The sequence below is a fragment of the Apteryx mantelli genome, chromosome Z (assembly GCF_036417845.1).
Source record: "Apteryx mantelli isolate bAptMan1 chromosome Z, bAptMan1.hap1, whole genome shotgun sequence".
Taxonomy (NCBI): Eukaryota; Metazoa; Chordata; class Aves; order Apterygiformes; family Apterygidae; genus Apteryx; species Apteryx mantelli.
The window spans coordinates 25,935,040-26,040,286 of NC_090020.1; the positions used below are offsets into that span (position 1 = coordinate 25,935,040).

Consider the following 105,247-nt stretch of genomic DNA (forward strand, 5'->3'; position numbering starts at 1 on the left):
TTGCATCTGTTGTTTACCCTTGGCGGGGATGATCAAGCCACATAGACCAGTATCCCACAGACTGCTGTCAAGATTTCATGTTCTTGTTTATTAGAAGGTCTTGAATGTCATGATCATGAATATAGAAAACTTTACAAAACCCATGAGTGGTGCTGTCGTTACCTAAATAGATAGCCATGAGTCCATGAGCATGGACTCATCCATCTGTAAAAGTCAGCAAGAAAATTGCTTGTTAGGTTTCTTCAGCTGCAAGGAACCACAAATCTTGGTTTATTAGGAATGAATTTTCAGAAAGCATTTTTGGGAAACTGTGTAGTCTTCTTTCTTATAATGTCTCATTTTTTTTTATAGTGCACATCAAGGAACCAAAATCATAACCAAAGCCAGATAAGGTTGATTTCTTTCTTTTCCCATCAGTCTCATCTCAGAACCAAACAGAAATGTTTAAATGTTGAGTCAAAGATAATAAACAATACAATCTTTTCTCTTTCCTTCTCCCCGCCTCACCTTCCCCCCCCCCCCCCCAAATGGAATCTTGTCAGGACTCCAGAAAGGTTTTTCTCAGTGTTTTTAGTATTTTTAAAATCCAGATGGATTAAGCTCAGTTTTACAAAATTAAAAGAACTATATCCTTCATCCCAAACACAACCATTCTGAGTTACAAATTGTATGGTTTGGGGGCCATTTTCATATAAACATTGCATTGTGTTGTTCATTACTTGGTTTCTTTCCCTGCAATTGAAACCTGAAAGAAGAGAAATAATTCTTCCATTAACAAATGGAATAAGGTAGCACTTGAACTTTGTACATATTTGGGGATTTAAAAGCAGTTTGAATGTTCTTATGTCCTTTGTTCATTGCAATATTTTGTGTATGAGGCCAAGGTGCAGCAATGCACCTTTGTGAAACCTAGAGAGCTCTAAATGTGATTATCTCAAATTACTGGAGCTCTTCTAGATATGGAACCTTTAAAACTCAAATGAGATTTAGAGGCTTTCCATTTTATGTCACCACTGATGCTACTATTCCTGAATGGAAAGAATATCATGCTGAGCTTGAATTAAGACCATGCCTCCCAGGCTGTTCCTGAAAGATAAAAAGACTAAAGACTTTCAGTTTTTACAAAAACAGCAAAACATGTTAAGTGGAGGATTTTTTTATTCATTCCTGCTGCTGTATGTCATCTGTCCAGTTAACATCAAATATGCCACATATATGAAATATTTTCTACAGTTGCTTATGAACATAGCAAAAACAGAGTAACGTTTCATTTTAAGCATCTCATCTGTATTAATTAGTTTGGAATTTCTTAGAGTTGAACTAGTCACAGTGAACTCATTTGGTAAATCTATGCATGGCATATATCTGTCCCAGGGTATTTTACTGTGTTTTAGAGCTAGCTGAGTTATCATTAAAGCAATTTCTTACTGAAAGAAAAAAAAAAAGTAAGACTAGATGGAACACTTTTTGTTTCACTTGTATTTATTTTCATGCTTCTTTCACAGGTTCTGTGTTTATAGAAAACTGATTGTGTTTGAATTATCCATTACTTTTTTAATAGATCAATTAGAGGTCATGATAAGATGTGTAAACAGCTTCTGTTGACTAACTCATTAAGACTAAACAAAGTGCTTACAAAGAGCTTGCAACGATTGCTCTACAATAACTAGATGTAGCAGAAAAGTATTGGTAAGCTAGCATGGGGAGATAGGGGGATTGTTGTTTACCACCAGGTGCTTCTCAAAAAGAAATTGCCATCTCAGGAAAACCAAGGATTGTTAACTGCAATGTATTTGTTATGAGCACACCAGAAAAATAAACTCTTACATACCAAATACTGTTATATGGGTGTTTTTTAGAGTGGTGGTGGTGGTGGAGAAACCCAAGAAGGGGAGAAAAAAATTCTATGGGACCCAGTAGCAAAGCTATGTCTGGATCCAGAATTTAGACTTTCAGAAGTTGTTTTGGGACCTTTAAATAACAAGACTTTCTTATTTTCATAAACGGCTGTTCTTGGGTTATACTTGCATTTGATTCATATTGTGCCAAAGACTATATTTTCAGTGCTTTATCCTGTTTTTCAGATCATTTTGTAAGGTTTTAAGCTAATTACACTCTACTTTGTGAACATTATAGAAAAGGAGAAAGTGTGAGGTGAGTTTGCATTGTGCCTATAGTATATATCAAAAAAAGGAGGGAGGAAATCAGGTGCATGTGTCCTTTTCCTACCCTTCCCTTCCTTCCCTCACAAACACAGATGCAATGGCCTAATTCTGTTGGAGCATCCTAGTAACAGAACTGCCATTCATAAGTCATAGGACTGAATCAAACACACCGGGAGGGATGGCTGATGTTTCTGTTCTTGTAAAGTATTTTCTTTTAAGAATATGATGGCCAGCCAAGAGCCAAATCTTGCATACTCGTTGCTCAGCAATGACTGAGAGTGAGATCACATAGGGCAGTAGGGAGAAAATTTATAGCTACTTGGGTACAACCACTGAAAGTTACTACCTAGCTTACTGAGGCATTTAATTTCAGTAGGAGTTAGGTACCGAAGGCCCAGATCTATAAAGATTTTTAGTATTGGCCTTATTTTTCTTCCTTTAAAATCAATGGATCTACAATGAGGGCTTCAGTATAATCAGTTGTAGATCATCACTGAATGCCTTTGACAATCCTACTTTTTATTTCAGAAATTCACAGCTGAAGAAGAAGAAACCTAGCCATTAATTTTTTAAATGACATAGCTGCAGAAAATAGTATATTTAAGAGAAAGATTGCTCTTTGAATGCTAATGTTTTAGCTGTGGTTATCTAAGTACAGAGGGGAGACACTGGTTGTATATAGACATCATATCTGTAATTAGACCAGGTAATTTAGCTGGAAAAAATACACAGACTTCTGAGCATGTGAGCCCTTCCTAGGGATCTTTTTAATAACAGAGCAAGATTTAGAGGAGTAGATGTTAACTTTTACAGGATCACATAATATAGTTAGGGGGCAAAAACAAGTTTTCAGACACATGAGGGCTAATAAAGTGGTAGCAAATGTTGTTCTAAAATAATCTAGAACAATAGCATTTAGGATGATCTGTTTAAGCCCAGTGAGGAACATGCTACTTCTGAAAAGGGCATGTATTCCTTGTTCATGTGACTGCAGTTTTGGATAGTTTCATGATGAAGATCATGAAGCTAAGTTACTAATTACATTAATCGACAAGACAGATTTCAGTGGAAAAAGTAAAATGAAAAGGAAATCTCTGGAACATGGAGTGCCATGAGGGAAAGAGATGAAGCCTGTTAGTCTTCTTGGTGTGGTAAGAAATATGTAACTAGAATCTGTGAAACAGAAGTTGTCAGAGGATGGATAAGGTATGGGAAATATTGTAAAATATCGTAAAATAAATCTGTGTCTTGGCTGAATTGCTGTGTTTTGTTTCAGGAGATTTGTGCATTTTGTTTAACTGGTTCATTCTGTGGAGGGGTTTTATATGTCTTCCTTGAAAATCAGTCTGAGAGATAAAAAATAGAGTGCTTGTTTTGAGAGAATATAGCATAGGTTTAGGATATAATCATTTAAGCCTTCCTTTCAGTTGCCAATGAAGAGTCAGCTGCTAAAGGTACTGTAGTTGCAGATTTATTACCATTGTTACTTCATAGGTTTAGTTTTTCTTCTACTGGTGAGGGGAAAGGGCTTGAGGAGGACTGGATGGATCCTGTGGGTCAACAATTGGTTGCGCAGCTGGTGTTGGCAACAGCCTTTCAGTTTCGATGATCATGGAGTGCTCTTTGAGGACTGACCACTGCTTGGAAGAGATGGGAGCCACCAGAAAAAGTGGGGCAAAGCATCTTTGCCAACAGGCCAGCCAGCCTAGTAAGGAGGGCTTTACACTAGGAATGATAGGGGAGGGCGAGAATGACTAATGATCAAGTACAGAAGTGGAGGATGGGATTGGCAGCAAAGGGTCTGGGGTGATGTAAATACCAGTGTCTGGGAAGATTTAAACAAACTGGACATATACATATCCTTGTATGTATATGCCCTGACAGGATGCACCCATGAATGCTGAGGGCGCTGGCCAATATCATTGTAAGACCACTCTTGATGATCTTTGAATGATCTTGGCGAACAGAGAAGGTTCTTGGAAAATGAATTGGGCCAATGTCACTCCTGTCTTCAAGAAGGGTGGAGGATCTGGGAAGCCTGCTCAGCTTCACCCCAATCCCTGGGAAGGTGATGGAGCAACTAATCCTGGATACCATTTCCAGACATGTGAAGGACAAGAAAGTGATCAGGAGTAGTCAGCATGGACCTACAAAGTGGAAACTGTACTTGACCAGCCTGAAAGCCTTCTACAGTGAGATGTCTGGCTTGGTGGATGAGGGGAGAACAGTGGATGTTGTTAATCCTAATTCTACTGTTCATTACTTTTCACCAGGGAGAGTTGTGCTTTAAAAGCCAAAGCTTCTTGTTAAAGGGATATGCCAGAGAGATTGAGCTACAGCATGTCACAGTGGAACAGACACAGCAAAATACTTCAGTGGTGAAAGGTCTACCCTCTTCTGTGTTCCCCTATTAATTTCCCGCCCTAATTCAATAGCCTGAGGAGAGGTTAAAGGGAAGTGGTTGTTATTTCAGTAACCTATTTTTAAACAACTTTTAAACGACTCACTAATAGTTTTTAATTTGCTAGGAAAACGATAACAAAGGAACAAGCCATAAAAAGGTTTCTTCAGATCAGTGTAGTGTGTGTAAAGCCTTTTTATTGTTCTGATGTTCTACTGAGTCATGCCCGAGTTTTTCAAATCCTGGCAGATCCTTTAGCTAGAGCTAGAAGTACAATTAGAAGCCAATAAACAGTTACTACATGTAAGAGTTATCTGCTAATAAGGCTCATCTGAAGTCACAGACCACAAGAATGTGAACTGAGACTTTTAATGGGTGTCACTGTAACCTCACTGCAGGCATCTCTGACACATCTATTATCTAAGATATTATTTATTTTGACATTTGAAAACAGTGGTGAATAAAGCTTTTGAAACACTGTTATATGATATTTTAACAGCTGCATGATAGGGCTGGAATAGCTCTGCTGGTGATTAGCATGACTGCTGGCTGAGGAGAAAGCACCTCTGGCTGCTCCTCCACGCACAAAGAGCTTCGTAGACTCTAGCACAGGAGCAGGCGTTTCTTCAGCTGGAGCACAACAGCCTCAGCAGCAGGCGTGCGTAGTGTAGTTATACTGACGTTGTACCCTTCCTGGCACATAAAATAGCACAGCACTAGTGAGATCTGCATCTGAATAGGAAAAAATGTTGTCGCCTAGCTGCCTTTGTTTTGCTGAGGTAATTGTTTATGTGTGTGATGTGTCCTCGCAGTCAGTGACCCTTCAGGACGGACAGGTCCTCTTGGTGCACACTGATAATTCAGACTTTGCTGGGAAAAGTCAGCTATAGGAATTGCTCTGCCCGGTGGGCCGTGGGCCTGCAGCACGTCCCCCTGCCCGGCTGAGGCTAAAACTTGGGCAGCCCTGCACCTCCCAGGCACGCAGCGGTCACACGGTGCTGCTTTGCGCAGAAGGCTCTGTGGCTCCAGTAAAGTGGGATTTTATGAAGCTGCAGCTTCTGGGAAACTTCACTGGTAGTAAGAGCATGAATCTCCATTCACTGCGTAGCCAGTTTCATGTATGAAAAAGCAGGGGTTTGCTCCATCTTTGTTGCTTATCTGTAGGTTGGTTTGCCTGATGTTTAAACGTTATCTTCCGATGTTTTGAAAGACCTTCATATAGATTGCCCTAAGAATTTCTCTTGGCCTAATAATAACCTTCTAAAGACACATTTTGCCTACGTTGTGGCCTACTATATGTAGTAAGAATTATTTCCAAGAAATCCTGTCTGCCTAAATCTTCTCCTGTTTCTTTTGCAAGAATTTCATTTCTGTCTGAGACACAGGAGTCTGAACTGTCTTGAGCACTGGCCCAAGAGACTGAATAAACCATGGGAAGTAACTGTTCTGCATAGGAAAGAAATCCATAATTGATCCTGATTATAGCATGCGACTATAGAAGCCACCCAAGAAGAATGATATATGGCTCCCAACCCTGGAGATTATACCCTCCCAGCCATGAATTCTGGGTTTTGTGTGGAGACTTGAGCATCAGGAAAAAAGAAAACTTTTTGGGAGCTGGTTACAGAGCAGACTAGTATGGGACAAACAAAAGCGCATAGATGAATTTCTTCTTCATGGAAATATTCATAGATGAACATGGCTTATTCTACCATTTGAGAGTGTACAGGTGCATCTGTGCTGCCAGTTTGTCCTACTGCCTGTTTCGCTGCAAGACCTCATCCCATGATCATTCAGGATGTACATGTGCTAGTTTGCTCTGGGATAGAACAAACCATCAGGTTTCTTCCAGAGGAAACCTGGTCAGAGCTGGCAGGATATTTCACTCCAAGATCTTTACAAACAGGCAGCGCAAGTACATGTTGCACCAAATGTGGCTTCTCTTACCACATGCAATCTCAGGAGGTCAGTGTATGACTTTATGCCCTACACCAGGACATGAAAAGCACATTCCTAGTGTGATGTTTCAGTAATACTGCAGTGGTTAGTTGTGCTTTGTGTCTCTCAGTTTTGTGAGTACTTAGAAATAATAATAATAATAATAATAATAATAATTAATAATAATAACTATTATTTACTATAACAATAACAAATAATAATATATATCTCCAGGACCACAGGGATGGTGCAGAGCAGGTTCAGCCTAGCTGCTGCAGACTGTGGACACAGCCCTGCCCTTCCTTAGGATGCTGCCCCCGAGCAGGGTGGATAAAAGCCAGTCCTCACCAAATTGACCTGGAGGTGTGGTTCTCTCCATGACGCAAGCCCCAGGGGTGCAGACACAATCACTGCTGTGGCAGAGTTCTTATTAAGTTAAGAAGCAAGTCTGTTGTAGCTCTGCCTTGGTCTCTGACCCTGAGTAGGTGGATGTGGTAACATCCTTAATCAGTCTCTGGCTTGTGGGAGAGAACCACGTTCCTACTCTTATCTCATAATTGCTGGATGCCGTCAGGCCCAGGTCCAGAGTCAAATCCTTTTTTATTTCCTTTGTTCACTTCACTTTTGGAGTCAGAGAAGAAAAAATAAACCTTTTGCTATTATCTCCCAAGATATATTTTCTTGCAAGAACGTTCAGCAATTTCTCTTAATACCAAAATAGTTGTTTTGGTTACTGCTCAGACCACTTCACCCCTTTTCTTGTACAGCTGAATTTCAATTGTGGATAAACAGACCATCTATATCCTCTGACATGAGGTTAATGCCTAAAAATACTATGCATTTCCAAAATGATCAAAGACAGAGAACAATGGTTACCTGTTATCTTAATGGACAAAAAAGATTTCTTAGTGTGTGAAAAGGAGAAGTCTCTGGAATAACGTGAGGTATCTGCTTAGCCTCATTTGTATTGTTGATATGACAGGCAAAGCTGATGCTACTCAGAAATCACCTATGGAATACAAAAGGAGATTAAATGTTTGACTAGTTAACGAAGGAATATTATGAGCTTTTTACTTGAAAATTAAACTTGTTTGTTGATACTGCTGTTAAGGAAAATGAAAATCACAAATCTGGATGTCCTTTCAGTTAATATTAACCATCTGCCTGATTTAGCCTATTTATTTTTTGGCAGAGATTTTACTTCTGTGGTTCCTTTTCTTTTCTTTGTGATTATGAAGCAATCTTCAGTGGCATGTTAAAAATCGGAGCTGTAAAAGTGGACAATTGTTCTGGGGTTAGCTTCAAAGGCTTGTAAAGCCCACAAAGTTAAATGTACGTCCGAAGCTGACATATAGTAGTCACTCTTTACAAATGACTAGTTTGTGTGCAAGTTGCCCTCAGCTGGGAACACCCTGCAAATTCTTTTAACACAGGAATGCTTGTCGAATGCAAATCAGAAGTCAGCCTTTGGTAGACCACTTCTAACAGGGCTGTTTACCAAAGACACGTTTGAATATAGTGGGGTCGGCTGGATTTCCACAATAGCAGATGGTTAAGGTAGTGGAAGACGGAGGTTCTTTGTATCAATAAACAGTTCGCCTGAAGATAGCCAGTGGAAGAAATGGTAAATGGCCATCACAGCTGTACAAGAAACTGATTGGGATGCAAAGGAAAAAATGTGCAAAGCTATTCTGTGGATGCAGTAGGGCTCCTGCCAGAAAGATCTGGCTTCGTGTGCATGTTATTCTGCTGACCTTAATTTCATGAGAGTTTGCTGTAGTTTACCTCTGATTGATGAGACTAGAATTTGACCCATTGCCTCTTGTGAATACCTCTGAGTCACAAAGAATGCTTATACAGTATGTTTAGGAACAGGAACAGGATTTAAGTTTGCATTCCTGTGAACCAGCAGCTGCTTTGCCTGCAGCTGAAGTGATTCTCTGAATGCAAATGTGAATCCATATACTACTGAAAGAGAAAGGAAGAAAAATTTTTATTCTCGTGTTATGGTTTTTTTAAGGTATATTAAAAAAAAAAGGTGCACTGAACCTATTCACATAATAATGCATTTAAAAAATACCGATTTGATTCAGTTCTGAAACTAGAAATCTTTATCCATTGCTGTAATGGGAAGGATGAGCTAAGATGCCTTTCATGACTGTTATGCATTTATTCCTTATGCATCCTTTGGTGTATTTTGGGAAACAATACACAATATGCTGTTCAGAGCAGATTTTTTTAAACACAGGTTGTCTGTGTTAGGAACATCTGTTGTTTTTTGGTTGCATTTTCAGTAGCTTCCTATCAGTTGTATAGGTTTCTATTCTGCCCTCAGGTGAAAGAGTGGCATTTAGATTGTGATCAACAACTTGAAGTCACTGGATCTACTTCTGATCTCATGCAACTTTTCCATGATGTGGCTCTAATGATGTTAATGTTGCTGCTTCTGATCTATAATGGAAGGTGCCCCAAAAGTTTGGCAAAATTCTTTGAGAAGGAAAGATGGCCTTAAACTGTGTTTTCAAAACAAATAGCCCCTGGCTTATTCACTGATTTTGTTAATTCAGACCCAGACAGATTTTGTGACACTGAACAAGCAACATATTGAGCCAGGTTCTTTGGCATAGTTTTGCTGAGCTGCAAAAGAAGAGAAAATTTGGTCTTTTGGGTGTATGGGCAAATTAAGTTGATCTGAAAAGAAAGCGTGGTTTCTTAAAAGGCATCCACGCTTTGTAATTTTTTCCCCACAAATGTTCCTTCCTAAATCTTGATCAGCTTTTCTATCAGAGATGTGGCAAATAATTCAGTGAGCTGTTCAGTGGTCCCAGCTGCTGTTGCTTAAGACATGTTTCTTCTAGATGCCAGAGAAAAAATTGCTAAGTGTTTTTATTATTGTGTTCAGGTGCTCTAGTGGCTGACTGAAAGTTTCTTGTGCTATTGGGACTACCTTTCTATTTCTAGAGCCAAATAGTGGCAAACAAAGATATAATAGAGTACAATAAAATGTATTTATCTTTTTGTTTCCCCAGTACTCTTCAAGAATATGTACCTCTTCAGTCAGCAACATTTCCAGGCAACTAAAGTCCTTCTACTGTTTCCTTTAATATCAACAAAACACCTGTTCCTCCCCTCAGTGGGAGCATAGCTGAGTCATTAAGTGCAGTTTTCTGAAACCAGTCTGATCCTGTTTCGATTTTCTTTTACCTTTTCCTTCTTATGGCTATTCTTATGGAAATTAATGAGGAATTAGTATTCTGCTATTCTCTGGCCTTTTACTATCTTCATTTTCAGTTTACAACATTTAATGTGCTGTTTTGTCACACTGGAACTTTCAGTGGAAAGACTTGGTTAATGTTCAGAGAAGACTTATGAACAAAACCAGGGAAATATATCACTGTGAGACAGACTAAAGTAGGCTGGGTACCTAATTCTGCCTGTGTCACCATTTTCAGAAGTTGCAAAAGTTGTCTTTTGCAAAAGTGGAGCAATTGGTGTCTACAGAATTCTCTGCTGCCTTGCCCCAGGTTTCATAAAGGTGCCTAAAAGCAGCATAGTTATTAGCTGTTGCTTTCTTGACCATCCGTCTGACCTGAAGGCTGGTTGATGCAGCTGCTGGGATTTGGGATGTAGAATGGGAGGCTCCGTAGCTTCTAACTTATTTAGAGCATACCAGAAAGCAGGAGTCTGCTCTAGTGTGCATCTCTTATATTTCATTATATGCCCTTTAATGAGTTTCAGAGTCATTATTTTTAAAGTGCTATAATAGGGTGCTAAGTCACAGTTTTAGTTCATTCATAATATAACAGTGAATTCCTTATGGTTTTGCAGCTCTGTGTATAGCAGTTTTGGTCTGGTTCGGTTCTCCATTAAAGCATAATTTAAGTTCTAGGTGCAGATTTTATCAGTATCATGTCCTGTAACTTGTATAAAAGTTCCAGTTATACTTATTGTAGAACAGTTGTATATTCCTACTTTTCATAAAAATATGAGGAATGCTTCTGTACTAGGAATGTGGGACTGTTCACTTATTTTAATATATTTTTTAATAGAATATGTAAATAGATAGTATTGGACACAATATATGACCATAGCAAAGTTAAATGTGACTCTGTGTAGTGCCTGACATAATATAATAGGGTTTTTGTTATTTAAGAAGGTCAAAGTTTCATTTCCAATTTTAACAAAATCATGTAGTTTAGGTTCTGCTTTGGATTAGCAAAAATCAGAGCTTTCAGTCCTAGTCTCATTTGGTAATAGCACTGCCAGTTAAGATATAAGACACCAGGCACAAACAAAGAAGCAGCTCCTGCCTTAATGAGTCTGTGGTCTAAATTCAACAGACCTCATGTTCACCAGCTGTTTTACACCACTGTCACTTTGTAGATCATGATCTTCTTGAATCTCTTGAATCTCTTCATGAACAGTAGTTCCACTGGCTTGGGGAGACTTCCTCCTAATTTTCATGAGTATACTGGAGATCAGAGTTAGGATCCTTATGTTGTGTTGTATTTGTAAACATTCATGAAGACTCAGTTACTATAAGGCTTCTGTATATCCTGTTCGTCTTTAAAACCAGATGCTTTCAGTTTTTCTGCCCATGGAAGTCTTTGCTTTTGGTCATTCTTTGGGAACTCCTCAATTTTAAGAAAACTAGCACAGGTAGTTCTTGAGTACAAATAATTTAAATGAAGAATTTTGTTATGTTTTTGCATAACATAAAAAAACTTTTGAAATCTTTTGAGAAAAATCTTTTTGAAAGTCTTTCATAAAAAATTATATTATGTTCTGCTGGGTACCATGACTCCCCAAGCGCCTGTAGAAAGGAGCAGCTGCTGTTTTTACACTCATGTTTTGTGTGAAGCTGTCTACAGCAGTAATGAATAACTCCCGGCAGAACTGAATCTTAGGACTCCAACAGGAAGACTTTGTTGATCATGGCATATACCTTTTGGCGTAGGCTTGCATGTGTCTTTTCCACTGAATTTCTGGCTTCTTCAAAATGAGACAGTTTGTCTCCATAGAAATACTCACTGTGTCATAGCTTTTCAGAACCATTTTACTCTACTGCTGCCACATCCACCCCTGGTACTAAGTTGCCCATGATCTTTTTGAACTCTGTACCACAGCTCAGTCTTGTCAGCTTCTTTACATGGCATTATACCTTTAAACACAGTTTACTTTTGTTTAGCTCGCTGCTTATTTTGGAATACTGGACATTTTATCTCTGATTCTATGGAGCACTTACATGATCAAAGCATGCAAGGGATTAGCAGTGCTTATTATTATGGTGAAAAATAACCTGTGTGTCTCCTTTAATATATTTATTCATAACCTAATAGGAAATCACAAAGCATAGTCATTCCATGACTCTAAAGAAAGGAAAGGGAAGGGAAGGAAAGTTTAGTGTCTTCAGAGCTTGATGCAAACACAGACCACACGTACCACACTTTCTATCCCTGCATTAATACTAGGAATGCACTCTGGTACTCTTTTCAGGTTGAGCGCATGGTCTTCAGCCCATTTAGCAGGGAGATTATGGTACATGAAGGTACTCTGACACATAGGAATATAAGGAGTTAATCCAAGCCTTTTTGCTTTTAAAGGGAATTTGTTCCCTGGGGTTTTTGGTTACGCTGAAACTGTTCTGATTTTTGTGTTCTCCCTTGCACTCCTGCCCTGTGCTCCCTTCCTCGCCTGTTGGTCCACCTGGCTTGCCAGGGCTGCTTTGCTGAGACTTCCCACTGAACAGGAAGGAACCTGTGAGGACCGCTCCTCAAGAGTAGCACCTAGTGCCTTCAAGCCCCCTGTCACGCCATGCTGTCAATGCCAGAAAAAAACTGGTGTGGGGAAATAAGGTGATGATTGCTAATTTCTTAGAGTCAACTTCTGCAGTCCTTGCTCAGGTCCTTATTCGCTTCCTCTTTCTGCTTGAATGCTGTTCATCTGGCTAGTATAAGCAAAAAGAAATGAAGTTCCAATATACTCGTTAAAGCCCAATGGCCAGTGGCACAAATGGGCCCTGAGTCTTCCTTCACTGCTTTGCCCACAGAGGCAGAGTGGTATAACGTGCTGCTCTAGGGTCTGGCAGTATGCGATGCTCCCTCTACAAGAGGTTGAGCAGTGAGATGCAGTATGAAGCAGCGGAGACACAGAGGCAAACAGTCACTGTCCCCGAAACACCAGGGCCCAGGGAACAAAGGCATGTAAAGGGCCTGAATGGGAAGTAGTCACCTAAAGTACCTTTTTGGGTTTTGTCTTCAGGCCCTCAGTGTTTGCGCTTAGATGCACAAACATTAAATGTGTTTTAAACCCACAAATCCTGTTGCACTGTGATTTCCCCCAATCCCTAATGTTATTTGCCTGTAAGTCAGTTTCCATGAAAAATTAAACCTTCTTAAATTTGTAATGATCTTTGTTTTCATCAGTGCAAATGAAAATAGTGTTGTCCATAAAGATAAACATAATAAAAAATATTTATTTGAACCTCATGAAGGATTAATTTCATTTTTGGAAAAAAATAGTGTGAAATACAAAGCAATTAGTGATGTAATCCTTTAACTGGATATACCTAGCATAAAGAGAAAATAAGGATATCTCAAGCATCATATCATTTTCTCTAGCAGTGGATAACTTATTATCGTAAAGACAATAATGCAGACATAACCAGATGCAGAGAGGCCTAACACCCCAAGCAGTTTAAAAATAAATCACGTTTAGCCGTATACCAAAGTAAAAGAGTATTAAGTGTTTTCAATTTCACAGATATATCCCTAATAATAATAAGATAATGCTAGGCCTGCCTCTGAAACTACTTTGGAGAAGTAGTATCTTTTCCAGATCACAAGAATTTAGTAACTGGATTAAAGAACCTTTATGTGCAAGGAACCTCTTATTGAATGGCAGCAGGTTGCTCCTCTGATAGTGAATTCAGTCCACTGCTGAACAGATGAAAATATCATTTGCTCTAGGAGTTTTTATTAGAATTTTGCAGTGTTGACAAGGCTCAGGAGAAATACATATTTTTCTCTTTTAACCATCACACTTGTGATCTGGAGGCTGTTCCAATCTTAAATCACAAATAAAACTTGGGGTTCTTGATCCATGATAATCGAAGCCAAAGACATTATCAATAGGAATCCCTGAAATGTGAAAGTGCTAAGTTTATCCCTTGTTCTAACAGTGCTGTGTCCAAAAGCTGATCCTGAGGAAATGGACTGGCAGCGGTCTAAAGACACAAGCAGGACAGTCAGAATTTTTTCAGCTATACTGGCTGACCTAATGAGAGATGAAATCTCTACCTGCACATCTTGTTCCCACAGAAATTCATGCTATATATTCTTAAAAATTTATCAGATGTATACACCGGATGATTCTCCCTCTGATTTTAACTTCAGTCACAGAAACATTAGCTGCACTTAAAAATGGATAGCTTTAGCTTAGAATTTGCTAGATTTTGTCATTACTAAATATATGGAAAGCTGCAGATAATAATACACTTGCTACAGATGCTAAACATGTTTTTCTAAGCTGGGAGTTGTCCTCAGCTGTAAATGTAAAAAGTAAAGCAGACAAATTCCTTCTATAGAAGCTAGCTTCCTTCCTAGCTTCTATATCTGGAACTTTGCTGAGCAGGAGTTAACAGGATATACTTTGTTTTGTGTCTTATACCTCCTTTCCTGGATCTTCAGTGAAACAGAGCTCCTGTCACTGGCATTTTGTTTATAGAATCAGCTTATAGAACTGTCTGTGACTGTCATTTGCAAGTTTGAAGGGATACCATAATATGTTATTAAATATATAAGACAATTTTCAAGTGAAAAGAATAGAGATATGAAATCAGAGATTAACAGATTAGCAGAAAGGGGAATAATGCAGCATAACAGCAAATATACTGAACTGACAGGTGAGGTTGGCTGCAAAAACTTTGATGGATTAAGTCACTGTAAACACGAAGTTAGTACATTATAGAAATAACCAATGTGTTTTGATTTTTAAAACTTGGCATGGTCAAATGGCCCTTGTAGTTGTCCAAGATATTTTAACTTCTGTTGGATGCTTGTAGGAAACATGCCTATCAGGATTATTCTCCATCTGCTTTTGCTCACAGTTGCTACTGTTGTGCTGCAAGTTTATCTTGCACGCTACGGCTTTTCCATCAAGGCAGAAATATCTCAATTTTCATATTTGTTCAAAAGCCAACACGTTTCTTTGCAAGCACTATAATGTGCCAATTAATACAAAAAGAAAAAAGGAGGTTGCTACATGTGATTCTATGCTGGATTCTTTGGATTTCTTCCTCCTTCAAGAAGTGGATTCTTGGATTTCTTTGCTGCTGCAGCCAGCCTCATCTTCCCCTTCTGTTGTCCATACTGTCTTGTACAGGTAGACCTCCCTGCCCATCCTAGTACTTCATATTCATCCCTTTTTGTAACACTTTTCTTTCAATCTGGCTACTCCCTTTTAAACACCATTCTACTAATGGCCTACTAATAAACGTTCTGCTGCTCAGACTTCCACTGAAGAATATACAGCTATCTGGAATGTCACCTGCATATTTTGGGAGGGTTTACTACACATCAGTTTTCCATGGGAAGGGCTTGAGGAGGAGTGAACAGATCCTGCAGGTCAATGCATGGTTGTGCAGTTGACACAGATGGCAGGGATTTGGCCTTTACATCTTTGAGGAACAAGGACTTCTGGGGAGAGCTGGCATCCACCTGACCAAGTGGGACAAATCATCTTTGCCTATATGCTGGCCAACCTGATGAGGAGAGCTTTAAATTAGGGATGACAAGGAAGGGAGATGACAACACAGAGTCAAGAGAGGAAGTGGCAGACTAGGTTGGCAAGCAGAAGGTGCAGGGCAATGCAGACAAGAGAGACCGTATAATCAACAAAACAGGGCTGAAGGGGGCCCAACTCAAACATAGACACATAAATAAGGAAGTGCCTATGGGACAGCATTAAGGAGGAATCACTCACACTTTTTCTGGGAAACCAGCATGGCTGGGTGCCTCCCTGAAGCGCCTGTACACAAAGGCACACAGCATGGGGAACAAACAGAGGGAAGTGGAGGTCTGCGTGCAGTTGCAGGGCTACGATCTCATTGGGATCATGGAGACACTGGTGGGACAGCTCACACAACTGCGGTGTTTCCATGGGTATCCATCCAGGCAACAGGCTCTTTAGGAAGGACAGGCTGGGACAGCGAGGAGGGGGAGTCATCTTTATATTAGAGAGCAGGGAATGCCTGGAGCCTGGGGATGGTGAGGGGCCAGCTGAGAGCTTGTGGGTCAGCATAAGTGGGCAGCTGCATGAGTGACACTGTGGTGGGTGTCTGCTACAGACTGCCTGATCAGGAAGAAGAAATGGATGAGGCCTTCTTCAGACATCTGTAAGAAGCTTCACATTCATAGGTCCTGGTCCTCATGGGGGACTTTAACCACTCTGATATCTGCTGGAAGGGCAACACTGCGGTGCATACAGGAAGTTACTGGAGTGCCTTGATGATAACTTCCTGACATCTGCAGGTGAGGAGCCGATGAGAGAAGGTGCTTTCCTGGACCTCATGTATAAATACAAGGAAGGGCTGATCAGGGATGTGAAGAGCAGGGGCAGCCCTGGCTGCAGTGACCATGAGCTGGTGGAGTTCAGGATCCTGTAAGGCGGGAGCAGGGCAAAATCAGGATCGCAACTTCAGGAGAGCAGACTTTGGCCTCTTCAGGGACCTGCCTGGAAGAAGCCCACAGGAGATTGTCCTGGACAGAAGAGAAATCTAGGAGAGGTGATGGATTTTCAAGGATAACCTCCTCCAAGCTTAAGAATGGTCTATCCCCACCTGCAGAAAATGAAGCAAAGGTGTCAGGAAGCCTGCATGGATGAACAAGGAGCTCCTGACTAAACTCAGACATAAAAAGGAAGCATAGAAAAAGTCGAAGCAGGATCAGGTGACCCAGGAGTTATACAGAGATACTGTCCGAGCACGCAGGGGTTAGGGTTAGGGTTAGGAAGGTCAAAGCCCTGGAACTGAATGTGGCAAGGGATGTGAAGGGCAACACAAAGGATTTCTACAAGTACACCAGCAACAAAGGGAAGGCTAGGGAAAACATGGGCCTGCTGCTGAATGTGGAGCAGTGGCCCTGGTGACAAAGTACTCAGAAAAAAATGAGGTACTGAATACCTTAACCACCTTGGTCTTTGCTTGTATTACTTGCCCTCAGGAAACCCAGATCCCTGAGACCAGAGGGGAAGTCTGGAACAATGAGGACTTATCATTGGTAGAGAAAGATCAGGTTAGGGAACACTTAAACAAACTGGACATAAACAAGTCCATAAGCCCTGACAGGATGCACCCATGAGTGCTGAAAACGCTGACCGATGTCATTGCAAGACCAATCTTGATGACCTTTGAATGGTCTTGGTGGTTGGGGAAGGTTCTTGAGGAGAGAGCAAATGTCACTCCTATCTTCAAGAAGGCCAAAGGATCCAGAGGACTGCAGGCCAGTCAGCCTCACTTGATCCCTGGGAAGGCGATAGAGCAGCTAATCCTGGGTACCATTTCCAGACACATGAAAGACAAGAAGGTGATCAGAAGCAGTCAGCATGGATTTACAAAGGGGAAATCACACTTGACCAGCCTGATAGCCTTCTACAATGAGATGACTGGCTCTGTGTGTGAGGGGAGAGCAGTGGATGTTATTCATCTAGACTTTACTAAAGCTTTTGACCCTGTCTCTCATAACATCCTCATAGACAAGCTTATGAAGTACACACTAGAAAAGTTGACAGAGAGGTGGATTGAAAACTGATTGCACTGTTTGACTCAGAGGATTGTTAACAATGGCACAAAGTCCAGCTAGAGACCGGTCACTAGTGGAGTACCCCAGTGGTCATTAGTGTGTCCCTTACTGCTTAATATCTTCATTATTGATCTGGACGACGGTGAGAGCGCACCCTCAGCAAGTCTGCAGATGATACAAAACTGGGAGGACTGCTTGATAAACCAGGTGGTTGTGCTGCCAGTCAGAGGGACATTGACAGGCTGGAGAGATGGGCCAAAAGGAACCTCATGAAGTTCAACAAAGGGAAGCACCAAGTCCTGCACATGGAGAGGAATAACCCCATGCACCAGTACAGGCTGGGGTCTGAGCAGCTGGAGAGCAGCTTTGCAGAAAAGGCCCTGGGGGTCCTGGTGGATACAGAGCTGAACATGAGCCAGCAACATGCTCTTGTGGAAAAGAAGGCCAACAGCATCATGGGCTACATTAGGAAAAGCATTGCCAGCAGGTCGAGTGAGGTGATCCTTCCCCTCAGCACTGCTCAGCACTGCTCAGCACTTGTGAGACCACACCTGGAGTGCTGGGTCCAGTTCTGGGCCCCCAGTACAAGGTAAACATGGACATACTGGAGCGAGTCCAGCAAAGGGCCATGAAGATGTTGACAGGACTGGAGCATCTGTTATACAAGGAGAGGCTGAAAGAACTGGACTGTTCAGTGTGGAGAAGAGAAGGCTCAGGGAGGATCTTGTCAATGTGTATAAATATCTTACAGAAGGGAGTAAAGAAGGCAGAGCCAGACTCTTCTCAGTGGTGCCCAGTGACAGGACTAGAGGCAATGGCACACACAGGAAAACACCTCTTGACTGTGAGAGTGGTTGAACACTGAAACAGGTTGCCCAGAGAGGTTGTGATGTCACCGTCCTTGGAGATATTCAAACCCTGACTGGACACAGCCCTGAGCAATCTGCTGTAGGTGACCCTTCTTGAGCATGGAGTTGGACTGGATCATTTGAAGAGGTGCCTTCCAGTCTCTGTGATTTTGTGGTTTTGTCAATCTGTGACCAAAATCATAATAATATTTCAAAACAGAATTCACAGTAAACTTTAGAAAAGCAAACAAGCCACCTCCCCCAGAGAGATTACATGGAGAAATTCTAATTAAGGAACTAATTCTAAAGGGTGGTATGTCTAAGGTTATAGCAACAGCAGCTGCAGGACACACTTTAATGTGGCTGTTTGAAGAACGGTGATTTGTAACAAGCTGATTAAAAGAGATTCCAGGAACCTCAGGAGCTGCTGCATGGTACTTCCTGACTACTTTGGCAGAAACTTTAGCACAACATAATCCAATTAGTCCATTGTTTACTAAGGGATGTAAGTTATACAGCCTAAGTGTTCATTTTGAGTGTTAAGCAGATGAATAGTAGGATATGTGAGGAGAGTGGGAGCTGCTCTTCAAGTGGAAGGCGAGGTGTACTCCAGGCTCTCTCACAGGTTGCTGCCACAGATGGAGAGGATGGGAGGAGAAAGAGGGCTTAAAAGATGATGGCAATTAGTTCCACTGTGGTTTTCTGGGAATTAGAAATACTTTTTTGGGGGACTTTTGGAGCTGTTACCACCAGTGCTTTTTGAAGTGCTGCATGCCAAGCCCAAAGTACTTAGCAAGGTCTCCAGTCACCATATTCTTTCCTGCAGAACTGGCAAGTTCAGATCCCATGGGATGTTTCTTTTATTGATTCTATACCAAAAAAAAAAAAAAGAGCAAAAGAGAATTTATTTTTCATTTGATCTGGAACCATTTTTAAAGAAAAAATGAATGAAACCACAAATTTGATGGAAATTTAATATCTTTACTTGGGGGTATTTTTAATATAAGCACAGGAAAAGCAGAAATAGAAAGCTGGATTAGCAAAACAGAAGAGGAGGAAGTGCCCACAATCTTTTTGTGTGCAGTAACCCAGTGGTGACAGGTTGAAGTTCAAATCCTCTCTTTTTGACCCCAGCCCAAGATGTTGAACAGACATCTCCCTTCCGATCACTCTTACTAGTTGCTGGAAGCGAGGAAAGACCCCACCTCCCAGGGTATAGTGTCCTTTTTACTCAGCATCGTTAGACCACATGCAGAATACTGCAGCCCAGTTTTGGTCCGCCAGTACAGGAAAGATCGACAAACTGGTACAAGTTCATCAGAGACCAACCAAGACAGTGGGGCGGGAGCCAGCTCACTGGGAGCAGAGGTGGCCACGGAGAACCTCGCAGCAGCCCCCAGCACCTGTGAGGGAGTGACCAAATCAGAGACAATGGCCATAAATAGGAAAAAAAGAAGCATTCAACTGGACATAAGGAATGCATTTTCATCCATGAGGATAGCCAAACAGTGGAGCCAGAACCCAGATTGTGCCATCCCTGTCCTTGGTGGTTTTCACGCTCAGTTTGGATAAAGCCCTGAGCAACCTGGTCTGAGCTCAGCGCTGACTCTGCTTTGGGCAGGAGGTTGGACCAGAGACCTCCTGAGGTCCCTGCCAGCCTGAGTAATTCTTGACTCTGTGATTTTCATTTCTCTCTCCTATTAAAAAAATAATGTTTTTTTCTATACAAAGTGAAAGACCTCCAGAAGGACAGACTGAAAGATGCTCAGACTCCAAGCATCATGTGTCTCAGTGGCTGAAACACTCTTCCAGGAGGTGGAAGATCCTAGTTTGGCAGTCACCAAACTAGGAAGAAGAGTATTGTTGTGCACACTGTCTAATTGTTTTTGCAATTACACCAAATGTTTGACCTGCAAATTTGTATTTATTGAAAGAATGATTTTGCCAAGAAAGACTCACCTTGTCCTCATAGCAAATATTTCGTATGTGCGATGATTGATATACCAAATTATGCTGATTTTCTTTAGTGAGCTTTCCCAGCATGTTCTCCCATTTTTCCTGGTAAAACTTCTTAATTTCTGCTGGGAAAGCTTGAGAATCCTGATTTAAAGTACTATACGGTGCATTGTTTCCACCTGTGACTGATCAAGTCTACCTGCAGTCATGGCAACAATATATAGAGAGAAGACATGCAGGAGAAAAGAGGAGGGATTCTGTGTGGCGAGGGAGCATCTGGTGTGTGAGGGATAAACTTAATGCTGATGATCAGCAAAGTGGCTTTCCTTTCTTTTGCCTGTTGTGCACAGCACAATACAAATAGCAACAGTACTGACTCCTGTCCCTCCCAGCGTGACTCAAACCCAATCCACAGGGAACGTTTCTATGGCCCTCACAGTCCATGGCTTCACTGCTCTGTAGAAGGTGATTTGAGTGATGGAGTGAGCTGTCATGTAAGTGGGACTGATTGGCACCATCACTGGTATCACTGCCAGCACTTTCTGTAAGGGTTTGCCTGCCAGTTTGAGGCACAAAGGAGTCAGAAAGTATAGTGAGACTGAGTAAGTCTTATAAGAAGGTCAGGTAACCAATGTCTAGAAACTAATGGAAACAGAGAATTTGGCAGTTTGCTGGTTGCAGGATCCATCTTGTCATGATGCTAGAACTAAACAATGAAGTACTGCTAATCAGAGCAAAACACCATTTGAAGAGAAATACCTGTGTTTTGTAAGCTAATCATAAGATTCAGTCCACATTAGCACACTGCTGTGGCACTCTCATGCCCAGGTTCTTTAATTATTAGTCATTTTCCCCTTTGGACCTTGCCATCTATGTCGTCATTAGTCATTGCTTTTGTCTCTACGTGGTTGCAAGGAAGCCACAGAGCTGCCATTTTGTTGACAACTTAAATTTGTTTTGTTTACCACAGAAGGGAAAAAGAATTGCTGTGTTTGGTGCAAAGACCACTACTTGCGCATCTGACCATTTTGGCCTGGTGTCAGATGCCTGATATGCGTACACACGATTGTTTGCAGGCACTGAACAAACCAGCTGACAGTGCAAACCACAGGCACAGGCAGGGATGTAATTTTGCCTTTTCTTTTCTTGTCTAAGTGAAAATGTTTAGAAGAAACAGCCTCATCTGCTTGCTAGCTTTAAAAAAAGGAAGAAGTGCCTCTGAAGTTTCTAGATTTTACCCTCTGGGTCGGGGGGGGGGGAGAGCTGCCTTTTTCTGCCTGGAGATGACTGGTGTGACTCAGTCGTTCCTTCTGCCACACAGGGAGAACGCAATGCCTGGCAGCTGCCCCTAGGCAGTTCCTCTGGAGTGACTATTTTAACCTGAAGTATACATTTCTGCCCTTGCTAATTTCTGAATGGACAGGGATTTTTGATTGGAAAGCAGATGGGGAATGACCAGAGTGGTGCTGTGGAACTTGGCTTTTAAAGATCAGAACATGCAGGAATTTTTCTTTGTCTCTGAGGTTTAAGGCACTTACGTCCATTATTTGGACCCAAAGCTCTGACAAAGGCAGGAGGAGATACCCAGGTAAAAGACTGACTACCACATGACTTTAAGACACACAAAATCTTAGGTTTGCAGGCAAGTGAGTGCAGAAACTTCCAACTCTAGGATGCCAAAGCTCAAGGGCAGAACTGAAGTAGTATCTGACAGTTCTTTGCTACTTCAGGAGACAGAAAAGTTCCTGATACAGCTGAAGCAGCCCCAGAGGCCTCTCTTAAATCTCTCCTCTGTAGAATTTCTGCCACGTTTTGGGCAGTAACTTTGCCTCTCCCAGGAAGCTTCATTATCCCAGTGCCAATGCTTGTGAAGAAGTGAAAGTGTGGAAAGTGCAGAAAGTGCGGAAAGTGCTGAAAGTGCTGATCTATGCCACGCAGCCCTAAAAAAAAGGGACTCACGGTTTTATGCAGTACTGAACAAATCTTCCTTTTCTTCTGTCTTATTTTCTTTGTCACTGTCCCTACCACCTTCCTTTAATTTTGTTTTTAATTCTTCCATTCAGTTTCATTAACCTTCCTTTATCTCTGCACATCCCCTTTTGTTTGGCCTTCTCCTCTGTTTCCTTCCAAGGACTGCAAAGCACTGACATCTGAGGGAGAAACTGACCGCAGGGCATTTATTTGTACACAAATAATTTTTACCATGGCAACCCTTATTTTTTTCATTATACAGTCCCCTGGACTATGAAGTTGCTCTTGCACAGATGGGCATTCCCCTGCTTCTTCTGCAGCTGGTATCTCAAAGAAAGTTTAAAATGTGAATTGTTATAGAGACAGAATCAATAAAGGAGACTTTATCCCTAGAAAAGGATTTCTGCAATTGTCAATGGCTTAATGGTTTGCTCATTTGTACAAGTAAGAGTTACTTACTTATAAATGATGATTTTATTTTGCTGCTAATAGGGGAAATTATGTTTTCATTTATACCTGCAGTGTAGCATCTGATACAAATTAGCAGGGAATTCTGTCCATAGTATTTTGTTTTTTCTGGAACATTACAAAATACCCGATCCCTCTCATCTGATTCATTCTATAACATCCCAAGATGATAAAGGCCATTGAATATTGTTTAAAGAAAACAAAACAAACAATTTTATATTTTTCAGAACTAAAATTTATAGCCGGATTCAAGATTTCCCTATAATGGAAGGAATAGTTTATTTTCATCAATTACAAATTGCTCCAGGGATCATCGGGTGGCACACAGCTACCTAACCTAATTCCTGCCCTTGCAACTCAGCTTGCCTTGCAGGAGATAAGACCATTCCCTGACTCCAGATGTGCATTGAGCTGTAGCTCTGTCACGAGCCCAGCTGTCACACCAGCTCTCTGGGCTGAGCAGGATGTTGCTGAAACTTCAGCTCTGAGGGCTTTCATTCCCTAGCCCTAACCCTACGCTTCAGCAGAATAGATGGTAAACCTTCCCAGGTCAGAATGTGTGATGACTTTCAGCTTCAGAGCCTGCCTTCATCTAGCTCTCTGGGCTGAGCAGGACTTTGGTGCTGTCCCAGCTCTGAAGACTCATATCCCTAACTCTAACCTTAATGCTCTGCTTCAGTAGAGCAAATATCAAACGCTCCCAGTCTGAAATGGGTGATGATCATCATCATCCCCGTCTCCCATCCTAAGCCCTCGTCCTAGCTCTTTCAATTGAGTATTACTTTGTGGGAATTCTGTCTTCACGGGAAAATTTTACCATTTACTTGTCATTGTTACACTGTCACCCCCTATATGGATGCCTACTCAAGCATGTTTTGTTTCAGTGTATTTTAAATCCCTTTTTAATTGAAAAAAAGTGCATACATGCTGAAATTAATATTTATATTCTATTTTTGCAGGTAATCCCTACATCTGAATTTATATCCATTTAAATGCATATCTTAATTTACAGCAGCAATTTTTTTTTTTTAAATCTAGATGTGGCCTTGAGTAATTTCGCATTTATATTACAAGTTTAATTGAAGCACTTATTAGTGTTCTTAAGTCAATAGCTGAAATATCATTCAGTAACATATCCGAACCTTAAATTATCACTCATCATAGTGGTAGACAGGTACCTGGAGAATACAAATTAGAAGACTCACTTAAAAGCTTATTGAATGATTAAAAAAAAAAAAAGTGTTTTTTGATTTTTACTGTTATCTCTGACCCCAGACAGGGTCTGATGCAGAAAGAGATGAAAACTTGGAAGACTTGCTGAAATCCTGAATCATAAATAAGGAGGGACTGCAAATCTCCTGAGGGTATCTCTGCTTCTCTGCAATTTAAAACTGTTCTTCAAACCAAGTTGCATTTAAGAAAATGTATTACTTTTGATCATTTATCTGAAAGCAAAGCCATTTTTAAAATGTGTACTTTTAGTTACCAACTGCATAGTACATATCAGATCCTATCTAAGAGAAATTTTCCCTGAAGTGAATGGATATTGTATCTGAAGGAGGGTTTTAGGAACCTGGTTTATGCTGAATCTCCTGCTGTTTACTGTAGCCCTATATTCTCCTTGGAAATCCCACAGTACTTCCCATTCTTCCTGTTCCTGTCCAGGCTTATAACAAAATCATAGTACCTGTCTCGGAGGGGCTCTGTTCCCCAGCCCCTAGAAGAGAGGGCTTCTGGTCTTTGGCTAGCAGTGGCCAAGTGCTGCCCCTGTACAAATAAATAAATAAAAACAATAGTAGATAACAAGACTGTTAATGGATGTTGTGGTGTGGAAGTTTCCACTGGTTTTTATTTCAAGGGAGTCAGGCTATTTTGTAGGTTCATTATAGTAGGTTTCCCATTGTGTACACCAATAACTTTTGAAATAATCAACTTTTCTGACCACAAGGGTGTGGCTCAGCCTGGCATTTCTAAATTCCGTAGTGCTTAGGGAGAAGCCAGGCGTAGAGCAGGATTTCTTGCTTCGCCTAAAGGGAATGGTGTAGTCTGGAACACATGTTCTTTTCAGTCAAGACTCATCAAGTCCAGGTCTGAATCTTCAAAACCAAACATCTGGTGAACTGATTATTTTTCAAGTTATTCTGTGGTTATGTCCAAGAATCAAAACATCTTTGAATACTGAGCCCCCCAAAACCAAATTGTGATCTCAGAGAAGAATATTAATATTTCTTTCTTTGCTCCAGGCGTGGCTGGCACTCTCAGGGCTCCTCTGTGTTGACTGGGGAAAGGATGCAGTTGGCATCTGAAAGCAATATTCAGTAGTCTTACCCTTCACAGGCCAACACCTGGATAGCAGGCCATCAGCAAGGCTTGTAGCCAACGTCTAGGTACATTATAGTCCAGTCATTTTCTAACCATCTAGTTAAAAAAAAACAAAACAAAACACACACACACATTAACGTCAGACATTATAGCTCTTATAAACCATTAATTACTTGTAAAACTGAGCTTTTTTATGCTAGTTATTTCCCCAGTGTCTGAGTGCTTTTTCCAGAGAGGAAGCTGCAGTTTGCTGGTGCCAGCAGAGTTTTTACAAGCAAAGAAATAGATCATTGGGATGTAAGTCATTTAATAACTTCACACGTAGGTTTCATTTTTGACTGTTTCCTTTCCTCCTCTTCATGAAAATGACATGGTGATATGCAGCAAGACCCTGTTTCTTTCAGGCAGCTGGCTTTCCTTTACAGTGAATTAAACAAGGTCTGGGAAACTTATTAGAGAGAGGAAGAAAAAAAAAGAAGAAAAAAAACCCCAAGAAGAGTAGACTGATACTTTTAATTTAAGAGGGAGATCCTGGAGTCTTTTCTCCGTCACTCACAGAAAAAGAGCCAGCTTTAGTGAGCTGTGATTTCATGCCCAAGTTTACCGTTTCCTGGCCTCCTGGTCTTTTCTACACTATTAACAGCCAGCACATTGCACAACTTTCTAGAAGTTTTTTTTTTAAATGTTGCTTGGTTAGGTCATAAAGTTTTTAATCTGGAAAAACAGTGGTGTGGATTAATTCTGTCTCCCCATATAAAACAGATTAATCTCCTCTCATCCTGGTTCTGTATGACTAACTTCAATACCAGCTAATCGTGCCGAGATCAGGAGCTGTCTACTTCCCTGCACTGACCCCCAGCAGCGCTTGCCAGTGAATCACAAACTGACTGATTGCAAACTCCATTAATGAACACAGGTGCCTCTCTACACAGTAAGATCAATCACCAACACTCAGAAAATGAGAAGTAGCAGAGATCCATGCTCTCTACGTGAAATCTTCGGGGCTATCAATCACCAGAGGCAGGTTCAGTGCATGGCAGGGTAAACATACTGAAGTGAGGAACAACATGATGGGACGATGTGCCAGACACATGTACTCGGTTAGCACTAAACCACAGCAGGCTGCTCAGAGCAAAGCCTTCCAAAACGTTATACAGAACCAGTCCAACAGAATGGAGAAAAGTTTCCTCTCTGAGGCACTCCAAAAAGCATACAGATGCATCTGCTGGGCTGATGGGCACCTGTGGCGGATGCTTTAGATAGCAGTGACAGGAGCTTTCCCCACCACTTCACTCGGCTGTTGCAGTTTACTGCTAATAGTGCAACAGGACAGCATTCAGAAGGGGGGGGGGGGGAAGGCATCAGGAGCTTTTTTCCTAGTAGTAGCACAGGTGCCTCTGTTGTCCTGGCACACAGGCCACATGGCAGTAGAATCATTAGTTACCTACCACCCAGTCACTCTTTAGTTTCCTCTAATGAATTAAATCCTTCAGAAAAATCAGGGTGTGGGGGAGAGATAAATACATACACTGCAGTCTAGTTGCTTTCCCCATTACACGTCATCTCTTTGGTCAGCAACAGAAATAGAGTGTCCTTGTTTGCTTTACAACACCTTTGCAGAGTAGCATCTTTGCAGAGAAGCACGGTTTTAAGCATTGCTGCTTGATTTCCACCACAGTTCAGCCCATCAGCTCCAATGAGGACTAAGTCCCTGGGAGCGATGGGTGTTTCTTATGCAACGGCTGCAACATGCCAGCGATCAAGACTGAACTGAATATGACTACATGGCTCTGAGATGTAATGCAGCCATGTCCTATGAAAGGCAGAACTAGAATCAGGCTGATTTGTACCTTACTCTGTGAGAAGCCCTATGGAAACCAGTGGAAATACTCATAGAGCATGAAATACTTTTAAAGAAGGGAGAAGACAGCAGTTGCAAAAACTGCTACAAACAAGATGAGAATCAACTAGTATTGTGAAGCACTGGAGAGAATGGGCAAAAGACATAGGAACTGTGGGTGTAACACAAAGTTACACAGTTTAGTTGTGGTCACATAACTTGACTAGATGACCTCAGCTCAAACTGCTCCTATTTCTCATACTAAAAATAAATACAAAATAAAATAGATGTCAGGCTTTCTGCCTAAGTTCACTTGTAAAGTACCACACACAATTATAGTATTATTAAAAGATAAAATACATTATAATAATACTAACAGATGAATATGAGGAGACCGAAATATAAACACTGAACTGTGCTACAGGACTTCATTTCCTTGTCCAGCCCTGGTGTCCTTTTCCAACTCAGAGCAGTACCAGTGTCCAATGTTTGAGAATAAGTGGAAAGTCTGGATGTGCCTGGGCATGCAATGAGGTTTTTTTTTTTTTTTTAAAAAAAAACAAAGTATATTTTCCAGGATTTCAAAACAAACACTGGAGAGGAGAATATCCGTAGCCAGGAGTCCAGAGAATAGGGAAAAGCTCAGGATTTAGTCATCGCCCTTCCGTTTTTCTGGTGTTAACAGTTAATCTGAAAATATGAAAGGAGTCAAAGTAATGCAAGGGAAATCAGGGCCTGTGGATCAAGTTTGCTCTTAAAGCAAGCTCAATTAATAAGAACATTTAACAAGAGGTATAATTGGCCTTCTGCCTTATCCTGGCTTTCTGCATTCCTGGTCTTAAAAGGCAAGAAGCACAAAAGTGTGACATACCCATTTCCTGGCTGGTTAGAAGTGAGAAAGGAAAGTGGCTATGGAATTAAACTCTGCCATTTGTAGAATGCTTTTGTACTCCTCAAAAACGCATATATAGTGATTAATGACACTTCTGACATTTCCCCCAACTTTTAAACAGCTTAGTTAACATACATATGATCATGTTACTCCCTGACATGAAGAAGACAACTGAATTAATTTAGCAGCAGGAAGAGGATGGGATGAGACTTCAGGAAGTCTGGGCTAATAAGGTGAAAAATACTTTTTAAGAATTCATTATTAAGGAAAATGTTCTGTCCTCTTCTGCATATTTCTTGGAAGAAAGAGTCCAATGGGCAACTCTGAGGGTTTACAACAGCTTCAGGAATTTTTATGCCATTTTAGTATCACCTCCATCAAAACCCTTTCCTAGATTTTAACACATTTTGTTTTGTCTATCACAATTTGGCTTACCTAGGCCTTCAGGAATTCTGTATCCTCCTCCTCCTCAAATTCCTCTAAATTAATCTACAGATCTAAATTAAACTTCAAAAATCATCTACACCCTAATCCTTGCTCTCTTTATAGTAAATATTTTCTCAAATCTCTTCACTAATTCTGCATCTACTGTGTTTCCCTCTGCCTTCCAAGTATTAATCCCCATTTATATTTCTGCTCACCTTTTCCATTTGCCCTGACAAAACATCTTATCTGCACACAGCTGTGCTGTTACACACATCTCCTGTTTCTTCCTGGCTTCTGATATATTACAGCAGCCTGGAATTCCCAGTTTAATAATGTTTTGAATTCATTCAGCTGTAAACTTTGGTGGCTCAGGAGCTGCTTCGCATGGGGTTCAGCCTTTCCTGCTAAGAGCTGCACCATCTGGGAGGCAGGTGGGGAAACAACCGAGGGCAGGAGCCACTTACATTGGTGAGTCACCAACATTAGTTGCCTATTCAGACCATGAGCTCTTCAAAATTAATGTGTACTGTTTAATGCACAATACTCAATTCTATAAGTATGTATAATACAAATAGATATTTTTCAATGCTGCCGAAGAGTTTTGGCTATCCAGATCCCTCAGTATTGCCATTAATTAATGGCAGGTGGGCACATCTGACTCCAGAAGTTTTGGCGTGCCTGGAGAACCATTTGTCTTGCTTGAGTTTGTCGTTCTTTGAAACAAGATTAAATCCATTTATATTAAAAGATTAGTTAGAGATATTAGTCAGCCAGCTGTCAGAAATGCTTCACGGCAGATATGACCTGAAATGAGATCATTCTGGTCTCTGAAGGTTTCAGTTATGAGAGTCTGGACCAGGAGAGAATCCTAAATCAAAAGTGTGTATGGCTTTGATGAGATAAATTTTTCTGTTTAGTGTTAAAATCTTTTTACAGAAGATGCTACAGAATACTACTAATGTGGAAGTCTGTATTTTAAACATTTTTGTATGCCACAAGTCAGATCTGGCAAGTATGCTGTGTCTACAGAGTGAACTGACAAATAATACAGAATTTCAGTATTTGCAATGTAACAAATGGAGTGATCCTGATTTCTTTGTTTTTTTCTTACTGTTTGTCTTACCATAGCAACTAGAACCTTACTCAAAGACCAGTATCGCTATTAAACTCAGAACTGTACAAAAACAGAACAAAAAGTAAACCTTGCCTCTCCCAAAAGTTTTTTTGCCTAAGAAAAGAAACAGTAGGTAAAAACAGCCAGCCAGACAGGGAATATAATGAAGCAGTCCTGCCTGACTTATATTGGTCTCAGCACACCAGTTTCCATGTTTTTGTCCATTTTTTATAGGCCTCACAAAAGAAAAAAACCTTTTAAGGAGGAACCCGAAGAAAGACAAACAAGTAACCTTGTGGATGATTATGGGGAGCTTCTTGTATGTGAGAGGCTCAAAGGGGCAGAAGCTAATGCCAATGTTGAGGTAAAGCCAGTTAGGGGAGAAAAAGACTGTGAAAAACATTGAAAGTGAAGACAAACAGCTTATGTTTAATATGACGTGGAGAGGAGAGCTAATGGAGGGATGGAAAAAGAGATGTGTCATGGTCAAAGGTAGGGAACTGATCTTTACGGTAGCTTCAGAGCTGCTATGACAGAGAAGAAGACACATCTGGTCTCAACTAACTAATTAATATTAAGGGAAACTTGCAGCAAGGCTACTGGAACAAAGGAAAAAGACAGTCAATCAAAATAAATTTAGGAAAAATCAGGGTATTTCCTTTTGATTCTCTTGCTTTATTCAACTCTGGAGTTTCCATGTACATTACTCAGAACAGTTCTTCAGAATTTGTCATTGCACTGTAATGAAACATGATGGCACATGGTGTGTTGAGTTTTGTTTTTCAGCAACAGAAGACTCTGCTTTGGTCACCTCAAGTGCAACACAGCCTTTATAAAACTGGCAGACATAACACAGAGTTAAAATCTAAAAAACCCCTAAAAAACATGGTGCTACTGTCAAAAAGAGAAAAAATCTTTACTTGACAAAGTTTATTTTTGGATTTGCATATTTCTGAGCAAGCAACCATTTTACTGTAGTCCTCTAGACTTAATTCTGAAGAAGATTCTGATGAATTTTGCTAGCCAGTTGGAAAAACAGGAATATACTTTGTTTTGTTTGTTCATTTGTTCATCTATAACCTCCTTGCCTTTGTGTATTTGTGTGGGCTTTGCTCACATTGCAGCGGAGATGGGGGAGGCAGGGCGGGGACAGCTGCAAAATTTGGAAGAAGGTACTACACAGGCACCATTTCAAATTTTGTGGAGGTAACTTACTGCAAAAGCTGGTGGCTTCAGGCCTATCTCTGTTTGGACTCCTTTCTCAGACAAAGGATCTAATTCACAGAAGACTGAAGGCAGGAAACCATAAGGATTTTTTGCATTCAGCTAGGATCTTTTGACTATTAGGAACAAATTTAACTAAGGACTAGAGACAGAAGCAAGTAGAAGCTATAAGAAAGAGAGGATTCCCTGAAAACATAAATAAGAGTGCTTAACTATTTATAAGGAACAGAGCCCTGAAAAAAAGAGAAAGCTAACCTTATTTCTGAAGGAAAGCTGGTGGAAAGCTGGTTCTGAAGCACTAGATGTCTCTAATAAGTTGTGATGTTCTGCACACCATATAAAAATGAGTTATGGGAATGATGAATTTCTAAATCAACAATGCAAAAGAAGTCAAAATACCATAAAGTTTATGACCGACCTATGGCTGAATGACCAATTTTGCATTTTGGGATTAGTCAGATCCCTGAGATGAGACCAGACCATGACTGGAATCTGATGCAAACTACCCTGCAAGAAACTACCCAGTGAGTCTGAAAATATAAAACTTGCAGTAAAAGCAGGGCATAAATTGGGTTAAAACTAAGCCAAGTCCTGCACCTTATCAAGACAGCGGATTCCTTGAGGGAGATGGAATGGGGAACCCTGACAGCAAAGGAAGGGTTTGAGAACTTTTTCAAGGAGACAAGGCAGCTTTTGACAGAGTACAGAGCAGAGCTGAGGGAGCCCACTCTTCTGGGATGCCTTGTGCTTTCCCTGAAGCAGAAATCTAACAGAAGGATGGGCAGTCTCCTTGTTCTGGAAATCACAGGTCAAGCTGAAAAAAACCCCCAAATTAGGGCACATGTGCTGGTCAAGAACACTTTTTTTTTTTTTTTTTAAGACCTGAATGAAGCAAATTTTTAAAAGTGGAATGTTTTTCCACTACCTAGAGAAGAAACATTTTGGAAAGAGCCCATGCCAGATATTTTTGCCAACTATTTTCTTTGCTTGATGTGTCCACAGAGGTCTGGCCGTTGTCCTTAGGAAAAGCAGAGAATATGCCTCTGGACATTTAGAAACTGTTTCTGGACACACCACTTCCTTGGGCTACATGTGGCTTGTGGCTGATGTGGAAGTTTCTCTGGAAAATATTATAATAACTTCCTGATTTTTATTGTGGATGCTAAGGTCTGCACACATGGTGTTTTGATCTGGGATGCTGGTAGAGGAGTATGACCAGAGGGTCTGAGGAAGTTTAGGTTGATCTTTGGCCTCTAGGCAAAAGCCAAACAAACAAAATTGTAAATTCTGTATTATAGAACTACTGTTAACACCGCAAAGAGTGCAGGTGAATCACAGTGGGATTCAAGGCACTGCCAGTGTACTAGCCCCTGAAGGAAAGGGGACAAAGGTTTTCTGGAATGGTGAATTATGCAGGAAATCTTGTGTAATCTATCTAGTTTAGCAAGAAGCCTGGGAATGCCATTGTGCAAAATCTACTAATGAACAAGGGATGCAAATCTTATAGTGGTTTTGAGAAACTAAAGAAATGGCACTAATACTCAGCAAACTCAAAACTAAATTGCCTGTGGATAATCTCCAAGGTAGGTGCTACTGCAGTCCTCCTACAATGGAAAGGCTGAAATTAAGGACCTGTATGAGGAAAACCAAAAAATCTTGAACATCATTATGCTTGTTATGAAAGTGGCCATAAACCATTCACTGTCATTGCCTCCAAAGCAGGCAAACATGTTCTCCCCATGCAGAGTTTATTCTTCTAGGTACAAAAGTATGCCTTTCAAATTGTTCAAGAGTGATTATTCAAGGGGCAGATTATGAACATGCTAAGCTGACATTGAAAAAAAACAAACAAACACCACAATAAAGTCTATCATCCCAAAACCTCCTCAGACAAAATGTGGGTTGTGTGAGGGCTACAGTGACAATGCAAGATACCACTAGGGCTATCAGCACAGTGGAGTAGACTCAGTCTCTGTGTCAAGTTAAGGGGAAAAGTTCTAGGTGCTTCATGAGATTCAGGAATGGTAATATGTTAAGTATGTTAAGAGGTTACATGACAGTTATTTAGGAATTTAAAAACTGACTGAATGCAAGGGATCTTTTTACTGGCTTCAAACAACATTGCTAGAAACCTACTAAGGCTTGCGATGAATGCCCAAATTTGCCAAAATTATGAAAAATAAAGGCAAATAACTGAAACAGCATCTGTGGACCATATCATAAACAATACATTTGTTTATAGTGGCTTAAGAAAAAAACTATATAGCTGCTCTGGACTATTCTTAGTAACTTCCCTGAGATCACCTTACAAAAAGATCTGATACTAAAGCAAGTAACTGTGCTTATAAAATGCATCCCTGAGATGTAGATCTTAATACAGACTGTGAGAAAATGAAGAACGTTGTAACTGAGAAAAGCTTAGTGGGCATGAGTTAAAGCAGTTTTTGTTGAAATGCAGATCTCTATAGACTGATGCTAATGCCTATTTCCCTAGAGCTCTCAGCTTGGTAGAAAGTGGCGTTAGAGTGATCTACAAAAAAGGCTTCTGCCAGCCTACATCCCCTTGGTTGCTTTTGTAATCTTGAGGGATGTTTTCAGGAAGTCAGCAGTTCCAGTTTCTCATTGTACCTGATTAATTTGGATGACGACGCAAATGCATGGCCGAAGGGAACTAGCCTTGGGATAGACCAAGGAATCCTATGGAGGGCTGATCTTTCCCGAGCATCTCAGCACGAAACCATTGTGCAACAGCTGTTGAAGCAAGCAAGACCAGATGAACGAAAAGCATTCAACAGGCAGCACAGGGGCTTTAGTCCGTGCTGCCTGCGCTTGGCCACAACAGCTGACCCGGAGGAGGGGACGGAGGGCACCGTGCTGGCGCAGGCGGCACCGCGCCGGGGGACCAGCGGCTACGCGGGGGGGCAGGTGCCGCCCGGAGGGGCCCGGGCGGGAGGAAGGGGCCGCGGGGGGCCCGATGACGCTCGCGCAGCCGGGGCCGGCGGCAGCGCCGCGGAGCAGCGCGGGGGCGGCGGCAGCTCCGCGGGTACCGAGCCCGGCCCCGGCGGCGGGGCGGGAGCCGCCTCGCTCTGCGCAGGCGGGGGCGGGGGGGAAACGTCTTAGCGTGTATAAATACCTGAGGGGGGAGTGAGGAAGATGGTGCCAGGCTCTTCTCCGTGGTGCTCAGTGACAGGCGGAGCGGCAGCAGGCACAAGCTGAAACATAGGAAATTTGACTTAATCATAGAAAAAGACTCCCCCCCCCCCTTTTCTCCCTCTGAGGGTGGCTGAACGCCGGAGCGGGTCGCCCAGAGGGGCCGCGGCGCCTCGGTCCTGGGAGACCCCCAGGCGCCGAGCAACCTGCGGAGGGGCCCTGCGGAGGGGGCCCTGCCGAGCCGCCTGCCCGCCGCCGCGCTCCCCGCTCCCGGGCCCGGGCCGCCGCGGGGCAGAGCGGGGCCGCGCTGCCGCCCGCCGCCGCCGCAGCCCCGGCCCCGGCCGCGCCCCCGCGCCGCCCCCCGCGCCGCCGCCGCCGCCGCCGCCGCCGCCGCGCCCGCCCGCCGCCGCCGGGAAATGCTGCCGCTCTGCCTCCTCGCCGCGCACGGTAAGCGGCGGCGGCGGGCGGGCCGGCGGCGGGGGCCGGCGCCCCGCTGCCCTGCGCTCCGCCGGGCGTGCGGGCGATGCCCGGGGCGATGCCCGGGGCGCCGCGGGTGACCGGGGCTCGCTTTGTCCTTGCAGCGCTGCGGCTCGCCGGGGCGGCCGCGCTCTCGGCCGGCTCCTGCGCCTTCGAGGACAGCGCCTGCGGCTACGAGTGGCACTACGGGCACCTGCCCTGGACCCTCAACGGCGAAGGTGAGGGCGGCGACACCTCCTGTCGCTTTCTCCCCCCGCGGGGGGGGGAGCTCCCTTTCAAGAAATTCCCTTGGGACAGCTTGCCCTCCTCCTAGGCGAAACACGGCTCGAAAATTTCTGTGAAGTAGCGCTGTTGGTTTTTTTCTACCTATATATTGTGTTCTGCCCTGTCGGTGGCTGCTTTTTTCAAAGCAGGAGAGACAATCTTTATGAACAGTATCTTTACGGTATGTTTGATTAAGGCTTTTGTCCATTCTACGGTACCTGCAGTTCAGTAGGAAAAAGATGCACATTCATGTGTCAGTGAGTTATATGCGACTGACTGCAATTCAAAAGGAGAACAAAATCCAGTCAAGACACAGCATTTTCGTGCAACTGTAGCCCTCGATCAAATTCTAGTTTAGACTCCCGTTGATGACAGAATCAGTTGGACCAAACTAAAGACTAGATGAAAGTAAATACAACACGGGTATGACTGGGAAGTAAAATTACTTATTTGGGGTTATGTTTTGGCCAGAATGTCATTCATAAAGCGAAAGTTGCGTTCACACAATAAAGAGGACTATGTGTCTGGGAAGTTTTAAAACTCCAAAACATGAGCCAAGAGTAATGAAGAAGTGAGCACAGATGCAAGGAGGCAAATACCCCTCATCAGTGCTCCATTCAAAACTAGCTGCTTTAGTTTTGTCAGTCCACTTCTCAGCTTATAATAAGGTGCTCTCTTCTGATTTATCCCCAGTTTTCACAAATCCAAAGTAAGCCACCTTAATCATTAATTTTTAGATTAATCATTAGGGTTTGAGAATGTCCCAAGAGCACTGACTTAGCTGTGAGGATGTCATGATTTCCTATTAAAATATTTTTTTTCTCTTCCCTTTTTTTATTTAAAGATAAATAGATTCTCCTGTATTTTTGAAGATAGTAGTTGGAATTTGGTAACTGTCTCTGCTTTCCCTACTGTGCCTGCTAACATCATGCCTCCTGAAGTCGCTTCTCTTGGAAGTAGCACTTCCTTTTTGTGAATAATAGGAAGCCACATGGTAGTGGTATTGATTCAATTCCAAGTGACTGTGAGAGGCTGGGAGTAATACCTGCAGATAGGGTTGTGCAAGATGTTGTGCACATCCATGTTACAGTGTTTCAAGAAACAGGAAAATTAGACCACTGATTTAGATCAGGAACAGCCTAAATTTTTTTGGCCCACAGACCACTAGTTAGGCTGTTGCAGCTTGCTTTTGTTCCATGACCGTAACCATACTGGGTGGCTAATACTACAGCAAAGCTTCTGTCATTGTAGATCTTGTTTTTCAGATATATGTAACTGGACTGTTACACTCTGGCAGCGTATGTGGTATACCAACACTCTTAACAGATATAGTTCTGTCAGTGTTCCCATTATAAACCCTTTTTCCTGCAGTCTGTAATTTAATCATAATATGTCATTCCATGCAGACATTTGGCATGCAAGGTGTTAGCCTCTCTGGAAATGCATTCGCAGAATTATAACTAAATATAGTTGAAAATGGTTCATTCAAATCTATGAAGCGGGTGTGCAAAATGAGTCTTCCTCAGATACTTTTACTCTCTTATTTAATATGACCCTGTCCCGCTTGGTAATACCAGGCCCTGGTGTTTGCAGGTCTCTGATCAGCGTCAGTACATGTGGTGATTTACCAGCACAGTGGAGGAAGTGAAGGATGGGAGTGGTGGTTTAGCTTTGAATTGTTCCATTTCTTGCATAAGTTCAAAATCTTTTATTTTAAAATAAAATTAGGAGATTGTACTGTATATAACCCTGTACCCTAAAAGTGACTATGTGACTTGCAGTGTTAGTTCTTCATCTTATAAACCTCTCAGTAGTGTGGTCTTGTGCCAAATTGTTGAGATGCTGTAAATATAGCTGAAATCCTGCCCAGAAATTTCCATTCCATACTTGAAAGATTTTTGCCCAGTTGCCAAGGGATCCAGTATCTTCTGAAGGGCCAGACACAGTTGGAAATATGAGGCTAAATTTTGCTTTTGTTTACAGCTGTGCATTCCCACTTAAACCAGTAGGTTTCTAGGGTTCAGCTGATTTTTTAATGTCTTTGGCTTCTCCCTACTATTCTGGTAGTTCCGGGATAAAAGGTTTTTTTCTGTGTTTAATTTTATCATTTTTATAATTGGAAGACATGTTTTTTTTACCTTAATTTTTGATACATATAATTGAGTGACATTGCAGAGCCCATTTTAGTCTAAGCACAGAAGGAAATAATACTAAAATGGATAGAAGTTCTGCTTTAGGCACAACTTGCAAATTGGCCTCTAATGTGTCTGCTGTTCCATAGTTAGTATGTGTCCGGTGGATCTGTATTCTCATAATCTTCTGCTTCATGCTCTCCCATACGGGTCTGAATTCAGGAGTGGGACCCTTAAGTATAACCGTCAAGGTGCCCTTCTTAACTGTTAGCTTCTCGAGTCAGTCATCTGCTAACTCGATGTCTACGGTTCGGAATGATAACGATCTTAGCAGACCATCACCAAGCACACACCAGTGTGCAAATTAGGCTCGGTTCAGGATGCAAACCTCTGGGGAGCTTGCCTGGGGTGGGAAGCGCGCCCCGCTGTGGGGCCGAGCCCCAGCTGGGTACGTACAGCACCGTGCTGCCGGCAGCGCGTTTCCTAGCGCGCCAGTCCTGTTCTCAGGGTAAGCGGTGTGGAGGGTGGCGAATCCAGGGCAAACTTGACGTGTTTGGCGAAGTGGCTGTTTGTTTGTAGGTTACCAACCACACAAGAAACACAGTAAGGTCGTTGCTCAGGAAAAGGGCTGCGTTATGTAACCCTGCGTCTGAAATCTGATGAGCAACAGATGATTTCGTATGTGTACAGTGGAGCCGTAATGAGCTATGCCAGCTCTGAATGATTTGGTAGTACACACAAACCATACACATAAAGATGTTAACGGCGTGTGGTAGGTTTAGGGGTGTAGGCACACTCCCATGTTAGCATGAATATTCTTGCCTTCACAATGCCTCTGAACAGGGAATTTATGTTAAAAAAAAAAAAATCTAGCTGTGGAATATAAGACAAAGATCAAACTCCTTGGACTCAATTAATTGGTGAGAAACTTAGAAAGCAGACCTATATTCAGCACTGCAGTGGTGCTTAAAGATAGTCGAGGAGCTGTAATTCCAAGTTGCTTAGCACTAACATCTGCAGGTAAATGTAGCATGAGTTCATGTGTGGTTACCTTGGGGCATAAAGCTTTGTGGATTCATAGTGGCCAGTTTCTATAGGAATTTACTGTTGTGTCAGCAGAATGCATGTCAGCAAAATACATGATGTGTTACTGGTGAAAGACTTAATTTTACTACAGAGTGTCAAACTTTGTATGATAGGCTTTTATCAAATAACCTTGAGATTTTGTTTAACCAGATCAGGCATTTATTTCAGAAAATACCCACGCTTCGTAAATGTAGTGATGTACTCTATTAAGCAAAAGATTGCTTTCTTTCTTCGCTCCCTATGACAAACCCGCCATATCCCCCTCTAAAGGATGAGGCTGCGTTGCTTTCGCACGAAGGAAGATGCTGTGTGTAACAGGCAGTAATCCGCAGTAGAGTAATAAATAAAGCTGTATAGACCCACCAGGAATCGAAGTAGGGGACTGTCTGAATGAAGTGGGCTGTCTTCCGTCAGTCGCAGCCATACTGGAGGGCTGAATTTCGTCCTTTTTTGCTTTCCTCCCAGCCCTTTCCAGCGCAGGGCTAGCCATAACCTAATGGTAAGAACATTCTGCGCATAGCAGTGTTATAAATTAGTTTCATTAGACACAATAACCATGGCACATCTTTTTTATGACTCTGGACGATTTATTTACACTTCTGCCAAGAATAGCTGTACAGCATTTTATGTGCTGGTGTCTGTGGGTATGTTTTGTTCTCAGTTTCCCTTCAGTTTAAGAGACTTTTTTAATAGAGCTGGAAATAATGGGCATTTGGGCTGTCAGCTCAAATTTGCACTAATGGAGTTTTTGTGCTGCATGTGTTTGACTGGATTTAAACATTAGATAAGAAATCTGTCTGTTACCCCTGCAAGCTACAGGGAAAAGAGACCATTTATTCTAGCAATGTGCTCTGAAAAGAGGGTGATCTTGGCTAAATGTGCCCGTGCACGGCCAGTTGTGGGCTTGGAGCTATTTTAGTGTTACCAGCACTTGTACAGGTCTGTCCTTATCACCTTTGCTCTACTGTGGAGAGCTGTCGAGCAACTTTCAATGTCCATCTTCTGTAATGAGCCATGTGAACTGAACCGCTGAAGCTGTGACTGGTGGTTGCTATGGCCTTATGCATCTGGCTGTCATATGTTCAGTGACAACTTTAAGTGCATGTTTTGTTTTTTGTGCTGCTTTGCTTCTAAAATTCCAGAAATGTGTATTACTTTGAGCCTCATATCTCCAAGGATACATTTTTAATAGCAAGCATTTCAGAGTTTTAGAGTAACTTTTTCTCTTTCTGCAATATTCCAAAGATTAGAAGACATATCCTTGAAAAGAAATAGACTTCATTCAGAATAGTGATGTAATGAATTATGATGTACTCCACCAATTTAAGGATCCTTAAAATCCATAAGAAGAACTTTTCTTCTTAAAACATGCCTGATTTCTGTTACAGCAGTCCAAGACTCAGTTTCTTTGGTTTATTCTAAATGGGAGTCAATCAGGTAAGTTTATGGTAACTAAGCAACATCACTAACATAGTGTCAGGAAACTGAAGTTTGTCTTTTGGGACATGTGTATCATATAGTTACACTTGAAAATGATTTTAAGATGAAAAATAATTTCAAGAAGCAGACCAGCCATCAAAGAGCTTCAGATAAGTCAGGCACAAGAGCAGAAACATGAGGAATCTCTAATCTAAACTCTGCCTGCATACCATTTAAACAGCTTGTATTTACAGCTGTGTCCTATGATTTAAAGCTGACCTCTTTTGACCTAAACTCTCCCATCTTGAGCACCACATCATTTGGGTGTAAATACAGAGTAATGAAACGGGTAATCACTAGTGACCAGTCAGTTGTGTTAGTTTTATGTACACCTGTCCGCAGTACTTTCCTGTACCTGGGAAACTATATAATTTTTAAATGTGTCTATGAAAAGGGTGTAACATCACTGGCTTTATCAGACAAGTGGCCTTGCTGTGATCATGATAAACGTGAATTTGGGAGGAAAGGAGAGTGTAACTCAGGCAGGCTTGTGCCAGCTGGTATCCAGATGTGGCAGAGCCAGGCTAGCGTAGCACGTGCTAGCTCACCTGAGAGACCTTTGGCTGATAAATTCGCTCTGCCGGGGAGCTTAGTGGTTTGGGTCTCGTCAGCCTGGACGTCTCTGTCCTGAATGCCATTTCACAGAGTAGAGGTGCCATTAGAATGGGCTCACAACCTGCTTTGCCTTGTCCTGATAATGAAAACGTTTGCCTTTCTGGACAAAAGAATTGCATTTGGAGTGACAGACCTCTCTTTCCTAATCTCCCCAGAGAAAGAAAAAACCAAAGGCTTACTCTCTCAGCGATGCACTCAGGCTCTTATGCTCTTCTTATTCCTTCCTTCATCGGTGGTGTTATTTCTCCTGTGCACTCAACTTCGACCGCTCAGCTCATTTCTTTTGCTATTTTCTTGTGCAGTCTGTCAGTGTCAGCTTGGTACCATGTGTTAGTGGTGCCATTCAGCCTTGTTCCAGCCTCACCCCTTGTGAGGCAACCTGATGCTTTGCTTGCCCAGATATAACCTCCTGCTCTGGGCTCTTGAGCAATAGGATTTTCCCTGAGCCTTGTCTGAATTATGGTTATTAGCATGCTTTTAGCTCATTTCTAGAGGCAGGTCTTGTGCAGGAAGGGGGCCAAGGGGTCCCCATGCACTTTACGTTCATGGAGGGCTTCAGCAGCAGCTGGCTGTGGGTGAGACTTTTGCTAAGTCTTGGCTTTGCATCTGCAGTAGGAGAACAAACAAATCCTAAATTGTTATCAGTGCATCACTGGATGAGAGATGACTTTCAAAGCATTCCTTCCGCTCCACAAGACAGTAATGTTCTCAGATGCATATTTTCACTTACAGCTGTTAGTGATTCAGTGCTTAGGGAATTAGCAATCTATTTTAGTGTATTTTACACTGAGCCATGGAGGTTGGCGACAAGAGAGGGAGGACAGCTGTTACAACGTTCTTGTTTACTGAATATACCTGCTACTCTTCACAATGGGCTGGACTTTATTTAGATTTGAAAACAACTGAAAATAGCTAATTTGCCACTAGAAATTGATTTGGGGCAACAGCTGGGACAGTTGTCACAGGTAATATTGAACAGAGTAATAGCAGCGTACATGCACTGATTCTTTAAATCTATATGAGAAAACTGTAGGAGGAAAAAAGGATGTTGGGGAGAGGTGATGGAGGCCAAAGCACCTCAGTCAAGTAAATATTTTGCATGTAACCCCAAAGAAAGGCTGATTCCCTCCAGCCGGCAAGGTTTCCTGCTCACTGCTAGGATGGAGCAACTTGTGTGATTCTGTCAGCGGTGCGGTGCTGTAAAGCCACACTTCCTGAAAACTACTTTGCAGCTTCGCATGCCAAAATGCTGCAAGTTTACAAAAATATTCTTATTCAACACAGAAAACCAGGGGTGTGTCTGTGCAGCAGCCAGTGCTGTGATTTCAGCTCATGCAGACACAGCTGAGCTAGCCTTAAGTTATAAGGCAGCTGAGCGTGTTGGCGGCACAGCCTGCCTGGAGAGACTAATGTCATATCACTGTGGGCTTGCATGAGTGGGAAAAGTGACCGTGCACACAGGTTGTGTGACAGGTTGCTGTGGTCTGAGCTCGTCTCAGTCGAGCGCTGGAGGCTGAGGTAGGGCTTCCTGCCTGGACACAGCTGCTGCCGCTGGCCCTCGTGGAGATGGATAGGGCCCAGTGCTAGGAAATCGCTCTAGCTTTGTACTGCTTTGTTCTCCATTGATAGGAAATTAAACTGTGTTTTCAGCTTTTTGTCATAGACAGGATGGACAAGGGGACTTGTTAGTGAAGTTTGCTGAAACACATCTATAAAGAGACAAAATTGCTTGCTGAAACAGCTAGAAATATTTTTAAATTTCTGAAAAAATTGAAGAGGTAAATGAATCAAACTCTAGACTTTCTGCTTAGCAATTTCAGGATGCAAGGTATGAATCTTTATATACAGGAAATCAGAATCAGTAAAACTGCTGACAGGCAATATAAACTCCTTTGGAGTCATTCAGCTTATTACACTGTGCAGATACTCATCTTGAAATAGAAGGGGAGCGCCAGTCATTTGCCTCTTTTTTTTTTTTTTTTCCCTGAGGGAAGGGGAAGTCAATTCCCTGTATAAATTCTGGAGTGAATATGGGTCTAGATTTGTAGTGAGAAGAAATGAGTTTGCGCTCGTACTGAAGGGTCACCACAGACATTTCAGAAACATTTTTACTGTTAAAAATGACTTATTTTTTCACCTTGCATATGGTACAAACTCTGTTCACAGGTGTAACCAAATGAGCCTGAATGTGTCCAAATAGTCTTATACAGGATGCTATCGAGTGGAAATCTTTGAGCGCTTATTGCGGGGTGGGGAGGGAGTGGAGGGAAAAAAGCTAAAAGTAGTTACAATTAGTTGTCTTGTCCCCCTGCCTTTTTTGGTTGTTTTCTCATTTTATTACCTTCTGAGATTTTTCAACTCCAGCCAGAGTGTTAGATCAGTACAGGCAACACTATAATTCGCTAACTCATTAAACTCATCAAACGGTGTCAAGCCTTGTACTGTTACATCTAAAGAAAATACGCTGCGAAAAACCAGAGATATTTTCCTTTAATCTTTTAGTTTTTACTGTCTTAATATTCCTTTGTAAAAGTAATGCAACAGAAGGTCAGATAAAAGGTCAGTGTAGTCATCCTTGTAGCTTAATACCATTTGCTTTGATTGCTTAAAAGCCTCTATATCATTTGAATGTATTTTATTACTCCCATTTAGAAGACTAAATGTCTTTTTCTTTCTCCTTCCCTGTGTTTCCATGCCAAAGTTTCAAGTCTGATTATGGTAGAATTTGTTCCTGTTGTAATCAACCCAAAGACTCCTACAATTTTTACGCAACAATATATATGCCTGCCATTTTAACGATGTTCTTTGATTAACAGATCACTTCTTCTATGAGTATGCAGCTGTTGCTGCAGCACGCTTTCTTTTGGCAAACACGGCTCGAGATCCGTATGTCAGATGACTGTAGTAGGTAGAATAATTGTGTTGGTGCACTTTGAATGTTGTTTTAAATAGATGTATTTTCAGATAAAGTATGAACTACATGTTACTAACACTTTGCTCAGTACTGAAAGCCTCGCAAGTCTTAGTAGGAAAATATCCATGAATCACAGTAATCAGATTTCCATTTGAAATATCAGCCAAAGTCTTCTAGGAAACACAGATTCCACAGTTTTCAATTAGTGAACTGTTAAAATACTTCAAGAGGCTCTGTTGTGACTTTATGAGTTTCCTTAAACCTGCTGGGCCATAAACTGTATTTCATATCAAAAAAGTGGAAAGAGCTACAGAAATGAGAGGAGCAGATTACAGCTGTTGTACACAAAACCATAGCGAGATGCACAGTTAATAAAGGAAGTCATTCTCCATGTTTCGTTTCAGAATGGTACAGTTTTCTCAACCTTTCTCTCTTTGGCGTTACGTCATAACAATTGCTCAAAACTCTTTGGAGGGTGGGCCTTGTCTAGCGCCCACCCACCTTGAACAAAGAGCGAAGCAAACTTCTGGGCGACGATGGTGCCTTGAGGAATGCTCTTGCCCTTCAACTGTGGAGCAGGTCCACCTGCAGTAAAAAGTCATGGCTAGGAGCAGGGAGACATTCAGCATGAACTGCTTCCCTCACAGACAGCCCTTCTACCTGCTCTGTGAACAGGCAGAAGATCTGCCTGTTGTCTGATCATAACGTTAAAGATGGTGTTTTAACTCCTGTAGCTAAGAACAAAGTTTAGATTAACTATGTTAACGCTTTTATAGTAGCAATAAAGCTTCAAGTGCTTCACAAAGATCTGCAAGTAGAAATTCTCTGGCAATGTAGAGACAGGTAAAGTAAATTGCTCAGTGATTCCCCGATTCATTTGTAGATCTTGCAGTGAAAACATGTCTCCTTTCACAGGACCATGTTTCTTCTAGCCTGGATCATGGCTTTTTCCCTTTCAGTAGCAATCATGAACCTGGCTTGAGAAGCCCATTAAAGAGGGTTGGTTTCAGCATGTGTGATCAGGACTCTGCCTGGAGTGGGGAACTGTGATATATGGGAAGCATGTAAACATCTTTTTAATCATTGGGATTTTACGGCTGTCTTTTCACTTCAGAGTCGGATGCTGAGTTTGGTGCCTGGCTGTGGGAATGCGGGCTAGTCTTGCATCCGTTTGAGTAGCCATAAGGCAAAGTCACTTCTGAGTTAAAGTCCTCATGGATACTTCAAGACCTGTGAGTGCTGCAAGGTCTTCTGGGAGCATATTGCAAGTTTCTTGTGCTGTGGTAAACAGAGGTTCTCTAATTCTTTTCCAGTATATTGCAGAAAAAGTCATCAGTTCTGGGCATAGGTTTAGAATTGCTGGAAATCATTAGACGATGGCAGAAATTTGGTGATGTAGCTTGCACCCTTAGCTGGTATAGGAAGGTTACAGCTCAAGGGAAGCAGGCATGGCTTCAAACCCATACTCCCAGCCATGCTACTTAATCTGGGCTGAAAGCCCATGAGAGGGGCTCTCTCTGCATGTTAATAGGGAAGAGACATTTACAGGAGTGCTAGCTAGTGCTTTAGAAAAGCTTAAGAAGTCTCTGAATTGATATTATCACCTGGAATTGTATATTTCCATAGCTGCTGCTGTACTGCTAACTGTTCCTGCTTCCCAGTGTTTTGTAGCTGGGTTTCGAATAGCGCTACGCTCCCCTCAGTGGAAGGGCAGCCACTTCTGTTGCTCTTCTTTGCCTATGGTTTTCACACTGTATTTCCCGTGTACCTTTAGGCTAGAGGCACTGTTAAATTAGTATCCTTAGCAGGGTAGAAGGGAGCCATAAATTCAGGGGATGTAAAAGGAGGAACACAACTTCCTTACTGCATGAGGTGGGCTGAAAATATGTCTGGGGAAGAGTGTGGAAAGGCTGGGTGGGCAATAGATACTTTTTTTTAATGTCCGTGTGGGTATTGGTCCATACCACTAAACCTCCCAGGAGTCAGTAGTCCTGCCCTTAGGAGGGAGAATGTGACTGAGCCTTTCTGAGCAAAAAAACCATGAATTCTGCTTTAATTTTTCCTTTCCTTATGCTTTTGCACAGAGATGATAATTTGGTTTGTGGGGTATTTTCTTTGGAAATCAATAATGCTGACTTTCCTGGGGAGTTATAAATAACACTGTGACTTTTCCCTGACTCTTTATTTCCTGTTTCGGATGTTGGCAGAACTTGGATGGCACAGCTTTATTGCAGTAACTGGGTATGACAGCATCTCAGCCAGAAGATTTTGGCTAACACTTGGATTTTTTGAGCTGCCTCTGGTATGCTTTCTGTGCTTCAGAAATCTGGTTTGTTTAAGTTCATATACATGCTGTGTAAAACAATATGTAAATATGGTGCAGGGGCTTCATCTAGAAAATCTGAATGGAGTAAAGTATAATAGGAAAACACAGGAGGAAAATCTACTTTTTTTTCCCACAAGGAAAGGGGCATGTCTCCTGTTGTAAGGGAAGATAGAACTAATGAACTAAATCTTGAGTTCTGTGTTTAAAAATCTTTCTGAGGCAACAGTGATTATTATTATTATGTTTTTTATTACTGATGACATTTGCAAGACTATATTCTTTGAGCCGTTGTTGCTTTGTTAAAGGGATGGCAACATGCGTGGTGGCCAAGGTGTGGGTGGTGCAGAAGCAGAGCTGTTCTGTGGCATCGCTGCTCCCTCACTGCCTGTGTGCTGTGGTGGACAGCGGAAGTGCCCCAAAAGCATACATTAAAACTGTTTTCAAAAGGGGGCAAAAACAGAATTTGTCTCTTTTGCCTTTTTGGTGTATAAAGGCACCTTAGCTGGGACCAGTTTAGAAATACTAAATCTTGGCTTCTCTTGCTGGAGGACTTACTAGAAACCTTGCTGTTGAGGCTACATTGCATTACAAGCAATGAGAAGCTGAGGAAAAGGAAAGAGGGCTTCTAGTGTCTATCTGAAGCACTTGGAATACTGTTAGCACATATCTACTTTTCACCTACCTGGAAGCACTGTTCTTTTTTTGTTAAACTTTCAATACCTTCACCTTTTTTACTGAAAACTAAGAAAAATCCTATTTCAGTGATCTTTCAGAGTTCTCCACTCACAGCAGAGAGGATAAGAATTTCTGGTGTTTTTTAAGGTAAAAAATAGAAAAGTGACATGTATGTGTACGTGCTTGCATTCTTGTAAGTGTATATGCGTATGAATGCTCGGCACCTTCATTCGAGAGAGGAAATAGGAGGTTTTTTTGCAGGTCCCCTGTTAGATAAAGGATCTCTCAATTGCTATTAACAGGAGATGGAAAATTTGTTCCTTACTGGTGTTTTTCTGGCTTGATGCATTATAGGGAGGTTTATCATCATGCAGTTAAAGTTTTCTGGTGCTCATGACTGCAACATTTCAGGAAGAAACAGATCAGTTAAGGCATGGTGCACTCTGATGCATTTTGCAGAAGGGTTTGTTCTTCATCATTTCCTATCTTTCTAGTAATGTGATAATCTAGACTTTTTGGAGTGTAAACACATGTCTTTGGTGTGTGCTGTTTTACACATGGCTCTTATGCTGGACAAGCTTTTGCGAAATAGTCCTGCTCTGTCTAATCACTCTTGGCAGATCACTCTGCAAATGAACCTCCTTAACTGAGAGCACCGTCTCGTAGCTGCTTAGCCAAAGTGAGTTGGGTTCATTTTAGGCCATATGACAGAGTCACAATTATATCTGACAGTAATTGGCATCTTTGTCTAGTGGAGTCAGCAGGGAGGTGGATGAGTGAATGGATACGGGCTCTGGATTGCTCTCTCATATCATCAGAATAGGCTCAGGCGAGTGATGAAGCAGATGTAGCATTTCTGCACTGTCTGCCTTGCATCTGCTCTGGAAACAGAGGCCTTAATTCTCTAGGGCCATGTAACCCCAAATTAACCTGCTGTTCATCATCCCGTATTTATTGCTGTTGTCTGCTCTTAGCAAGTCACTTCTCTTCTTCCCCCATGTGGCAGGTGCCTAACATACAGACAAATGTATTCCCTGCCTTAAACATGTACAGCCTTGTGGCACAGTGACAAAAATTTAGAAGTTCTGGATAGGGGCTGAAATAGGAAGATCAGAGACTCTAAGGCACATTTCCATGTGTCAAGCCATGCTCGACAATCTTGCTGCCCAGTAGGTTAAGTTCGATCCATCTCATCCCAGGAAAATCATACCTAAGTACTCAGGTGATAGCCGATTTTGTCCTGTATGATTATGGCAGAACAGCAGAGGGAATTTGTAGCAGAGCTGGGCTAATGCCACTGTTTTTACCTCTCGCCTTTCCTCTAAACTCGGCGTCACCTTCCAGCCCTATAGTTTGGTGCCGTGCTTGGAGGGCTTAGAGTTCAGCAGAGAAGCTACTCGATACAGGCAGCAAGAAAATGAGGAGCTGTTAGTATCAGGTTAGCTCAGGTCATCAGCTGTAGCTTGGGCAGTGGCAGACTTCCGTAGCTGTGAACAAATTTGGAGTCCTCACAGCAATCAGAGGATCAATGGTTACGGTTTCCCTAAGTCTAAGCTTGCTGATTTGTGGTTGTTTAACTTCCTAAGTGCTCATAAGGTGAGGTAAAGGCTGGCTTTAGTTCTAAAGTGCATATGTATACATAAATGAAAACTGCAAATATTAGCATCATGGTACCTGGATTTTTAAAGTGTACCTAATATATTAACAAAACATAGACATTTAAGTAAACAGGATTTACTTTTCTTTTTCTTTTTTTTAGCCCCTAGAGATATGCCTTAGAGGTGTGATAAAGTCTAAGGCACATGTAATGAGAAAATTTCACTACGTGAGAAAATCAGCGTGAGGAATAATGTTTGCTTACAAATCTGTATCAATATATTGGTTTGGTTTGCATCTGTATTTGTATACTTAGCTTCATAGTGCTTGCTATCAGCTTGCTTACATAGCACTTACCTGTAATCAGTGTTTACATAGGCAAAGCAGTTATTAAACCATTTTAAGGTTAATTAAGGATTACTTGTTGTAATATTTTATATATACATATAGTTAGGCGATGCTAGTTTAAGCTATTGCTTTGTATCGTGTTAGTTGAAGTTTGGTAACAAGCGTGAGGAGTTCAAATGCATAAGTTGGTACTAGTTTCTATTTAGTCAGCTCATTGTTTTGTGTTTTAATTCGTATGAGGCCTTTCATAGAGGGATTTCTTTCCTCGCCAAGAATACTCTTCTGTGATTAAGTGGAAACTTGAGAGGATTTATATCAATAACAGATTGTGCTCTAAAAATAGCCAATTTTAGTGCTTATTTTAAACTAAGTGTCAAGCTGAAGAGTTATTAAAGCAGTAATTGCAGTTTGTTTGAAAAAGAAGAGAGAAGCTTGTGCTGTGAGGTTGTCATATATGGAAATAAGATGAGTGGTATGCATAGCTTGGACCTCCACATGTAGGTAAAAAGCAAAGAGCTGTAATCAGCATTTGTTTTTTCATGAAAAAAGCACTTATGAATCTGGAGTAGGCGTCACAGCTGAAGGGCGTTAAAGCCAAAAATAGAGTTACATGATCAGTCACCCTTTACCAGATGAGGACTCCAATGGTCTCTTCCTGTGTTGGACTGGCTAGATCTTCTTCTGTCAGTGAACCTTTCCAAAGTTGCTTAGTTTTTGTGCTATTTCTTTTTGATACACCTTTTTGTGCTTTATGGCAGGGAATTTCACTGCTATACCTTTGGTCAACTTGCAAGTCAGCCCATTCTTCTTAGAAGAAATAACAGCTGCTTACTGCAAGAGTGCATGTGGCACCCGTTTCTCAGCTGAGGTACCTCTCTTTGCTACTGATAAGAGAGAGAGAAAGTGAGTGAGAGATAAGAGTTAAAGATGAAACCCAGAGCAATGAAAGGTTCAACAGAAGTCCCCAGCGTGAAAAATATACAAACGGTTCTGTGAAAAGAAAACAAAAAGTAAATCTTCAAATCTTGCTGGAAAATGGAATTGTTGCTTGCTGGACAACTGCACGAGCTGGACCTTCCTCTCAAGGTCTTTCCTAATTCAGTGGTTGTGCCACCCTAGTTTGTATAGCACATGTGCAACCTGCATTGTACTACAGGAAATTTCCTGAGAGGGGACAGTGGCAGCCTGAAGGGTGCGTTGCTCTAGGGTGATGGAAGAGGGGAGTCTGTAAGACCTTTTGTAAGTAGCTGTTTGCAGGCTGTACCTGCACGATGGGTCTGGGTGAAGTTGTTTCCCCCTGTGCATTTCACAGGTGCCTCTACAGATGTATTGCCTGGGAGTTGGGTGAGGTGGATGGTGAACCTGCTGCGGGGTTCAGCATTGCTGGTCCCATGGTCACTGAATCACAGAATCACAGAATCACTGAGGTTGGAAGGGACCTCTGGAGATCATCTAGTCCAACCCCCCTGCTCAAGCAGGGTCACCTAGACCTGGTCGTTGTTACCCCTTGAGTTACCTGAAGGCTACGTGGAAGAGCCGCCTGGGAGTCTCTCAGAAGTACGGCCCTGCAGAGGGCATGGGCAAGGGTCTAGACTGGTAGAGGCTGTCTCAAGTCATGAAGGCATTAGGTGTTTAGTCCACAGTAGGCCTACTGAGAGAGGGATGCTGAAGGAGGACTTTTCTGCTATCTGCAGTGATCACATATATTTGTACTTTTCTACTAACATAAATTAAATTAATTGATTTTGGAGTGACAGCTAGAAAGAATTACTCTATACCTACCAATTGCTGTTTTTTCCTACCCCACCAACTTATTCCACAGTTACATTCATATTTATTATTAAAGATTGTTCTCAACATCAGAGAATATTCTGATGTTAACAAGCAGTTGCTAGCCTTGAATGTCATAATTAATATTTGACTCATCTTGACCAGGCTCTGAATTTTATTGAGCATAGTTTTTATATTCAGTTACACCACAGTGTTTCTTTCATGGCTGGCACAGAAACATACTACAACAGGTCTGAAAAATGCAGTTTGGTTGCAGTGGAAATTGTTTTCTGTTTGTTTGCATGCTTCGTTATTAGCATTATTGTCTGGTTGCATGTTCTGTTGCCCAGGTTTCCATATGTTGCTGCCAATATTTGTAATTTTCTGGCAACAGTTGTACTAATGCACAACATGACCATATACAAACTAAAAGCAAAGCTTCAACTATCCTGGAGCAGAAAGTACACTTCTCCTTTTCAATTAATATTTATTAAGAGGCCACCCTGAGCCTGAATTCTAGCACCTAACTCTGAATGAGGTGTTGTGAAAGGGCATTCAAAAAGGTGAAGTCTGATTTTTATGTGATTATGGAGAAGATTCTAATGAGAATGTCTTACATCTTTGCTTCAGCAGGGGAAATTATTATATCAACCAGACACTGCCAAAATGTGCACAGTTTGGTTTAGCTCAAGATTATTTTGATATAACCAGGAATTCACTGTTGTGAGTTCCCACTTACCAGGGTGACTGTCTCTAATAAAATAAAAATAAAAAAAGAGTGAGTGGTCTACGGTTGTTTTCAATAAGGAAAACTTACCGAGCTATCCCATCAAATGTCTCTGTACTCTTTTTCTGTGAAAAGAAGGAATGTAAGTTTCAGATGGAAAATATGCCTAGAAGAAAAAAGGAATTTTGACTTAGTGGTTTTGGATCTCCTGGAGATTCAGCAAACAAATAAAGAAGGTAATCAGCCTGATGGGAGAGATTACCTTTATGCAGTGCTGATCATACCTGCAATAGCAAGCTTGCTCACAGTGTTTCTGTAGGCGTGTGCCTAATGGGGAGTGCCATGATGAATTTTAGCAAAATCTGAACTACGAAAATTACTCAGTTGGGAGTGTGTACGTCTGCCTCAGATCCTGCACTGGGGGAATCCTTTCCTGTCTGAATGAGGTTGCCAACTGGCTTCTTATGACACATTTCCTCCATGCCAACAAGCAAACATTAAATGCCAAGAGATAAAGACAACTGGTGTGGGGTTTCAGTGCCTGCCTTCTGTCCGTCACTGATTTGCATATTTGGGGACCTCTGTGACATATAGTTATTTCTCATGGCACTGTCTGGCAGACAGTTAAAGCTTTTGCTGCATATAGAAGATAATTTAATTGGTATTTAGAGTTTCTACCCAGTGGGCCATTGGCAATCCCTCATGCTATGGTTTAAAAAAAACTTTCTGTTGATGTCTTTACCTTTCCACTTTGTATCTGATGCAGAATTTAAGCCCTCATATATTGCTGAATTGCTTATGGGAGAGAGGTATAAAGAAGTAACTACAGATTTATTCCCTGATGAAATAGCTGTGTAGAACTTGAGTCATCCGATTATATCTGTGTTTAGTATGGCATTGTGGGTTTAATTCCTTCCAACTGGGTTTCCAATGGCACAGAGATGTAGAGGAGGAGTTTTAAAATTCCTTTTGTGCTTTCCCTGCTGGAATTCGTTTATATTCTCCTGAAATAGCTTGGTTCACAGACCTGAGACTCACTGGAAAGCAGAGCCATTCTCCTGCCCAGGGGGTTGCAAGGATAGCAACAGATATTTCTTGAGGCCAGTTTCATGGCTATTAATATTCCTTTACTTTGCTTCTGTGATATAGAGTCTGAAGCAAAAGAAAGAATTAATTACTTTATTTGCAAAATGTAAAGATATTGCAGACTATGATTGTTTTTTCAAAGCAGTTTAAAAAAAAAAAGACATGAAGAAAAATTTCCTGTTAAAAAGAAAAGAAAAGAGAATTTTTAAAAACAAGGAAATAAATGTATATATAAATAGCCCTGTTTGGTTATTTTTCTTGTGTTGCATCCTTTACCCCTTTCTCTCTAAAACTTTGCATGTTTTTTGCTTCTTAAAAATCTAATGTCCACCTCAGAAGAGTTAGTTGGCTGTTTGCATGTTGCATTTTGTTGATTTCCCCACCTCCTTCATTAACATCTTTATTTAAACTGAAAAAAATTTGTACAGAAAGTTTCCATTTGCAGTGATCTTGTGAAATAACATTCACCTTAATTTTGGAGGCCAAGATTATTGGCCTTAGATAATTGTGGTATATGTGGTCAGCTTGAATCAGCCTCCTGACAGTGTTACAGACCAGGCTTTTGGAGGCTGGTGTGGATGACGGTTTTCCTTTAGATCATAGCAGTTAAAGAAATACTGGCTCAGCGCTTAAGGTTATTTCAGTATCACACATTGAAAAGTTGTCTTTTTTTTCCCTCTCCCCTCTTCCCCCCCCCCCCCCCAAGTTCCCAACGGTCAAAAATATTTTCCTTGTTTTCCAAGATAAAACCTGGCAAGCAGCTAGTCTTGTGGCCTGGTTTAATCTCGGCTTTTGAGGTCTGGAGGAGGGAGCTTCACCCTCTGTGTGCTGTGGAGATGGGTCTGGCTTTTGCTTCCTTATGCTAGGGACAGTATAAGGAAGTCACACTGATATATGTTTTATGGCTCTAATGGCAAATATCTCCAGTACGTGAGGTGTGGAGCAGCTGTCAATGCTATGTAGGTTTATAGCCTGGAAAAGAAACTGGAAAAGACACTCCTGTGATGGGCTGCATGGGGGGGGCCTGCGTACGTGTGAAAGTTGAACCCAAAATGAAGATTATTAAACTAGATTAACCACTTGGTAAAATTTAATAATGAGTCGATTGCCTCCATAATCCCCCAGATGTCCATGGTTACCTCTTAGGCAAGTACAACTGCAAATTTCTTCAGTAAACGCTAAGCTTTCCCTGAAGGCAACAGAAGTTTCTGACTCTGCAGGCTAGCAGGCAAAACTTCTTTCCCTGTTGAGATCAGCTGCCAGGACAGTTTGAGACTTGAAAATCCGTTTCTTGACACCAGAAACAAAGCAGTGAGTCATGGTTGGTGACCAGCCAGACGTGCCAGGACTCAGCCGGGGCCGTCAAGTGCAGAAAATAACCTCCAGGAGTGCTCGCATGCGCCAGCACCCTGCCTCTCTGCTCTGCTTTCCCTCAAAAAGCTGCATGTTTGCAGAAAATACTTTTCCAGTTCAGAATTCGCTGTTCCTGGGGAAACCATAAAAATACATATAATGTGTTGGGACCAGTGCTGAATGTATTCATTTACACTTTATGAAATTTTATAACACCCTTCAACATTCCAGCATTTGCCTCGTCTCTAATAAGTTCTGAACTATATTTTATGGCAAATGTGACACTAGAAAGCTTTCTCAAAAAACTGTGCCACGGACTCTTTTTCAGAAAGACAGCACAAAGCTTGGCAGACAGAACAAAGTGATTTCTACAGCATTTATTTTCTACAGAGTTTATTTTGATTTAGAAAGCAAACAAAGCACATGCTGCTAAATTGGGCTCGTCTGTTGGTACAGTTGATACCACAACCAGCTCGGGAAGTCCTCCAAGCTGAAAAATGTCATGGGCTGGGAATGTATAAGGGAAAATATCTAAATACACTTGCTGCTTTCTTAATTCTTCCCTGAGCTTCCACTCATGGTCACTGTTGGATACTGCTGCTTGGCTAGGTGGATCCTGGTTTGCATCTGCTGTAACCGTTTTGTGCTCTCTTGTTACCTTTTGGTCAATAAACTGGGGGACACGTTTTCAGGAGAACCATGCTGTATGGATAGTGTAAAGTGCCCAGTGAGATTTGGCAGCCCAGGTGCACTAAAGTAAGTTAATCTAAGCTGTGTTTTATGGGTTACCTAAGCTGCATAAACATCTGTGTGATCACTGCAGGATATTTAGGATGTAAAGTAAATAAAAGGAAGCTTAATAGCCTTAATAGTCTGTTATGAAAAAGAAGCAAGTTTAATGAGGATCCATAAACTCACAAACTTTGGGAAGTTTTGCCAAACTTTTACCTACTTTGGCAATGAAATGCAAGTCAGTGAGGATATCCTGAAGGAAATAGTGTCATGAACTGGCACAGTCAGACTGATACATTTTTTCCAATGACCAGTTTATATCTCAAGTGTCTTGTTAAAGTGTGTTGCAGCTCAAAACTAGGTATGTTAAATGCCCTTGCAAGCAAATGCCTCAGGATAATACCAGATATCCACCAGAATGAAAATGCAGTAAATGCTAAAATTTGTCCAAAGCTGCACTTCAAAGTAGCACTTCACTTCCAAAGTTATCTAAGAAAAAAATGTAGCTATCTGGGGCATGTAAAGAGTAAAGTCTGCACACTTGTGGTGACTGGTGCCACTGGGCAGCAGGAGGAGCGTGAGAAGGGATGGCCTGAGGACTTCGCCCCCTGGTCATTGCCCAGTGAGAGGAAGCCCCGTGGCCGCAGGGACACGTAGTGGGTGGATAGGGCCGGGCAGGTGGCAGAGCCTGGTGCATACGCTGGGTGACATCCGATGACCTGAGATGAATGCAGATGTAAGGTCATTCACTGAGTAGGATACAGCTGCAAAGAAGGATTCATCCGGCTGTTGTAACTGAAAAACAAAAGCCAAGCAAGTGAAAATTTAGCAAAATTCTGTTGATATAGGTCAGAGCTTAGGTATCTGATGGAAAACAAAATACTAATTCTGTGCCTAAATGTCCTAAATTCCTAAATGTTCATTGGCATCCATTTCTTCCTGTTCCCTGAGACCAGAGTTTGCACAAAGAGGTGTCTTTTGATTTCTATATCAAGTGACCGTTCCTTACAAATATAATTCTGTATAATACAAATGTCTCACTGCGAGCCGAAGCCCCACAACTGAGTCTCCTGTCTCGTAGCACGAGAGACTGCAACTATTGAGGCAGAGGGGAGGGAGACACAGGGCACCAACATCCCTCCACAGAGGGCCATAGTCTCCTGTAAAATACTTTGGGATCTTCTGAATTTTGAGACCAGCAGTAAACTTATAAATGTACAGTTGTCTGGAATCCCTATAAAGTTCGTAAAGCCATCCTGGGGATCGTAAATACCCATGGGTTTTTGGAAGAAACATGGTAAACTCTCAGCCCAACTTTGATTTATACCATTTCATATTTTAAAAATTATCACCTTAGCAAAAAGGGGTAAAGAGTAATAATAATAATAATAATAATAATAAAAAAAAAACCCTAAAGCTTGGATTAGCCTTGATAGTTTGAGTAGCAGGCTTCCTGGACTGTGAAATCCACCTCTAGATTAGTTTTTCCTGGTTTTAACAGATTCTGTTTAAGGTTACTCAGCCAGAAGTCATTACTCATGTTCTTGGAAAGGATCTGTAAGTCCCTTGCAGGAGGGGGATTTTTGACCAGAACCCCTGTACTGAGCTTCCATTGGATACAATCTACCATGGAGCACAAATACGCATCACTGAAAGTGTACTTTCTCCTTGAAGGGAAGAGGTAGGGAGCTGGATGCATTATACTTGAATGAAAAACTTGTTGTTAAATATGAACACTTCTGGGCGTAGGGGATTTGATACCTAATGAATACGGTACAGCTGGATATATTTAAATTTCAAATGGCAAATGTAGGTAAGCATAGCATGATGTTTCAGGATTAAATATACAACTAGTTTCCCTCCCCATAAAATGTACCTATGAGATTTTTCAGAGATTAATTATTTAATTTAGTTTGAAAAACCTGTTCTCCAATTTTGTGGGTTTTAGCTCTGTCTGTACACACTCACTCACATCTTCAGTTGCTACCAGCCACCTGCCAAAGAGTAATGAATTATGGGTTGTTGACGTCCCTCTAAACTGGAGTCCCAAGTGTTGATCTTTGAAGTGGATAACTGCTGGAGGCAGTTTTGCAGAGCTTCAGGAGGGATTGGCCATAGTCCTGGTGGTTGTGGTATTCAACATCAATAGACTTGTTCCTTGGTTGCAGGTGAGAGTGGCCGTTGAGTAAATGTGGCAGCAACTAATAGGCAGCCACAGCAGCAGCCAGTGGGTAAACAACTTAGGAGCCAGCAAGCAGCGGACATCTTTTGAAGTTGATGGTTGCCCTCAGGTAGCCTGTTAGCGTCCATCAGACCTGATTAGTTCACCTTTAAGCACCTTCTCTAGCCAGCTATTTCAGGATGTGAATCTAAACGTACACCTTGTTGGTCAGGAGCTCTGTATCAGTGTTGTGGTGTGAGATCACTGATCAGTCCACCAAGACTTTGCTGGTCATCCTAAGGATCCCGGTGACAAAAAAAGGAGTATAAAAACACAAAGTGTACAGAAAACAGAGATCTGAACTCACAGGAGTTCAGCTTTTGAAGCCAGTGAAACCAAATAGATGATTTCAGTCTGTGCAGGACCTAGGGCCCAGGTAAAGATCCTCCTGTTAGTGTCAGAGTAAATGTAACTTATACAGGCCAAGCACATTTATAACGTTCCTTGGAGGGACACGGCTTGTGGGCAAAGGTAACGTTTTATTAGATCTTCTGATGTAGCTGGGAGAGAGGCAAGCTTTCAGGCAGATGAGCTATTTTTCAGGGTAATGCAGTAGGCCAAGTGATTTGGCAGATGCAGAGTGAGCAGATCCATACTGTAGCCAAGTTTCATTTATGTAATCTTTTACTGAGAGCATCCCTGTTTTTAGATGCACCCTAGAGGGCTATCGGTTGATTTTTTTTGTTGCTTTCCCAAGGACAGTGTTAGGGCCTGGCCCAGGACCCCTCTGCGTGTGAGGTGCCTGTTGTGACCCTGGTCCCGAGTGCGCCCAAGTCAATCCAGGCAGAGCCTTGTTACTGCTCCTCTCTGGGTGCTGGCCCCACTCCCAGGCTCGCTTGTCCTCTCTCCCTGCCAGGGCTACTGCCGTGAGAGCTGGGTCCTCCTGCTCCCCTGGCCGAGTGCAGGCTTGCTCCAGAGGTTTGCTTAGACGGCGAGCACACTGGGCTTTTCGTTTAACCCCTTTGGAGCAATGTGGAAGGAATTGAGGCATATCGAGGAAGTTTCTCAGGCAAGAAGTCTTTGCTTTTAAAGCAAAGGCCGGCAGTTGGATCCGGGTTGCAAACCTGGTGGCTGCTTCTTCAAAAAAGTGCCCAACGCCTCTCGTGGTCAGGCCAGCTGCCTGGAGTGCGGATTCGTGGGTTTGCCTTGGGCAAGCTGAGACATGTGTGTGTTCAGCACATAATGAAAAGCTGAGCTCGTAATGCATTGCAGACGTAAGCCACCACATCATGCTGTGTGCAACTGCATAAGTGAATGAGGGGAGCAGTCAACAAAGTGAATTAACAACACTATAGGAGGGAAATTGCATATCCTTTTACTGAAGGAGGGCTACCCTGTGCTACTCTGCCAAAACAAGCAGCTGCTGAAAGAGATATCACAGAGCCTTCCCCTGCGTGCTTGATTCTGGTCAGAAACATGATTTAGTAAAGGGATAGAGATGGGAATCAAAGAGGAGAGACTGTGAACAAATAAATGCCTCATGGCTTCTACTTTGTCTGTTTTTTGTCTTTAACTTTCCCTATGCACTGGGGATGATGGAAACTGATCTAGGAGGCCAAAAGAAAAAACTATTACGAACGATATCTTTCCAATTTACAAATTCAGGGCAGAGAATAGTGTGTCTCAGAATCTTACTTCCTGCTCAAATGCACCAGCTAATAAAAGTCATGGAGGTGGCCTTCTGAAACAGCTGTTGCAAGTAAAACCAGAGCTAACAGACAGGGATCTGGAAACTTTTACTTCAACAGATTAAAAAGTCTGTGAAAATTATATAATGAACTATGCGAAAGGGAGAACTCAATAATTTGATCAACAGCTCCCTGAAACTGGTGGAGCAATTGAAACAAGAAGAAAGGAAAACTTGAAAAGTGTATGAAAACGTGTGAGGTCATTATGACCGAAAACAAAGCCACATGGTTGCATTTGGAACAAAACAGTGAATCTGGTGTAATTGGTGCATGACATAAGGATCTTGGGATTTCAAGGGGGAGAGTGAGGATAGGACGTGGCGGTTGCCAAAAGCCCTTACAGTGGAAAAATCCCCAGTGAGACGGCCGTAGTGGAGCAACTGCTGCAAATCAGAAACGAAGAACGGCAGCAGAGGCTGAACCTCTGCCAGCCTTCTACAGTCAAGCCCATGGTTTGAGGCTAGAAGGCCCTGCGTTGTGGTAGCAATGGTGACCACAGGCCATAGTCACGGGGTAGTTCTCTTATGTTTTTTGATGGGCTTGCTACCAGCTGTGTTTCCAAGCTTTCTGCAGAGATGAAGAATAATGCAGGAGGTGGGGGCAGCAGCTAATGCAAGCCCTCTGCGTGGGAACTGCATCGGTAACAAATCTTCCAAAATTCATTCCTCTGGGTTGGGAAACGTGAGCTCTCCGACCTGATTCGGTGTCCTTGGCAAACAGTCGAATAATAAATCTCACCTCTGGAGGGAGATTTGGTTTGTAAACCAAGATGAGCTTAGTTTACCTGCCTGAGGGCGACATGCTGTTGTCAGGCTGTGGGTTGGTGCGCGACTGCCTGGAAAAACTACCCATGTGTTCACTGCCTATGGCAATGCTTTTCTATAAAATGCTTTTGCTTGGAATAAATAATACCCAGCTTTATGAAAGTTGCCTGGAAACCCTTTTGTTCCTCCTGAGAAAGCTGAATCATGCTGCGGCAGGTTTATGTGGGTGCTCCTCAGGTGCCCCTGGTTGGGCAACGAGAGGGGCTCGGGCAGAGGTGGACGGGCAGATCTGGCTGCAGACAGGCATCAGTGTTGGGTTGGAGATGCCCCTGCAGCCACGCAAGAGGAGGAAAGCCTGTTCACAATTCTTCATGGAACTGTGAAGCAAAAGCTTTCCATCCTACCGAAAAGTTGCTTACTCATGCAATTTTTTGTTTTCCCAAGAAACACCTTGAAAAAAATTCAAAAACCTCCGCTTTGCTCTTCGACTCTTCCCTCCAAAAAACCCTTCGACCAGAAAACATGGTGACTGATCCTGGGTAGGGGAAGAACTTTCTTCAGAAAATTTAACTTTTATTAGAAAAAAACAAATTTAATGTTGATCCATGTGCTTCTGTTTTTCAAGACAAATTGTCCTCAAAAAATGTCTACTTTAGTTGAAAGGTTTACTTTCTACTGAAAAAAAGATTGAAGCAAATGTGGAGTGTTGAGTGTGAAGCTTCCTATCCAGTATCTCAAGCCTTCTACTAGTTTCAGCCAAAATCTCATAAAAGTAGATGGCAGAATTTCTGTGTTCTCAACTCATATGCCGAACCTTCATCTAAACCTAATTTCTACCCAAGGATAGCCTCCATAGTATAAACTCAATTTGCAAAATAATGTCTCCCTGGCTCTATCATTAATTTTTTTTTAAAGTAACTCTTCCTGGTGACATAAGAAGGCTTAGAGGGTCCTAAAAAGTGGTCTCCTTTTCTGTTTTATTTTTAGCATATCATATTTAAAAAAAAAAAGCCACCCTCCAGAAGTCTAGATGCTTAGATTCTAAATAAGGTATCAGTAGATCAATATTTGTTATAAGAAACCCTGATGATAATATTTTATGTTCCCATATGGGAAGTATGGAGGAAATCCAAACGTGACTGGTGACTCTAAGACATTTCTTGCACAATTATGGATATAAATGAGTGCCTAATCAAATGTAAATTTCCAGCCTTTTTCTGCTTCATATTTCCTTAATAATGTTTCTCTTGGAACCTGCTGTTTATATAGATTTTTTCTTCTAAAACTGCACTGCTGCTGAACTGAGCAAACAGCTGTGTCAGATATAAACCCCATGAAGGGTGGAACACGCCTGTGATTTTGCTTCCAAATGTTTATAGGCTAAATACATAGTGAAAAGCTAGCCAGTAATTTTAGTTATCCCAAGTGGTTTTTTATTTTGTTAATGGAACTTGGTTTACTTTATTATCCAGTGTCTGGCATTGTCCCTTGTTTGTGTTATTTACAGAGAGAGCAATGAGTGTAATTTTCTTACTGTTTGGGGGAAAAAATAGTATTGCCTGTCTCAAGAAACCCCCCCAAAACACTGATATAATCACTGCTGACTGAGGTATTGATGCCTCTTTGGCAAGTAAAAATAAAAGAGATTAAATATAGATATGCAAAATTTGGTTGAATGACTCATAAAGTTACAGTATAATCAATTGTAATTGAGAGATACTCTGTAAGAAACTGCTTATTAGAGCAGCAAGATCAAAGATGTGCATACACAAAGATTTTAAAGGTCTCATTTTGTAAGTCTTACTGCCCAGATGCATAGTTACTTTGAGGATGGTTAGGTTTGCAACACTGGGTGCTAGACCCCCAGGGCTCAATATTTTGCTCGGATAAGGAGAAATGTATAATGAATATATATGCGGTCCTGTGCGGAGTCTGATTCAGCTGTGAAGGAGAAAGCAATTAAGTTACACAGTGGGTGACAAACTGCTGTAAGAAGGTGGTAAAATGTTTTACTCTCCAGTGTGAGTAACAGGTAAGTAGGGAGGGAAATACATCTGGTAGGTGTTTAACTTTGCCAGGTTGCAGCTGATTGTCAGCAATTAAAGGTAGTTACCAAACTCTGGCTGTTGTCACCTGTAAAGAACCTAGTATGGTGTCCACCACGATATGTCTGTGTTTCTGGGTGATCAGGCTTTTTCCGGCACTTGGTGACTACCATTGCTTTACCTTTGTGTGGCTTTGAAGAGTAGCCCTCTCTGATGACTCCTGAGCGACTGCTGTAAATTAGGTGCTTTGGGCAATTGGAGGGAGGAGGATTTTTTTTGGGGGGGGGGAGGGCGTGCTGGAAAATGAAGCTCCATGTTGCATTTTTAATAAGAGATTTCAGGCCACAGCAGTGTGCATTCATCAGATTTTCAGTAGACTGGGCTGCTAAATATCCTTCTGTTACTCCTCCAAGCAAGCGGGGAAGGTCTCTCCACTTGGAGGAACCCTCTCTTTGCGCCGACTCCTTCTCACAATCGCTCTGTGTCAGCCCTTGAGGTCAGTGCTGAGACCTTCCTTTCTGCGGCAGTGGCACATGGCAACACTATTATTGAAATACAGTTCAGTATAAAGGCCATTTAGTCAATGCGAGCATTCATTCAGCGAAAGTTTAGCAGTAGCATTTTCTGTGCTTGATTCTGCAAAGGGCCAGGCGCTCTGATCCTCATGAGCAAAGCACTGAGACTCGCATGTAATGCACCTCATCAATAGTCCCATTGATTTCAGAGGAGCCAATCACGTACTTAACTTCTCAGAGCATGCTAACATGATTGCCAGTTTGGGAGTGCGAGCACTCCACTTCTGGAGGCTTTAACCAATATTTCAAATTAGTCTTAAAAAAAAAAAAAAGAACTTGATTATTAAAAAAAGACTTCATGGTCTTGCTTTCTTATCAGTGGGAAATCAGATCAAGTGAGAGTGACTGTACAGCATAACTGTACAAGCAAAGTCAAGTTTATGGTGATGTGATCATCCAGACTGGAGAATCTTAAGACATTTTGTCTCTTTTTTAAATGACTGTTTTTGCAGAAGAACCTTAGTCTGCTTATAATTAAGTCTTCAAGGCAGACAGCCCTTTGAGCCTCACAGCTGGTAATTTGAGGTCTTGATGTAAATGTGTTTTCCTGTGTTGACACTAATCTATTTCTGAAAAAAAGATGACTATTATAAGAAGATTCTGTTTCCTAAAGGATTTTTCATGAACTCTAGACAAAAATAGGGCTGAAATTACCAGGCATGGATTCAGAATTGTAGGTTTCTTTGTAACCAAAATGATCCAAATTAAGACTACCTTGAAAAAAAACAGATTCTTTGTCTGAACTGGATATTGCCACTTAAATCAATTATGAGCAAATGTGGTGTGAGAAATGTTCCATTTCCAACAGAGCCATGGTAATTCCCTCTTTCCACCATGCTTCTGAGAAAACATGGATTAGAGCATGCCAGCAAGCAAATACTGTGCGTGCTATCTCTGGTGAACCTGATATCTATATGCAAGTGGATGTTTTATGCACTCGCATTGTAGTTAATGGCCGATAACGTATTTGGCAGGCACATTAGGTACCTATTCAAAAATTTTCGCTCCTTTGTTTATTTTTCCTTCCTATACTGCTGCAGTAACAAGTTACTTGTGCTTCACCTGTGATTTTGTGTATTCTTCCAAGAAACTAAGACTAGACACAGTGGATATGGTTTATAAAGAAAAGTTATGGTAAGAGGCAAAAAAGGGAAATTTTTTTTCCTAAAAAGGGAAAGAAAACGTGGCTTCCCTGTGTTCGCACAGCCCCTTAGACTGCTTGGCACTGCATCCACCCCAAAAGCTGGTAAACAGCAGTTGCTTCTCTCTCTGTTAAACACAAATGTGCCGTACGCCGGTGCGAGGCTGTTTGCTGTGCAGCGTCGCTGGCGGGACGGGAGCAGATGCAGGCGCTGCTGTCCCACGCGCTGCCCGAGGGGTCGGATGTGACCCGCACGGCGCCCGCTGCTGGGGTCCCCAGCTGGGGACCATCCGTGCTGGTGGCTCTTTTGCTGCGGAGAGGATACTTGTGCGTGCGAGAAGAAAACAAGAGTGCTCCCAGGAAGCAACCCCAGGATGGCTCGGCGGCGGTAGAGGGTTCAGGCAGGATTTGGGAAGGGAGGGTGAAGGGTGCCTGAAGGCCAAAGTCAAGCAGTATATTTAATGTCGGTCTGATTGCCAGTGCATCCAAGGTAAGCAAGTGCTGACACATGTGTGGGGAAAGAGAATGGGCTCTGTGGTCGCGTGAAATGAGATTAAAGGAAGAGGGGTATGTACACAGAGGAGAATGAAGAGCAGAGGCGTGATACGCTGCCAGGCAAAGGGCTGACACGCCACAGTCGTGACTCTTGCGACTTTTGCTTGCAGTCTGGGTGGTGAGAACTGGTATTAGGAGCGGGGTCTGCCTGATAACGCATTGCCACGGCGTTGCCAGGATCATCTTCCAGGGTGTCTGCGGGATAGCATTTCAGCTTTGGATATCCTAGCTTGTCTTTTTTTCTTGAAATTTTCTTTCTCTTGCTCATTTTTATTTGCTTCTGTCTTTCCGTGACTCTGTGAGTCTCGTACCCCATTATACTCTCCTGCCCTCGGTTTCGGTGAGCTGGCAAAGTCTGTGGGACCAAGCTTCTGCTTCACCTGTGATTTATTGTTGTTGTCCGTCTTCTACATGCTGCTTCTTTGGCGTTTTTTGGCCTCCTTGTGCATTTTTAGCTTGTCATCACTTCCTTTCCTTTGTTTTTATAGAAGAGCTGATGTTTTAGGCCCTGCTCCTAAAATATCCATCTGGAGATTAGTTTTGAAATAATCCTATTGAGATTGATGGTATGTTTCAACTTAGCGTCACATTAATGCTTTTTTGAATTAGCAAATTTACACATGCTAGTATTATTGCTTAAGAGTGTTTTCTAGTTTTCTTCTTTGAAAACAAATGCTTTAGAAGTTTTCAGTTGAGATACGTTTTTTATTTATTGCTTTTAAATTTAAATTATAAAAATGAAGTAAGAAAATTTTGGTCTGTAAAGAACTCAGTGCTCCTGCAGCATATTTCTATGTGAATTATCTTGTCAGTCAAATGGTCCATCTACAGCTATCACTTTCAGAAGGCAATATTTGAATAAAAATAATGGCTATTTATTTCAATAATCTCCTTATACTGATACAACGTCTTTCACTGAGTACAATACACATTGAGTACAACAGTTTTAAAACTGTGATTAAGAATGCTGTGAGATACACGAAGTGAGGTTTGTATGTGTATAGTGGGATATCAAAGGGTAGAGTGACTTGCCTAGCAAATGAGTGGAGCTCTCATTCTCCTGAGCTAACCCTGGGACAACTGTTCCTTTATATTCTCTTTTATCCAGAGATGCAAAAGTAAAGACTCTGACATTTATTATTGTGATGTGTGTCTGCCTTTGTTCCCAGGACATTACATTTCTGTGGATACATCTCATGAGGGTGACAAAGCAATACTTTCCAGTCCTGAACTACTTTCTGAAGAGTGGAGCTGCATCAGACTGATTTACCAAATAGCAACAACTTCAGGGTCTTCGTCTGATCCCACCAGGCTCAACCTGTATCTGAGGCAAGAAGGAGAGAGCTTTGATCGTTTGCTGTGGTCAGCCAAGGAGCCTTCAGATAGCTGGCTCATAGCTAGTTTAGATTTAGCAAATAGCACAAAAAAGTACAAGGTAAGTACAATTTTAGAAGATATGAAAGGACTTATTGTGCACATGTTGTGATATATGGATTGCTTTTTGAACTTGACATTATGCTTGGCTGTCATTGTCGACTCAAGTAGGAAGGCTTACTGTAGTGAAACCAAAGAGAACTAAGTGGAAACGGTATTTTTTCCCAGGAACTGAGGCTGGAGTTTGTTTACTTTCCTGCTTGTTTAAGGACTTGAACATTCAGGCCTGCCATGTGCAATGCCTATTGGTTTACATGAGATGTAGTTCACAGAATAGTGAGCTCAGGGCCAGGAAGTGTTAGAGAATTAAGGTTTGTTCTCCAAACGGTCCTGTATCAGTCTGGGAAGTGTCACAGGTATATATGTTTGAATTGGTTCATGCTATTTGGGAATTACAGGTAAGATCGGCACAGAGCTGGACACTGTAAACCAGTCTTTGCATCGTGCTTGAGTGCAAACAGTACTTCTCTTTTTAAGTTCTCACTTAAAAGACTTCTATGGAGTGTGTGCTCTTCAATATATACTTCTTGGCTAGATGAAAAATTTATTCCATCCTTTTGGGATGCTGGCTCTTTGCTCCAAAACCTCTAGCTTGCAACTGATCTGGCCTAGCCCTGTGTGAATCAGTTGACCCTTTCTGCCTCTAAAATCAGTGAGTAATGCTGTTCTGAGTCAGACAGTTAATGTGCTTCCAGATGAATGCATTTTTCAGCTCGCTGGAAAGCACCGCCGACTGAACCAAAGCAGCAACGATGCCTCGCTTCTCTGCAGGCCAGCATAGCTGCTGCTGTCCTGGGGCAGATAGGTGACCTCCCAGGCCTTAGGTCTGCCGCTGTGCTCGCTCATCCCTGTCCTCTGCGCCCATCTGAAAGAAGTGAGAGTCAGGAGCTTGGAGGAGAGTATTTTACCCAAATCCTGTCACACCGTATCTCTGCAATAGCTTCCTGTTTAACCACAGCTGAGGAGTCTAAAGTCCTTTATTTGCACTGATACGAAGTGCAGGCTGTTTAGGCCTTGTCCCATTGCCTTTCAGTGTGCTTTCTGTCCTAGCCAAAGGAGGTGAACTCGGTCTTCAGTGCAGTCTGCCTATTACTACCCCAAGCTCTTTCGATAAATGCACCTCTACTGACTGTAGGGATGATGAGACTCCTACATGTGTTTCACTAATTCTCCTGTTTCTGTGGTTTAAGTGTCCAGTGTGATGTACTAACCAATGTACCATTTGGTTTATATTGTGCAGATTGTTCTGGAAGGTGAGATGGGAAAAGATAAATCTGCCAGCATAGCAGTTTTTGAAATTAAAATAACCCCGGGATATTGTATTGGTGAGTACTCTCTGCCTAGCTGCCCATGTTCTCTGCATAGAAAAAAATGCCTCACTGGCTGTTTAAAAACTGAATAAAAGGTCCTGGTTTTGGGGCGGGGAGGGGGGGGGGAAAGCAACTTTTAAAATTGAAAAATAGTCTGAAAAATTAATGAAATAGACATTTCATTGTTTTTAAACTAAGATTGCGTGCCCTTATATGAGTATTTATTTGCCTGCCTTGCTTTCTAATGTATATAGACTTTTCACATACAATATTTCATTCTATTCTTATGTTACCTATTGTTTGAGCAGGACAAAGTGTTATATTTTCACGAAACTAGACTGCTGCAAACATTAGACATAACAGCTGCAATGTTATTTCTGCTCTCTGCCTGTTCATGCTGCCTTACAGAGGCGTCCTGCTGGCTGCAAGACAAAACTATGTTGACATTTACACTTATTGTCAGTTCCTTATGACATTTTCCAAAACTGCTAATGAAGTTCAAAAATTGCAGCAGCTGGGAGGCTAGCAGGCCATTACAGCTCTGGCCGAGTCCAGCCGAATTATTACAGTTCTTTGGCTGTGCAAACTGCTGGTCCTGCCTTGCTTCCACCTACCCCTGACAGCTCTCTCATCCCATACTATAGCAGGCTGGCAGGTTTGCAGTGGGTCACCCTTTCAGTGCAGCTCCCTGCAAAACCATCTGTTCAGCAGAGCAACATGGTAGTGTCACACAGTGGCAGTAAGATTTACCAGTGCAGGGAATTCTGCTCCGACTATTTAATTAAGGGCTAGAAAGTGGTATATTTTAAATTTGTTTTACTAAGTTCTAAGTTAGAGTAGCCATATATAACCAAATAATAAAAGATAGGTAGGACTGAACAGGATGAAAATGAGAATCTGTAGCAGTCATAACAGTTGTGGCTGAATTTGCTTCCATTTATTATAAGCTGTTAAGTGTTGTGTCCAGTTTTATAAGTGTAGTCATTCAAGGCACTGACTCACCTAAAGCAAGGCCAGTGCTTAGCAATAGCTTTTCTTCCAGTTTCTGTAATGTAAATGTGTGCATTAAGCTGTTATAAGATCTTCATGTTGGTGTCTACAATTGCAGAATGTGACTTTGAAGAAAATCACCTTTGTGGCTTCATGAACCGCTGGAACCCCAATGTAAACTGGTTTGTTGGTGGAGGAAACATTCGCAGTTCTCAGTCTATCCTTCCCAAAGACCACACACTTAACAGTGAATTGGGTAAGCAACAAATGTAAAATGGAAGTAAAGTGGAAGATTTGGGTCTATGCCTTTTGTTATGCTTAAAAATGACTCAGAATTAGGATAATATGTTGGACAGTGAGGAGTGGGAGGGAACCATCTTTTCGTGGGTTTTGAAAGTATGGGCCATGATAATGTATTGTACGTTTTAAAAGCTTGTACTGCTGGCCCATACATCTGGCAGAGATTTTTTCCTAGGGGCCATTGGAAGTGAGTGGGAAGACACAGGGACTGAAGCACATTTGGAGAGTCTGACATTAGATCGCACAAGGTTTAGGAGTTTTGTTTCTTTTACTCAAACAGGGTGCTATTAATGCAGCCCGCAGAAGGCAGGGTATTTCAAAGGCTTAAGGGGTTGTCCAGCACTTTCCCTGTGTGAAATACTTGTCCTGGCCACCTTGCTGAGAGAAGAGCCTTTTATATAATCATAGTGAAGGGTTGGCAGATATTTTAATCTTTTAACATAGTTTTGTATGAAATACCACAGTAGATGACACTCAGGAGATCTGGCTAGTTGCACCACACTGCACATCTCAGACAAAGTGAAGTTTGCGACAGTACAAGGAATCGCATCATGAAAAGTAAGGTTGATACTCCTTCCTTAACTCATGCCGCTGTGCCTTTTTATTTCATTTCACAATTGTGTGAGTTGAGTACAGAGTGTCAGTCCAACCCTGCATAACCCTGAGTCACAGAACCACAGAATCACAGAATGGCTGGGGTGGGAAGGGACCTCTGGAGATCATCTAGTCCAACCGCCCTGCTCAAGCAGGGTCACCTAGAGCACATTGCACAGGATCACGTCCAGGCGGGTTTTGAATATCTCCAGAGAAGGAGACTCCACCACCTCTCTGGGCAACCTGTGCCAGTGCTCTGTCACCCTCACAGTGAAGAAGTTTTTTTCTCATGTTCAGATGGAAGCGTCTGTGTTTCAGTTTGTGCCCGTTGCCTCGCGTCCTGTCGCTTGGCACCACTGAAAAGAGTCTGGTCCCATCCTCTTGACACCCTCCCTTCAGATACTTGTACACGTTGATAAGATCTCCTCTCAGCCTTCTCTTCTCCAGGATGAACAGGCCCAGCTCTCTCAGCCTTTCCTCATAAGAGAGATGCTCCAGTCCCCTAATCATCTTTGTAGCCCTTCGCTGGACTTGCTCCAGTAGTGCCACATCCCTCTTGTACTGGGGAGCCCAGAACTGGACGCAGTACTCCAGATGTGGCCTCACCAGGGCTGAGTAGAGGGGGAGGATCACCTCCCTCAACCTGCTGGCAAAACTCTTCCTGATGCAGCCCAGGATACCATTGGCCTTCTTGGCCACAAGGACACATTGCTGCCTCATGCTTAACTTGGTGTCCACCAGCACTCCCAGGTCCTTCTCGGCAGAGCTGCTTTCCAGCAGGTCAGCCCCCAACCTGTACTGGTGCATGGGGTTATTCCTCCCCAGGTGCAGGACCCTGCACTTCCCTTTGTTGAACTTCATGAGGTTCCTCTCCGCCCACCTCTCCAGCCTGTCCAGGTCTCTCTGAATGGCAGCACAGCCCTCTGGTGTATCAGCCACTCCTCCCAGTTTTGTATCGTCAGCAAACTTGCTGAGGGTGCACTCTGTCCCTTCATCCAGGTCATTGATGAAGAAGTTGAACAAGACTGGACCCAGGACTGACCCCTGGGGGACACCGCTAGCTACAGGCCTCCAACTAGACTCTGCACCGCTGATCACAACCCTCTGAGCTCTGCCATTCAGCCAGTTCTCAATCCACCTCACTGTCTGCTCACCTGTCCTGCACTTCCTGAGCTTACCTATGAGGATGTTATGGGAGACAGTGTCAAAAGCCTTGCTGAAGTCAAGGGAGACAACATCCACTGCTCTCCCCTCATCTACCCAGCCAGTCATTCCATCATAGAAGGCTATCAGATTGGTTAGGCATGATTTCCCCTTGGTGAAGCCATGCTGACTACTCCTGATCACCTTCTTTTCCTCCACGTTTGGAGATGGCCTCCAGGATGAGCTGCTCCATCACCTTTCCAGGGATGGAGGTGAGGCTGACTGGCCTGTAGTTTCCCAGGTCCTCTTTCTTGCCCTTTTTGAAGACTGGGGTGACATTGGCTTTCTTCCAGTCTTCAGGCACCTCTCCTGTCCTCCATGACCTTTCAAAGATGATGGAGAGTGGCTTAGCAATGACATCCGCCAGCTCCCTCAGCACTCGTGGGTGCATCCCATCAGGGCCCATGTATTTGTGGATGTCCAGTTTGCTTAAATGATCTCTAACCCGATCCTCCTCGACCACGGGAAAAGTCTTCCTTTCTCCAGACTTTCTCTCTTGCCTCCAGGGTCTGCGGTTCCTGAGGGCTGGCCTGAGCAGTAAAGACTGAAGCAAAGGCGGCATTCAGTAACTCTGCCTTCTCTGCATCCTTTGTCACCAGGGCACCCACCCCATTCAGCAAAGGCCCCACATTTTCCCTAGCCTTCCTCTTGCTACTGATGTATTTGAAGAAGCCCTTCTTGCTGTCCTTGACATCTCTAGCCAGATTTAATTTCAAACGGGCCTTAGCCTTCCTCCTCACATCCCTGCATACTCTGACAACGTTCCTATATTCCTCCCAAGTGGCCTGTCCCCCTTTCCACTTTCTGTATACTTCCTTCTGCTTGAGTTTTGCCAGGAGCTCCTTGCTCATCCATGCAGGTCTCCTGCCTCCTTTGCTTGACTTCCTACTCATAGGGATGCACCGCTCTTGAGCCTGGAGGAAGTGATGTTTGAATATTAACCAGCTCTCTTGAACGCCCCTTCCTCCTAGGGCCCTCACCCATGGGATTCCTCCAAGTAGGTCCCTGAAGAGGCCAAAGTTTGTTCTCCTGAAGTCCAGGGTTGCGATCCTACTTGGTGCCCTGCTGCCTCCTCGCAGGATACTGAACTCCACGATCTCATGGTCACTGCAGCCAAGGCTGCCCCCAACCTTCACATCTCCAACCAGTCCTTCTGTGTTTGTTAGTACGAGGTCCAGCAGCACACCTCTGCTTGTTGGCTCCTCCACCACCTGCGTCAAGAAGTTGTCACCAGTGCTCTTCAGGAACCTCCGGGACTGTCTGTGCCTAGCTGTGTTGTCTTTCCAGCAGACATCAGGGTGGTTGAAGTCCCCCATGAGAACCAGGGCCTGGGATCGTGAGGCTACTTCCAGCTGTCTGTAGAAGGCCTCATCGACTTCCTCTTCCTGATCAGGTGGCCTGTAGTAAACACCCACAACAGTGTCACCCATGCTAGCCTGCCCTTTAATCCTTACCCATAAGCTCCCGACTCGCTCTTCATCCACCCCTAGGCACAGCTCCATACATTCCAGTTGCTCTCTCACATAAAGAGCAACTCCACCACCTCGCTTTCCTGGCCTGTCTTTCCTAAAAGCATGTAGCCATCCATGGCAGCACTCCAGTCATGTGAGCTATCCCACCATGTCTCTGTAATGGCAATGAGATCATGGCCCTGCGACCACACACATATCTCTAGTTCTTCCTGTTTGTTCCCCATGCTGCGTGCATTGGTGTACAGGCATTTCAGGGAGGTGATCGAGCATGCAGGTTTCCCAGGAGGGGTAAAAGAGGGTCCTCCATAGCCACATCCCATGCGCACTTCCCTGGCTGCATTCACCTGCTAGAGGCATCCCGACTTGAGCTGTCTTTTGCCAACTACCCTGGCACTATAACTCTCCCCTTCCCCCCTCTTTCCTAGTTTAAAGCCCTCCTTACCAGTTTGGCCAACCTGTTGGCAAAGACCCGCGTGCCCCGCCTCGTGAGGTGGATCCCATCTCTTGCCATCAGTTGTCGATCTTCAAACAGGGTCCCATGGTCGTAGAAACCAAAACCCTGTTGCCAACACCAGCGGCGCAGCCAGTTGATAACTAGGAAAGTCCGTCTCCTCCTCCTCTCATCCATCCCCCTCACTGGCAGGATTGAGGAGAAGATGACCTGGGCTCCCAGACCCTTGACCACCATCCCCAGAGCTCTGAAATCCTGCTTGATGGTCTCCAGTTTGCCCTTGGTGTCATTGGCACCCACATGGAAGAGCAGCAGTGGGTAATAGTCCGAAGCATGGACAAGCCTTGGCAGTCTTTCCATGACATCTCTCACACGAGCCCCCGGTAGGCCACAAACCTCTCTAGACAAGAGGTCAGGTCGGCAGATAGATGCCTCCATCCCCTGCAGCAGGGAGTCCCCCACAACAATCACCCGCCGCTTCTTCCGGGCGTTCCGGCAGGGCACAGGGTCTGTTGTCCCAGGTACTTCCCTGGCAGCCATGCCCATCTCCTCCTCATCCTGGAGGGCACTAAACCTGTTCTTCAGCTGCAAGTCTTTGGGAGGAGTAGGAGCCTTTCTCCTCCCATGAGTCACTTTTAAAAATTTTTAAAAAGTTTGATGGAGGTTTAACTCACCACAACTTCAATGGCTGAGAACGGATCTATATATTAAAAAGTACTGTATGTGATAGCAAAAGCTGCCAACTGGGAGGGAGCTGTTTCCTGGTGGCCAGACTGTTTCTATTTCATGCCAAATCCTCTCTGCTGACCATGGACCGAGAAGATCCCAAGAAACCAAAATTCACAGAAGAGCCTTCTTTCTGCAAGAAGTGTGTTATGAAGCCCTTCAACTCTTTGTCAGGGAGGCTGTAATTAAGCTGTGAAATGTAGTAGAACTGCAGAGGAAGAATGAAGCGTTGACTTCTGAGGCAAGTACCGCTGAAGTTTCAACAGTCTTGTGACCATGGGCAGGCTGCAGGAGACCTACTGCTGGGCAAGCCCTTTTCTCTTGTTCTGCTTGAATGAAAAAAGAAGTGAAATCTCCAGGTTTGAAAACAGTATTAGCTAATTAATGGGCTGTAGGGGTGTGGATGCAAGTACAAGCAGGTACCAGCCTAAATACACAGTCTGCAATGTCAATGCTGAAGTAGCCTGTGAATTCAGAATTTCATCCTATAGTAAGTTTTCTGTTTGTGAAGCAACATTTTTCGTTTGATCAACTGATATTGTTTGATGGTGTAGTCCGTGTTTCTGGGAGTGTAAAAGAGGAAGAAACTATAGATGCACAGCATACTGTGCACATGCATATGTCTTGTTTAAATCAAGGTAGTTCTCCCCAAATCAGCATAAGTCTGAGAATCTATACCATTTGAAAATCCTGCAGGTAATATTGACTGTTGGAGGGCAGGGAATTTACTCAATTGTAATGCATTTTGCCATTTATGAACAACTCCCCAAAGCCTTTTTTTAAAAAAAGTTTTTACAGAAAGTATTCAGTAAAGATAAGACATTTAGAAATCAAATCCTAGACAGACGAAGCAGAATTACACGTGCAGTGAAATGTACAGAATAAAGATTACCTGCCAAGTCATTTGGTATATTAAATGAAATGCAGACTAAAACAGATGAGGAAACACATGGCTTAGAGTCTTGTTCATTTACTTAGTTTACTTCAGAGGAGGTTAGCACTAAGATAAAGATTAAATACTAAACTAAGCTGTTGTGAGGGAGGGATTTTACTCAGTTGTAATGCATTTTTGCGTTTATGAATGGCTCCAAAAAAATTCAGAGAGCTTATTACTTTCTTTATTATAAAGTTTTGAAATAAAGATTTGAGAAAGAGCTGAGACTGACTGTTTTGCCTGTGGTGTCTTAGCCAAACAGCTGTAGGTTGTCCATAGCGAGAAAGGAGAAAAAAAAAGGTTGCTTAGAATTACTAAAATTTTCTAGGAACCAACCATTGCTGTCCAAGTTGTAGAGATACACTAGTTCCTGGCCATCTGTGGATACTTCTTTTAAATGTTGTCCTTTAAATGGTGTCCTTATGCCAAGTTTCTTTTATACTTTTAGGTCACTACATGTATGTGGACTCCGTTTACGTCAAACATTTTCAGGAAGTGGCCCAGCTAATCTCACCAAAGACAACAGCCCCGATGTCTGGCTGCTTATCTTTTTATTATCAACTTAAGAAGGAGAGTAACATTGTTTTTACTGTTTACTTGAGAGATATGAGTGGCTTTTATGAAGAGATCTGGAAAACAGAAAGTGCATTGAGTGCAGACTGGACTTTAGCAGAAGTTGACTTCAATGCACCATACCCAATGGAGGTAAAACAATCATTCCTGTACAGCTCAGTTACGCCCTCCAGGTTGCATCATACATCAGTGCTTTCCCACACCAAGTGGGGAGCACAGCAGTAGCCTTCCAGTATCTGAAAGATTGTTATAAAGATACTGGTGATTGGTTGCTTCCTTTGCCATTGCATAAAGGCCAAGGAGAAATCACTTTTCATACCAGTGCTTGGTTTTCAGCAAAGATGGGGTCAAGTGGTGAAGTACTTGAACAGGCCACCGTGGGAGGTTGTGGAGTCCCACTAGTGCGAGACCTTTTAGCTCCCGCTAAATAATGTCAGGGTTCTCTCAGCCCACTCTGAAATGGCAGTGACCAAATAAATCTATTAACGAATAGAACCCATCAAATGAACCCAGTTACTCTACCAGCAGGAAACTCTTCACCAGGAAGGAGAGATGAGCTGGATTTAGTATTGATTATGTATTGGAGGCACCTCTGTACATTCCTAGAGTGATGCAGGACATTAGGGTAAGTAGGTAGACAAACTGGAATAAGGCATGTGCTGCAACTTATGTGTCATCCATTGAGACAGACTTCAGATCATGTAGGAAAGGAGCTGAGATCTGACAGCAAATTATACTACAGGAACTATAGGAAGAGAAGAGCAGGAGTAGCTAGCAAGGTGTAGAGTTTGGTGATATCATGGAAATCATTTAAAGACACCATATCTGAAGCTAGAAATGAATGTGTAACAACAATCTGAAAAGACTTTAAAAGAAAAAAAAAGAAAAAGAAAAAGCTAGAATGGTTAAACAGGGAAGTGAAGCAAGCTATGATATGAATAAGGTGTTATTCTAAAAGCAGAAGTTGTATCCAAATGAGAAGAATAGAAAAGATGGTAAGCTCTTGCAGGCTGTAAAGAAAGAGCAGGAATAATATTTTAAAGAAATAAAATTAATTACAAAGCCTTTAGCAACACATCAGAATTAGAAAGGATGTCTAAGAATCTGGGGGTCTAATTAAGGTGTAATAGAAGTGCGCAAATACTGAATGACAGCAGAAAAGCTAAATGAGTCCTTTGCATCTGTGTGCTCTGTGAAGGACATGAGAAGAATTCCCACACTAGAGCTTTTTTTACTGGAGTGAAATTAAAGGAACTATCTTAAATTGATATGTCAGTGGGAGAGTGGGTAAAAAGAATAGTAACAAATCATCAACACCAGATGTTATTCACAGAAGAATGTTGAAGGAACTCATATAAAATTGCCAAGTTATTAGTTGTGATATACAATTATGTATAATTGCCTAAGTATGACAGGAATACAGAGTGCAAGAGGGTTGCAGATTGAGTATGATTTCCGTATCAGGCAAACTGGTTGATATTATCAATAAAAATAAACACCCAAAAACCTAAGACAGAGGTTTATTTGGGGAATAGCCCTTGTGGTACCACACTTGTTACTGCCCTTATGGTAGAGTACAACCCATTAACCACAGACCTCTGAGCCTGACCATCCAACCAGTTTTTTACCCATCTACTTGTCCTTTCACACAGACTGTAATGTCACAACTTGTATTCAAGAATATTGTAGGAGATGGCATTGAAAGCCCTGCTAGATTGGAGGTAAATGACAACTACTGCTTTCCTTTCATTTGCAAATCTGGACGTTGTCACAGAAAACAGTCAGGTTGGTCAGGCATGGTTTACTCTTGGTAAATCCATGCAGACTGTTCCTGATCACCACCTTCACCCTCATGTGCCCAAAAATTTGCTCCAAGAGGACTCACTCCATAATTTTCCCGGGGACCAAAAGTGATGCTGACCAGCCTGCAGTTCCTCAGATTGATTTTTTTCCCTGTTTTGCAGATGTGTGCAAGGTTAGCCTTTCTCCAGTTGACCTCCCCTGATCTCCACAGCCTGTCAAAGCTGGTGTATAGTGACCTTGCAAGGACATCCACAGCTCCCTCAGCGCCCTCACTTGCGAGCAATCCCTGACTTGATTCTCACCCTGGCTGGTGGCTTCTCTCCTCCCTGAGCCCTGTCACTAAGCACAGAGTCTTGGCAGCCCTTGCTGGTGATGACAGAGAAGGCAGCAAGCACCTCAGCATTATCTCTGATCACTATCACTAAATCACCCACCCCATCCAGCAATGGGCACGTTTTTTCCTTGTTCAGTCTTTTACCTCTAATGTAGCCGTGGAAGCTCTTCCTGAAGTCCCTTGCAAGTCTTGACTCCAGCTGCACTTTGACTTTCCTGACACCACACCTACATGCCCAGGCAGTGTTTCTCATTTTCTCCTTTGTAGCTTCTTCTTGTTTCCCCCTCCTGTTTGCTGCTTTTTGCATTAGAGCTGTGCCATGGCTTCCTTGATTAGGAAGCTGGCCTCCTGATATGTCTCCTTGTTTTGCCAAATATTGGGACAGTTTTTATGCTTGGTGGATGCTCTCCTTAAAGACCTACCAGATCTTCTGGACACTTTGGCCCTTGGAGTTGCCTCTGATGGGATCCCACCTGCCAGCTCCCTGTATAAGTGAAAAGCTGCTCTCCTAAGGTTAAGGGTCTGAGCTCTGCCACTCTACTGCTTCCCTCACTCCCTTCAGGACCTTGACCTCCACTATTTTATGGTTGCTACAGCCAAGGCTGCCACTGATTACCACATCCCCAACCAGTTCTTCCATGTTAGTGAATATCAGATCCAGCTGTGCATCACCAGCTGTGCGTCACCCCTGGTTGCCCCACCCAGTACCTGATTATCAAGAAGTTGTCCATGATACCCTCCAGAAACCTCCTGGATTGCTTGCATCTCACCCTGTTGCCCTTCCAGCTGATGTCAGGGAGGTTAAAGTCCCCAATGAGAATAGGTGCCTGTGGCACAGAGACTTCCTTGAGTTGGCCAAAGAAAGCTTCATCCCCTTCCTCACCCTCTTTGGCAGCAGTCTGTCAGACTTGCCCACCGCAATGCCATGCTTAGTGGTGTCTCCTCTGAGCCGGCCTTACAAACTTTTACCCGGACCCAGAGCCCCACACACCCAAGCTGCTCTTCCACACAGAGGGCAGCCCCTCTCCTCGTCTCCCATGCCAGCCTCTCCTGAAGATCCTGTATCCGTCCATTGCAGCGCTCGGTTGTGCAAGGTGTTCCACCATGTCTCCATTATCCCAGCAATGTCACAGCTCTGTGACTGCATGCAAAGCTCTTGTTTCTCCTGCTTATCTACCTATGAGTTTTTAAATTACCTTCAATATATTTTAAGTAGGGAGGTGACAGAGTTTGCTGATGATACTATTCAAAATAGTAAAGAGAATAAAAACAAAAAGAACCACAAAGAATTGCAGAAAGATCTCATAATACTGAATGGTAAATGAATTAAATGTTCTATAAGTATGAACTAGCATGCAAAAGGAAAAACAGTCCTAGTGCTATAGCTGTAAATTAGTTAATAAGCACTTGTAGTTAATTTTGTGAGAATATCATCTCAGTTCTTAGTGGCTTTCATAAAACCATCTGGAATATTAGAAATTATTTGTGAAGGAATAAACAGCAAAATAGAAGATGCCATGCCACTGAATAAATACACAGGATACCCATGTCTTCAGTTGAGTGTACAACTCCAATCCTTTCATTTAAAAAAGGATATCCTAGAACTAAAAGAGAGAGATGAGGATAATCAGAACTACAGAGAAGTTACATAAATGAAGACACTTCAACCTGTAAAGAAAATGAAGGAGAATATGGCAGAGGTTCATAGAAGTCATGAATGGGATGGAGAATTTTTAACTATTTACTCTTTCTCATAATTTCCATTGCTGTCCCAAATTCTTAATGATCAGGTAATAGGTTTAAAATAAACTGAAGGAAGATTTTTTCATAGATAGCATAACTAAACCGTGGAACTCACTGCTGCAGCATATTATGAATACCATTATTTTGATGAGTCAAAAAGTGATTAGACAGATTCATGGAAGAAAAAAAAATCCATCAGGAATGCCATGTGAAGAAAGTAGATCTGAAGACTTGCCTTATTCAGTTCTTTCTGTAGGCCTCCTTCTGTGCCTTTGTTCTGCCCCATGATTTTTCATGTAATCCAGCTATTAATAGCATAATTGTTATTTTTAGAGACCATTGGACAGAAATAAGAGAAAAAATTATACTTACTTCAGCTGAGCTTCAAAAGGGTCTTTCTCTTTTTTTCGTCCTGCTAAAAAAAGCGTTGGGATTCTTTTGCAGCTCTCATAATTTGTCTCTCATCTGTAGGCGAGACATCACAGGCATTGCTTCACTGAATGGGCTCTCACTCTGGAAGCATTTGTCTTTATATCCTTGTTTTGTCCCTGGGGTTGCCTTGTGATTCAGGCCTTTTCTCAAGGTTTTCCTGTAACTCAGAGCTTTGATACTTAAGATAAGTTTTAACACACTTCCTGAAGAATTATGGACTGTCTTCCACTTACCTTGGGAATATCTCTTGAGAAAGGCTGACTACAAACATTGTTTGGTTTTGTGGTAAACAAAACAGAATAATAACTTTTCTGGTTTTTATCTTAACTATAACTTTTTAAAGAAAATCTTCCCTGCCAGCTGATGCCAAGGCATGGGTTTCAGTGTCTGAAGATATTATCTTCAGAGAAAACTTAATATGATAATGACAGTTCATGTGGAGTATTACATATGGGTTTTTTTTTAGCTCTTGGTTCAGATAGATACTAGACACAGTAGTAATCAGGCAACTTTGAAGTTATAGTCAGTGCAGAGTAATAACCCTAAGTACTGGCTTTGCATGGTCTCGTGATAGTAATCTTACTGCACCTTTAATACTGATGGCTCCTAAAGTAGTAGAAGAGCTGTGTTCCCCGTGATTCTTCCTAAGGTTTGAGTGGACAAAGATGTGACCCCAGGGTCTGACTGTGATTTGTATCACTAGTCAGTGATATAATTCAATTCATCCCAATGCCTGCAGTACTCTCTGAGCTGCCCTGGAGTCTGCCTGGGCTGTCTGGTCAGAACTCAGTAGTACAAAGATGTACTTCATATGTTATTGGCTATATGGTAGATGAATAACAAATGATTATCATTTCCAGGTGATATTTGAAGTTGCTTTCAACAGTGCCAAAGGAGGTTATGTTGCCCTTGATGACATTGCTTTCTCTCCAGTTTACTGCAGCAATCAGACAGGTATGAGTTCTTATTGCTATTTACATTCATTTTTTCCCCTATACTTTGCCTCTTTGAACTGCATATTTTAATACCTGTAATATTTTGTAGTGACATGCAAATACTGCCTTCTCAACTGACCAGTGCTATTGAGATCCTCTTCCTCCTAGGAACAAAACGGTGTTATAAGACAGATAACACTAATGCTATTTATTTGATCAGCTGACCCAGAAACCAGTCCTTAATGCTTCTTCTCCAATGACCTTGCCTCAGGGACCTGCAACTGCAACATTGGGTTGAATGCTGCAGTTGCATCTCTCTGATATTTAAACAAATCACCACTTGCAGGACTGTCTCAGAAAGAGAGAGAGATTTCTCCAGGTGTGAGCGTATGAGGAAGCAAATTTTCCCAGCCTTTTAATTATTGCCAATCTAGGAGATACCTTCTTTCATACTACATGTGCTGAGATGTTCTTCAGCACCAAAGTAGGGAACAGGAGCCTTCCTATCCTCACCATTCCAGGTGGTATTATTTACCTCAGAGAGTGGAGCGTCTGCCAGCAATTTATTAGGTTTTCACAGCAGCAGAATACAGCTGGATCCCCATCACCTCTGGTGTAGAGGCACACCAGACTTAGTCTTTTGTGAATGCATTCTCTGGACTGGCTATGTACTAGTTGCTTGGATTTTAGTGTTAATGATAAACAAAAAGTCAAAAGCAGATTAGTGATTTTCGATCAAGCCCATTCATTCTTTCTGGTCACAAAACTGGATTTTTCTGCCAATGCTTTCAAGTGATCAAGGAGAAAGAGATTTTTGCACTTTTTCATTGGCATGGAGTATCTGCTAGCTTTATTTGCACAGTTCAAATATCAACAGGAGGCAGATTCCAGGTATATTACTAATCCACTAATCTTGGTTTAGTAAGTCTACTTTTGTTTGATTAACTTCTCAATGCCTGTTCTGGTTTTGCTTAGTTTTGCAACAATTAGCTTAGTTTTGTGAAAAAAATCCTGGGTTATGTTTGCAGTGTGCCATGGACTGGAGCTGTGTGCTCATATCTGTTTTCCCTCTTAATTCTCAGGTGGCTTATCCATCTTGAGCTATGGGCTATTTTATAGTATTTTCTGCCCCAACCCCACACTAGTCTCAATATCAAGGCTCAAATTCAGATCCACTCTGATAAGTTAAATCAATAAATTTGGCTAGAACTTTGCCTACTAACTCTGGTTTTGAAGGTTTTTTTTTTTTTCTGTTTGAGAAATGAATGCCAATCATTTGCTTGATATTTTGTTGAACTGTGTTTAGCTGCTGGTTAATTCTTCAGACTTATCTTCTATTTCCATCCTCAACTGTTTTAAGTAGAGATGTCCAAGAGTGACAGATGTTCATTCTCCTTGCATTGGGCCGTAGGTGGTTTCTCAGCTGTTTTGAAGACTTCTTCTGCAAAAGACCACAGTCTTTTGTTGTATATTACAGCACTATGTTTTTTTCATTTTTTCTAGAAGTTGTGGTCAACAAAGGTCTGGATGTTAGCCCAAGGGAGGGAAAATGTAGCAGAGTATTAAACTTGCTCATCAAAGGATGACTCAAAAGATGGGTGTGATGCTGCATGGGTCAGGTAGTGCTCTGACTGTGTTTTCTTGAGCCTAGGAGAGCAGAGCTGGAGGTCCAGGGCTGCCATCTCTTTCTCTGAAGGCAGAGAAAGACACAAGGGCAGCTGCTTCCATTTGGCTTATGTGAAGAGACCAGGCATCTCTCCAAAGCCAAAATTTTGCTTCTCCTGAAGTTAACTGCATGTTTTCCTGCCCTTGCCAGGGAAGTCCCTGTTAGCCTCTGCGCAGCAGTGTTAGCCCTGCGTGGGTCATGTGCACTGGTGTAGAGAGCCCTGACTTCTGACGCAGCTGAAAATCATGTGAACAACCTGGGTCGCATCCCCCCCTTTCCCTTGGCAACTGGTACACATGATTGATGCGGCTTTTAAAGGAGTAGGAATGTTTGGCTTAAAAGCACTTTCACAAGGGGAATGTTTTCAGACTAAAGCAAATTCTGATCTATGTATTCCACATAGTAGTTCAACGAGAGAGCCATCAGCTGGGCTAGGGAGGATTAGTTTAGCTTTTAATAAACATCGCTATATATGGTACAGTTTTCTTCTGTGTGGTGACATGCAGTGCTAAGATGAGTGATACATAGCTCCAGAGGTCAGTGGCCACGAAGTAGCACAGGAATCAAATGCTATTTGACTTACATACGTACCACATGTATATGCATGCACATTGTACATCACTACAAAAGGCTTTTGAGAAAAGTGCAATTAAAAAAATATTAAATATTTATGTTAGAAAGTTATACCCTTGGAAATTAAATTGAAAATTAAATGTGACTAAATATGACAAGCCTGCGCGCACACACACACACACACACACACTCTCACACTCACAATCATTTTATCCAAATATCTTTTGAAGAAAGGAGCAGGATGAAAAATGTCAGAATGTCTTTCTGCATTATGTCCTGAAGGAGGAATCTTCTTTTAATGTATGCAGCTTATTTATTTTTACAGGGACTATGAAGGAGGATTTTTTTTCTCCCTCTGGCAAAAATAGAAGAAAATAAGATCCACTTGTGATAGAAAACTGATATTTTGATATCAGCATGACTTTGTACCATGTATCCATGTGTATGTTGGTCTGCTGTAATACACACTGCTGTTAAACATGGGCAAAAAAAGATGAAACAGAATATACTTTGGCATACTTATTCTTCAAATACCTATGCCTATTATCCTGTGCTTTTTCTAACAGAACATATGCATATATCTTTTAGGAATTTCTTTCAATCCTGCTGAGGCAAGCTGCAATTTTGAAGAAGATCTGTGTAAATTTTACCAGGATCACAAGGATGGCCCGGGATGGAGCAGAGTGAAAGTAAAGCGTAATGTGTATAGAGCAGGAGATCACACTACAGGGTTTGGTAAATCAAAACTCCTTTTCATCAGAAGAGTCAAACTGGATATCAAGTTTAACCTGTTCTTCACTCTGTTAAATAATGTCTTTGGCACATAGGTTAGGTTGCCTCACTGCAGCTCCTCTCCATGAAAAATCAGTGCACACCGCTCTGTCCTGTCTGGGAGTCTGGCTGTGCCTGGCCTTGTCCATGATGGGGAGGTCACCTGTGGCATCCCGTAACGTGCCCGAAGGCCACAGCAGGCGCGTCCTTCCTGCGGTCACCCAGGGCTGTAAATCACAGCAACTGCACTGGGCTATACTGAGTTGTAGTCACTGCAGATGTGATCCCACAAAAGCATGCAAGAAAATATACTAGTAGTTTAATGCATTGCTTTTAATATGGAGGAATGCTGGACTCTTAGCTCTTCCAGGCTTAGGACAGTTGCATTTTTGAGGGAAAACTTTGAAGTGTTGTATAGTGAAACAGCATACTGCTACTTGAACAGCATGCTAATGTGTTCTGAAAATGTCTTTCACACCGATGTAGTGCTTCTCACACATCCCTATTTGTAGAATATTCATGGTTATTAATCTGCATGTGCTGTGTGTCTCATCATTCATTCTTTGCTCTGGGAGTGATACCCTAGAAAGAAAGTCAGGTTTCCAGTGAAGCCAGCAGGCTGCAAAGGAGAACATTTTTCAATGTAAATTTGAAAAATGCTCACTTCTAATAACTTAGCCGTGTGCCAGTGTAGTTTAAAACAGCAGGGATGTTTTTAGAAAAATTCTTATTTCCTTTCAAACAGAGTGTGATAATCTGTTTCCTGCCAGTAGAAATTGTCTTTACTACCAAAGTCTGCTGCAATAACAGAAGCTGCTTTAATAGCAAATCAGCTTTGCAAATTGTATATTAGAAATACTCAGTAACTGCACTGTCTTACAGGTTATTACTTGCTGGCGAACACAAAGTTTACATCACTGCCTGGGTATATTGGACGGCTGTATGGCCCTACTCTGCCAGGAAACTTGCAGTACTGCCTGCGTTTTTATTATGCCTTATATGGGTTTTTCAAAATGAGTGGCACTCTTGCTGTTTATATCTTTGAGGAGAATCATGTAGTTCAAGAGAAAATCTGGTCTGTCTTGGACTCTCCAAAGGGAGTTTGGACTCAAGCTGAAATCTCGTTCAAAAAGCCTATGCCATGCAAGGTAAGAGCCAACTCTTCACGTTTGTTTCTTTCTGCAAAGGCATGGACGGGGCTTTCCCTTGCCTTTTCCTCCCTGAGAACTATGTTACCAAGGCATTCATCCTGAGAGAGCCATACCTGCAGAATGAATTAAAGGTGCCCAAGCAGAGCCGTGGGTTGGTCTGGCTGGAGGTCTTCGCCATCTGGCTCTCAGTGAGCCCCAGCAGGAAGGCATCATACTGGGACCAGGGCAGCGGGCAGTGCCCTGGTGTCCTGGAGCGTAGTTGTGTTCATACAGATTTCAGCTGATGACTTACAACGGGAGGCGGTTGTGCCTTGGCCTTGGGCTCTATGTCCATACACATTTTTTGTTATGTTTCCTATGAGATTTCCAATTACCCTACTGAATTACAAGTTTTAACTAACCCAAAAATTCAGAACTGGTTACGTTCTGGTCAAACTGGGAAGCTAATCCTAGTTTCCTAAACTAAACCACTACATTAAAATATGAAACCATAAGTCAGTGTAATTTAGAGCAATGGGCTTGAAGTATTTGCAATGTCTGGTTGGAGAGGACACTTTGTTATTTCAGCAAGTTAATAAGATTAATAACATAATGTTTCACATTACCTCTTGAGTAAGTCCTCTGATTGCTACTATTCCTTGTCTCCGTTCTTTTAACAAAGACTGATTTTTCTCAGATGACTCACAAATTAGCATAGGAGCTACTCCTGCAGTTATCCTGATTTCTGTAATGGTTTTTCACAATCTGTAAGTCATCTGAGGAGGACCAGATGCAGCTAATTGAATGTTGGATCACTACCTGAGGACACTGAGATAAATCCAGCTTTTTTTCTTCAGTGTGATAATACTGTGCATGTATGAATGAAAGCTTGTGCAAGTAACTCTTTGAATGAAGCTATTTCTGAATTATAGACAAACATCTTAAGCATTTTTACCCCACTATAAAGTAATTTAAAGATGGCAGTAGTTATTTAGTTTAATTTCTCTTGAAAAAAATGTTTTGTCTGGAAGCAAATACACTCTAAAGGAAACGTTCACAAAACAGTTGTCTAAATGTGCTAAAAAGGAGATTTACACTGAAAATTTCAAGCCTAACAGTTGGATAACTGGTTCTCTCAGATATCTGATATGTTTAAAAAGTGGATGCGATTTTTATACATAGAACTTGCTGAGTTTCAAATGCCCTTTCAGCTGAGACAGAAAGAAACAACATATGAATTCTATTACTGTCCAGCAAACGAGTGATAGAAAAGTCTCTCACAGTGTCATCCCAAAATATCTGTAGAAATGTATTTTCCTCTTCTATTTAAATCAGAAAAAATATTTATTAAAAAAGCAAGCTTATACTTTGCCATCTCTTGTTTGCTTATTTCTTTATAGCTTCTAAAAAACCTTCAGTTCCTTGTGTAGCTTAATACACTGTATGAGCAGTGATGACAGCTGAACATGACTGCTAACAAATGGTTTATAGCCTTGGAGGCGGCGTTCTGCATTTTTTTTATTATCTGACATTTACAAGGAAAATCTTCCCCAGTATGAATTGATGAAGAACAATTTTTATGTTTTCCTAGAAATTAGTATATCTAAAAAACTTGTAAAAAGATTGACTGGGATGGAAAGCTTTTCTTGAATTGCAGCTTTCATGCCTGTAGTTACCAGTCTGTCTGTAGGCAGTAGCAGATGGGGCGAGAAGAGAAGAAAGAAACTGAGGGAATATCCTCTCTTCTTTTGCTCCCTAATGTCTGCAGGAGGAAAGAAACACAGTGCTCTGCGGAAGGAGGGTTCTTTGGCCTGTGGCAATGCTCAAAAACTTTCGTCCTGTTCTTTAGGTCTTGTGATGGGGAAGTACTCTCTCCTGAGGAAGCAAATTTCAAAATGTGCAACAACTTTTAGAGGCCATCTTTGCAAAGGAGAAGACCAGATGCATTTTTAGAAAAGAAAAAATAAATAAGCTGTAGGTCTCTGGCAAATCTTTGATGTCTGCTAGGCCAGACATGCTCCACTACAGAATTATGTAATCAGAAGTTATTAACTTTTGGAACCACCCTTTGATAGGGAGTAATAAAGCTCATCAAAGATGCTCTAATTAATATAAAATTTATTTCTTATATTTCTGTTGTGGAGGCATTTCTCAAATATCGCAAAAAGTGAGATTATTGAATTTTAGATAAATCCTGTATTCAGCATATCATAATTCAGACACCACTTATCCCATTAACTGTGTAGTTTGGGGGAAAAAATTCTCCCTTAACCTTGATTTTGGCCTATTATCTTCTGACTGGTATGTCTTTTTTTCTGTGACTGGAAGGTTAAACTAGGTTAAGAATAGGGATTAAGCTGTAACCTTGAATATGTAGTAAATGCTATTGGTACATAATAAATCATGTGCAGACTGGAATGTCTCAAACATTTATAATGGATCGACTGTTTATGGTTTTCGTGATAGCTGTGTATGTATATACACAATCAGTTTATAAAGTATTTAGTGAATGCAAATAGTATACAGAAGACAATAGTAAAGTTTGCCTCTAGCAAACATTAATGTAGAAAACTGTGTCAAAATAATATTTTTAGGGCTAAGAAGGCAGTATGCAAAAGACAGGTGATGCCAGAATTAAAATCTGTCTCTGCTTGCTATAAGGCAAGGGTGAAAAATCAGTGTAATTAATGACTGTCTGTTTGTAGTATTCACCAGGAGGCTTGAATTAAGTTGCACAGTGAACCTAATTCTTGCATTCTCATGCATTCTCATTAATACTTTAAAAAATCATTTTATGCATAATATTGTTTGTTTCTTTTTTTCCAAGCCAGCTGAAGCAAATGGAAGAACACTGGGTAGTAGCATCATACAGGCACTTATGTTAGACATCTGGAGGACTGGCGTCTTAAACAAATAAAGATCTCTGCCGATGACCTAATAAAATAGCTGACAAGGAGTAATCACTGCCCATCTTCAGTGTAGGACAGTGGTGGAGGTGCATGGTGTAGAGAAACAGACCTTTATCTGCTCGCTGAAGCTTGACCTCTCTTGCCCTGTCTCCTCTGACCTGTCCTTGCAACCCTTAGCTTCTCACTGATATGTCTCTGTCTTTTCCATGCTGCCTGTAGGCAGCAGCTCCCCACTCATATTCCCCATTTTACTCCTGGCTCCTCAGCTCTGGCCAGTCTCAGTTTTTCCCTTGAATCCTGCCATGTCCCAGTCTCTTTGTCCGCCCTGTCCCAGTTCTTACAAAATGTAGTTTTTCAAAGACAAATGACTTGCCAGAAAGCACAATTCTGGCACAGTGACCGAATCCTGACACATTTCATGCCCCTATTCCAAAGTCTAGAAGTGCCCAAGCTTTTCAAAGGATTTTTTAAAATAGGGGCAAAATAATGCTTTTTTCCCTAGTCTTGTTCTTGGAAATGATGGAACCATTTTGGCTTAAAAGTTCCAAAACAAGCTTGAAGCAAGCACCCAGCGTGGAAAGTCTGAGCTGAAATCATTGCATCTTGGTAGTGTTACAAGCAAGTGAAAATTTGGTCTTTTAATAGAGTGAGGTGTTCTTCAAATTAGATAGTGCTACTACCTTTCTTTTAATACAGACATAAGGGTTGCTTTCTGAGATGCATCATGTCTAGACCTAAATGATAAGAGGCGGTAAGCATGCACAGTAGTTTGGCTGCTCGAGTTCTTGGTTACTGGGTGTGACTTGTAGATTGGCTCAGTGTCTGTGGAAACAGTAAACAGTCTCTTGGCTGTTCCTTAATGGCCAGCAGAGTCAGAGATGCAGTCGTTATGCTTCCTGGGCCAGAGAGCTGGGAAGGTCATGAAGCTTTTTCAGCCGGAAAATGATTGTTCTAAAATTCCTGATTTCATGCATCTTCTGTCTTCCCACTTTGCATGTTACTCCCAAGACTTAAAAAAATAAATTTTGAAATCTTTCTGATATGTTTTGTTTTTGATAATCTTTTTTTTGCATCAGGCCAATAGGAAGGCTCAGATTTTGGTTTCTTGGATTGTGTAATGTTTTTTCATAAGTTCTTTTTGAATTAACTAACTGGAGTCTGGCGCCAATTGTTGGCTTGAGTTCTGTGAGCAGGAAACTTGAAGCTGGCAAGCATGCTTTAATATAACACTTTGGAAATATCATGTGAAAAGGTTATGTGGGTAAGATCCAACTGAGCAACTCGTAAATGTTTATATATGTGTGTGTAAATATATTCACATACTGCAAATACATATGCTACATAATGCTAACAGTTGGAAATTCAAAAACATGATTTCTCACTTTGTTCTTGAGTCACCCTGTCTTTTAATTAATGTAAGTACCTATGGTACTTACCTATACATAAAAAGTGTTGTTTTCCTACTTTGTAGTGCCCAGGGAAATGTGAGAATTAAGAAAACAGAAAGAATTTCCTAGCATTTATTAAAATAAATGAAACCGTTCATGCTTTGTTGTATAAACCTGTTTAACAGCAGCATAAAAACCAGGCTCTGAAATATAAAGATTCTTTTGATCCTGCTGAACACACTGAAATTGATTTACCAGGTAAATACATGGCAGAAAGGGATCAAGCCTAGCTGGAAGCCAAATTCACTTATGCCATGAGTAACCTGGAGATGCTCATATGCACCAATGAGCATGAATTTGCATTTTAATTGTGTGTGTGTGTGTGTGTGTGTGCGCGCACACACGCACGTGCGCATTTGCACAACCATGGAAAGGTCTTTCTTTTATAAAGCTGCAGAACAAAGTCCAAATCCCTGTATTGAATGGAAAGTTTGGGTGCGGTTTGCTTTACACACATCAGCTCTGCTCACTTCAGCTAGATTTGAGTCGCCATTCAGAAACTCTCACCAGTTTTCAAAAGCAAAGAGCTCATGTTTATCCATTCATGGAAGTTTTTATAATGTTACCCAACACTGTAGCATCTGAGTACCTCCCAAAGAGTTAAAAAACAAATCCACAAAAGGGCATTTGGCCTCATAACATTCCACCCTATTTCCCTCAGGGTAGTTGTGGCAGCATTTTGAGGGTTTTCATTTTGTTAATCTACTTTTCTTTCTCTCTGACAGTTTTTTTTTCTTTCTCTTTCGTTGAGTTCATCTGTTTGTTTTTCACCCCGCTTCCATAACGAGTTTTTCTTGCAGTTGTGAGAAAGCGAAATCGAGTGAGTGAGTGTTGCACTTCAGTGTTTAGTTGTTCTAAAACAAACAAGGAAGGACCTTTTCTGAATGACTAAACATTGAAATCCTTTGCCACAGGATGCTGTGCAGGCCAAGAGTACACATGCACTTAAAAAGGGATTAGGCAAATCCATGGAGTGCATGAATTGCAGTGACCAGTAAGTGCAGTGGTACAGGTGTGACCTCCAATTCAGCAAGGTCTTAAACCAGATCTCTGCAAAATGAACATTATATTTCAGGGGAAAAATACATTATGGTTAATTTTTTCCTTGTACTGTTTTCCCTAAACGTCTCTTATCATATTGCGCCCCCCCCCCCCCCCCCCCCAGGACTTGATATGAAGTTAGTGGGACCTTTGCTGTCATATAATGTCACTGTGATGATGCTCAGCAAAACAGTAGACTTTTAAAATCTCTATTAAATTATGTCAGCATTTCTTTTTGTTATTGAGTCTCCTGCTTGTTCACCTAAGTCCTAGGTAATGATGATTCCAGTGTTGGATATCATAAAGTCGTAGATCACCACGGCCAAGTCACTGGTCTGTAAAGGACAGTCCTTTGCTCAGGTATGAAGTGCAGGAGGACAGGCGTCCTCGTACTCATTCCTCCTCTCCTGGAAAACCCTCACTTGTGGCAAGTAAAGGAGCATTTTGGTAAGGTTCTGACATGATTCTTGCTCTGTCTTTGCATGGTAAGATACACAGCTTAAAGATGCCAGAATTACTTGCAGTTTTATAGTAAGCACCTTCTGTCCTTCCTTCTCCCACCTATAAAACACAAAGCATCTTAAAGAGCAGTCACTGGAAGTGTCATTCTGAGGATGCCCGTTTAAAATAACAACATTAGGGTTTGTAAATAGTAACAGTAGTGTTTGCAAAATGTGTGCCCTAGGGTCTGTGATATTTGATATACAGTTATGAAAACAATATATTGGAAATTAATGTAAAAATTATTCAGGTTAGAAAGTGTTATCGTTGTGGCCTGCACCTTCACAGTAGCTAAGCAAAGGGATATGTTGCTCTACCACTACTGTTGCACTACTATTACATGCCTCCCTTTGGTAACTGTATTATTTGACTGACTTTTCATTATTTTGCTCAGTTTTTATTTTGAGTACTTAATATTGTGATATTACTATGCCAGATGGTCTGAAAAGACTCCAGTCTAAAGGCAAAAACCTTTCCCTGTTACAAAAAGCCAACAAACCAGTTTCAGTGAAAAGAAAATAGAGCCATAGTAAGAGAATAATGGAAATCTAGCAGGATTTTAGGGGACCACAGAAGTTATCACTGGCCTATAAGCTTTACTGTGCAGACAGTATTTGCTACTAGACAGTGCAATCCATTGAATATAGATGCAGCATTAACAGCCTGTGGCCTTAACTTGTTCTGTCAATTTTATGGTTATCTTTCATTGTTTATTTCTGCAACCTATTTGTCCTTGAACAAGAGAGATTTTCAAAAATATTTGTTTAAATGTCACTAACTTTGTACCAGTGTTATCTGATTATGTATGTAGAAACTTTCATGATCTATTGTTTCACCCGTAGCAGCTCACAGTATTTATAGAGCAAGGAAATTAAACTTGTACGGCAAGTGCCCTTTTAAATCAATTTGTTTAAAATGATACAGAAGGTTGCAGACATTCAAATTTTGGCTTAATAGTTTATTTCGGTTATTTGATAAATTGCTTCCTGTGTAAGTCAAATGAAAACAAGCCATTTAAAAATCTAGTTTAATTAAACTAGCTGAAAGTAATTTGGGCTGAACTGATGATGTTTGTGTCAAACAGCCCCGGGACAATCCGAACGGTTCTCTGATTCACTGTGCCAGAGAGCGCTGCGTGGCTTATACGCTTACACAGCTGTGTGCTAGTGTCCCTGACTGAAGAGTCAGGCTCACTGTTTGGTTAAAACGCCTTGACGGCTTCTTTGTGTCATGTCACACTTTTGCTTCTGGTGCTCAAATGAATTCTGCTTGGATTTCATAATACTGAGTTTTGTGTCACGGTATTTGAAGTTACAACTGTTGCTCTTCACAGAAACCCAACCCAGACTCCACTATAACTGCCTTTCTCTTGGCTTTAAAAAATGGGATCTAAAGATGTGTCTGCATTACAGAGTGAGTTTTATGTATCTACTGATATACAGTATGTAGTTTAAACATAGGAATATATAGCAGGACAGAACCAGGTAAATTAATTTGCTGCAAAGGCATAGCTTGCTTTCCAGTCACCAGACTTGGCCACTGTCCCAGTTTTTCTCTAGTTTGTCTGATCTTGCTCTCTAAATGAGCAACAGCTATCCCTTCTGGGATAAACAAGTATGAAGGAAAACACACAGGACCTGTAAGAATCTGGGGGCATCTTTTTTCCTTTTCTCCTTTTCTCCTGTTCTCAGTCCAGCTCCTTCAAGACTACTTTTACAAGCTTCTCCATTAGTCCCTTCTTCTTTGTACCTCTTGATTGAGAGACCTAACCCATGTCCTATTCTTTCTTCTTCTCCGAAAACAAGTATTCTCCTCATATGCATACATTCAACTCATTTCTACTTGTAGAGATGTGGAGTGATAAGGACAAGAAATCCTTTGTATCTAACTCAGTATCTGAGCCAAAACTCAACAAAATATCATAGGAGAAGTGAAACCCTGCTTGCTCTACTAATTGTTCTCATTTGGCATTATTCCTTATAAACGAAAATAAATAAAAAGAACTGATCATTGATAATTTTGAGGCTGTAGGTCAATAACATTGGTTAAGCACTGGAAAATAAACAAATAAGCTTCCAGAACTTGAGGCAATTATTTGGAAGGGACAAATGCCCTGGCCATCTCCTCTTACTGGAATAGGAAGAGACAGAAGAGGAAAATATGTTTTATTTTTCGGTAACACTGGCAATGACTGCCTGCATTTGATAACATTTTTAATCTAGCCTCCAAGAAAGCATACAAACTTATGAAGAGTTGTTATCTAGTTTGAACCAATTATTATATTGTTCATCTGTCATGTTTTATAAAGAAAGTGTGAGTTGAGCACAAAGATTTCTCTATTCTCTCTTCCAAGGCATGAGATAAATTCATAAAGATTTCTTTTGGAAGAATCAGCTTAGGAAATATTTTAATTCAAAACAAGAGCAAATGTAAGTCACAGTGAAACACCAGGCCTATGCAGAGTGTAGAAAGGATTCAGAGATCTAACCTGGGGTGCGAATGAGTGGCTGAGTAAACACCAAACTGATACAATTTTGGTAGATAAAGTTCAAATACTCTTGAATGGCCAAAGGTATTTGGGACAAAGGAGGAGTGAACACATTTGACTTGTGAAGAAAAATATCCTCTACCCCATTGCTTGAAAACAAATCAAGACTGTAACAACAAAACTAGCCAGGAGGACATTAGACAACTTCAGTAGATTATGCTAGAGCTAATATTAGAAATTCCACATTCCCAGGCACAAACTAACATGCTTCCCCCGCAACCCTGTTCAATTATGAAGTCTGCTCATGGCAGCATGTCATTCAATACCACAAAAAGCAAGTAAAGAATTAGTGATGTTAAAGGTACAAATGACAAAACTGAACAAGTTTAGAAGTGTAACTGAAACAGTTCAATCTTTTATATGAAGAGCACTAGTTCAATTAGGCCTTTGACAGACCAACAGTTATTGTTGCAATGCTTTTAAAATGGAGTGCTTTCTGCAGGGTCCAATGGGTAATTACATACCTTGTATGGAACAGATTATTGCAATTTAAGAATAAAGAACTCGATCTTGTTCCCAATGATGTCAATGGGAAAACATCACTTAGAACACGATTAGGCCCACTGTGTGGAAATGTTGTTTCACAAACGAGAACTGACTTCACCCTTTTATGTGTGGTTTTCTGAAGATTCTTGGGTTTGAGACTATAATATATCTTTAGTTTATTACAAATGTTCACCAGAATGCATTTATTAACAGCTAAAGAGTCTGGTGAATGACGTCTACACAACGTCAGTATTTATTGTATTATTTATTCCAAGACATGCTACCATTTTTTAATTTTTAATAGATTGTGCCTGTTTCTTGAGAATGATCTTACAAATTAGGAAAAAAAATTTTGCCCTGTCAAATCTTAAGGCTAAGAAGGCAGCTCTACAGAAAAAAATCCAATGCCTGTATTAGGCTACTACACACTGAACTGTTGTGCGTGCTGTGCTGGTGCACTTCTCAGGTCTATACCTGTAACAGTTTGCAAAATAGATAATCCATTTTACCAGGATTAGCAGTGCTGAATATAAAATGGTTTTGAAAATTGCTTTGTGCCAGGAAGCAAAATCCATACATTTTTCAGATGTTTAAGTGTAGTTACCTCTCAGGCTATTTCACAAGCAGATGGATAAATAAATACTCCATAGCAAAGCAATCTAGCAAAATCCTGTATAACGACAATACTGAAGGTGTTACTGACCCTGTTAAAGAGGACATAGTAAATAAAGGATATAGTACTTTCAACAACCTTTTTGTACCAGCATGAAACTTATCAATCAACACTGAACCTCAGATGTGTAACTGAGGAGTTTACAGTTGTTCCAGAGCATTAAACCATTACAAGTAACATTTATCTGTCTCCAGCTACTAACTCAGACCTCATCACAAAGGAATTGTTTTGAAAAACTCTTCCCAGACTGTTGTCATAACCCCAATGGTCATACAGATGGTTTGCAGTAGTTAGGCAAATAAAATTGCCAGAAATATTTTCACAAAATTAACCTTATTATTTCTTGTCTAATCCAAACAGATCTGTGTCAACCTTGGGGGAAGGGCAGCTGGGACTCTTACAGTTTCAGTGGTTTTGTTGCATTTTATTTCACTTTATTGACTATATGTTTCAAATCTTGAGTGACTTGTATTTTCCATGGCATAATTAATGACTGGTCAAATAAGACATCTTGGACAAGACATCTGTTCTTAATCTTCACAGTACCCAGATGAGCCCTGTGAATGATGCTGTGCATTTCCAGCCTCCGGCTCTGTGATATCAAGGCCTTATGGCATTTGTGAAGAATCCCATTGTATGCAGCGGTTTCATCTCATTGCCATTGTTCTTTGTTTGCAGTTTGCCTCGGCCATTTCTGTTGCCCATCCCTCTGCATTACTCTTTCAGATTTATTTTCCCAGGGACAAAATTCCAAAGGAGGTTGTAACGATAGGGCAGCTGAGGACATTTGAGCTGGTCAGTTTTGGTTTTGGGGGAAAAAAACCCCAACAACTGTAGTGAGTCATACTTTCTTTCTCATATTCTAAAAAGTACCTATTCCTCTAATAAAATAACTATATACAGAGATAAATCATTTACCTAAAAAAATGTGAAAACACTTTTTATTGAATAAAAACATCTAAAACCCACTGGATTTAAAATTTCAGTCACTGGCAAAATTACTACATGCAAAAAACAAAGTTAATCGATCACTTCTGTACTGTAGATGTCAAAATTATTAGTGCATTCAGAAAATCTAAAATTTCAAACTGTTAACTGTACCAGCTTTTGCTAGGGATACCTGAAACTTCCTTCCTGTATTGCAGGTTGTCTTTGTGAGCTGGTGTAAGAGCTTCTGGGACTGTGGACTTGTGGCACTGGATGATATATCACTGAGCCTGGGAAGCTGCCAGGTGGCTGGTAAGACCATGTATTTTTGTCTTTCAATGGCTACTACCCTCCCTGTCCCCTCTTTAATAAAAGGTCATCTCACATCTTCATTTTCCAAGCCCATCCTACAGCTGGCTTATTCCCACTGTGGTTTATTTTATTTTATTTTTGTTCTAAGAAGTATTGCATTAATCCTATTTTTGCAATAGAATATATATAGTGAGGACCAGATTTTGTTCACAGTGGCGCCAACTAACTTCTAATTAACCTCACAGACTCCACTGCAGTTGTATATACTTGAGCATTCTTTTGGGGGTGTTACAATTAAAAAAATACAGTCAAACTGAGGCAGATGCAGTTTTCAGCTGAGTCTTAGACGAGGATGCTAGAAACAGACTCAAAGGCAACATTTTCAAAAGACAGTATTATTTTTTCAATCCAAAAGAGTAGTTATGCAAGGCCAAGATATAGTGCCTTATCTGAGCTGCAGTTCTCTAATGAACAAAAATAAGATAAGTCCCCCTCCTGTAGTGGGAGGAACTGGAAATTTTTGAGTGAGTCTTTATTCTCTGACATGTACAGGCTAACTTCTCTGAACTCTGAACTCACCCAAACTCCCTTTTCTGGGGGCTTTTTAAGGTTTGACAATACAACAATTGCATTCTATTTTAGAAACCATTCTCATGAGACAGGCACAATCCATAATCCCATTCTTCTTCTGAATAAAGTCATGCCTTTGAAATGGTGATGAGGCCAACTTACAATGCCTTTCATGCTACTGTGTAGTAACAACTTTTTTAGGACCTCTTTTCATTGGACTTCGTGCATTCAGGCAGCTAACCATTATTGAACAAAGTCACACATACAAAACAACATGCTATTTTTATAAAATAATTCCAACAGTTGTCCAGTTTGCCTGTTTGTACTTCCTAACAAATTTTAAAAAGAACCAAAGGTGCAAAACTGATACTTGGATGTATAGTCATACTGAGACTTGTCACTGATAGCAGGAAAAAATACACAGTACCCCAGAGTGCATGAGGTTTTCACAAGAAAAAAGCAATTTACAGTGTTATTTCCTAAACAACAAATTGTAGCAGAAGACCTGAAAGACACTTCCTCATTTTCTTGCTATCCAGCACCTGAATTCTAAACTTCCTCTCTTCTGCATCACCTAGTAGAATTGCAAACACTGAAAATACTCTGGGAAATGCCTCTCTGCAGTCCATTATATGTGATATTAGAATCTGATGCCAAGGGAACATAGGAGAGCTAAATCTGACCATTTGATTGCAGATCCCAGAAACCCTGATCTTTGACAAGATCTATTAGTATAGATGTTACGCATGCAGGAGCTCATTAAACTGTTTGGGATGCCAACTGGTGAAGAAAATTAGGCTGGTAGAGCCCACTGTGGAATAAGAGCTATGATATGATAAACTGTAAGAAATGTTTTAAAGAATATTAATACATGATAGAGAGCCAGACTAGGACACAGTTTTCCCCAAAGCTCTGAAGAAAATGAAATTATATCTGCTATTTCAGTTTGAAGCTAACGTTCATAGGCTTGTGACTACTGCTAGGTAGAATCAATAAGTGATCTCAATAGGTGAGTGAACACATTAAATTATTTATCTAATCTCTCCATACATCTGTCTAATATATTTGCAGTTTTAAACAATGACCTTTCATTATAGATCTATTGCCACCCAATCCTGGAGAATGTACTTTTGAAAAAGATGAGTGTATGTTTACCCAGAAGAAGCGAGGTCGCGGGAGCTGGCACAGGAGAAGGGGTCCAACTCCCACTTCTTACACTGGACCGAGAGGAGACCACACTACTGGGGTAGGTGAGTTAAGCTTCACATTGAACTTTCGGAACAGAGATTGAGTTAATCTAAAGTACTTTGAAATGATAACGCAGAACACAGAGAACGTTTTTACTCTTCTGTTCAGAACAATTATTAAACAATCCAGTTTCTTAGGGACCCATAGGTAAACTGGTTTTGAGAATGTGATGGTTAAACTGAATTATCTGTGGAAAAGTGAAAAATTTGATCCTAATGTCCTAAAGTAGCCTTTTGGGGGAAAAAAAGAACAGAACGCCCCCTTGGGCTCCGCAGAAAAGCCCTCTCCCAAACCCCTAGCTTCTGTGAATATTCCCTTAAAAAGGTGAACTAACTGGTGGGAGCTCAGGTCTTCTGCATGAACGCCTTCCTGTTCAAAGTTAGAAGAAACCACAGGTACTAAAACAGAGGTCCCACTGACCCGTTACCTTGAAAACCAGCTCTGTAATCCCACTTGCATCATTTTAGTCTATGAGTATTTAGGCAAGCGGGGCTCATTAGCAGGAGCAAGCTCACAGAAAACTGCGTCAGAACTGCCCACACGCTGACTGTAGTAGCTGCTGACTTTCATAAATAATGAACTGTGTTACGGCCTTCGGTACTCTTGTTCCAGCAGCGCAGGACTTCGGCAATAATTCCTCTGGCTTCAGTATGATCGATAAAACTGCCCTAAGGCTTCTGAACTTTAAAGGTTTACATGGGTTTAAAAAGACTTGGTGGGCCATTGGATTTGTCTTCGCTCACAGCGGGTAACAGTCATTCAACAAGTTATAAAGTCAGTTACAGCCAAGCTGGCTTATTCACTGTAGCCATCTATCCAGTCTGTTTGAAATTTTCACAGGATTATTAAAGCGGTTGGCCTGTTCAAAAGACTCACCAAACAGTATTATTATTCAATCAACTGTGAGTGAGTCTAACCCATGTTAAGCCTTAGTAAGCATAGTTGTTTCAGCTGTGCATATGAAAACGTGCTCTGTGCAAGATTAATTCAAGAATCTTTGGAAAATTGTTTGTTTCTAGTTAATAAAATGACAAATCCCCTGTCCTCTTTTTGATGTCTTTATCTTAAAGTATAGCATTTCTCACAGGGTAAGAGCATGTTCAGCAAAACGTCACTTTCCTATTCCCTAGTAAAACTTCTGTAGTAGCTGTATCCTGAGCAGGTTATAGAAGTTAAGTGTTTACACAGGTATAAATTCATAGCATGTGGGACTGTATGGCCAAATTCCTGCATGTGGAATTGAGAATGCAGATGAGAATGTTTTAATTTGGCTTGAAATTTCAGACTGCCAAGAAATTACGTTCTTCCACTGTCCATTCTAAACGGTGCTGATTCCAGGCAGAAGTATGAATAGCCTTCAAGGATAAGTAAATTTTAAACCTCGAAACTCTTCTTGTGTGTTCTGAAATGAGAACGAGCAACAGCTGCATTACTTGTAAATCAGAGCATATTCTGACCAGATGTAGTTCTGGCTAAGCTACGCAAAGGGAAATGTAGGATACATATCAAGAACTTTCTCCTAATAATGATACCTTTGTACTGTGGAATGATTTTCAAAAGGGAATATTGATATTCCTGTTCCTTTTCCATTTAAAAATGAAAAAGAGGTAGAAATGTAATATTAAAAAAACTGCCATATTTAGGGAGCAGGCTAGATGATGTACTGTCAATAAGTCCTTGCCATCCCTATTGTCCAGTTCTTCTGCAGCAACTTGATGTGTGATAACCAGCCTTAAAATCAGTGAGTATTTTTCCTAACATTTTTTTAAGTTTATTTGGGTGACTGTATTTTGAAATGTTGGTGAACCTCTTGGAGAAGCATGTGTGGGCCATCTCTGTACTGTCTGGCACACTTTTCTACATAATATAATCTGAAAGGATTATATCATCTTAAAACTGCTGGTTGTTTTGGTAGGTAACCAAGCTTTATTCAACAAAAGGATTCAATATGCAGGTTTGTTTGCTGCATTTTTTTAACCCTACCATTCCCTAGATAATGTCATTTATTTTTCCCTTTCCAAATAATCTACATTCCAGGTCTCATGCTCCCAAGGTCAAATCCTCTCTACTTACTGAAGGCACAACTTTTGAGTTTCTTGCTTAAGAAAAGGAATTGGCTTTGAGCTTAATTTTCTTAATTTCTAAAGCAGAGACTAACTTCAGACCTATTTTCTGTTTATGTAGATCACTAATCATTCTGAGATTTGAGACTGATAGCTTGCCTTTAGAAATTGTGAAACAAGAGAATCTTTTTAAGCCTGGGCTGTAACAAGAAAACAAGTTTACAGCAATGTTTATTCCTTGTATCACACATCTGTTTGTTTGCAGCAGAATGTGTTGAGAAAAACATGGATTTGAATTCACAAACCTAGAACTGATCTAATCTTTCCAAAAGGTTTATATCTTTGAGGCCTTAAAAATAAAAGCAAGTTTTTTATTATGCTCTATTACTAGTTATAGGATTGGATTTTTAACACAAGTAACTTTTAAGCACAGTCAACATCAAAATTCCTGTAAACAGGCATGCATTAGACTTGGTGTAATAGCCTTGGGAATTTCCTCCAACACACTGTATGAAATGGTCTTGTCTTTGTAGATCCACAGCTGTAGATAATTTTATTCCTTTCCACCCTCTTTCTTTCTCCTACTGCTGCTTCCCACCAAACTATAATCTTGTTTAAAGAGGATGTCTTCAGTGTGAGCTTAGATATTAGGACTTTGAACATCATGGCAGATACCCGGAGCACCTTCCAGCTGCTCTTGCCATTCTCTACTTTTTTCCCATTTTGGTGATCCTTAAGATTCCCCTTCTCCCAGGCCGATGCAAACTCCATTACTCACAGTGGTGGAAGGGCAGCTTTTCCTCTCCCACACAACAAGAAGGGAGCAGTGGGACTGTAGGAACAGCTTTGGCAAAATCTGAACCTCCTGCCTACTGGCAGAGCCTGTGCCTCACGATGCAAAGCAGTTGCCATGCATGGCAGATAGGACACGGGGATGTTTCCAAGTCCTCTGATATACCTCAGTTTGCTCCAACTGGAAATAACTGAATGATGGTTCTCAAGGGAAAAATAATTTGTCTGCCACTGATTAATTTTCCCAAGGATCAGAGTTCGTAACATAAACTCTCGTTCACTCCTGGATTCTTGATAATAGTTTTCTTCACTTGTATCCTCACATCACAATCACAGAAAGAAAATTATTATTGATGTCATATGTAATGTAAAAGAGGTATTTCAATTAATTTGCTTTGTTAACAGCATCAGCTCTAACCGTAGCCTAAACTATACTCTCAAAGGTACATGCAAGCATCTTTGAAGTCCAAGAGTAAATTAATCAATCAATTGTGTGAGTGTGTATTCCGGGCTTAAAAAAACAAGTGAAGTGAGGGCTGCATATATATTTATGTGTATATATGTATATTTATATATATATATGTGAAGGCAGAATTTGGCCATTATATCAGCAAAATTAAACCTCTGTTACTGTCAAAGCCATAGTTGTGCTTGAAATATCAGAGGTTTTTCTTTGGTCTAATTTGTCCTTTTGTACAGGGGAGTACTATACAAAAGGAGAAACATGTGCCTCCATCTCTTCAATTTCACTGAATGGAAAACTCTTTTAAAAAATCAATTTATTATTACAATAGCAGTTTTCTATATGATTTATTTTCTTAATGTGTTCCTCTGATATAAACAGGATTTTAAGTGTTCTTATATCAGCATTCATTTAACATATATTCTATTACATAATTTAAAAAATACTCATTTCTGAATTCTAGTTTGAGCATTTCTTTATCAAAAGTTTCATATGTACATTTTTATATAATGATCACGCTGAGAGAAAGAACCCTTCTACTGTACTAATATTTGACTGTATACTTTTTAAGGATACTACATGTATATAGAGGCATCCGACATGGTGTATGGACAGAGAGCATACCTAACTTCAAGAACACTAAGAGGGATCTCTGGAAAACTGTGCTTGACATTTTTCTATCACATGTATGGAGCTGGGACTGGGTTATTAAGTGTCTACCTAAAAAAGGAAGGTGATGATGAAGAGATTCCTTTATGGAGGAGAACAGGGGAACAAAGCATCTCATGGCTAAGGGGACTGATAGAATATGAAAGTGAAAAAAACCACCAGGTAAGCAAAAAACAAACAAAAATTAGTCAAAAGGGAAGATTAAACTTAACTATATGCTAGAATGCAAATTCTGGCTCTGCATAAAAAAAGAAAAAAATGTAGACAGGATTAAATGACCATCTGAACAAGCTGAAGTAATGAAGAACTGAAAAATGAAGGTGGGGAAAGAATTCTTAAAGATATTAGTGGGTTGCAAATATAAAAGTAGTTCATTAATTCATTAACTCAAAATTAGAGTTAATTAAATTTATTTTCACTTCACTTCTTGCCAGTAGCAGTCGTTTTATTTACATCACTCATGCAATTTTTTTTTTAACTGTCCAAAGCCTTGTCTAGATTTGATATAATCACGAAGCTCTGATACTTGCAGGATGGGCTTTCTGAGTTGGCACCAAAGGCAAAGGATGATGTGAGCCAGAGCTCTGCCTTCGATTTCAACTCTGCCAGAGACAAAGCCGGCTTCTGTTTCTGTCAGAGAAAGCTGAAATTGCTGTTGACTGAAACAGCACAGGGCTCAAAACTGCACTGATCACTAACCAAAGATGTACTTATTTTTCAGTTTGCCTTAAGAGTCTGGAAACTAGTAAGACAAAATGACCTTTTACTGAAAAGCAAGTTTAGCTCCATTAGTAAAAGCACAATATAATATTGTTAATGATTTTTCTCCCCTCAAACCTTATCTGCATAATAAAGTGTAGCAACCAATCTGGGCTGAAAAGCAAGAGAGAAATACTGTAGCACTAAAATAAACTCTCATAAATTTATCAGTACTCTATAAAACACAATTGTGTGTCAGACTGTGAGAACAAATCTCCTTCTTTCAGCATCATTATGTCCCCAGATTCTCTGACCAAGGAAAAGCCATTCAGACAGACTACTGATGGAATATGTTTCTTTCCAGGAAGCAGGCTTTCAGGACACACTAGATCCTTGAATAGACTGTAGTGATTTTTTTCCTCCAGTCCTTCACCCTAGATGTGGTATTCATGAAGCTATGCCTTGCCTTTACAGATTATTTTTGAAGCAATTCGTGGGGTGTCGATAAGAAGTGACACAGCTATCGATGATATTCTGTTCCAGGCAGGACCCTGTTTAGGTAAGCTAAATAAACTTTTTCTTAGGAGACACTTAGTAATTAGTGCAGTGTTTTTTATAATTAGATAGGCGATAACTTCTTCCCTTGAATCCCCGCTGAATGGGTCTGATTTTAGTATCATGCTGCTGAGCTGCTGCAGAATTTTTCCTTTTTTAAAATAAGATGTGAAACCTGAGAAATTCCTGGTAACTTGGACTAGTAAAGATCTTACGGAACATTTTAATAGCTGTATGGCTGTCTCATTTAAAATCCAACATAGTAATTGCATTCTTCTTACGTAAAGTGATAAAAAAAATGCAAGTAATTACAGTATTTCCCTCTTCTTTTGTATTCTAGAAGTGGAAGAAATTCAGTTTTCATCAGGCTATCCCAACAGCTTAAATGAAATTGAGTATTAAACACATGCTGCTGAAAGGAACGACATGCACAGAAGGTTTATATGTGAGAAACTGCACAAACTACCTATTTTAAAGCATGTTTTAAATAAATACTGGACTGGTTTGAATATTCACCAACATATAGGAAGAACTAAGAGCACTCATGTTCCTTGCCTTTGCAATGAAATTATTGACTCAGGGCTTCTTAGACTTTTTTTTTTTTTTAATTTCTCTTTTGCATGAGGTATCAGTTATTATATAAAGGCTTCCCATTTTGCACAGATCATTAAATACAGTATTTTAATGCTTTTGTAAATAAAAGAGGAAAGTAGAGGTGCACAATTAAAACCTATTATTGTGTTATCTTAAATCTGCATTCAGTGAATGTTTTGTGTTGGGTACAGAATGGATTTTTTAAAAGGAAAATATAAATATTTTGAAATAATAAAGAAAATAGTACTAGCTATTAGTTATATCCTGTAGGTTAAGTACAATTATTCATGATGACAAATCTCTCTGGGAAACTAACATTTTGCTACCAATTTTTTGTGGTTTTATATTCTTCTGCTATACTGAATATATTTGTCATTCTTGCCAATAACAAATTGTCTTTTAGTGTTCCAGTATAATTCAGTGTAAGCTACTGCTGTTTTGAACTATATGAAATGGGTTTGCATACATTTGAAGCTGTAGCTTTTCTAGCATACATATCGTTTTTTAAATAAAATCAGTTTGTACACTCACATAGAATATACTTGTCTTTTCTTATACTCTACCTAACCACAAATGCTTTGCATTGATGTTAATAAGACACTGAATTCACACTTGTTTTTCAGATTTTGTGTTTGTTTGTAAGACTTTGTTTTGAAATTATTGTAACTTCCTAATAAAATAAAACTTTGAAAATCACTGTATTGCTCTGCCTCAAACTTTAGTTATTGGCATAGCGAGAAACTGAACTTATAGCTTGAATTCAACATTTTGAGTACTGAACAAACAAAATGCATGGCTCACATCATCTAAGACAGCCAGCACAGAGCAGCCCAAAGCCAGTCCCAGTCCTGTCTGCTGCAGGAAGTTCCCATGCTGAGCTGCATGAGTGATTCTTAGAGCCACCACATCCAATCTCCTTCTGCAAGGCATGAGCCCTGAAAAATGAGAATAGCCTTTGCTCCTTTCAGCACAAAGTATAGGGCTTTTCTAATTGGCCTTTAGCACCGCTAGCACCTGGGACACATTAGATCAGATTTCAGATCGTTCTGTTATAGAATAGATTCTCCCCATTTAAAACCTGTCATACTGAGCTATACAGAGCATTTTTGAGACAAAAACTGAAGATGTAGCCCCTAGCATCTCTAATCACTTTTTTTTTCATTTTGGTTACACAAACAATTAAAGAGGTCATGCAATAAATACATTCAATAACATACATGTTTGTTGGACCACACAGCCTGAAGCACAGAGTATTATTTCCTAGAGACTGAGGGAGCCAAAAGGAACTGACATCTTAACTGCCTGTCCTAACTATCTACAGTCTCTGTTGGCAGTTGGTTACCAACACATCATTCTTGTTGCTACATTCTGAAAATGAAAAGAATAGCCAGAAATAATGGACTTTTCCATAAGAGTTTTGCAGTTGTTTTAGAGAGCTGATGCTTTAGCACCAACATTCAGATCGAATTATATAAGCAGAAAACAAATGAAAATGAAGGGGTTAACATCACCAGGCTTGGTGAGTCTGCATACTTCTAAGGGGACTTTTCTGTAAATGAAATAAAACACAAAGTGCAACCATTGGATTTCTGTCTCTAATTCTGTTATGCAACTCTGCTTTATTCCATCAAATTACTCAGATTTAGGCTGATACAGAGGAGACATAATCAATTATTCTGCTCAGTTATTTTATAGGGACTTTGCTAATATGACAGTTTTTTGGTATCACTGAGAGCAGTGTTCATTCCTAGGGTGTGAGGTGCTATCCTGACTGCAAAGAGAAAGCCAAAGTTCTCCCTTCACCAGGGAACAACAGCCCCTTTCTGTCTGTTACTGCCTCTGCATGAATTGAAGGATGGAGAATTTGAAAGGTGGCTTTAAAAGATTTTTATTACTTAAGTTAAACACCTGCTGAATTTCAGCCTATAGAATAGGCAAATTCCCAGACTAGTGAAAGGCTGCAAAACATCTGAAAAACAGAGACAAATGCATTAAGATTGCTCCACTGGCAAACCTCAATCGTGTGGTGAGGTAAAAACCGTTCCATCAGCTCTGTCCCATTCAGAAACTCCCCCTGCAACTAATTTCTGCCCTGGATATTTATTTACTATTAGTTCCTTTCCTGCCAGTGGAGTAGCTGTAAAGGGACCACAGCAGGGCAAAGAACAGTTCTGAGACTGTGCTGGGCGTGTCTACTGCCAGATAATTTCTTCGAAAGCTGTAAATATGAAAGAACCCACAAGTAATTGCTTTGAGCCTGGTTCTGGCACAGAATGGCTATGAAAAAGAAAACTTCAAAAGCTATTGTAACACACCAAACACTAAAAAAGTTTGTATTTGACTGCTGTAAACATAGCTTTGTGCTGCAGCTGAACTGAATTTATCCTGAAAGCAAGGGAAAAGCTCTTTTATTGCTCTTTTGTTTAATACTTGTTTTATTTCAATATTTTCAATCGGTTGACATTTTGTCATATTGTTATTACCTCCTAAGAAGACAGCCAAATTCTGATCTCGGTTACACCAATGAAAATTCAGAATAACTACATAAAACATCATTGTTATTCTAGCTTTACACGAATGTAATGAAAACACATTCCGGCCCAATATTGTATTAGATCAAAATAAGCCCAACAGTTCCAAGTTTACAATCATGAAGCTTCACTAAGACAACTCCAGCTAAGCACTGAAAAACCTGGCATTTATCTATCTGGATTTGAATCCATCTTAAAATTATGGCTTCAGCACTCAAGGGACCCACTGCTCCAAAAGTACTACCATGTAAGGCAGAGAGCTGAAGAGAGCACACTTTTCCTCCACTCTGACACACTGAGTCAAATACCTCTCACACTTTGAGGAGCAAATGTCCATCTCTTGCTCCCTCAGACAAACACTAATCAGATGTAACATTCACTTCATTTTAGCTCTTCCTTTGGAAAAGGATTTCCATTGTCATTACGAGCTTCTTAGTTGCTTAGAAGTTGCTTAGGTGCTTTCAATTCTCCTTTATATTACTTTGGTCTGTATTCATCTCCATACTGTTTTCCCCCCATCCTTCATCTGTTGTTTTCTTGACTATCTCTCTCCTCATCCCATTTTTATTCCCCACTTGCTTATGGTTTCTCTGGAGACCAGCACTTCTGTCATTTTTGGTCTCTTTCCTAGCCCCGTGCATATTCTGTTATATTCATTTTCTCACTGCTGTGTGCTCCATCCAGCTGTTTTTATGTTCTGTATTAGCTTTCAAATCCTTATCCTCTTCTTTCAAGAATTCCTCTTGATCCAAACGCTGCCCACCTTGCATCAATGTCTTTTTTTCCAGCTCTTACTAGCATTCATGCTTACCAGGCCCCAGAAAATCTGCCCTGACAAGTTCTGCAGATTTCTGCAGCAGTCTCTAGCAGCAAAATGTAGAAATGGTTAATCTAACCTCTCCTCCTTTGGCTGGAGGTCATTATTACTTCATGGATCCAACTCTCCCCTTTTAGACTGCAAGTTTGAGACTTTAATGATTTGAGACACTGCAATTTTTATTAAGCAAAACATTACCAAGAAACTGATAAGTCAATTAACTAATAATCTAATTAACTAAATCACACCACTTAAGTTTACAATTATATCATTTTGCACATTATTACACAGAATTACAAAGCTATTAATAATTACAAATCTTATAAGTGCCACACAGCTACTATTTAATTATTATTTTTTAAATTCTTCCCTCTCCACACCACCTAGAACAAGGATGCACATCTATACTTATTTAGACTACTCTCCCACACCAAGTTTTTTGGACACAGAGTTGATGAAGAGTCTTGTGGGCTGTCCAAAGTGGCTGTCCAGCATCTGGCTTGCCCATCAGCTTCAGTACTGTTCATAGGCATCTGTATTCTCACTGTTGGAAGATTTCTCCCGACACATGCCCCTTCATTCTTTATTCTGTATCCAGAACAACCTTTTTTTTCACTGCCCTTGTACCTCCCTTTCTCCACAAAAACTCCTCCTAAAGGAACACTCTGCCCTAAGTTACCTTCTCCTCTTTGGTCCCAATTCTGCTATATCCATACCTTAATGGATACGTACACCTTAACATGGTGTTGATGATGTCATTATCAAGGCAGGCTTGACCTTTCATGGTATTACTGATACCACCTAGGTACTAGTAGCCTTAGAAAACCCTGGATATCAAGTCTTCCTTACAATTACCTGGTTCATACTGGTGACACATTGTTTTCCTTGTAAACTCTTTAAGACAAATCAGTCTAGTTAACCACTGGAATGAGATAAACAAATCAATTAAGCACAAGCAGTCTCTTATCTTTGGCCTTCAACAGCTTTAAATCACCCTCCAGATTCTTTGCAGAGGCTTTGGCTAGTTATGGGGCCCTGCACTGCAGCAGAATCTCTTCCCCAAAGAGGGACCCCCTCCCCCCCCAAAAAAAAAGAAAAAAAAAGAAAACCCAAAACCTGTGAAAGAAAAGGCACTTGAAGGGCACTTGGTAACACTGCTGGTAATCCTGCAGCCCAGGTGCCAAAACAAATCTCACAGATACGCATTTCTCTAGGATCCTTTCAAATGACATCTATCCTTCCTATGTGCTTCCAGATCCCCAGGGTAACACATGTAAGATATGTTTTTCCGGATATTCTGTTAAAAATTAAGAAAGAGTAAACAACCCCAGATAGATCCTGGAGTCTAGAAACAAGAGGAATTTGCTGAGCCTTTCCCCATGAGCCAGCGCGGATACTCCCACAGGCGCCCGTCCCTTAGGAACCGACTCCCGCAGGGCGGCGGCTGCGCGCCCCCCCTCCGACCGCACCGCACCGCGGGGCCGTGCTGCCCCCTCGCGGGGGAGCCGCGGCCGCCACGAGCCTGGAGGGGGCCGCCCACGGCGCCGGGCGGGCAACGCCGCGCCCGCGGCCTCCCGACCCCGTCCTGCCGCTGCGGGCAGCGCCGCCGAAAGCCCCCGCGGGCCTCTACCGCTTCCTCCGCCTAGCCCCGCGCTTCAGCGCCCTCACGGGGCACCGGGCGCCGCTCGCACCTCTCCCGAGGCGCAGCCCCCGGGGAGCCGCGCCGTGGGCCGCGCCGCGCCCGGCGAGGCCCGAACGAGGCGGAAGGGCCCAGGAAGCGCCATATCGCGACCCAATGGCACACGCGGAGGCGCGGCCTGCTCGGCCGGGCGCGTCGGTCCCGGCGTGCACTGCGCCGACCCCCGCGCGCAATGCACGTTGGGAGGCGTAGTCCTCCCCGCCGCGGTGCCCGCCGGGAGATGTAGTCTGGTAGGCGAGAGGCGA

General features: G+C 41.5%; 1 protein-coding gene across 1 annotated transcript; it reads left to right on the plus strand.

Annotated features, from left to right (window-relative positions):
- The first annotated feature begins 34,049 nt into the window (after nucleotides 1–34,049).
- On the plus strand, nucleotides 34,050–100,620 carry MAMDC2 (MAM domain containing 2). The gene is made up of 13 exons (XM_067316039.1): nucleotides 34,050–34,209; nucleotides 63,253–63,518; nucleotides 64,758–64,842; nucleotides 65,936–66,073; nucleotides 71,946–72,202; nucleotides 77,243–77,336; nucleotides 80,145–80,291; nucleotides 81,210–81,475; nucleotides 92,209–92,302; nucleotides 93,970–94,122; nucleotides 98,010–98,269; nucleotides 99,281–99,365; nucleotides 99,702–100,620. Exons 1-13 carry the CDS (start codon nucleotides 34,050–34,052, stop codon nucleotides 99,761–99,763), a joined length of 2,067 nt encoding a protein of 688 aa, XP_067172140.1. The 3' UTR covers nucleotides 99,764–100,620.
- The last annotated feature ends 4,627 nt before the right edge of the window (nucleotides 100,621–105,247 follow it).

Coding starts and splice junctions, on each gene's coding strand:
- MAMDC2 (XM_067316039.1), top strand. CDS start 34,050: ATGCCCGGGGCGCCGCGGGTGACCGGGGCTCGCTTTGTCCTTGCAGCG. Junction 66,074..71,945: donor CACACTTAACAGTGAATTGG/GTAAGCAACAAA, acceptor TTATACTTTTAG/GTCACTACATGTATGTGGAC. Junction 94,123..98,009: donor AGACCACACTACTGGGGTAG/GTGAGTTAAGCT, acceptor ATACTTTTTAAG/GATACTACATGTATATAGAG.